At 43.8% G+C, this 141,597-nt stretch overlaps 8 protein-coding genes across 11 annotated transcripts; 5 read left to right on the top strand and 3 right to left on the bottom strand.

Moving 5' to 3' along the window:
- Positions 1–10,248: 10,248 nt before the first annotated feature.
- crebl2 (cAMP responsive element binding protein-like 2) lies at positions 10,249–14,613 on the top strand. 2 transcript variants are annotated; one of them, XM_086268728.1, is made up of 4 exons: positions 10,249–10,467; positions 11,098–11,146; positions 12,840–13,034; positions 13,772–14,613. In XM_086268728.1, exons 3-4 carry the CDS (start codon positions 12,840–12,842, stop codon positions 13,925–13,927), a joined length of 351 nt encoding a protein of 116 aa, XP_086124854.1. In that variant the 5' UTR covers positions 10,249–10,467; positions 11,098–11,146; the 3' UTR covers positions 13,928–14,613. The 2 variants fall into 2 exon arrangements, with proteins under 2 accessions (XP_086124854.1, XP_086124853.1); XM_086268727.1 differs by lacking the exon at positions 11,098–11,146 and having other exon boundaries at positions 10,252–10,467.
- A 426-nt stretch (positions 14,614–15,039) lies between these two features.
- gpr19 (G protein-coupled receptor 19) lies at positions 15,040–23,888 on the bottom strand. The gene is made up of 2 exons (XM_086268726.1): positions 23,383–23,888; positions 15,040–17,829 (listed from the first exon to the last, which is right to left on the bottom strand). Exon 2 carries the CDS (start codon positions 17,801–17,803, stop codon positions 16,529–16,531), a length of 1,275 nt encoding a protein of 424 aa, XP_086124852.1. The 5' UTR covers positions 17,804–17,829; positions 23,383–23,888; the 3' UTR covers positions 15,040–16,528.
- A 10,952-nt stretch (positions 23,889–34,840) lies between these two features.
- Positions 34,841–44,907, bottom strand: tspan12 (tetraspanin 12). 2 transcript variants are annotated; one of them, XM_086269513.1, is made up of 7 exons: positions 44,035–44,907; positions 43,562–43,644; positions 43,233–43,368; positions 41,933–41,998; positions 39,201–39,308; positions 38,942–39,085; positions 34,841–38,829 (listed from the first exon to the last, which is right to left on the bottom strand). In XM_086269513.1, exons 1-7 carry the CDS (start codon positions 44,182–44,184, stop codon positions 38,497–38,499), a joined length of 1,020 nt encoding a protein of 339 aa, XP_086125639.1. In that variant the 5' UTR covers positions 44,185–44,907; the 3' UTR covers positions 34,841–38,496. The 2 variants fall into 2 exon arrangements, with proteins under 2 accessions (XP_086125639.1, XP_086125640.1); XM_086269514.1 differs by having other exon boundaries at positions 44,070–44,903.
- Positions 44,908–45,619: 712 nt separating this feature from the next.
- On the top strand, positions 45,620–52,172 carry ing3 (inhibitor of growth family, member 3). Its single transcript, XM_086269427.1, has 12 exons — positions 45,620–45,777; positions 45,919–45,990; positions 47,950–48,050; positions 48,165–48,230; positions 48,893–48,989; positions 49,077–49,148; positions 49,834–49,950; positions 50,028–50,194; positions 50,719–50,912; positions 50,987–51,179; positions 51,276–51,314; positions 51,397–52,172. Exons 1-12 carry the CDS (start codon positions 45,750–45,752, stop codon positions 51,511–51,513), a joined length of 1,263 nt encoding a protein of 420 aa, XP_086125553.1. The 5' UTR covers positions 45,620–45,749; the 3' UTR covers positions 51,514–52,172.
- A 6,338-nt stretch (positions 52,173–58,510) lies between these two features.
- Positions 58,511–88,180, top strand: cped1 (cadherin-like and PC-esterase domain containing 1). Its single transcript, XM_086268752.1, has 21 exons — positions 58,511–59,209; positions 62,048–62,222; positions 63,977–64,071; positions 64,149–64,233; positions 64,421–64,490; positions 64,560–64,707; positions 64,849–64,982; positions 65,287–65,359; positions 65,898–66,056; positions 66,438–66,542; positions 66,623–66,726; positions 66,809–66,861; positions 67,517–67,703; positions 68,274–68,442; positions 85,656–85,755; positions 85,863–85,999; positions 86,106–86,326; positions 86,415–86,516; positions 86,775–86,862; positions 86,937–87,083; positions 87,155–88,180. The coding sequence occupies exons 1-21, from the start codon at positions 59,015–59,017 to the stop codon at positions 87,374–87,376; spliced, it is 2,769 nt and encodes a 922-aa protein (XP_086124878.1). The 5' UTR covers positions 58,511–59,014; the 3' UTR covers positions 87,377–88,180.
- Positions 88,181–89,038: 858 nt separating this feature from the next.
- Positions 89,039–95,966, top strand: wnt16 (wingless-type MMTV integration site family, member 16). The gene is made up of 4 exons (XM_086268563.1): positions 89,039–89,211; positions 89,882–90,108; positions 93,800–94,089; positions 94,168–95,966. Exons 1-4 carry the CDS (start codon positions 89,120–89,122, stop codon positions 94,624–94,626), a joined length of 1,068 nt encoding a protein of 355 aa, XP_086124689.1. The 5' UTR covers positions 89,039–89,119; the 3' UTR covers positions 94,627–95,966.
- Positions 95,967–97,864: 1,898 nt separating this feature from the next.
- stab2 (stabilin 2) lies at positions 97,865–133,636 on the top strand. 2 transcript variants are annotated; one of them, XM_086268170.1, is made up of 69 exons: positions 97,865–97,997; positions 99,310–99,434; positions 99,837–99,952; positions 101,714–101,799; positions 102,587–102,653; positions 102,737–102,832; positions 103,023–103,145; positions 103,297–103,493; positions 103,621–103,748; positions 103,858–103,991; positions 104,563–104,642; positions 104,849–104,998; positions 105,523–105,666; positions 105,776–105,838; positions 106,367–106,483; positions 106,562–106,615; positions 106,697–106,777; positions 107,389–107,541; positions 107,851–107,910; positions 108,007–108,108; positions 108,225–108,311; positions 108,504–108,615; positions 108,690–108,870; positions 108,974–109,067; positions 109,153–109,311; positions 110,202–110,297; positions 110,693–110,785; positions 110,860–110,907; positions 111,334–111,467; positions 111,566–111,668; positions 112,259–112,336; positions 112,439–112,528; positions 112,613–112,720; positions 113,006–113,137; positions 113,232–113,360; positions 113,476–113,538; positions 115,295–115,396; positions 115,469–115,664; positions 115,742–115,837; positions 115,960–116,017; positions 116,106–116,179; positions 116,292–116,417; positions 117,076–117,149; positions 117,237–117,308; positions 118,304–118,423; positions 118,490–118,534; positions 118,600–118,686; positions 118,811–118,951; positions 119,101–119,229; positions 119,599–119,670; positions 125,136–125,312; positions 125,526–125,615; positions 125,700–125,846; positions 126,279–126,338; positions 126,419–126,542; positions 128,961–129,110; positions 129,186–129,290; positions 129,464–129,571; positions 129,936–130,129; positions 130,251–130,392; positions 130,979–131,112; positions 131,203–131,368; positions 131,654–131,760; positions 131,835–131,954; positions 132,032–132,178; positions 132,507–132,617; positions 132,694–132,825; positions 132,972–133,082; positions 133,268–133,636. In XM_086268170.1, the coding sequence occupies exons 1-69, from the start codon at positions 97,908–97,910 to the stop codon at positions 133,325–133,327; spliced, it is 7,650 nt and encodes a 2,549-aa protein (XP_086124296.1). In that variant the 5' UTR covers positions 97,865–97,907; the 3' UTR covers positions 133,328–133,636. The 2 variants fall into 2 exon arrangements, with proteins under 2 accessions (XP_086124296.1, XP_086124297.1); XM_086268171.1 differs by lacking the exons at positions 97,865–97,997; positions 99,310–99,434; positions 99,837–99,952; ... (3 more) ...; positions 103,023–103,145; positions 103,297–103,493 and having other exon boundaries at positions 103,641–103,743.
- LOC147309917 (zinc finger BED domain-containing protein 4-like) lies at positions 127,171–128,092 on the bottom strand. Its single transcript, XM_086268172.1, has 2 exons — positions 128,001–128,092; positions 127,171–127,747 (listed from the first exon to the last, which is right to left on the bottom strand). The coding sequence occupies exons 1-2, from the start codon at positions 128,090–128,092 to the stop codon at positions 127,234–127,236; spliced, it is 606 nt and encodes a 201-aa protein (XP_086124298.1). The 3' UTR covers positions 127,171–127,233.
- Positions 133,637–141,597: the final 7,961 nt, after the last annotated feature.

Genomic DNA, 141,597 nt, shown 5'->3' with positions numbered 1-141,597 from the left:
GATTGTGTTTTCTGGAGCCTTTAAACAGCAGCTGGAGCTTCTGGCTGTGTCTCCAACATCAGGTTCCACTTCAATCCAATAATTCGGATCCCGCTGATGTTTTTCCAAGCCAGGACATTCCTGCTCTGACACCCGATCTGTCAAATTACCGGCTACGAGCCACAGGAACAGATGGCATCACGGGCACCGGTCTGCAGAAATGCCTCGACTCAAATCACCTGCCAGCCTCCTGCAACATCACACACTGAGCTCAGGCGGCATGCCGGAGTCACGTGACCCACCGTCGCCATGACCATTAATCTTAATTGGAACCCACCTATAAAACTTTCATGTTAAACATGAACCCCTGCGGCAGGAGATCTGTGACAGGAAGTGAGGTGACCAGGCGCCTTGTATAACATCACTACTGCATTTAGATTCAGAGAGACAAACAGGCTGCTTGGTCGTCCTTCTGACTCAAAAACCTAAAAATAGCCCTGGAGTGTTATTAAGCCGATGTCACTGTCACTAAAGCAGAAAAACAAAAATAATCTGAGTGGTGGGCGCTCACTGAGTACTGACCTCCTGTCAGAGTTTGGTTTTCTCTGGAGGCTCGAGCTCTGAGTCATGATGATTTTAGTCTGAGGGCGAGCGCCGGCCTCGTCCTCAGCTCTACACCACAGGTAAGAGTCCAGGTAGAGGCTGTTATCAGGTGTAACAGAGCGGTGAAGTCGGGCCTCTGAGACACAGAGAGCCCTCATCTTCAAACACCATCAGATAAAGAGCGCTGCCACTTCCTGCTCCTCTGCGCCTCTACATGTGACAGGTGCGCTCAGAGCTTGAGCTGACAGTGGAGACCGGTCAAAGGTGAATGACCTGAGGTTAAAAGCAGCCAATCACAGGACTTTAGCCCTGTGCTGACATCACACACAGACAGGTTAGACTCCCGCTGTGCTCACCTGAGCCAACACTCTGAAAATGACGCTGGAGTGTCGACCAATCACCCGGAGGCAAGCATTCAAAATAAGAAGCTGGTAAAAAGGTGGGTGGGGCATGCTGCAGCAGATTGTTTTAACTATTAATTATAATAAAAAAATTTAAAATGAGGCTTCCAAAGCCACTACAGAGAGGAACTTGTGGTTCAGCCCCAACACATGATCAGCTCATTGTGCTGAAGAGGAAGTAAACCAGTGCTGTGATGGCTATAAACAACGCCATGATTGAGCGTTTAATTGTAATTGGTGGAAACGCTGTCAGCAGCTGGCCGTCACCCTGACATCACTTCCGGTTCCCTCAAGGACACTGATCAGGCTTCACCACCATCCTACTGACCTGCATGACACTTAAATTTCCTCACTGAGCACACTCACTAAACGTAAACGCATAAATAAAAATTATTCACTGCTCTGGTCATGTGACTCACCGGCTCTAAACTGACACCTCTCAGCATCAGTGCAAACGTTTAAAAACAAACCACTGAAAACGGCGAGGTTTTCCTCTCCTGAAGGAAACACACAGATAATAAGTGAGTTAGCTGGGTTTCATTTACCTGACAGTGCTTATGAAATAATCTAACACAGGTTAGGCTGATAAAGGTCCACCCTCACAGGTGAGTATTGATTACTGACAGATTGATTATTGGCAGCTTAAACCATCAGTTTTCAGTTCGTTTAGACTGTTATTACCACTGAGATGAACCACAATTGTTTTATTTCATTAACTCTGTTCCATCACAGTCTGGATATCTGTAAGAACACAGACTCTCAGGGGACTGTCTGGACCGGTATAGCTGTACAGTACACACCTACAGCAGCCGGCTAGGTTGATCTAACCCTGCAGTATTTCAATCGAAAGTTTTATTATTGTACAGGCTGTGTGGACCCTCTGATGCTCATATTATCCTTCAGTATGTTGATCATGCTTATTTGCTGCCTGCGTTTGTACTGACAGTGTGCAGAGATGATGCAACAGAGACGGTTCTCAAATTTAAATGTCAAACCTTCTTCTGAAGTCTGAAACGTGACTCTGAGGTCAGATCACTCAGAGAAGTGTGAGCTTCATTTACTCAGCTTACCTGATTCACACACCTAATGGTCACCTGTTAACTTTGTAATAACTTATTTACATTTGGATGTTTATTTCACTTAAAAAAAAATAATGGAACATTTCCATTAAATATATTATTTATATTTAAAATAAATGTACCTTTAACTTTAAGGACATTTAGTAAGGGAAGTCTAGTGTGTGCTGTTAAAAGCATGCTCAGCAGTTTAAAGGTTATCTGAGAGTCTGAAGAGTGCTTCATTTATCAGACATTAATATAAACAAATAGGCTTTATCTTTTATTTTAGGAGGTTTGGGCAGATTTAAGGAGAGCTTAATGTTTACAGCTCTGTCATCGGTGGTGTTCAGGGTTATCTGAGTGAATCACGAGGAGATTAATGCTCATACTTTACCTTTGAGGAAGTTTCACCATGTTTAAGGAAGACTGGTCAAAATGAAATTGAGATGAGCAGATAAAGAGTTTCTGCGGTAATAAATGGATATCTGCCTGCATAGACTGAGTTAGTTATTATTTATAAGGATGTTAATACACATACATAACGCTAGTTTTCATTTTAAGGAAGTCCTGGCATATTTAAGGGAACTTACAGGCACTGGAACTGTAATATGAGCTAATATGAGTGGTGTCAGCAGAGTTTAAGGGTAATTTAAACAAATAAGTAAATTTACTATTATTTAAAAGGACATTACTACCCACAAATATTGTTCTGTCTTTATTTTAAGGCAGTTTCGGTATATTTTAGCGCAGTCACAGACGGTCTAATACGAGCTAACCTGTGCTGTTGTAGTGTGAGTTTGATTTAAGGGAGGCCTGGCTGCTGTTGGAGGCTCCTCGCTGGTTCTGGGAGCTTCGGGCGGTGTGGGCGACATTTCGGATGTTACGTTGGCCGTTTTATAACTCTCTCAGCCCGCTACTCTCTCACATTTTATCGGTGTGTCTCCGCGTTCTGACCGCCACTCCGGCTCACCTAAAAAGAAACCGACGAACAGCGACGTTTTCCCGCTAAGTTCCCCTCAGACGCGGGGTTAGCCCGGGCTGACACACGGAGCGAACTTTAACTTTAGGCCCGGTAACGGAACTTCAGCCGCCGCTCGGTCACTCTTGAACCAGAAATTTTGGTGAACTCACCGTCTGAAAACTCGACGTCAGAGTCCGGACAGCAGCTCCTCCGACCCGGCTGGACAAACCGGGGGAGTCCGCCTGGTGTACCGGAGAGGACGGGTCGCAGAGGAGAGCAGAAGCGGCGGAGGGACTCGGTGAAGTCCTGGTGCTGCCATAGAACGATGAGGTCACCGCGATAAAAATAACAGCATGGCGTCATCGTCAGAGCTGCTCGGCTCGGCGCAACGGGCTCTTAAAGGCGCAGGCAGCGATGCAGTGCGCACGCGCAAAGTACTGCCTCTGGAAAAGCCCGAGAGTGCTGTGTCCTGCAAAATATAGTGTATATACTGCAAATTATATTGCGAAATATACTGCAAGTTATACTGTAAACTATACTGCCAAATATATTGCAAGATATACTGTACAATATATTGCGAAATATACTGTATATACTGCGAAATATACTGTATATACTGCAAATTATACTGTGAAATAGACAGACAAGTTCACTGTACAATATACTGCAAAGTGTAAGTCACAGCAGAAGATGATCCTGGTTTCAGATGAAAGAAGACCTTCCATCTGTTCTCACCTGTTCCCCGCAGACACCTATAGCCTACTGAGTAGGCTATAGGTGTCTACTCACTCATATGAGTGAGTAGACTCACTCATATGAGTCCCTACTCACTCATATGAGCCTGAAAGTTTACCCAGAATGCACTTTGTGAGGAACACAGATCAAACACGGACGCAGTTTTGCTCCTCTCCGTCACAGAAACAGTTTATTCAGACTTTGATCAATCACACAGGTGCTACTCACAGAATAAAAGTCCTGCTCTCGTGACGAATGCAGTGTAAACCTGATCTAACGGAGCCTGATAGTGTTTTTCAGGCTTGAGACTTTCATGTGCTCTGCTGCACTCAAAGTGTTGGAAAAACAGTGAAAGCATTAATCTGGAACCTGTGTACTTGGAGCACTGAAAATACTACCAGCATGCTGGTAAAATGTCAGATTGTGGTGGATGGGATATTTTTGTGTGTTTGTGTAACCTTGCTGATTGTGTAATGTTTCTGAATCAGCTAGTTGTCTTGGGATGCCGAGCACAGAGATGACAATGTAAGCGACACAAGCAGAAGAAAACTGAAAGCTCTCTCATACTGGAGCAATTAGGACGCATGGCTAACTCTCACTGATGAAGGCATCAGACAGACGGTTGTCATCTCATGCCTGCTTTCAGATGCTCTGAGCACGCTTGTTTCTTCTCACAGTAAAGACTTTCATCTTTGGTTCATCTCACGCCAACAGGTTTAAAATATAAATAATTAAAAGAATTTCTGGCTGCTGAAAAAGTAGCTGGAAATGCACAGGAAGAATCAACGGTGTTCAACAGACCAATCACAGCAGCTGCATCAACCTGACGTACAGGTACTTTTTTAGAGGTGCAGGTTAGGTTAGAGTGTGGAATTAGGGGAGTTTGTGGCTACATTGTAGTTATGATGCAGACCATAAATCTAAAGTAACGAACGCTAAAACACGCGTGAACAAGCTGTGAGAAGATTGGCAGCTCAGTTCGATTCAGAGAGAAGCTGATTGCTGAAGCAGACCAGAGATTAGGATCTGATCAACGAGCACAGAGAGTAGTGATGGGCTCACATGTTCTGCCTCGCAGCTGCTCTAAACGGTAAGCCTGAAAAATAATATCAGTGTTATGTCTTTTATTCTGACACAGTGTTTCACTACATCACTTTCTCTAATGGTACCGCAGGAGGTACAGAGGTCAGAGGTATAACCATAGCAACCAGTTAGAATCACACTGCATGAAGAGGTTTGATCGTAGCTCTAATGTAGTACAGGTACAGTCAAGATAACAGCCACACCTGAGGAGGAACGGCAAGTGAATGTGACAGTCATGGTGGTATCTGTGATGCAGAGACAAATCGAATCAAATCACTTTTATTGTCACGTCACAAGTGCAGGTACACTGGTACAGTACATGCGAATGAAATTCTTGTGTGCGAGTTTCACAAGCAACAGAGTTGTGCAACAATACAATAACATAAAACAAGCAAAATATAAGAATGGCTAAATCTGAGAGTAATAAATATATGTACAATATAAGAATGTATGCATTACTGGATGTGTATACTAAATATGTTTTTCTACGTGTGTGTGTGTGTGTATACATATTTTACAAATTAAATAGAGTAAACAATAAAATAAAATATACAGAGGTTGGTAGTTGGACATGTGAAAAACAGTGGCATTTATATACAGTGTGGAGTGCATAATGTTGAAGTTCCAGTAGTGAAGCTGAGGTGTCTATGAAGTGTTCAGCAGTCTGATGGCCTGATGGAAGAAGCTGTCTCTCAGTCTGCTGGTACGGGACCGGATGCTGCAGAACCTCCTTCCTGATGGAAGCAGTCTGAACAGTTTATGGCTGGGGTGACTGGAGTCCTTGATGATCCTCCCCGCTTTCCTCAGGCACCGCTTCCTGTAGATGTCCTGGAGGGAGGGAAGCTCACCTCCAATTATCCGTTCAGAACATTGCACTACTCTCTGGAGCGCTTTGCGGTTGTAAGCGGTGCTGTTGCTATACCAGGTGGTGATGCATCCAGTGAGGATACTCTCAATGGCACAGCGGTAGAAGGTCCTGAGGATGCATGCCAAATCTTTCCAGTCTCCTGAGAAAGAAGAGGCGCTGCTGCACCTTCTTCACTGTTTTGTTTATGTGTCCTGACCACGTAAGATCCTCAGCTAGATGTACACCAAGGAACCGGAAGCTGCTCACTCTCTCCACAGCAGCGCCGTTGATGGTGCTGGGGGTGTGTACTTCTCTGCACCTCTGGAAGTCCACTATCAGCTCCTTTGTCTTTGCGACGTTGAGGGTGAGATGGTTGTCTTAACACCAGTAGGTCAGGGCGCTGACCTCCTCCCTGTAGGCCGTCTCATCACCGTTGGTGATAAGACCCACCACTGTAGTGTCGTCCACAAACTTCACAATGACGTTGGAGTTGTTAGTGGCCGTGCAGTCGTAGATGTAGAGTGAGTACAGGAGAGGGCTCAGTACACACCCCTGTGGAGCACCAGTGTTCATTAGGATGAGGTGATGCTGCCCAGTCTGACCACTTGGCGTCTGTCAGACAGGAAGCTAAGGATCCAGCTGCAGAGGGAGCTGCTCAGTCCTAGATCCTGCAGTTTCCTGTCCAGCTTCGAGGGAACGATGGTGTTGAATGCTGAGCTGTAATCTACAAACAGCATTCTCACATACGTGTCTCTCTTCTCCAGGTGTGACAGGGCAGTGTGTAGTGTCAGGGCTATGGCATCATCAGTGGACCTGTTGTGGCAGTATGCAAATTGTAGAGGGTCCAGTGAGTCGGGTAGTGAAGAGCAAACGAAGTCCCTGACCAGCTTCTCGAAGCAAATCCCACTAGTTGAACTGATCACAGCCACAGAAAGAGAAATTTGAAACAACAACATTGCAGACATAGAAGCAGAGCAGCTGCGGACGAAAGTTTCTGCATGTCTCAGCAATGCAAAGCCCCCAGCATCCAACATCAGCATGAAGGAGGAAGGCACTTACATCAGTTAGTAATGACAACATTATCATCCTTCTGCCAGACAAGGGTAGGTGCACAGTTTTGCTAAACCATATAGACTATCATGAGAAAATTTGTTCAGTGACAAAAATACTCATGAGCCCAGAAACAAGACCCAGGAAGTGACTACAGGAACAGGGTGATAGATTTTCTGGAGCAGGTAGAACAAGATAACGCTACTGACCGGACCGCATACCACAGGCTATTTCTAGGGGTGTACCTTTAAGATCACTTGTCTGTATGATCAACTCGGTCACCTATAACATCTCAAAGTTTCTGGCTTTGATGCTCAACCTGTTGGTAGGCAGCTCTGAACACCACATCCAGAACACCTTAGATTTTGTTGAGAAGGTGAGAGACGTCATTATGGAGGCAGATGAAACCATGGTCTCGTACGATGTTACATCTCTCTTCACTTGCATCCCAGTCACGGAAGCATTGAAGGTAGTTCGTAAGAGATTACAGGATGACCCCAACCTCAGCAACAGGACCACTCTTCAGCATAGACCAAGTGTGTTTGCTTTTGGAACTGTCTTCATTCCACCTATTTCACATACAAGGGTCAGTACTACCTAGGGTTCCAGTGCTAACTGAGGTTCCTCAGTTTCACCCATTGTGGCCAACTTGTGCATGGAAGAAGTGGAAAAGATGGCTCTGTTATGCTACCCTGGAACACCCCCAAGTCATTAGTTCAGGTATGTGGCTGAAACCTGGGTGAAAATTAAATCTCAGGACATACCACGATTCAGTGGTCACATTAACTCAATGGACCAAGACATCAAATTCACTGGGGAGAATATGAAAAGTAGCAGGTTAGCCTTCTTAGACTGTGAGATTTCCATCAATAATGGGGGACATTTAAAAGTCGATGTATACTGTAAATCAGATCAGTATTTAAGGTTTGACTCTCATTATCCACTGGAGCACAAACTGGGTGTCATTAGGACACTACAACACAGAGTGAACAGCATCCCTACAGACACAGGGCCCAGGGAAGCAGAAGAACATATCAAGAAGGCTCTGAGTAAATGTGGTTATCCCAGCTGGACATTTGAATCTTGGAATCATTTTTGACCAGGATATGTCCTTTAATGCACTAATTAAACAAATATGTAAGCCTGTGTCTTCTTGTGTCTTGTTTTGTGTCTTCCATTTCTGAAATATCTCTAAAATTAGAAATATCCTGTGTCAGAGTGACGCTGAAAAAACTAGTTCATGCATTTATTACTTCTAGGATGAACTACTGTAATTCGTTATTATCAGGATGTCCTAAAAGTTTGATGAAAAGCCTTCAGTTAATACAAAATGCAGCAAGAGTACTGACAGGGACTAGAAAGGGAGAGCAGAATTCTCCAATATTGGCTTATCATCAGTCAGTCCTTTTCTACATTAAGTGCTTCGTAGAGACTGTGACAGTGACTAAAACCATCTGGGTTGTTCCTAATGGAAAACCTTGGTTGACAAGTGGAGTACAGGCTCTAATCAGAACAGGGATAGTTCCCTGTACAGCACTGCATGAGCCAACGTAGCAGGGGCATCAAACATGGCAAGGAGGCCTACAGGAGGAGCATAGAGAGCTGCCTCACCGACAGCAACCCCAGGCATTACTGACAGTTTGCACTTTCTGAAGTGTTATCTGGTACATCAGCATTACAGGTTAGTAGGGCAAGCCACTAAATTAAAGAACCCACGGCCCTACTCAGTGCTACAACACCCCTTTGATCTAATTTGAATACTAGCTACATGGGTTGGGTGCTACACTATGATTCACTGAGTGTTTCTTCTTCACACACTATGTGCTTATACACCTCTCTGCATTTAATCATTAGTTATTGTTAAGTTATTAATCTCTGGCTCTCTTCACACGTGTTCACACGTATCATGACAGAACTGGGCATGATCTTTAAAATAACATCTACTGTCAGTGACATCAGAGGAATGAACAAAGTGTGTGTAACAGTAGCCTGATGACTTCATACTTCACCTGAACAGTCTCAGCAGGATCCACCATGATTGCTCTCCATGTCTCTTTGTGCTAATCCCACTAAAGCTTCCTGAGGAAGTAAACTCAGAACAGAAGCTCTGATATTTGTATAACCTTCTTCCACAACATAATCTTCATTTCCTCTAAATTTCCAGCAGCTGATGTAACAGGATTAGTCAGCAGGTCATGGGTAGATTAACATACATTTGACCCTTTGGCCTGTGAGGAGATGTCATCATAGAATCCACTCTCAGGGACAGCAGGATGTGTTTTCTTAATATAAATAATTGAATGATTGAATGAATGAATGAATGAATGAATGAATGAATTCTAACCCTCTGAATGTGATGATGAGATGATTGTGGAAGAGGAGAGGTGGTTATGGTTATAAGTTATGGCTCTTTAAAGACTTTAAGTAAAATAATAAAATATATGTGCATTTATATCCAACAGTGAATTGGTGTATACTGAAGACTGAGCAGTAAAGATGAGCTCAGACTCTTCATCAGTTTCTGTCCTGCACACACTGACCGTCTGTTCTCTGTGACAACAGCGACCCTTACAAACCTTCTTCATATTATTCTGTTTTCTTTACACCAGATGACGGCAGAATGCAGGTGAAAAACTTTATTTAAAACATCAAAGGTTGAAAAATATATCTGTAGTATCAACTTCTTAAAGCATTTGGGTAAATAGTGTGAACTTTCACCTCTTAACTGTGAACTTTCAGCCTCAGATTCTAAAGTTTGATATTTAATTTACTGAGGAGACTTTTTAAATTTTAGAGGCAAAACTCATCAGAGAGACATTAAAGCGTTTTACTTTTAAGATCCAAATTATGAGATTCTAAAAAACAACTTCACCCATTCACATGGCGTGATCTCAGACTGAAACTTTAACTGAGCGTCCAAATTCAGACCGTCATTGTGAAAAGTGAGAATTTCTGGTCAGAGGAGGGTTGGGAAAGGAAAAGGGAACAGGTTTTATTGTAAGTTTTATTGTTCCCTCATTTTGGGAAACCCAGAGTTTTATCGTGTAGTTAGAGAACGCACTTTTCAAGACCTGCTCTGTGCTCTACTGCAAATCATGAAGACGATATCACAACAATTCATTTCTTCACCAGAGTAAAATGAACAAGCTTTTTAAAGGCGATATCACAAGGCGTGGTAACTTATTTGATTACACTAGGGTTTAAGTAGATATACTGTTTATGCACATTAAACATATAAAATGGTATAAATACATTCAATATATTAAACTAAAGCTGGAGCTTATTTATTACATATAAATATAATTTGTTACTGCTAACTTACAGATTTTCGAATTGTTAATATTTGGCTTCTGAACATTAAACGTTTGAGTGTGTCAGATATATTTTAATATACTTGTTAAGAATAGAATTCGTTTTTATCTGACTATTTACTCGGGTTTGACGTTATTTATTTATTTTACCATCTCACTATTTCCGGTTTAGTGGTAGCTGTCTTTGTTCCATTATTTTATTTAATAAAGTTTTGGTTGTAAAAAAAAAAAAGTGACGTAAACGCGTAGACGTCAGCAGATGTAAACAAAGCAGGGAGCTGTCAGACTGATCGGTGATCAGACTGATTGATGAGCTGCTTCTGGAGCCCTCGCTGATGATACCGAGCCGGTTCGTTCCGTCCAGACTTCCGGGAACACAGTGTGATCTCTGAGCGGACCTAACGGCAGCCTGCGCGTTAGCAACATGGAAGACAACAAGGTGAGCTAGCTAAGGACTGCTAACGGCTAAAGGAAACTGCGGGGTACTAATTAGTAGCTTTAACTAGTCAACGTCTGGTCACTTCACCTTTGTCAGTGTCGATAGTGTCGTTAACCTCCTATGACCTGCCGTCCACATATGTGGACATCACATTTTGGGTTATTTAGACCAAAATACTGAATTTTGCTCTACAAGGGCCTGATATCCACTTACAAGGACATTATACTGCTACTGGTCTATCAAAATTTTAAACGACTATGCTCATATATGGCTCTCATTTTTCTTAAAAACAAAAATTGTTTTTACATTCATCGGGCCCCAATATACCCAAATATCAAAGAGAAATTAAAAATGCATGCAGTGGAAGAGTTCGGGTCTTAGGAGGTTAAAGAAGGAATCACTTTAATGGGCTAGATTACAGCTGTGTATCCTGTGTGCTAACCGAGGTTACGTTAGCTCCCCGTGCCGTAAACATGTTTATTTCAGGAAGGATAAGAAATTATTATTTATAGAACAACAAACCTGCTGTAAACTGTCTGCAGCTCACAAGAAGTTTATTTATTTAATGCTGATATTCATCAGCTGTCAGATATTATTAAAAAAAAACCTTCCTGCTGTCCTCACACCGAGGTCTGAGGGACTTCAGGACTGCTGACGCTGTTTTCCAGTGTTCTGATTGGTGAGTAGAAGTCAGTCGTACTTGTTGGATGATACAGTAACGAAATACTTTGTTACTGTATCTGTAGTTTACTTAAGTAGGTTTTTTTTCTGACTAGTTTTTAACTTTTACTCCCTGCATGTTTAAACAAATATCTTAACTTTCTACTCGTCACTGTTTCAGACAGGCTCGTTACTTTTCCTTTAACTGATTTGAGGGGAGTCATTATTTCAGTCACTGCGAGCCTCCAAACTTAAAACCAATCTGAGCCTAAACAGAAACACATAAAAGGAAATCCCATTCGTTTATTAATCACCAGGCGATGTGGCATAAAAAGAGATGTAGTCAGGGGTTAGAGTGGGCCGGAGTTTTGATTTATTTATTCATTTATTACGTTTTTAAATTTTTATTTTTTTTAACACAACACTAGAACGACTGCAGGTGTCCATAGGTTGTGTTCACAGTACTTCAGCATCTAGCTAGCTACTGAAGAGGAGCGAGGATAAAGGGAGTAACATTTTGTGTTAGGTAATTTGAAATGCAGCACTTTAACAAACATCAGCAAACACACGAACTGTTTGTGTGCAGTTTGTCACACAGTTGCTAGCTAAAGGTCCAGCTTCTGTATTTCACAGGGAGAGAAAAGAAAGAGGGGTAACTACACTCAGAGATGGAGAAAGATAAGAAAGGACAGGAAACGAAGAAGAGAGCTTAGATTTAAAAGGACGGCTCATTTAAAGCTTGGTGCACAGTGGCTGTGGTTCCATGGTCAGATTTACTTTACATGAAGTGTAGCAGAGAGTCATTTGAATTTTAGCTTATGATGCTGAGACTCATTCACTGAATTCCACCTTCATACCAACTTTATAGTGTCTAATATAAAGACAGCATAAACAGTGTACTGTGAGTGTATGGAAATCAGCCAGGACAACTCATGAAACATCTGCTCACATCTGGTTGAATTCAGGTGTGTAAATCCACAAAGAGCAGCAGGTCAGCTGATCACAACCTGTACACTAAGAAAATTTACTGGAGCTCTCAGTAGAAATTATAGTGAGTTATGATATTTTTTCCCCAACACTGAGCAATTAAAACTGATTTTAGTGTTCACCCACCTGCTGAATCCACTCTAGCCCCTGACTGCATTCATTTTGTTGTTTAAAAGTAAAGTCACCCTCTACAATGCAGGCACCAGAAAAGAGTTTTTATTTTCCTTCCTGTTCATGTTCTACTTAACCGATTCAAGCTGAGTACAATTATTGGAAATAAAATTTAGACTGAAATAAAGTTTGTATTCATATCGACTAATATTGTTATGTCAATGCTGCATAAAAATAGGTGGAGGAAATGTTCTTTGAGGAGCTACTTTTTCTTTCTCTGAGTACATTTCAGAGCTGGTACTTTTTTTTTACTTTTACTTGAATAAAAATTCAACTTTTACTGGCGTATTTTTTTAACAGTAGTATTGTAGAGAATGTGTGTACTTTTGCCAACTCTGCTCATTCAGGTCTAGTCTGGAAGCTAATTTGAGAGCTTTCACTGTAAATGAACTTTAGCACATCCAGGCGTTCTGTGTGTGAGCTGGCTCAACCAATCCAGTCAGAAATAACAGGTATCACCTCTCTGCTCAAAGCACATTAACAGACCTGGTGGTGTCTGCTGGTGGTGTCTCTGTCCTGTGTCTAATTTATCGCTCGTGTCTGCTTGTCATCAGATGGCGGGCAAAGTGAAGAAGCCGGGAAAACGCGGCCGTAAACCTGCCAAAATCGACCTGAAGGCCAAACTGGAGCGAAGCCGGCAGAGCGCCCGCGAGTGCCGAGCCCGGAAGAAGCTAAGGTACCAGTACCTGGAGGAGTTGGTTTCCAGTAAGGAGAGAGCCATCTGCGCCTTGCGGGAGGAGCTTGAGATGGTGAGACAACACCAGTTAGACATGAACTCAGATTTCAAACACATGATTGAGCTCTGTGCCAAAGAGAAGCTTCATAACACCGACCACAGAGGTCAGACACTCCCAGTTTAAACACACAAGTCTCTCTACGCTCCGTTTCCTGGTATTTAAATAAAGTTTGAAAATGGGGCGCACACAAATGTAAATGGCCTGCATTTGTATAGTGCTTTTCTAGTCCATAGGACCCCAAAGCGCTTTACACTACATTCACACACACATTCACACACTGGCGATAGCAAGCTACATTGTAGCCACAGCTGCCCTGGGGCGCACTGACAGAGGCGAGGCTGCCGGATACAGGCGCCACCGGGCCCTCTGACCACCACCAGTAGGCAAACATGGGGTTAGTATCTTGCCCAAGGATATTTGGCATGCAGCCAGAATGCAGCCTGGGATCGAACCACCGACCTTCTGATTAGTGACTGACCTGCTCTGCCACCTGAGCTACAGCCACCCCATGTCACAATTAACATTACTTCACCCAGTTTCTGTTGAGAGTAAAAACACGACCGCAGTCACCTGGACAGGTACAACTGCAGCTCTCTGAGCGATGAGTCAGGAGTTTAACTTCAGCTGTGCTTTTAGTTTCCAGTGGTTATGAGAACACGATGAAGGTCAGGTCAAATGCTCGTCATATATATTCATCGTATATAGACTGTTAACTTGCTGTTCACTTGTCTCCTGTCGTCCTCCTGCAGTACAAGCAGTGGTGTTCGGCCATGGATCAGGGCAAGATTCCGTCAGAGATTAAAGCTCTGCTCACCGGAGACGAGCAGAAAATGCCTCCAAGCGGTGGCAACAAGACGTCCAAGAACAGCAAGAACAACATCAGTAGCAGCAATGGGCAGAGTTAGACGCTTTTCCACCTCCTTCTCCTGCTCCTCTCCTGCATTTCATCACTCACACAGGACTCATGAGACCTTTAAACCTCCAGAGAATAAACCTCCCTCTGTTCTCAGCACGGAGGTTCACCTCCTCGTACAGTGCATGTAGTAACCCTCACAGCCAGCAGGGGGGGTACAAAAGCTCCTGGCTGCAGGTCAGATCCGACATCTTCACACAGAAGCAGCAGAAAGTTGTTTGTGGAGCTGAAGCTTAATCACCATTCCAGTGAATAAAGATGTTAAACTTGAGAACACAAATACATGCTCTGAACTGAGGATCAATGTCTTTCTGTGGTGGTTTGCAGGTCACATGACTTACTCCTGTTTCTAAACTCTTATAGTGACGTGTGTGTGCAGCTGTTGGACAGCTGCTGTGTTATTGTTGTCTGGTCATCGGGTCAAGCCGGGCTTTCCTCTGGTTTGATCCTGATAACATTTGTGAGCTGAAGGACTGACTAAACCAGCAGCGAGCAGGTCGGCGCCCGCGGCTTCTTTTCACGCACTAAAATCTGAAATCTTGTTTCTGAACAGCTTGTAAGCTCTTTTCTTTTTGTGCACCTTTGTAAACATAGCTGAAGCACTTTGTTTTAAGATTGTAGAAAATGTGTGTTTAAAATGTCTAAGAGCAAATAAATAAATAAACTGTTTGATCCTCAGTGAAGCTCAGAGTATCTTCTGTTCATGCATGAATCTGAGGACGGGATAGTTAAGATTCATGCATGGATCCCAAACATTTGTACTTACAGCAGGTAATGAGTGTCCCGTAAACAATGTACAGATTAATGCAGACTCACAGGAAGTGCTGTGACTGTCTGCAGGAAGGAAGAGAGGGACTTTGGATGAAACACAGTCTCAAGACTATGGGATCTGATTGCACTGATGTTAGTGCAGCAACTGCACGGACGGAGCCACCGTGTTCATTCTGCAGACTGTGGAACATTTAAAGTGCAAGTTGGTACACACATTTACCTTCTATGAAAAACAAGGTCTACAATAAAAACTCAGGTGAGGCTCAGCAAGTCACAGAATCAGGTAAACATAACCTGAGACTAAGAGAAGCATGTGATGTTTCCCATTGTGTCATCATTTATTACACACTGAGCAGTCTGCAGAGGCACTGTGTGAAAACCTCAGTGCGTTGTTACTGCATCCATATCAGTTAATCAATGGACTTGATTATCTGACCATAAGCAAACAAGAGCACCTCTATCAAGCTGCTGCTGTAACACAGGTGAGCGACACCTGTAGATCAATGCAGGTCACTGCTGCTGAAAGAGATCCAACCAAATCCTAGAGTTTCTCAGTGTTTTTGAGCTTTAGTCAAATACACGATGACGCAGTGGATTATGTGGTGCACTGACCTAATGTTAGGACCAACTAATGCTCGTAACCTTGCAGCAATGTTGCAGCTCACCCCTGATCTGTAATGTATATGCAGACTTCAGATATCCACACTTTAGCGTGCACAAGTCTCAGATGTACTAATGCCTTAAAAACAGAAAGAGGTGAATGTGCAGCAATGACTTTACTGACTTCATTAAATTTCACTCTCTAAAAGCTTGCTTCTGTTTCTCTGTCTTTTGTCTTCTGGAACATTTTCCTGGATATTCCCACAAAAACTCATAAATTTCCTTCATATAACAAATCATCTTTAATCACACTGATCAAACTTCATGAGAACTGATCACAGCTACAAACATCCATTTGATCTCAAGTCTGGATATTTCAGCACACTGGAAGGAGGACAAATATTCAGGTTCTATCCCTGTCGAGCGTTTCCACACAGCAGTGCTGAGGATGATGTTGAGGAACCCATCTCAATCAGAAATTACAGGACTTAAGTCCCTCTGCAATCGCACTTTAAGATTTAAGCTACCGATCCACACCAAACGAGTTCTGCCTTGATGCTTTTTAAGAACTAAGCACCATTCTGAAAGTGAACCGAATCAAACAGTGTCTGCATGTTGTCATGTTTAGCTATGACCACTCAGCTAAGTTTGAACCTGAATGGGTCTTGCTGACATGGTTGTTAAAGTCATAATTGATCCTGATTGTATTCCAATGATTCAGCCCAGTTTATTTGAACAAGCTTGGATCCCGGGCTTTGGTATATAACCAGCTCACCGTTACTCAGTCATTGTGACAAAGCAGATAATGTCAGTGTTAACATTTTAGCCTTTACTAACATTAGCATCTACCACGTACATTACTGTAGCAAACCAGATGCAGTTACAAGACTTTTATGATCGATGACCACACAGAAAGTTAGCTAGCTAACAAGTTGACATCAAAACACAAAATGGAATTTATCCATGGAGAATGATCCATCAAAACACAGCACGAAAACAAATTCTGATTGAAATCTGAAGTATAAAAATCACCAATATGGCTGCTATAGGGTTTCTCACATCACAAAAAGCCCTTTATACAATCTGAACACATTCGGTAAACGTTTTACTTAAATACAGTGCTAGCATGTTAGCCTCCAGCTAATTCACCTGCCACCACTGGCACTGCTATGTTAGACAAGTTTATGTTTGTGAGTTCAGTTTTAAAGCTGTCCAAGCTCATTCACACAAAGGTATTTGGAGGGTTCGCATTAGTGGGCCAAGCTACCTTCTTTTCTTTAGCTTCTCGGTCAAATGTATCGTAGACCGAGTCTTTAGTCACCATCTTTGCTTGCACTGGGATGTCCACCACCCCAACATAATTCTTTTTGGCCATGCGGGAGCTTGCGGTGATGGTGTAGGCATTACTGCGGTAGCATTTCATGGATGACATGCAGAATGTCTCCCGCATGCCACGTCTGAAGTTTGCATTGTAGACAGAATACAGGGTGGGTTTGGATGCTGTGGAGCTGAAGGAGATCCAGGAGATGGCTGTGAAGAAAAGCAGTCCCTGCCTGCTGGGCCCATCAGACTCCCTCGGATGCCACAGTTGGGCAAGATAGAAGGGTGTCCAGGTGAGGAAGAAAACAGAATTAAGCATAAGGAACATTTTGATGGTCTTGACTTTAGTCCGCGGGACAATGTTCATTGTCCGCCGCACAGTGTGGCCATCAGCACTGATCCTCCAGATGTACCTGACCACCCTCTGGTAGAATGATATGATCAATCCAGCAGGGACCAGAAAACCAATGAGAAGGTGAACTGCTGCGTAGACTATGCTGCCCCAGCTCTCAGGAAGGAAAAAGTCACAATGACTGTCTGTAGATGTAGATCCATAGAAGAAGAGGCAGGGGGAGACGAAGGCTGCATCAAATAACCACGAAGCCAGAATCATCTTCTTTGCCTTTTCTCTGGACACTTTGAAGCTGAGGGGATAGACGATTGTGTAGAAGCGGTCTATTGAGATCGAAAGCAGGACGTAGACCTGCACACCTGGACAAAGGTGCTGTAGATAGCGCACAGCCTTGCAAGCTGCTGTGCTCATTGGCCAACGTCCAGAGGCAACCTGCAAGAGGACGAATGGGGCACAACCGAGGCTCATGAGCAGGTCCGCGCAGGCCATAGACACCACAAAATAGTTGGTTGTGGACTGAGTCCGTCGGCTTCGGTGGATGACCAGGCATACGAGGGCATTTCCCAAGATGGAGACCAGCCATAGAACCCCAAATACCAAGCCTAGGACGGCAACCTCACCTGAAGTCAGCTCATCAGGGACAGAGGTAGTATTCAACTGGCCGGTGGACGTGCCCTCGAGGCTGCAGAGGGGAGTTGTGGGTAAGGTTGCCAGGACAGTTGAGTTTTCTCTCTTGGAGTAGTTAAATGACATCTGATACATGAACGATGGCAAGTAGATGGAGGGATTGACACCGACTGTGTTTGATGTCTGGGCATACACCATTGCTGTACTGCTGGGTCAGAGAGCAGCTGTGGAGACACAGACATTTGGCATTAGAAAAACCACAACCAAATTAATGTTTGGGAAATATTTTTCAACATAAACTGTTTATTTATCCCAACAATACTCCTGATTACCAGATACAATCGACAGCTCCTCACAATCCCTACACCAAGTTATTACTCAACAATAAATAGTTCAGACATGCAAAATAAGCTATCGATGTGTCCTGAATAGATAAGGTCAGCCGTACTACCCAAATGCCACAGTTGGGTTGCTAACTTAGCATCATCAACTAATGTGACAAAATAACCTTGTAATATTATTGCTAGTAAAATACAATCTCAGTACCAAATTACTTCACCAATGAAATGTTTATTACTGTTTTCTGGAGCACTACCAGGATGCAGGGGTGGATAGCCAGCTAGCTTTAATTTAGCTACACTAGCAGTTTCATTGCATTCAAACTCTGAATGTAGTTCAGTTAAAGGCCAAAGAAGTCATTAATAAGAGTTTGTTGATGTTGCACGGGGAGCTTAAATAGATTGCAGGGTTAGTCAGAATTAGCGTCATTGATACACAGCTCCAGAAGCTTGTTTGTAGATTGGCATTGAGATAAAGAGTGAAGGATATGGTCGGTTGGTAAGTTGGTAGGAAGTTTGAAAGTTTGGTTTGTTGTTTGGATATCAGATAGTTAGCAGTAAGTAAGTTAGCTGAGAGTCATACTGGTGAGTTTAAATAAGATAAGATAAGATAAGATAAGATAAGATAAGATAAGATAAGATAAGATAAGATAAGATAAGACTATTGATCCCACAACGAGGAAATTTTTGCGTTACCTCAACTTAGGTCAGAAGGAAAATACAAAAAATACAAATAAAATACAAACAAATAAAAAGATACGTAAGATAATACACTATATACAACGGTAGCATACACAGTAAGTGATTATGGTTTGTTCATGTCACAGCCATGCTCATCTCTGAGTTCTAATTAAAACATTTACAGAGGGTGATCTTTGCTCAGTAGGAATTCTACTTGGGACTTGAAATCATGGACAGGAGCGTTAATGAAGCCGTAGTTCTACTTCAGAAGTCACGTCTGGGGAAATGTAGAATCTCCAGATATTAAAAAAGTGAGGAAGCTGTTTATGTTTTCTTAAAATCCAGGAAATGTCAGAGGCAGCAGTGCTCAGGACTGTTTTATGGAAACACAGCTGCATGTTTTCCTCTCAGGTACAAGACAAACTCCACCACATGGAACTATTCATCATCACCGTCCTCATCTCCACCTCAGAACTTAATTCCCAGTCAGTGCTGCAGCTGATTTGATTAATCCTCCATAGAGAGCCGGCTCTCCTATGAGGTCGCTCTTTAAGGATGTGAAGAAGCTCTCAGAGGAGATTCTGTTTATGGCTGCCGTTGTGTTTACTCTTCTGGATTTAACCTTAGCAACCACATCCATCTTGACTGATGGTGGGTAGGTAAACGAGGGAAGCAGGACAACGCAGTTTAAACTAAAGCGTCACCAAAAGAGAGTAAACATAAATCACTCTGAATTATTTAGGTTTTTGGTGTGTTTAGCTTTCTGACATTTCACGCCCCAAATGATTTAGTATAAGGTGTAACTGATAATTAATGCAGACCTGTGCTTTTCCTTATTAACCATCACACACTAAATATTCCTAAAGATATTATTTTTAACTCTCAATCTGTGAGAAAATACACACAGTCACAGCAAGACTTCAGACACAAAACCCCGAGGCTTTCATTATTATATCTGGAGACTTTAACCATGCCACACTGGACTCTACTCTGGCTGCTTTTCACCAGTTTGTGAATTGTTCCACAAGGAGCAACAGGACAATTGACCTACTGTATGCTAATGTGAGAGATGCATACAGAGCCACCCCCCTCCCCCCACTAGGGAAGTCAGACCACAACCTGGTTTACCTACAGCCACAATACACACCCCTCGTCCAAAGGCAGCCTGTCACAACACGCTCCATCCGGAGATGGACCCCAGAAAAGGAGGATGCTCTGAGAGACTGCTATGACACCACAGACTGGGATGTGCTCCTGAGCCCACATGGTGAGGACATAGAGGGGGCGACACACTGTCTTACAGACTACCTCAACTTTTGTGTGGACACAGTCGCCCCTGCTAAGACGGTACGGTGTTATCCTAATAACAAACCGTGGGTAACACAGGAAGTCAAAACTGTCCTCAACATGAAGAAGAAGGCTTTCAGGAGCAAAGTGAAGGAGGAGATGAAAGCAGCACAGCGGGAGGTGAAACGCTGCCTGAGGGAAGCAAAGGACACCTACAGGAGGAAGGTGGAGCAGAAGTTGGAGAGGAACAATATGAGGGAGGTCTGGAATGGTGTGAAAACCATCACAGGCCACAACACCAAGAAAAGCACAGTGGGGGGGGACTGTGGAGAAGGCAAACGAACTCAACAACTTCTTCAACAGGTTTGACCAGCCCACAACCCCCCCACCCTCACCCTCACCTTCACTACAGAGTCCTCTCCCCACTCTCCTGCCTCCCTCGCTTCCCCCCCTTCCTGACACCATGACACCCCCCTCCTCCAATCCCTCTCTCAGCAGCAAGACATCTCCCCCCCTCCCCTCCTCCCAAACATCTCCCAGTGTCACAGTGGACCAGGTCAGGAGACAACTGAGGAAGCTTCGCCCCAGAAAGGCAGCAGGCCCAGACAAGGTGTGTCCTAGGATGCTAAAGGCGTGTGCTGCTGAACTTGGGGAGCCGCTACAACGAGTCTTCAACCTCAGTCTGCGACTGGGGAGAGTGCCCGCCCTATGGAAGACATCCTGCATCGTCCCGGTCCCCAAAAAGAACCGGCCCAATGAGCTGAATGACTTCCGACCGGTGGCACTGACGTCACATCTTATGAAGACTCTAGAGCGGCTCTTCCTCAACCTCCTCCGACCACAGGTACAACATGCCCAGGACCCACTACAGTTTGCATACAAGGCGGGTGTCGGAGTGGAGGATGCCATCCTGTACCTCCTACACAGAGCCCACTCACACCTGGATGGGGGAAAAGGCACGGTCAGGATCCTGTTTCTTGACTTTTCCAGTGCCTTTAATACCATCCGGCCCTGTATGCTTCAGGAAAAACTGAACAGGATGGAGGTGGACCCCTGCCTGGTGGCTTGGATCTCCGACTACCTCACCGACAGACCACAGTACGTCAGGCTGAAGGACATCACGTCTGACACTGTGGTCAGCAGCACAGGAGTACCACAGGGAACTGTGCTGTCCCCTCTTCTCTTCACCCTGTACACCTCTGACTTCTGCTACAACTCTGAATTATGCCATATTCAGAAGTTTGCAGATGACACGGCCATCATGGGGTGTATCTGGGATGATCAGGAAGAGGAGTACAGAAGTCTGGTGAGGAACTTTGTCGCATGGAGTCACACAAACCACCTGCAACTCAACACCTCAAAGACTAAGGAACTGGTTGTGGACTTCGGGAGGTTCAGAGAAGGTCCACTGCCGGTTCAGATAGAGGGGGAGGAGGTGGTCAACAAGTACAAGTACCTCGGGCTGTGGGTGGACAATAAACTGGACTGGTCATGCAACACAGAGCACCTGTATAAAAAAGCCCAAAGCCGACTGTACTTCCTCAGGAGGCTGAGGTCTTTTAACATCTGCAGGAAGCTCCTGAGGATGTTTTACCAGTCGGTGGTTGCTGGAGTACTTTTCTATGCTGTGGTGTGCTGGGGGAGCAGCACAGCAAAGAAGGACTCATCCAGGCTGGAGAAACTGATCAGGAGGGCTAGCTCTGTGGTCGGCATGAAGCTGGACACTCTGGTGACAGTGGCAGAGAAAAGGACATTAAAGAAACTGATGGACATTATGGACAATGCCAGGCATCCTCTGCACACGGCCATAAACAACCAGAAGAGTCTGTTCAGTGACAGGTTGCTTCTCCCCAAGACAAGAACTAACAGACTTAAAAACTCCTTTGTCCCACACACCATCAAACTGTTTAACTCCTCTCTGGAGGGGAGAGGGAGGGGAGACAGGAGGACAAAGGAGGGGGGAACAACTAAGCTGTAGTGCCTCTTCACCTCACTGTACAATACCTTGTGCAATACTTTTGTAAATAGTCAACAGTGCAATAGACTCAATACTTGAAATGTGCAATTCACTTGTATTTTTATTTTTTATTCCTATTTATTCTATTTATCCCCTTTGTATATTTTATTTATATTTGTTTCTGTATTTATATATGTGTGTGTGTGTGTGTGTGTGTGTGTGTGTGTGTGTGTGTGTGTGTGTGTGTGTGTGTGTGTGTGTGTGTGTATATATTTATATATATATAACAATTCTGTAACTGTAACTTCGGTCGTTGCTGTGCTTTTTTTGGAAATCGAATTTCCCAGAGGAACCCACCCGAGGGATTAATAAAGTTTTATCTTATCTTATCTTATCTCTTATCAATCATGCAAAGCTACTCTAGAAGAGTCCAGGAATAAGAGTATGAAGCTGGAAATGAACAGAATAAGGTTACCTTTAATAATTACTTAAATAAGTCTCCAGCTGTAATTTAACCCTGCTGTAAATCTTTCATATTATAAACAACACATGCAGACATTTGAAAACAAAAAGTGTAAATGTAAATGTACATTTAAATTATTGATCTGGATTAATTCCACTCTGATATAAACACAAAGGACTCAAAGCGAACAGTTTACTTCATCCATAACCAGGATACTAATAATTAATAATGAACACAAAGCACTTTTTACTGAATGACTAATTAATTATTGTTATAATGTCATAAAATTACAAATGTTCATCATCATGCTCTCACACTGCCAGAAACTTTCTCAGTTTTTGTTCAAAATGTTCAGCAACTAAAATCTGATATGTTGATTTACATGAGTTTATTAGAGAATTACAAAACTCCAGATTTAATTTACTTTATTTGCTTTTCATACATAATGTAATTTAAAAAAAAAATCAGTAACGTTTTTATCCAATAACTGATAATCAGCCGGTTAGGTGTCTGTTTGCCCTGAACATTAGAGTCAAAAAAGAAGTGATCGATTAATCGATGCATGGAAATAAATGAGCAGCTATGTTTTGTTTGTTTTTGTTTTGTTTGGGGGTTTTTTTTTTGTTTTTTTTTTACATCAAAGTCCTGATTAAAACAGATCTGTGCAGATGCCGATCTGCTGTACATGGCCAAATGTTTGTTGGACAGTTCGATGAAGGCTCTCTAACTGAAATGATTACCTCCTCCATTAAAATACGAATGTGTCTCAGAGGAGGCTGATGATGGTGCTGTAAACCCCGCTGTGACTGATTCCGGCCTGAAGCCCATCATGTCTACCTGCTCACCGCTCACACCAGCACAGTTTGATGAGCTGAGCAGCTGAGAGTCCAGCCTGACCGCTCATGGAAAAACACCGAGCAGGCACACCTGCTGCAGCTGTCCGCCGCGTGCAGCACGTCATGTCCTCTGAATAACGAGCTCAGGCTCAGGCCATGTTCTGAATAAATACGGATTAAAAACCAAGATAAGGAAACAAAAGCCTCCATCTTACGTCATTCTAGCCGCTCCTCCGGCTCCTTCCATCCATCAGCAGTCAGCGCGGCGTCACGGATCCTGCCTAAACAACATGTCTGCTGATGAAGAGGAGGATGATGAAGGATGGACGAGGCCGACAAAACCTGCAGGTGATCAAGTGTCCCGGAGTCCGCAGGTGAGGCAGATACGCGCTCAGAGGATGGAGAGACGCTTCATGATGGTGTCTGATTCACAGGAGGAGGAGGTCCGAGCAGCCAGCAGACATCACGGCAGCTGGAGGATGAAGCTGCAGCTGAGGAAGAGGAGGGTGGATGTTTTCTTCTCTGTCAGCAGGGGCGGACCGAGGCTACATGAGGGAATGATGAGCCTCAGCTGAAGACTGCTGTACAGAAGACTGTTTATGCCAATTATATAAAAAACTGAATTGATAATAAATTTAAAAAATACATGAATTTAACAGAAGTGCAGACTGGTTCCAAGTAGAGCTTCAACATGCAACAAGAAGAAACGGGAGTGAGACAAAACATTTTTTTGAACATGCAATTTATTAAAAACAACATTTGAACTGAAACAGGCTTTTTTTTTTTTATTTTTTATTTTTTTTTTTACAGCTGATCAAACGTTTAAGACTAAAACAAAAAAATAAAAGCAAAAACCCTAACCCTAATGGGGCTGCAGTCTATACCAGTAACGGCCTTAATTTGGATCGAGGATTGTCCAGTGTCTTGTCACCAATTGGCTCCTCCGGCTCAGTGCTTGAAAAATTTTGGGGGGTTTTCCACTTGATGTTTTTGTTCCATAACCCACAGCATCATTTAGGAAATTCCAAATGATTGTCTTACTGCGTCCGACCTCAGCAGTGATGGTGTGCAGCAAGAAACCCTGCTTATGCAGTTCAACAACCCAACAACGTTCAAAAAGGGAAGTTTTTTTGCCTTTGCCATCAGAAGGTGATGACAGTGTGAGCACCTGACAGAAAATGACAATGAATCCATATTTTTGCACAGATTTGGCCTTTTAAAGGCACGTGGTCCTAAACTTTTGATCAGCTGTAAAACAGCCTATTTCAGTTTAAGTGTTGTTTTCAATAAATTGCATGCTCAAATAAATATGTCTTGTCTTCCTCTCATTTGTTGCATGTTGAAGCTCTACTTGGAACCTTGTTAAGATCCAAACATGCAAAATATGATTTTTTTTGCGCCATTTTTCAAATGGTCCACAACTTTTGATATGGACTGTATAATCTCAGATCCCATAAACAACACTGGAGATCTCTGTCCAGAAGAGTGCAGTCCTAGGAACGGCTGTTAGAGGACCCAGGCTTCAAGGAAGAGAGACAAAAATATAGACATTAACAAAAACAATTTTATGATTAAAATGATATAAATAAAATAATCCAAAGTATGACGTCCCTCGGCTACCTTGGGTGTGAGTCTTTCACTCTTGTCCTAATAAAGCCAAAAGTTTTGTTTTGTAGGGGTTTAAAGCAGTGTGGATGAGCGAGGGCGCTGGCTAACAATCTGTCCATCACAGCTCCAGAGTTTGCAACTGGGTTGCACTACAAAAACATCATATAAGTATCATTTATTAGTTCATGTTCATGGATACAAGCTGATGTATTTCAGTATTTTTCATGTCTGTCCCAAGAAGTTGCAACACTTTTATTTGAATCCAAACCCCCATCGTTATCCATGTCTCACAGATTCATCTTTAGTGCCTGAAAGTGAGACGTTTTTAAAGATCACTAAAACATTTTAAATGAGCAACTAGAGCTTGACCTATTTTTTAAGACAGATATTTAAAAAGTAAGCACTCATTTTTTAAATTTGTTCACGTTCTGCCTGTTTGTTCCAAAAATGTTGCCAACAGGTAAGTTGCAGAGTTCCCTCTGGTGGACAAACAATGCAACATTAACTGTCATAACATGACTGGAAGGTGTTGCTCTGACCTCTTCTTTACTTTTGTCATTTTCATATATTGGCTGTTACAGTTGCTGGTAGAGATAGATAGGCCTATTCACTGATCCTTATGTTGAGAGATGATCAGGCATCATGAAGACGAACTTTCCCTTTCCCATTCATTCATTGACACCCTAACCCCCTTCTTCTGGTCCCTTTTAATCAGTCAGTGACTCAAATTGGCCAATGAATCGCCCCTTCTGGTGGGATGGGGGCCTGAGCTCACACAGGGCAGGGCTGGTTCAGTGTTTGCTGTTTGTTGTTGTTTACAGCGTCCTGCAGCCTCGGTGTTTCCCATCGACCGTCCTCACTGTCAGCCCGCTATCTCTGTCTCCCAGGCCTTCAACATGTTGGCTCTATAAAAGGAAATGATGTCGTCCATCTGTGGTTATTGGTCCAATGCTGATGGGGGTTGCTTGCGCAGCATATCACCATGACAACCACTGTGCTGAGAAGACCAACAGGCCAGTTGCTATGGGAAACCAACGATGGTGCTAATATGAGAGAGGAGAAGGAATAATCATAACAGACAGTAAAAATGGTAGTAAGAAAATATTTCAGACACTCGTTCATGTAACCAGGTGAAGACGCTTCAAACTGGTGTTTCATGAATTAAAATGGTATCCAATTACTGCCAACAATAGAATTTAAATATTTATTATTTATTTATTTATGTGAGATACAAATAAAAAATTAATAAAAGTCATTATTTGTTATTATTGGCCAATGAAAAAGCTTTAACTATTACTTTAATTTAAAATATTTGGAATTAAAGTAACAGATTTGACCTGGTAAGTAACATTTACATTTAATAATCAAACATGTTGATGTGCTCTTGTATTTGGCAATATTAATCATTATTAATATTAATCAGCTGATGAAGTTTTTAAAATATTTAGTTTGAGTTTGGGTCTTATTTGTACTGAAATATGTAAAAGGTTTCTGAAAGTACGGAAGGTAAATAATACCAAGAAAATCTATCAGGGGAAATTTCTCAGAATCTAACGTTATGTGTAACTTAGCCAAAAATCACACTTTTAATTATTATTTAATAGTTGAATTATTTTTAAAGCATTTTTATTTGATGTCCTAAAATGAAAAATGTTCCATGATTTATCCTTCTACAGATTAACGTTTTATTTCTATATTTTTTGTTTTTGGTGTTTCCCTTTTTTCTTACCTTTTATGACCTTTGAGAATTTTACCCAACTTCCTACATATTGTGATAGAAATAAGACTAAAAATCATGTTGCACATAGATAAAAACAAACAAACAAAACATTAGTAACATTAATATGACAGTTTTAATACAGTGAATGTATTTTTGATTAGGATAACTGATGTTGGCCTAGTAGCAATTGGATTATACGAATCAGAGTAGTGTTGACACAATAATGGCAATAACAAACACTGTCTCTATCTTGGCTGCTAACATTGAAAGAAAATATTTGTTATGTATCTTACTGATGAATAAAATCAATCTTCTTTTATATTATACACAAGCAATGTTCCCTCTAATTTTTCATGTGTCTGAGCGAACACACAAACTCCCTGAGCGGTCCCTTGAAGCACTGTGAGCAACATCAGACGTGTGCACTGTGGTCACGCCAGCATCGAATCCATCCAAGTTACATGGTTTATTAAAATAATCAAATTACAGCATTTACATTTATGTTACACTACTTTTAATTAACTGCTTTAGCCCACTTACAATGAAAATGTAAAAGAAATCTTGTTCATGACCTGTGTAGTATGTTAACACTATTGGAAGTAAAAATAACTTGAACTCCAATTTTGAAAACACAACTTTCTTTTTTTTTTTTTTTTTTTATAAAGCTCTGACTTGTATTATGAGTCTGTGGTCTGGGAGAGAGTCCTGTAACTCTCTGTCTGCAAAATACAGTAAATAATGACCAATGTTGGGCAATAATTATATAGTTACTTCTTCAAAAAAGTAACTGAGTTATGCAAACAAAGTTTTTTGCAGCTGTTTACCTAAAAATGCAGCCAAGGCATTTTTTAAAATAAACGTTTCAAACTATTTACAGAACAATCAGCTGTTCTGCATCAAATTTGAAATTATTTGTGCCACTCCAAAAAATAATTTCTGTCCACTATGAGATAAAGGAGAACAACAGCCTGATACCTGCAGGCCTGACAACAGGAGGTGTATCACTCCTGTAACACCTGTAACATTCAGTAGTCGCCTCATTGTTCTGACACACACAACAAAACTATTGACTACACTACACACTAACACAAGATTTGCGCTAAACGTTGCAAATCTCTCACATCTCAAAACACTGCCGTCACTCCTAAAACTTCCCCCCTCCCTAAACAACTAAATGCCATGTTGCCATATCAATTTTTGATTGGTCGACATGGTACATTTTTCCACCAATAGGAAAGGGTGGGTTCTTTTGGTTTCATCTTTCCTCACAGGCGGAGAGGGCTTTCGAGCGTTTTCCTTATAAAACGCCGTTTTTACCATTTCTTCGCAGTAAATATAAACAACAATAGTGCTCAGGAAGAAAACCAAACATTGCAAATATTTTTATCATAACTCTGGTTTTCGTGGCCTATCAACACAATTTAAAAACTGGTATAAAGTCCACACTTTTCCCGCCAATTGTTCCATCTGTCCTGCTCACATCTCCAAAGGTTGTCCACATTGTCATTAACGTGGCTTCTCTCCACATCAGCCACGCCCCTTTGCTAGCTAAAACACCGGTGTCGGCACATAAGGATGCTGTCATAGCCTGTCAGCAACGTTGATTAGCTGCTTATATACGAATGTGAATGGCATTATTGGCTGGACTATGGATAAGGTGGCATCGTTCTAATCCCATACGGGAGCAGCCAGTCACTTACTGACCAACACTGCAAAACAGAATTGTTAAAGTATTCTGAAACCAGAATATTAGTAGGGCAACAGAAAGGGGTTGTCATTGTAGGGTAAGAATGTAACAAAAAAATCTAAATCTGTAACAAACAAACACACAGAGCGATCGATCTATTTTATCGATCTATTTTACTCGATCTATTTACAAGGGAGGCCCCGGTCACTGTCTCAGAAAGCACTCTGAATCCTACCGCAAAATGACCCCGACTCAGACCTCCGCTTGCCGCCTTTTTATTGAAAACAGTTACAGTACACACAAGCACCTCCCATTTTAAACCCCCCCTATGGTTACAAAAGACAAGGCACTATGTGTGTATGTGTGTGCACGTGTAAGCACGTGTGTGTGTTTGGGGGTGCGTTTGTGTGACCTCCTGCCCACAAACGGATCATAAAAGCAGGAAGCTGTCACGGCCAGGCGGATCAGCTGCACGCTGATCAGCCCTCTCTGTTTCTCTCCCTCTCTCCCTCTTCTCTCTCGCCGGGGCGGAACTCACTGTGGGTTCACGCCCTCGGCCCACGCCCTCGGGAGATGAGACACCTGGGTCTCATTAAGGGGAGCAGCATTTAAGCGAGGAGGTGACTGCTGTTCGTCGCTGGATCGTTGTCTACCACGCGTTAGTGAAGTCAAGCTACAGCAAGTTTAGTTAAGAGTGTTTTCCTCTGTGCGTCTTTCTTAACCCTGTCTCCCTGTCTACAGAGCTTCCTGGATTTTTCCCCGTGTGATTCCCGTGTGGCAGTGTCGGAGTGTGAGCCTGTGATCGTGTGAGTGGATATTCTGAAGAACGCGTGCTTTCCCTTGGACTTCCCTGGAGACCCCTTCTCCCCACACTCAGCTGTATATACCCCCCCCCCCCCCGCACGCTCTTGTATATACACCTGGTGACTTGTAAATAAACCCTTCTTGTGAACATCAGAACCGGAGTCCTGCGCTTGAGTCCTGCTCCAAACCGTAACAGAAGCTCACTACACAAGAAAACAGAACTTTCAGATAGGATGTCCCTAATAAAACGCTTCAGCCTCCCCCACCAACAAACTGGCTGGAGACAAAGGAATGTCTTTGATCATGCTGCTTGAACTAAGACTTATAAATTTAAGTAACACAATGACAACATTTAACAATTTGACTCCAACAGTGGCACTTCTAGCTTTTATTTTATTTTATTTTTATTAAGCTCAAATCACTTATTCTGTCCTCCAGGTGTCCTGCAGGTTTTAGAGGTGTCCTTGAACTAACACAACTCATTTAAGTGGCTAAATTACCTCAACTTCTCTTGAAGTTCTCCAGAGACCTGGCAATTAACTAATCATTTGATTCAGGTGTGTTGACCCTGGGTGATATCTAAAACCTGCCGGACAACGGCCCCTGAGGACTGGAGTTGGACACCACTGGATTACGTGTTGCTAATTATCAGTTGAAAATGTAGAGGATGTTGCCTGTCTAATTTGGCTTCATACATGCATGTTGGTTGTGCAGCTCTCTGTTATGAGCTTATTCAAATTCCTTAATGAACATAGGTGTAAAATGGGTCTGTGATGACCTGACAGGTGTTTTAGTGCCTAAGTCAAACCAGAAACAGTTAAATCAAATACTTAAACAAAGTGAAACTGAACTTTTCTTTTTTTATGTTTATTTGTGTTTTTCAAACCAACACCTCAATAAAAATAAAAAGTCAATGGAAACTTTGCTACAGGTATGAATATTTGCAGTGTGGTTATGCTGCTTAAAGACAACCATGTAGTTTTCAGTAGCTGAACCTGTTAAGTGTTAATTTTATATCATGAGGCTCAAATACAGTGATTAGAGTTTTCTAATGTGTGAATTTAGTTGTCATGACACTGACTGACACTATTTCCTCCACTAAGACCACAGAGTGGCTTTCACTGCATAAATCACATTGTTAAACATCGTCTCCGTCCTTTAGGAGACTGTTCAGGTCTCCGTCTGGCCTTTTGTAGTTGGTCTTCCAATAGTCTTCGTTGGCTCTCTGCAGCTTCTCTTTGACGCTGTTCCTCTAATCTTCTCATCATGTTTGATCTCTCTATCTCATTCTGGAATTGTTCAGTGATTTTCTTCATCTCCTTCTCATACTTTTCCTGGATTTTCTTCTCCAGTTCGTCTCTTTCTCTGCGTATTTGCTCCTCTTTCTCTTTCAGGACTCGTTGTTTCTCCTCCTCGATTTCTCTCTCAGCCTCTTGGAACATCTCATTGGTATAATGGCTTCCTCCGTTCTTCTGAATTATACTTCCGATCTTCATGAGCAGCTCGGTGACCTCAGCTTGGTCCTTCTTCTTGTTATTGAAGACGTGGTACTGGCCATTACATCTGGCCACGAGTTCCTGCAGGTCTAAGTTTTCCCCCAAGAAATCCTCTATAGACGTGTCCTCAAGTTGATCCCCACCAGTAAAGAGAACCATGCTGTATTTGTCTGCTGCCTGGCCAAAGGCTTCTTGAATTTTACCTTTACCTGATGGGGTACAATATTGTGTCAAGTCGCAAATTCTTAAGCCAGTATGATAACCTTATCCCACCAATGCTGTGGAGGTTCCGCTTTTCAGATGCAATTAAAATCAAATCACTCAAAAACATAATCTTGAAAAGTTCATTTAACAGTGTCATATGAACAGCAAAAACAGTACAAATACAGCAAGACACACATAGCAAGCAAAGTGAAGTGAACTCTGTGGTGTAGAGCCAGCGGAAACACACAAAATGGACAGAGAGGAAAAAAAGCTAGTTGGGGCATATCAACCCCTCCTCCAGCTGCTGGGTAACTTTACATTCCTTGCTTTTTACTTTTAATTTTCTACTAATAAGTATTTTCTCAACTCTACAAATGTCAATATTATCTCAGTTATCAATATAATATGTTTGTCAATACTTTTCTCCAATCTGTTGCCAATCCTACTTGCACTTTGTTCCTTTTTTAATCTCCAACATTTGTGTTACAAAACTCTCTGGCACTATGCCATAACTTTCCAAGCTCTATTCGAACACCTTGTCATCCATCATTTTCAGTTGGGTCCCTTTGACAGTTGTATTGCCAAAGTGGGTCCAAAAGTCTGCAAAACTGCAGTTAAAGGTTAACCTTCATGACAGTTTTGTTGGCTTTTGTTGCCAGAAGTAGGCTACTATATTTAATAAGAAAAGGTTTTTCTAGACTTTGGGTAACTGAAGCGAGAAAACAGAATCCCAGGTGAATCCTCAGCAGGGCCAGATTTGTTCACCATATCGGCTATAGGAGACGTGCAGAGAGAGAGTCCCAGGTGCATACTTAGCAGTGCCAAGTTGAATTAACCCAAAGTTCACCGTTGGCCATAACACGATCAAAGGTTACTTATTAATCCTGATTACTAGATTTTCAAACAGGATTGGTCCGCATGTGCTCATACAACAAGTGGCACAAACTTTATTAATATAATTGTAGATAATATTTGACCTAAATATATGGGTCTTGTGATTTGAACATCTATGTTAAATGCTTAACATGTTATTCCAATGTATAAAACACTCCAGTACAAATGTGCATATATGAGTATATATGATTACATAGTATATATGAGTATATGTCCAGTGTAGGTATATATGTCATAAAAAATCCACAAAATTGCTGTTGAGGGGTTCCTGCTGCTTCTGCTCCTGCAGACATTAGAAAGTCCATAGGAGAAATGTCAGCTGATTAAACAATTGTTATGAGATAATAATAAAATGCAGTGACAGCTCTTGGAACCATAAGGCAACAGATTTAAAATAAACTGTGGGAAATAAACTGAAACCAGAATATTAGTAGGGCAAAAGAAAGGGCTTGTCATTGTAGGGTAAGAATGTAACAAAATGTAAAAAAATCTATACACATAAAACAAACAAACACAGAGGAGTGTGAGAGAGAGCACCATGGCAATGATCTGAGCCACGCCGATGCACACACCCAGGAAGCGCAACACTTGCAGCTGCTTCGTCCCACGGATGAAGCTGTAGATCTTTGGCCCTTAGCCCTAAAACACGCCCGCGCACGTACAGTGACATGTTAATACCTTCTCCAGATACTGTATAAACTACGGTCGCACGTTTGCATCATGGTGCTGATCCAGTGTCCTTCCCTTATTATTTATTCCGAGTGTTATAAATATAAAGTAATAAGAATAAAAAAAAATTAAGTAATAAATATAAAATAATGTATTTATGTATTTATGATGATTCAATTTATTTGACTATCCACAGCTTATTAAATGTTTAAACCGCAGAAATACAATAATTTTGCTGCTGTAAAATCAGCATTTTTGTCATATTTGAAATATAAATCTGATATAATCTGTTTCTTAATGTATTTTTTTTAACACAGTTTATCTGGGCTTAGCAGTGTCTAGGAGTATACTTGCTTGTGGCCTCCCCGTGGCTATTACCAATAACAAGACTGCTGTAGATAACAGTTTATCACACATTACACACATGTTCACTTTCACTGGCCATTTGATTACATTTCTTTAGCCAATAAAACCATTTTCTATAATTTTCCTATAATTATTAGAATTACATTTAGTTTCCTCAACATGAGTGACTCCTTTCATTGTTTGATTTTAGTATCAATCTCTAGCAAGCACATGAGATTTACACAGATGATTCATATGACTCAGTGGTGTCACTTGGCAGACCAGCATGTTACTCGGGGTGGTGAATACAGGAAAAGGGAAAGAAAAAGGCCCTATACAAGAGGTGGTTACAGCTAGGCACTAGTGGTAAGATAGGAAATATCTTTCAGCCTCCAATACAATCATCCTGTATATTCTTATCACTCATGTAAATGAGTTTTGTGTGTGTGAATTAACCTGGCCTTGTCTTTCACATGCAGGACGTATCCTTGGCTCCCTCCCTTCAGTTTCACACACCTGGAGGTGATGAGCTCACCTGTTGTTTGTTTTTAGTCTTTGCTTGGTTGTTTAACTAATCATAGTTCCTCTGTACAGGAATGCTCTCTCTTTCTAGTACCTGTCAGTACTCTTGCTGCAGTATTTTGGATTAACTTGGACATCCTGATAATAACAAATTTCAGTAGTCCAGCCTAGAAATGATAAATGCTTGCTGGAGAGAACCAACAGAGACTTGAGACAAAAACCAACCAACCGTTGGATTCAAACCAGGACCTTCTTACTGTGAAGGGACAGTGCTTACCGCTGCACCACCACGCCACCCAGAGTCAGAACCAAAGGATTCGAACTTGTTTATAAAGTGGGTCCACATGAGAAATGCTCCAACATTAGTGTGTGTGGTATAAAGTAACATGTTTGATAGTGAAACACACTCGAACTAAACTTTGTAGCTCTGTGTGGACGATTCACTAAAGAACACGAATCGCAGACTGTTCTGTCTGCTCTTTTTTCTCCATGTTATATCAGCACATATATCACAGCCAGGCTGACCTCTGGCTCTCTGCTCTCTCAGATATGGCGACATGGTACCAAAGACCATTATGGGGAAGATCTTCAGCTCCATCTGCTCTCTAAGTGGCACGCCGGTCCCTGTCAAATTTAGCCGAATCTACCACCAGAACCAGCGAGCCGAGAAGAAACGACCACAAAGGGTGAGCACTTTATCCATCCATCCACAGACAAACCGTCTTCAGAGTGTAGCTGGAGGACAGCAGTGACCTGGGTTTTAAATGCAGGACTTCAGTGTTTTCATGAAGAACTTTTACTTTCTAAAGAGTTTAAAACTTTGTAAAATTAACAGAATGTAAAGAAATGGTTGACTTTATGTATGTTAATAGGCGTGGGCAGCACTCATGTAATCCCACACTTAACCACATGACTGTGCTGTGACTCTGGAAGCCTCCAGCCTGCCCTGAGGCACGCTAACATTATTGTTATATTAGTGTTAGATGAACATCTGTACAGACATGATGTTCCTGGAATACATACCTGATTAATTTTAGCAGTTGAAAGCGCTCAGACTGCAGCTTTAAAAACTAACACAGAAACTTTAGAAGTCTGCAGTCATTTCAGATCTACAGACCAGAATGTAATGCTGGTCATCACACTGAACCTTTCTGGTAAGACGCTGCCACCGTGTGGTGAACGTATTCGTTGCATATTTGCAGAGGTGTTTACAGAGAGCAACTGTGGATGTGGGTGTGTTTACAGCTGTGAGTGTTCAGAGAGAAATCCAGAGTATCTCTGAGAGGAAGCAGGGCACTTCTGAAGTAAGAGGGCCGGCTGCTGCAGAAGGTCACTCACACATCAGTGTGGTGACAGTAGTTTTCTCCTAATTTAGAAATCTGAGTTTGTGCACAACCCACAGGAGAAAAGAGAGGAAGACACAGAGAGCAGGAAGCTGTCCAGGCTTTACTTCCTCCCAGCATCAACAAATGAGTTTTCTGGTTGTGCTGGAGACCTTTGTTTACCCCACTGGGAGTCAGAGAGAAACACCATGTTGGAAAGTTACAGAGAAGCAGCTGAATCATGTTTCTGTCTGCAGCCTGAAGCCTGCAGAAGATCTCTGAAGAATAAATATGATCAGATTCATACAACACATCTTCTACTGAGCAAAGCTTTTATGTTCTCTCATGCACATCATCAGTCACTCAGCTTCTGTCTGCAGAAACCATCAGCATCACATACATGAACTTATTATCTGTGCAAATTAGAGTTGATGCTTCAAACTGAACCTAAAGAAACCGTAAAATTATTTGCAAATCTCAAACTCAATTTGTATTCACTCCAGAACATAGAAAACATATTTAAACATTAAATAAACGTTTAAACTGAAAAAGGTGGATACTGAAAAATGCTGGAGGAACATTGCGTAACTAATCAGGTTAGTTGGCAGCAGGTCTGTAACACGACTCGGTCTAAAGGGCGTTTTGGAGAAGCAGAGGTTCACACATGTACGAAAAAAATCTATGGAACATTTTCAGAATAATGTTTCTCACTGTGAACATCCTCAACAACACTACATGACAACATCACAAGATTCAGATCATCTGGAGAAATCTCCTTGTGCAACTCAGTTCACCGTGCCTTCCACACATGCAGGTTCATGTGTGCACCATCATGGCTCCATCATCAGTGCCTATGAGGCTGGCAGCTGGCACATCTGGAAAGGCTCCATCAGACCAGAAGAGGTGCTCTCCTCAGCTGACAAACCATCACAGACTGATGTTAGAGAGGAAACATAGTCCCGTCCTACTTCACTGCCATGTCGCTGCCATGAGATTCTACACAAGCTAATATTTTAATTAAAATGGTTCCTTTTCTCAGTTTAAACGTGTGATGTTTCTGTGTTGTGAATAAAATGAGCTCATGAGGTTTGAAAACCATCACATTCTGTTTGTATTTATGATTTAGACAGAAATACAAACAGACAGCATCCCAGCTGTTTGGAACTGGGGTTGAATAAATACATAAATGAAGCACGAACACTAACAGTGTGAGCGCTGCATACAGACTGTATGTAAACACATGGCTCCAGAGATCATGTGACACTATACTCCCATGCAGAGTCAGAGAGCAGGAATCCAGAATATGTCCAGCTGTGGGAGGTCTGGGAACGACTCCCAAACATGGACAGCTGGGAAAGGTCATTTCTGTGACATCCTGTTTCTGCCATATCAGTAACATCAGTGCTGGAAGTGCAACTATCCGATCCTACCACGCACACTGTGTTAGACTTCAGGGCCTGGCCTCTGAGTCCCAGTGTTTCCACTGCTGCTGTTCTACATCTGAAGCTGAGCTGAGTTACTGCGTCACACCTGAATTATGTTTGAATAATAAACATAATTCAGGTGTGAATTATGTGCTGCCAGAGTTCCATTCTTAATATGGAACATCTTAAAAAAAATGAAATATAATTTAGTGTTATTCAAAGTAACCATGACTATACAAGGCAGATGAGTGCAGGTTAAACAGGTGGGTGTGCGATGGACAGGTACAGAGCAGGTGATGGTTGGATTCAGCACCACATCACTTTTATACCAGCTTCAGACTGTCTGCAGCTGCAAACCAGCCACCACTGGAACAACTGCTCCTCTATGAGCATCAGCTGCTCCACCGCAGCAGATCCTGTTCCCCTGGAACTCACAGTCAGTCGTTACTGTGATGGCCAGCAGCAGCTGGAGGCTTCCTGAGGTTCAGACCAACCAGTTGTTTATTCAGTAATATTGAAAATCACAAAACTCTCTTACGCACAGGTGGCACATGGCCCAATATTAAACTAAACATAGAATCTAAAATAAGAGCAGATATTGCTATGCATCCCGTGGTGCCCCTGGAACCTTTAAAAATGTACTCGGGATGCTGGGAGACTCTTTTGGCCTGAACACCTTGAGGAGCTCTTCACTGAGGACTAAACACAGAAAATGATAAAAGATGACAGACGTCTCTGTGAGCGTGTTCTTTTATACAAACACTGAGTGATGCGTGTGTGCACGTGTACGGTTTAAAACAGGAACTGACGCATTTCTGAGTCTTCACACTGCACTGCTGATAGTACTGCCTGCCCCTCAGAGCAACCCCTGTGTGGGGTCGGGATGCTTCTGCTGTCATATATCCATAAATGTGCTGACTCAAGCTCCAGATATGAAGAGCTCCATGGTCATGGCCATCATGTCAGTGTTGTCACATGACTAAGTGTGAAAGGAACAGCTCTCCAGATGTGCCTTTCACACTTGGTCATGTGACCACACTGACACAAATGCTAGCCTATCCACAGCCTCACAGCAGGTTGTGAAACACACTGAATATAACCCACAGGGCCACAGGACAGACAGAATGATTTATGAGCCGGTCTTGTCTCTGTTTGAAGGGACAGGCTTGGGTTCAGGTGCGTAGGTTTGTGAGTAAAAAGCTCAGACAAAGATGAAGTTCAGTTTGTCGCACGCTGAATCACACGACTCATCAAACACAAGGAAACACGAGTTTGACGTGGTTTTGATCTGAGAGCGGTGTTCGATCAGAGAGAGTCTCAGAGGACTGTGTAATACGTGAAATGCTGTGAAACTACACAATGATCAGATGAGTGTACGATAAGCCGTGTGATATAAAAATAGACGTGGCGAGTAAAGTGAGCCGGTCTGAGAGCTTTTCACTGCAAGCAGCTGACGCCCTGTATCCGTGTTACCGTCTCCGCTTTCTCCCAGCAGCTGCAGGAATGTCACAGGTTTCACTCCAAATCCAGAAGCTCCTCCCACATCGCCCCATCTCAATAATCTGAAATATCATCACAGCAAACAGTTTGTGAGAGTTGGGTCGTCCACAGATGCTCTCACATGAGTATCAGAACAAAGCAGGGAGGTCACTTTAGTCCCAGCTGTTACAGTAAGGAGCCATTAAAGTGCAGAGGAGAAGCCGTCCGTCTCAAACAGCTTTAATATTTCGTTTTATTCCAGTGAAAACGCTGTAATAACAAACAATAAATATCCAACAGCATGCACAGACTCTCACACTTCCTGTGGGTGTACAGTCTCTCAGAGAGCTCCATAAATAATCCAATTCAAAAGTCATCTAATGTTCCAGTGGCTCCTGACACAGCTGTCAGGAAAATATCTGGAGTCCGTCTCCAGCCGGCTGTGTCCATATGTTTGGTCTCATTAGAGGCGGGGAGTCCAAACAGGAGGAAGTCTGTTCTCTAACATGTTCTCTGACTTCATCATCCCGAAGAACAAAATCAGCTCCTTTAGAGTTCACGATGTCTGACAGGAACAGCCTCCTCTCTTCCTCACCTGTCTCACTTGTCTCCTCCAGACCTGCAGTAAGTCACCATTCTGTCCATACTCAGTTTACAGTCTGTTCTTCAGATGACTCACAGTTCACAGAGAGAAGCACGAACAGAGCAGCAGCTACACCCATCACCATCAGATCAGCTGTCAGACTGTAAGAGTGGGAACGCCTTCACTCTGACCAACTGGAAGCTGAGAGGCTGCACACATGTACATCTGATATCAACAATAATCCAGTGGTGCGGTTTAGAGGATGTGATAGAGCAAGACTGTAAAAATAAAAGATTATTTTCCTGTTTTCCTGTAGAAAAAGCACATGACCTGCCTTATTTAAACAGGAAGTCCAGAGTTTAACTTCAGGACTTAAATTTTAACATAAAACTGATGATGAGTCCTCTCTATCAGCTACAGGCACGCGCTGACACGCATTTTGTTCTGTGATGATTGGAGCTGCAGCGATGTCAGGAGGTCATCGGGGGGTGTGGCTTTGCTCTGAAGCTGCCGGTGCTCGTGTTCTCACTGAGTAAAGGTTGTCTGGTGTTGGACAAGCCGGACGAAGCTTTTTAGGCGGCAGCGTGAAGTCGCTCCATCTCAAACTGCTGTTTCGGTGTGGTGGCAGCCATGTTGGTGCAGCCTTTATTTGAGCGGCTGCAGCCCGACTTTAAAGCGTCCGCCGAGGCTGCATGTGCTGCTGTGTCAGGGTCGGGGTCATCCGGTGGCGGCAGTGTGGGCATGTCCGGCTCTGGAGACTTCCGTCCATAATAAAGCGCCCAGAGGAGTGTGAGAGTGAGCGCCATGGCGATGATCTGAGCCACACCGATGGACACGCCCAGGAAACGCAACACCTGCAACTGCTTCGTCCCACGGATGAAGGTGTAGATCTTTGGACCGCAGCCCTAAAACAAACACACAACACACATGTAAGAGGAGGAGGATTTAAGAGCAGCTGGGTCATCAGAGGGCGTGTCCTCTGATGTTTCTGTCCAGTGAGAAGCCGCTGTGGCTCACCTCTTGGTGGAGGTCGCTAAGGTCGTGGTAGTGGGCATGGCGAGCGCAGCCTGGATACTGATTGGAACAGCAGGAGTCAGGTGGCCACTCCATCTCAGTCATCTCCAGCCAATCAGTGAAGTAGATGACACCGCAGCATTTAAACTGAGGCCAGGTGAAGAAACATCTGTGAGTACACAGGTCACCTGACCACACCGTGTGTGTGTGTGTGTGTGTGTGTGTGTGTGTGTGTGTGTGTGTGCGTGTGTGTGTGTGTTACCTCAGTCTGAAAGCTGTTCCAGGTGTGCGTGAGCCACTGGTAACGCTGCAGACCGTAGTTTGGCATTCGAGACTTCAGGCTGATCATGTCAGAGCGCTGCACTGAGGGCTACGCACACACACATGCACACACACACGCATACACACACACCATGTCAATTACAGTGAAACAAAAGTAAAAATAAGATCTTAAACGGGTGTAGCTCACTGCTGGAAACATTACAGCTTGTTCCCCATGGAGAAACATGAGTCACACACCCGTGGCTCCTGATTGGTCAAAAACAGGAAACTGAAGTTCAGGTTCAGGATGAAGGAAACAGAGCTGCGGTGTATTCTCCATCACGCTCCTTTCATAACATATGAACATACGTCAGCTGGTCATTCTGGGTTTGGACCCAGGCTTTGTGGTGGTCTTTGAAACAGTATTTAATGTTCTGTTGGTTGTCAGTTGGATCAGTGTGGTTCACCGCTGTGCTGAGCAAGCTAGAGTTTGGTTGTTGTCAGTGTTGGGGTGTATCGGAATGCCTGTACTGGTGTTACATATCAAAATACAAAATATGAGTAACTGTATTCCATTACAGTTACCGTTTATATAGGTAATGATTAGAATACAGTTACGTTGTTTCATATGTTAGGCTATCCCCTCTTTATCCACTCTCTAATTTTGGTAATTAAACGCATTGCAGGAAAGGAGGCTCTAAGAGGCTCTAATGTAAGCGTCCTGTTAATGTTGGTGGTGTCACTTACACAAACACAGCCAGCAGTGCATGGGCAAAATGCATTTCTTACTTTGAAATTCCGACACCACGTCACATTTAAAGACGAAAGGGATGGGCGAAATCTGACCGAGCAATGCAAACTCTATTTGCCACCAACCAAGCTACTCTCAGTGTGAAAAGACTCCGCCTCCAACCTAAAGAAACATCCGGAAGTAAGTTCTTTTTTAAAAACTAACCTTAGCCTACTGCAACTACCTTGTTTTAGATGCGGTAGCTACCTGGGTTATGTGCCACTTCAGTATCTTCGATGCACTATTGCTGTGTGATTTATTAATTTACTGAAGGCTGCATTATAACTTGCTAGATGCTAATAATCATGTGCAGTTCTGAAAGCAGACAGAAAGAAAACATAGTCATACAGAAATAGTTTTCTACACAAGATCCCTGCAAAAAGTGCAGCCTTATCTAATCTCCACCCTACTGTTACTCATTTTATACTAAGATTTAAAAATCTAGTTGCTATTGCTTTCAGAGCTGCACATGATTATTTGCAGCTACCAGGTTGCTAATGCTATCCATCAAGTCTAACAGTCTGAACGAACCTCAGCTAACGCCAGCTAAGAATGTTAGCTCAGTGGCAAGTATCCTTCATTCATGTAGTTTTAAAAAGCATGACAATATATCAAGTAATCTATTCAGAATACGTTACATTGAGTAACTTAACAAAATACGTTACAAGCTACATTTTGGGCCTATATTCTGTAATTTGTACTGGAATAGATTTTACATGTAACCTTCCCAACACTGGTTGTTGTGTAGTTTATTCCTATGTGTACCCCGCTGTCTGAGCTATTTCACTTTTGTGAAATGTGTGAGTCTGTCGCCTGTTTACTCATTTTATCTTTGGTAGTCTGTTGTCAGCTGTGCTTTGTATTTACTTCCCCTGCCTCGTCCTGTGATTACTGCCAGCTGTTCCTTCTGCTAGCCTCATTACCTCCGGTATTTATCATCTCAGTCTACTCGTGTCCTTTGTCCAGTTCTTCTGCACTGTTTTGGCTTTTGTTTCGTTCTGATTTTACCTTCCTCCTCCTCTGTACTGCAAAAATTCCAGCCACTTTCCACATGACAAACCCACAGGCCTCACACACTCAGGACTTCAGGTTTTTACTGCAACCCCCCAAACAGGGACCAACCTGAGGTCCATGTGTGAGTGTCTGCTCGACTGATAAAGAAAAAAGTAAAACCTTCACTACTACAATACCCACAACCCCCTGCAGGCAGCTAATGCAGAGATAAACTGAGCCTGAGGTCAGAGTTCAAAGCCAGGCTCAAACTGCTGTGCTTCAAAGACAGCATTCAAAATGAAACTTTATAAACAACAAACGAAAGAACATATTCTGTCACCCCTAAAATCTGATTGGCTCATTTGAAAATGTTTGGAGATCACCTGAAACTTTGAGAACTTTGAGAAATCAGCAGGAAAAGCTCAGGCTGTAAGAAATGAGTCAGAAAGCGCTACTCAAGGCTCTCTGAGCTCTCCCAGAGGAGCAAGCCTCCAATATTTATTTTGTTATTGTTAGCGTGAGTCTGACACTCACTGAAACTACAAACTACTGCAGGTAATGTACCCTGCAGTACTGGAGTAGATGTATTTGAGTACTTTGCAGGTGGGTGTGAGGTGACGGGCGTGTCGCGGCAGCGCTGAAAGAGGAGCCGGACAAGTCTGAGATTCCTGATTATTATTAGAGACTGGAGTCCAGCCGGTGCATGAGGCGAGAAATGATCCGTTTAGGACGGAAACACTTGCATGTGTGCGACACCGCCGTAACTCCGTACTGACAAACTCGTTACTATCACGATCAGTCAGTGAGAAAAAGCTGCAGAATTTCACATGAACAGAGGCTCAGTTATGAATCACGATTATAATTTTACCTGCTCTGATGGTTTGTTGGTTAAACACATTCACGTCTGACTACATGACATGTTCAGGGATTCAAAGCTTCAATGTTCTCACCTCCTCGTAGGTCCACACAGCACTGGCCAGCTCCACACAGAAGATCACCAACAGACTGCCGAAGTACTGAAACACAGGCGGAGACGAGTTTAGTCTGATAATCAACCTAAAACCTTTCTGTCAAAAAGGCATGAAGCTGACCTCGTCCTCTCCCTCAGTGACAGCCCCGAGGTGTCTGCAGCTCTTAACCCTGAGCAGCACAGTAATGTGTGATGTCTGAAGCTGGTTTTATCTTCTTGTCCACCTGAATAACCTACTCACTCACAAACATGAGAGACTTCTACTGTTATGTAATCTCACAGCTAACTGAGGTGTGTGTGTGTGTTGGAACTGGCTGAGCGGGTTCCCATCATGCCCTGGGGCAGTCCCTGTAGCAGACTGAAGCTCCTCTCAGCAGCTCATCTTTCGGAGACAATCTTATCACCTGTTGGGAACAATGGGGCACCCAACACCTGGTCCCGCCTAATCAGAGCACAGAAAACAGGTGGTGTAGCTCAAACACACAGTTAGGTGGACAGTGTGACCTCTGTGGGCTCTACCTGAGAGTCCAGAGTAGGCTGTGTGTGTGAGACATCATACACCTGCACACCTGCTGACAGTGGTGGACTCTGGACTGAGCTCAATCCTCCCATATGGAGGTGTGTGAGGCGGGTGGAGCGTGTGGAGGTGGAGGCTGACCTCTTCACCTTGTTTAGCAGCTGGTGAGCAGATGATGCTCTGATAGGCTGCAGCAGAACCAGTTGATAAGAGATCAGTCTACCTGAGGAGTGTGTCATTATGATGAAGCTCAGGTGAGTCTGCCTCAGTGCTCATAGGGCTTCAGGTTCAGAGACATCAGCTCCAGGTTTCTGATGTTCCCACTTCACTGTGTACGCAAAATGCCACTGAACCTTAACCCCGCCACAGGAAGGTGGGAGCCGCGGGTGCTTGTGTCATGATATCAGTCTCAGTGTAGACCTGTCATAGCTAACACACTGATCAACAGTCACGCCAACACACACTGACCAACAGTCATGCTAACATACAGGTAACACACTGACCAACAGTCATGCTAACATACAGGTAACACACTGACCAACAGTCAGAGCAGCTAAAAATGTTTCCTCTGCTGGCTGATTCAAAACAGAGACTTCATCTGTGCTTTTCCAAATGTGTCAGAGCACTCAGAAACTGTTTCTTGTTAAATGTCAGCTGAATCCAGGACATGGACTTCCTGCTTCTGATTGTAAAATCTGAGATAAATGTCGCCTTTGGTTAAAGTAAAAATCCTTTCTGAAGTGTGTGATGTGAGCATTCGTACCCAGGAGAGCAGCAGCAGGTCACACCTGAGCGTGCCGCAGTACCCCACCATTGCCACGATGATGAGAAAGCAGCACACGGCAACAATGACGGGGTGAACAGCTGGAGAGTACGTGAGGACGGCAGCTTCCTCCAACCTGCATACACACACACACACACACACACACACACGAATTAGCCTCCATGCTCCGAGCTTCACAAAGCAGCTGTTTAGTTCACATCTGGATCATCTATCAGAGACAAGGTGTGTCAGATAAAGATGATTAAAACTTTCAGGTGCTGTCACCTGGTTGGCTCTGATACCTGAGCTGCAAGCCAGGTCAGACTCACCTGGTGTGGGCCGTCAGGGTGAGGACGGTGTTGAGAGAGTCACGGATCCACACCGCCACTCCCAGCACACATGCTGACATCAGCTGGACACACAGAAATAAACACATGGATATGTTTCTGCTGCCTATAATAACATCTGAGAATGTGAAGCAGGCAGCGAGGAACACCCGGCCTGCTTCACCCCAGCGCCGCCTGTCCCTGTACACAGAACTACCACTAAACACAATATTCTGTACACAGAACTACCACTAAAAGCAGTACTCTGTACACAGAACTACCACTAAACGCAGTACTCTGTACACAGAACTACCACTAATCGCAGTACTCTGTACACAGAACTACCACTAAACACAGTACTTCATACAAACAACTACCACTAGACATAGTACCTACAGTTACTGCAGTAAAATACTGCATTGTTTGACTGCTTTAGTATAATGACTCAAACACGCTGATCATTAAAGGGCAATTACACTCTTGTAGTCGTGCGCGTGCCCGCTCCTCTCACCCAGAACAGCAGGTTGAGCGCGTACAGCAGGCAGCGCAGACACCTCACCGCGTCCTCGCGAGCCATCCCGACCGGAGCTCCTCCGCGTGCCGCTCATCTGAGCCCGGGGCACCATGGCAACATGCTCGCTGCACGCACACAGCACGGAGCGCTCAGGAACTGCGCGTGCTCCGTGCGTGAAACCCGCATTCCGTCCCCGCGCGCCCTGGCCCGCTCGGTGACCAGCAGCAGGTGGTCCTCACTGCGCACGCTCCGAACCGGTCACCGCTGTCCGCACACCTCCAGACTGTCACCGGATACACGAATACACACACGCACACACAGCTCCGTCAGTCTGCTGCGTAACAATCCGAACCGTCCGCTCCTCTGCTCCTCCTGCTGCTCCTTCTTCACTAATTAAAGCAGCAGCAGCTCCGCCTCCTCTCTCACAGTGTCCGGGGGGAGGACAGAGGAATGTGTCCGCCTCCAGCCGCACAACCGTGGGGTCAGCAGGCCGAGATTGAGAGGATGAAGCTGCAGGAAACACACACAGCGCTTGGAGTGTTTGTCCACATAGTTCTGGTCATAAACTCTTTGCAGTAGCACTTTTTGTCCCTAAATTATGTGGAAACTTACTTTAGGCTACCTTGTAATTATTTTCCACATACTTTCTGACTATTTGCACATATATTATTATGTTACACACTGCCGGAAACTGAACATAAACTCGTAGAAAGAAAAATGTATGACAAAAGAATGTGGACATAAACTTCCACGGAAATACAGTAAGACATGTCGTTTGTGTCTACATAATTTTGGCCATTTAGGCTGCTTGTTTGTTTTTCTGCTCACACTTGTAATCAAAATAATGTGAACGCATGTGACTGGCTGTCTAAATGGTAAATGGATGGTTCTTATAACACTAATCTAAAACAATATATATACCCCAAAGTATATAGGCTAACACGTGCACTCATTTTACAGTTATTAAAATCACTGATAAGAACTTATAATTAATATATGATCATTAAAATAGAATCACTGCTCGGTTCATGAATAATTATAGTCGCATGAAGTGGGATATGTTTAATTAACAGCTGAACATGTGTGAAAACACAAGCGTATGTGGACAGAAGTTACCACACAGCTTATATTGTTTGTCCACATACTTTAAATGTGTTAAATTAGTACCACAACGCACAAATCTAATATTTAATACATTAGCAAACATATCTGAACAGAAATGGTGAGATGGATTTATTCTTAATCTCTTTAGTTGTTTCTGTCCACATATTCTTGTAGAAAAGTAAATATAATTTTCAGCTGGTCATTAATGCAATTTTTCAGGTAAAAAAAATGTCCAAAAGCTTTGTGTAAATGTGCAGTCGAAATGAAATAGTTTACAAGGCTTGAGAAAAACACCCCTCTTGCTTTTTATTTTCAAATAAATAAATAAAGGATTACTATAGTAGTGCATAAAAGACGTAAAGAAGTGTAAATATAAATACAATTCCCATGATGCATCTGTCCTGTCAACGCCTGCCTGTATGTGAACCAATCAGAGCGCGGGCAGACGCTTGCGTCAGCATCTGTGACCTCCTTTTTTCTGGGTATTTTTTTCTGAGCAGACGTTGGCAGGCGGCGCCATATTGAAAGCAGAGAATTGTCGGCGAAAACGACTGACACCTTAAATTAAACACGATGTTGTACCTGGAGGACTACCTGGAGAGTGAGTATGGGACTGCACCGAAGCGGCAGCGGTGTCACAGGGCTCTGCTGCGCGTTAAATGGGTGTTATTTTCCGGCCAGGTCGGCTCCGGCAGTTAGCCTAGCCGTGCTAGCAGGTAACCGCCTTTTCTTCTCCTGGCAGTGATCGAGCAGCTACCCATGGATCTCCGCGACAGGTTTACGGAAATGAGGGAGATGGACCTGCAGGTTCAGAGTACGTACAACCCTGCCGCCAACGGCGCCACACACCGGGGACACGCGCGCTGCGGCATGCACACATAGCGGCAGCCCTGCTGGGACTGTCCAAGCAACAGAGCCGCGTCCCGGCGCTGATGACCGCCCAATGGCGCTTACTTAATTAGCACACGTTAGCAGAGGCGGCTAACGGGCTGAAACCCAGTAGATACCAGCACGATACTGCAGCGCAGCAACCACCTGCAGGGTCACATCCACCCACAGGGCCCCCTCCCCTTTATTACTGCCGATCCGAAAGTTCACATTCATGCACATTAAAAGTCAAGTTGCTAATAAAGCAACTTTAAAATGATTATCGCTGTTAGACGCTCACAGGAGGTCCTAATCACTATTTTAGCACTTTATAAATAAAAAATAATCAGTTTTCTTTGGTCTAAACTGAGATTATTTAATAGGATTTCTGTAAATATCTATTTTTTTTAAGTTTAAATTAAAAAAAGGTTTTAGTAAAATATGTTTTGATAAATTATGAAGTTGCTGAACAAACTAAATAATTTTGAACTGAAATTTAAAATGAAGGATTATTAAAATAGTAATCATTTCCTCTAAAATATTTTGTTTCAATCACTGACACAAATTTAATTGGACTTAGAGTTAGATCAATTAAACCACTTTCTAAACGCTTGTGTGTGCAGCCAGAAAAAGAACAATGTTGTAACAATGGTATAAACGCGACTCTGAAAGGTGTAATAATAAATGAGTGTTAGGGATACTCTGAATGAGCCTGTGCTGGGCGCTAGTGCTGTGTGATACTGCAGATTTAAGTATTGATCTGATACCAAATAAATACAGGGCCAGTATTGCTGGACACTTTGCTGTCATTTTTCTATCTGTTTAAACCTCAGGATATTAACCCGTTTAAGACCTACCATAGAACCAAGTCCACCAGAGCTTATCTATATATTTTTAGATGGTGTAGTGATATTTTTTGGGAGTATTTCAATTTGCTATAGTAACTACATGAATTGCAAAAAAGTGCAATAAAACTACCAAAAAAAATGTAACATTGTTTTTTGCTTGTTTGTTTTTTACACATATTTCTAGTTAGAGAAATTTCAGGGGTATATCCCTCAAAACTGTAAATGCAAAAAAGTTGCGCAAAATAGGTTCCAACCACAGGAAATCTATTTTGAGTGTATTCATAGTTTTATTTTTGACATACACAGATTTTTATATACTGTAGGAAAAATGAAAATAATTATTGTAATGCAAATTTGCAAAAAACAGCATGAGCTATTTCCAGCAGTGTAATTTGAGTTCTTAGCATCCCAGAAACTGTACAGAAAGCCATAAACTTAAAAATGAATTTTAAAAACCACCAGCGTATTCTATAGGAAAAAACCGTATTTTCTGCGAAGATGACGCCACTTCCGGTTTCGGGCAGGTAATGTTGGATGCACTGATTGGAATTAGCAAAGCATGTTTCTGGAATACTATGTTTTTGTTGCTGCAAATAGATGATGAAACTGCTTCAGCTTTAGTCACATTGGTTCAGAGGCACAGATCTGTGACATAACAGGAGCACTCACTGAGTGAGAGCTGGGGAAATAAAGTTTTAATCAAACTTTATTTATACTGCACATTTATACTGCAGAGCGTATCCAATCACGAATCAACAAAATCTAACAAATATTATCCACACATGGCACACTCACTGCTGCAGGTTTCAGCTGGCAGGGAACACTCAAAAACAAATCACCTGAGGGAGTCACACTCAGGTTAGTGTGGACCAGGTGAGTCCTCAGCTCTGATTTCATTAGAACTACAGTCCAAAGGTGATCCCCAGGCTCAGAATAAATCTGCAGTTCACCAACAGAGAGGAAACACCTGAGGGAGGGCCGCAGTCAGACTTTGCACACGTGATGGTAAAATGCTGAGTGCTGCGTTTTCTCACGTCCTTTCCTGTTTGTTCCTTCAGATGCCACGGATCAGCTGGAGCAGAAGGTCATCGAGTTCTTCGTCAACGCCAAGAAGAACAAACCAGAGTGGAGAGAGGAGCAGATGGAGGTCATTAAAAAGGTCAGAGGTGGCGGATTCTTCTCGTTTCTGTGTGTGTGTGTGTGTGGGTGGGTGGGTGGGTGGGTGGGTGGTGTGTGTCTTGGGTTTTTGGGTTAAACCTGTGTGTGTTCTTAGGATTACTACAAAGCTCTGGAAGATGCAGATGAGAAAGTCCAGCTGGCCAATCAGATCTATGACCTGGTGAGTAAAGGTTTCCTTCAGGTGTCACTCAGGTGATCACAGAATGGCAAAGGTGCACATTTAGGCTTTAACAGCTTTAACGTGTAGAAATCTCAGAGGAACCCTCAGTTATTCCACACAGCCGCCACTAGAGGGCAGAAAGAACCTTGAAGAGCCACTAAAAAAGCACAAGGAGTTACTTTTCCTGCAGTCTGAGAGCATGGTCACTATCACTGAAAGATACCAGCTAAACTCAGACCCTTCAGTTATAAATCACTGATTGGTTAGATTGATCACTCATCTGTGAGATTTGATCAGTCAATGTTGATCAAGGGTTATGAGAATTTGCATATTAATGGCCAAGGAACTGACCTTCCAGCCCATTGTTCCTTCAGTGGTGTTAGTTTCAGTCATAATGCAAATGTACTGTTTATGAGATTGGGGAAACCTGCAGTCAGCTGAGACTGAAGAAGTCACTTGAATGAGTGATGAAACATTTCTCCCATTGAAAATGCTACGTCCAGATGAAAAGAATCAACTTTTGGGGGCATCTGTGTGATTATTAACACATCCAGACATCCATCAGCCCAACACTTAAAGATTATTCATGTGTCACAGAAAAGCTGCTTGATTGGTTTAAAATTGGTTTTCGTTGTTGACCTCATTGATCCTCTGTGTCTCAGGTGGACCGACACCTGCGTAAACTGGACCAGGAACTGGCCAAGTTCAAGATGGAGCTGGAGGCTGACAACGCTGGCATCACTGAGATCCTTGAGAGACGTGAGTAGCTCTTTGGTTGTATTCGGCAGGGGAATGTTAGACTTCCTGTAACGTGTGCCTGACTTCCTGTCACACATCTGTGCTCAGGATCGTTGGAGATGGACAGCCCGTCTCAGCCTGTCAACAACCACCACGTTCACTCACACGCCGCCACAGAGAGTGAGTACACAGCAACACCAGATCTGTTTTTTGTCTGCTGTCTGGATCATCGCCTGCATCTTTCCTGATCCATACTGATTGACCACCTAATCCATGCATATGAATCCCTGAAAGCGTCTTCAGAGGCGTGTAGTCGTTCATCTGAGAATGAGAAATAAAAATATTTTTTTGAGGATGATTAATAGTTGTTAAAATGTTAGAATACAGAAACATGCAGCGGTCATGCTGATGTAAACGAGGTGGGAGGTGTTCCCAGTTGCTGATGTCACACATCACGCATCAACCTGAACTGCAGTGATAACCTGGGTTTTAGACCACACTAACCTCATTCTCTGGCTTCGTCCTCGTGCTGTTGTTAGCAACTTTTAAAGGTTTAGCGTCACGATACTTGTTCTCGTTAGACCTTACCTGCTGAGGTCATTCGGGATCATTTGAGTTGATGCGGAAGCTGTGACATAAGCACAGTGAGCCTCTCTGAGTTGTCCACACTGATTTAACCGACTGAAATCACCCACTCTTGGCCACACCATGGTTCACCATGGTAACAGCAGCAAACATAAACATGGTGTCAGATTGAAGCAGTGTGAACCTCAGATGAATTTGGGGCGGGACATGATGATGGTATTGTGTTGTTTTCAGTTTGAAACAGGAAGTGTCAGCTAACTGCATGTTTGTGTGCTCTCAGAGAGAAAATATAGCGCTCCGAGCCACCACACCACAGAACACGTCCCAGAGAAGAAGTTCAAGTCTGAAGCTCTGCTGTCCACGCTCACGTCAGACGCCTCCAAAGAGAACACGCCAGGTAAGAGCCACGACCCTCACCAGAGCACTCTGACCGCCTGCCATGTGTTGCCTGCCTCACCTGTGTGTCCTCGGCAGGCTGCCGTACCAACAGCACATCCTCGTCCACCAACAATGCGTACAGCGTCAACTCCTCCCAGCCTATGGCCTACAACCTGAGCTCGCTGTCCTCAGGGCCCGGAGCTGGAGCTGGAGCCGGTGCCATCACCATGGCTGCTGCCCAGGCGGTGCAGGCCACAGCTCAGGTGAGAGAACATCCAGTTAGAGAAGGGGTGGAGTTTCTCAGGTGTTTTCACCTGCAGGCCAAACTTGTCGTTTTGGATCAGTTAAAATCTTTTAAAGGTTCTTTGAAAAAAGCGACAGCTTCCAGAAACGTTTGTTCCACAGAGAACGCATGAGCAGCTGATCTGTCTCCATCACCTCTGAAGTCATCTGCAGACATCCTGTTCATCATCATCAGTGCCTCAGCTCTGCTGTGTTAGTTGGGTTTCCGGTATAACTCAAACCTGAAATTTCAAGTAACTGTCAGTCTGAGATGAGCAGGTCAAAGAATTTTTAAATCAGACATCTTGAATCACATTTTGTTAGTTCAAGGACTGAAAGATGGTAGAAAATCTGACATCCGGCTACGGGATGTGCTTGTCTGTGTTACTGACAAACAAACAAAACAAACAAGCTTTATTATTTGTCACATACAGTATCATACAGAGTATAACATGCATGCATGCATGACCTAAACGTTTTACTGCTGATGTATCCATGTGAGCAGATGAAGGAGGGCCGGCGGACGTCCAGCCTCAAAGCGAGCTATGAGGCCATCAAAAACAACGACTTCCAGCTGGGCAGGGACTTCGCTCTGTCCCGGGAAAGCACTGCCGGATACTCCTCCTCCGCCCTTGCCTCCACCCTCACTCAGACCCTCACCCCCAGCACCACCTCTGACTCTCGAGGACGCAAGTCCAAGTAAGACCACCATCTTGGCTTCTTGCCTCCAGCGCTCAGCATGGATAAACACTCACTCGTCTTCTGTTTTACAGGAGCAGCATTAAGTCTTCCAACCATCAGTCATCTTCGTCGTCCTCCTCCTCCTCACTGTCGTCCTGTTCTTCGTCATCGGCGCTCGCTCAGGAGCTCTCCCAGCAGGCATCGGTGCTGCCTGAAGCCGAGGCCAACAGTCAGGTGGACTGGACCTACGACCCCAACGAGCCCCGATACTGCATCTGTAACCAGGTACACACACACATACACGCATACATCAGGTTTGCTGATGGACCAATCACTGACGAGGCCTCATAGAATGATGGTGACTCCTCTTCTGTGTTTCAGGTTTCTTATGGAGAGATGGTCGGCTGTGACAACACAGACGTGAGTCTTTTACCTTCAGGTTCTGACCCGTGGAAACGGGTGTCTGTGTGTATGTGCTGACCGTGTCTGTGTATGTCCTCAGTGTCCGATCGAGTGGTTCCACTACGGCTGTGTTGGCCTGACGGAGGCCCCGAAGGGGAAGTGGTACTGCCCTCAGTGCACAGCGGCCATGAAGAGGAGGGGCAGCCGCCATAAATAGACACATCTCCTTGTAACCTTCATTAGAGGCGGCTGAGGTCAGAGGTCACCAACAGCAAACTGCTCATCATCAGACACTGAGGATTTAAAGCCGTGTGGAGGAAGTGATGTCAGCTCTGAGAGAAATAAAATCTGGGTTCAGTCTAAGCCTAAAAACAACCACAGTCTCTGCCAAAACTAGTCTTTGTTATTCAGATTCAGTGAAGTTAATCTTGACATTTTAAACTGGTCAGAATAATTAATGAGTCTTTCTGTCAGAGCACAGATACAACCCAGGTTTTATATTTGGTTAATCTGGGATTATACTTGGAATAGCCAAGTTTGTAAACCAGGTCTTTTTGTCTCCTTCCATTATATGCAGATTTTTCCCAGAGCTGAAATTATTTCCCATGAGGCCATGCTCCCCTCTCACTCATTTAAAACTACAAACAGGATGGGTTGTTGGACTACAACTATGAATGCCTGTTGGAGCCAAATTAGATGAGTCTCATTTGACCTCCATAGTAAGCCAGAATGTATTGTGTGTGTGTGTGTGTGTGTGTGTGTGTGTGTGTGTGTGTGTGTGTGTGTGTGTGTTGGTTTGTGCCGTGTTGGTTTGCGTGTGTGTGACAAATGTTAAAATGAAGAGTCCAATAAAGCGATGTTTTGGTAAATCAGCTGGTGCGTTGTTGTTATTTGACCTAATGGGATCAACAGGAAGCGTTGATGGAAACAGTTTTCCTTCATTTTTGCTGTGAGCGGCTGTCACAACTGTAAACATCTGGTGGGTGAGAACTTCAGGCTGCCACGTAGTGCCGTTTATTCATTAAATCTGTGTGTCTCTGAAGTCCGTGTACAAAGATTATCCGCAAGTTTCTAAGCCTGAAGACCAGAGGTGGGTCGAGTATCCAAAAATTGTACTCAAGTAAGAGTAGCATTACTGGACCATAAAATATTATTACTCAAGTAAAAGTGAAAAGTAGTCTTCAAAAAAGTTACTCAAGAGTAAAAAAGTACTTGGTGAAAAGACTACTCAAGTAGCGAGTAACTGTTTGAAATGTCTGATTTATTTTTTAAATAAATGCTATCAGACAAAAATAAATATACAGATTTTAGTATTTTCAACAGGAATATATGTACAAAGATCAACAAAATAAGGCACAACAATTCTAATTTCCAGATTTCAGTTTTTCACAACATAAAGCTTTTTTCACCAATGCCTACAGTAAATAATATAAATATATAAACAGTGCAAACAATTTCCAGTGACACGATATGCTGTCAACTTTATTTTCATTTTTGCTCGAAATGCCACAGCAGCCTCAGAGAAAACATTAGAACGAGGCATCTTCAACATATGTACATACAAGGGAGCTCAGTTTACCATAAATTGTATGGGTGTGCATCTATTTCTGCATATTTAGCAAAAATGTGCCATTTCTTCACTCAGTGAAGTGATGGTTAAGCTTCAGCAGCAGTTTGCTCTCAACGTTCTTTCTGTGAAGCTGTAACTGTTCAGCAGTGAACAGGAGTCCTGCATGACTGAGAAGTCCTTCACAAGCTCCAGATGCAGGAAGAGCTGTACTGATTTTGATCGACAGCTTCTTGATGTGAGGAACGCCATGTAATAGATCCACACCTCCAGTGAATGGACATGAAAGGTACCTCTCCAGCTCCATTGCTTCTGGCTTTCCTGACCCCATGGATCCATCATCTTAGCCAGTTAGGCCGCTGTTTGTGCTGGCCTCATTCAGCTGGCCTCTGAGTCTAGGTGATGTCTGATGAAGTTGAGACCTGTGGAAGATGTATGGTTTTCAAAAGAATTAGGTCTGGTCATTATAGTGCTGTATACACTGCCAAACTGCAGATGTTTGGCAAGAAGATTTGATCACACTGGAGATGTTTTTACTAACTCTTGTAGAAAAACAAAATCTTGTCATTCATATCCCGCACAAACAGTTTGCAATGAATTCCAGATTAAGTTTAAAATAAGAATGCGTGCAAGGCTAAGCAGTGCTAGCCAATGTTTGGCTGTTACTCTGGGAAAAGACGAGAAAGACAGTAGTGATGGGATTTCCGGCTCTTTTTAGAGAACCGGCTCTTTTGGCTCTGAACCGGCTCTTCAGGTTGTTTTGTTGCTTTAATTAATTTATTATTAACAATAATATAAAATTATGCACAAAAGGAATTACTAATGTTAAAAAAAAGTGGTTTTATTTATATATGTTTATATATAAATATATGCGGTGGCCCCTAGAGACAAAACACGTACAAACTCCAAAACACATTTCTAGCATTAACTGAACTTCCAAAACAGAGCTACCTAGATCACTTAAATTACACAATTGAAAGCATATGTGTTTTGTTTGTGTATTTATCAGTGTTGGGTAAGTTACTTTAAAATAGTAACTTAGTTACATTACTAGTTACTTCTCTCAAAAGTAACTCCGTTACTTCAAGTTACTTGTTACTTTCAAAGTAACTAGTTACTAGGGAAAGTACTTTGGTTTTACTCAGAATTCTCTTGTTAATGTGTTGCTTCCATTACTTTGCCAGTCTTCTAGCTTGCTTACTTGCCACAAGTGCACTGTGCCACCTACCAATAGAAAGGAAAAGATAATGTGCATATTTCCACGAGAGAAATCCCACGCCTGGACTGTCATTGACTGCTGCCATGATTCTAGCCTACGTCACAGAGTCATGTGCGCCTTTTACATCCAACACAAAAACTGCAGTCGTGGTGCTTTCGATTGTACTCAGAACTCGGAAAATCTGCCTTCTGAATAGGAAGATGTAGGTAACACCAGACTGCAGATGAGCTGCATACAGAGCTGGACTGGGACAGAAAATTGGCCCGGGCATTTTGACTAGAGACTGGCCCACCATTATAGGAAAAATCATAAAGCCTTTGAATGAAAACAAACACTGTTGTGACAGTGATGTACACTGTTTTGATGGTATATATGCATCAATCTATCAATCGTTTGTTGTAAGATTCAGATAATTATTTTTTAAAAGCTAGACATTTTAAATGAGAATAAGAAAGAAAAGTATTTCTTTGTGCCCCCCATTCCCTGTTAATGCCCTACATGCCCCCCTGGCAACACTTTGCTAGACCCGCCCCTGCACAGTTACCAGCTGTCAGCTACTTAGAAAAGGATCCTGGGGTTATTAGTCTCTCAGAAACTGTTCATAACTTCCCTTCAACTCATTCATGTCACCTAAAAGGTAAACCTGTTTCTCCATCACCTGTTCAGCTCTGATGATCCAGTAAGGACATCTCCTGGTTTCATCTTCATGTTTCCCTCTCACCACATATCCAAACCGACATCATGACCAGCAGCTTTTACAGCTGTGGCTCCAGCAAACATCAGCTGATACTAGAAATTAATATTAAATAAATTCTAACAACAGCTGATCAAGCTTAAACGCGCTGCTGTTGTTTAGCGCGACATCCGCTGGTTTCCTCTTTCGGCGCAAAGTGAGCGATAAACAAACAAGAGAGACGATCAGCTGATCACTGATCAGTTTCATGATTGAAGTAGAAACGGGAGAGGGAGGGGGGAGAATGAGAGAAGAAGAGGCAGCTGTGCAGCAAAGACACAGAATAACTCCAGCTTTGTGCCTTTTTCATTGTAGCTGAATTACGGGACAAACTGTTCCTTTTCACCTCAATAAGAAACGTGTAATATTTTCTCTGAATAGCAGACGGGAAGGTTGGCAACTCTAATAACTTATGAACAAAATAAAGTTCAACATCATTAACTTCATAGCACCCACCCAGCGGTATAGAAACTCCGTCATGCTAGCTAGCACGCAGTACCGAAAAAGTCAGAATAACGAAAATAAACTCCACCTAAACTTGGTTCATATCTGACCCAGAGAGACTGCAGGTCATAACTTCTTACCTGAAGTTCAGTTCACACTTGGACCGACGGCCGCCTCGGGTCTCTTTTCCTTCTGCGTCCCCTTTCCTTCATCCACCTGCTGGCCTCCACCACTTGCTAATGTTATTGAATCTGTGGAAGCTCCGCGATAGCCACCACACGAAGTAACGAATAACAAGCCTATCTAAATCCCAGTAACGAGTAACTCGTTCCTGATTTTGGCATAATAACTAGTTATCGTGCTCGTTACCACAATAATAACGTAGTTACTGTAACGCATTACTTAATAACGCGTTAGTCCCAACTCTGGTATTTATACACAATGTTACGTTTCGGTGTGTCAGTGTTTTGTTTTTGCGTGACTGTTATGTATTTCCTGCTTTACTTTGAAAGTCTGTGTTATTTTAGTGTGTTCAGTTTACATTTTCCCTGTCTCGTCAGTTCTAATTTGCCCCAGCTGTGTTTCCCTCCTGTGGTCCATTCCCTGATTGCTCCTTCTATGTATTTAAGCCTTGTGTTTCAGTATGTCATGGTCGCGATCTCCCCCGAGTTGTAAATAGTTTGGTGTGTTTGTTGTAAATAAATAGTCTGTTGTAAATAGTTGTGAATGGGTTTGTTAATATTTTCGTTTGAGACACCCACTTTTTGGGATTTTTGGTGGAGAGTTTTAGTTTTTTTTCTCGTGTGTTTTGCCTTATTTTTATTTTCCTGCGTTGCACCCCGGTTGCCTAGGCCGGGGTGTAACATATGGGGGCTCGTCCAATCGCTGGGGGGTCCGAGGGAGGGACTGCTTCGGCCGTCTGTCTTCGCTGGAGGGTCCGAGGGCCGCTTCGGCCGTCCGCCGTCGCTGGAGGGTCCGAGGGAGGTCCACTTCGGCCTCCGTCTGTCTTCGCTGGAGGGCCCGGGGACCGCTCCAGCCTTCATCCGCCTTCGCTGGAGGGTCCGTGGGACCACTCCAGCCTTCGTCGTCTGCTGGAGGGTCTGGGGGACCGCTCCAGCCTCCCTCGGTTTCATCTGCCTCCGCTGGAGGGTCCGTGGGACCGCTTCAGTCTTCGTTTGCCTTCGCTGGGGGGTCCGAGGGACCGCCCCAGCCTTCGTCGTCTGCTGGAGGGTCAGTGGGACCGCTCCAGCCTTCATCAGCCTTCGTCTGTCTTCGCTGGAGGGCCCGGGGACCGCTCCAGCCTTCATCCGCCTTCGCTGGAGGGTCCGTGGGACCACTCCAGCCTTCGTCGTCTGCTGGAGGGTCAGTGGGACCGCTCCAGCCTTCATCAGCCTTCGTCCGTCTTCGCTGGAGGGTCCGTTGGAGGGACCGCTTCAGCCTTCGTCCGCCTTCGCTGGAGGGTCCGAGGCACCGCTCCGGCCTTCGTCTGCCTTTGCTGGAGGGTCCGAGGCACCGCTTCAGTCTTCGTTTGTCTTCGCTGGAGGGTCCGAGGCACCGCTCCAGCCTTCGTCTGCCTTCGCTGGAGGGTCCGTGGGACCGCTCCAGACTTCATCCGTCTTCGCTGGAGGGTCCGTGGGACCGCTCCAGCCTCCACCAGCCTTCATCCGGTTTTGATCAAAACATTTCACTTGGGGTTACATGTTTGATTTTTGGGTAGGGGGAAATGTTACGTTTCGGTGTGTCAGTGTTTTGTTTTTGCGTGACTGTTATGTATTTCCTGCTTTACTTTGAAAGTCTGTGTTATTTTAGTGTGTTCAGTTTACATTTTCCCTGTCTCGTCAGTTCTAATTTGCCCCAGCTGTGTTTCCCTCCTGTGGTCCATTCCCTGATTGCTCCTTCTATGTATTTAAGCCTTGTGTTTCAGTATGTCATGGTCGCGATCTCCCCCGAGTTGTAAATAGTTTGGTGTGTTTGTTGTAAATAAATAGTCTGTTGTAAATAGTTGTGAATGGGTTTGTTAATATTTTCGTTTGAGACACCCACTTTTTGGGATTTTTGGTGGAGAGTTTTAGTTTTTTTTCTCGTGTGTTTTGCCTTATTTTTATTTTCCTGCGTTGCACCCCGGTTGCCTAGGCCGGGGTGTAACAACAAGAACTCATATATATGCAAATAATTTAAAAAAAAAGTGTGAGAGAGAGGGTGAGAGAAAAAAAAAAAACAACCCACGGCTCGCGATAAGGAGCCGGCTCGCGTCGTTCACGTCAAAGATCCGGCTCTAAGAGCCATTTCATTCGCGACCTACACATCACTAAAAGACAGTGATGGAAGCCGTGACTGGAGCTGCGATGTAGCCTATATAATATTTAAATTGTACGAACGTGATAATTATGTGTATTGTAATAACGTGATATTATATTGTTCAAACATGAAAGGTATATTGTACTAACATAATAGTATATTGTACAAACATGAAAGGTATATTGTTAGAACAATATACTTTTCTATTTTTCTTTTGCCTGGGTGGCATTATTTTTTAAAAAGTAACAAGTCGAATTTTGCAAATGTAGCGGAGTAAAAGTACAGTTTCTTCTTCACAAATGTACTCAAGTAAAAGTAAAAAGTATTGTGCAAAAAAGGTACTTTAAAAGTACATTTTTCTCAAAAACTTACTCAGGTAAATGTAACGGAGTAAATGTAACTCATTACTACCCACCTCTGCTGAAGACCACAGAGCCAGTTCACATCATTGCTTTATAGTTTGTTTTTATTAGTTGATGTAGCTGCAGTTCCTCTACCGTCCGGCAGAGGTCAGCCAGGAGACTCTCGGGTCAAAATAGCAGATAAATATGTTTACATTTCTGTGGATAATTTCCCTTTAATAGCTCTGTGGGTGGGTGTGGGGGTCCCGTTGGAATAGGAACGTTTAGCCAGCTGTAGTTCTGGGCCAGCCAGTCTTCCAGATTTTAGAGTAGAAAGATGCAGTTTGAAAGTTGTTGGTCAGCAGAAACAGTGAGAGCTTTTTAACTCACATAGTCACACATCCGCGCACGCACACACACACACACACACACACACACACATATATATATATATATACGTGCGTGAGATATATATATATATATATATATATATATATATATATATATATATATATATATATATATATATATATCTCACGCACGTGGAGTGCGCGCGCCTGAAATGTCTGGACTAGGAGGAGCTGACCTCCTGCAGACTCCTTGCAGAGAGGGGGAAAAGCAGCTTCCTCCTGTTTGTGTGCAGAAAAGTTGGAGGAGAGGACGGACCCAGGACCTGAAACCTGACGACGGAGCCTCCTCCTCCTGCTGCTGGCTTTAACTCAAACCAGATGGTGTCCCGCTACTCCACAGCAGCTCCAGCCTGATGCGTGGCTCCAGCACAGGAGGTAAAGCAGTTTAGACGGAGTAGGAGAAGATAATGAGGGGAGGACGGCGCAGATTTGACTTCGAGGAGTCATACAGTGTCCATTTAAAGGAGTGAGCTCGGAGTTTGCGGAGTTCGTGGCTCCTCCGTCTGATCTCAGGTCCGCGCACGGCTCAGCAGCACGGCAGTCACGGCCTCTCTTGCGCGCTCACCCGTGTCTTCGGGTGAGCAGGACTTTATTTTCTAATGAAGGATTCAAACTGCGCATGCTCTGTGCTGACCTAAGTGGGCTCAGATTGAGCTGACGGAGGTGATGGAGGTGACGGAGGTACGGTGAAGCTCGCCCTCCGGTGATGCGGTGCGTCCCGCTGCTCCGCCGGCGCTCCGGCCCGCCCCTGCTGCTGCTCGCGCTCCTGCTCGTACTCTGTGTGTACCTGATGGTGGGGGACGAGCCGGTGCGGTCAGATGTGTGCTACAAGGTACCCTCGCTCCAGATGTTGACCCGCAGGTTTGTGTGCACTCTGGAGGCTCTGCAGAGACACGCACAGGTGAGCATATCTGCGTCACACCATGACGTCATTCTGAGTGGCCCATAATGACCCCCACCAGCATCAGTTTAGTAAAGCTGCTCACCAAACTCAATTAAAACAAAAGCAAACATTTAAGGAGCATCTGCACTGAGCCAGTGAGATTCAGGCACCTGAGGGCTCCGCCCCACTATCCCATCACCAAATGTCAGGCTGTTTTTATTATTTCCAGAGTCTTAGATGACCGTCACCTTTCAAACACTATATTTTTCACTCCAGTTAAACTCTGTCAAACTGTACTCCACTTTATCATGTGTCAGAGTTTAGTGAAAATCATATTGTTTTAAAACTTCCTCAAATGTGTTTAGATTTCTCCTAAGGCGCTTTATTACTGTACTGTCTCATTGGTTCCACATAAACTTTATTATTGAACCCAAAATGACCCCAAAGCTCTGTTTTAACTAAAACACTTCAAATACATGTGAACGACCCTGAGACAGCAGAGTGGAGTGAACTCTTCTTAAAACGTTTTGATATCTGAATGGACTTCTGAATGCATCCACTGGAGGAGGATTCCTGCTGGGCCGAGGCTCCTTCTGTCTCATTGTTGCTATATTTTTAGACACAGACGGATGAACGACTGTGAGCACGAGGGTTTTATTTTACCACGGGGTGACTGACAGCTGCATGGACCAATCAGAGCCAGCCAATCCAGTTGGCATGTGTTCTGGGTATTTTAAGTGTGTCCTGGTGCTTGGTGTCCCGATAGAAATATTTCTGCCACGAGGATCCAGTTTCTGACAGATAACAAGAGTGTAAACATACACACACACTCGCATGCATACACACACACAGGCACACACTCACAGTGTTTGTTTTGTTTTATGAGGGCTGTAAACTCCTGTCTGCTCATCCTTCACCTTTTACTGAGTGTCGTGTTCAGAGCTCAGAGGTCAGAGTTGGAGTAACGCTGAGGCTTTAATGAGCTTTCACTCCATCTTCATCTGAAAACTTGATAATGAGTTTAGATTTACACCACTCAAGAAGAGCTGTAACATCTTCGTAATGCTGTGGCTCAGTAAAACTTTATCGATAAAACATTTTGCCGACCCACAGGACGGGAACATCTGAGAAGGAATTTATTATTGAGTCTTTATGCATGAAGACAAACAAACTTCATCAATACATCTGAACGGTCTTCATTAGCGTGTAAGACGTAAAAAAATCCTTTAAATAAAGGTTTGAATGTTGTATTTCTGCTGTGTGTGTTGTTCGACCTCCGCAGAATTAAAGCGACAGCAGAGGAGGGCTCACCGTGCAGGTCACCCTGAACACAATGGTCTCCACAGACTTCAGGGTACTTCTGAGTATTCTTGCAGGATTCCTTCTCTTTCAGAGTATTTTGGGGTCTTTCTCAGTCTCTCAGGAGGGTTCTTTCCTGAGTCTTTCAGGTTTTTCTGAATGCTACAGGTATTTTGTGGTATGTACTGGTGTCCGGGTGATGCAGGGCCTGATTATTCCACCTCTAGGAAATTCTAGGCTCTGTCTTTGTGTCTTCAGGGTTCTTTGGTGTGTCTGATGTTTGAGAGGCCGTCCCTAGTGTCTTCATGTGTTATGAAACCTTTTAAGGTCTTTCGGGAAGTTTCTGGGCTTTTCTTTGACCATTCTTCAGGGTCAAAGGTCGATGTTGTTCTTGTGTCAGCTGACTCTCAGCTGTTGGCCATCAGCTGTTCATTTCTCTGGTTCCTCCCCACAGCTTCCAGTCAGACGTGAGGATTTACTGCTGGGAGCAGATTCTCAACATCTATTTTAATCCAGTCTGACAGGAGCAGAGGACCATGACAAGCACACCATGTTACCTCATGAGCTCTCAGAGGTTTGAAAAGACTCTGACTAACCAGAAAATACTGTCCAGTCCATGGGTGATGGTCAGTGGGTCCTGAACGGGTTAACGTAATTGAAACAGTCTGATCCATCAGCTGGACTCTGATTGGCTGTTTGGACAGGTTAATTAAAAATGTGTGTTTGTCATTTGGTTTAATATTTGCTATAATGACATAATTCTAATGTATTTATGTGTAAAATCATTTCTCTCATTTCTAATCCTGTAGCAGTGAACACGCTGGGATCACAGATCACGTTAAACTGAGTGAGACATTAAAACCGGGGAGGGGGTGAGATGAGGGTGTTTTGGGTCATGTGACTCAGTCCATCAGTCTGGAATGTGGGCTTGATGGTCTGATATTGCTCCTCCTGCTGAGTTAATCTGGAATTTTCTCTGTAAAAATCCCAGTTGATAAAGAACTGTCTGTGATCGATCTGTCTGGAGTCCAGACAGCGGAGCGTTGCTGCCTCGTTGTGTCAGCTGACAGGAAGCTGAAGGTGTTAGATTAAGCATAACAGGAAGCAGTGTGAGGCTGACATCACAGCCACTGACCCGACAGGAAAACAGCATCCCAGCCTCAGAGCTGCAGGCCTGAGCTGACTGCATTTCTTCTTCTTTGGTGAGAAGAAACACCTGACAGGCTGTGTGCAGACAGCCATCATCAGAGCGGCAAGCTGACCTTAGTCTGAGGGCTAACACAGCTTCATGGTTTAAATGTTCATCTCTGAGTGCTTCATGAACTGGAGCTCTACCATGCCGGGTGTCATTCAGCTGTGTCAAACTCTCTTAAAGCTATCACAAAAATGTTCTCCACACCAATTTGTACTTTTGTAAACTCTGTAACATATTGTATTATTTAAAGAGTTTAGTCTATTACTGTCTTGGAGCAACTGTAACCCACATAATTTCCTTAGGGATTAATAAAGTATTCTGATTCGTATTCTGATTCACACGAACTCCTGCCGCCCCCTCAGTTGCAGCTCTCGTCTCAGAGGACCCCCCACCGGCGCCGGGCCGTGGTTCTGACGGGGCGACACCCGACCTCAGACACCGAGGTCCAGCTGTACCAGAGAGTCCTGCAGCAGATGGACTACGAGGTCCACCTGTCCAGATACGCCGAGACGAGCAGCTTCCTGAGGAGCACGCAGGGTAAATATACATCTGAGGGGGTGCTGTGCTGGCTTCAGGTGCTGCTGGGAATATAAACACTCTGAATCTGATCCTGAATGAACCGTTCTTTAAACATTTCAACCTGTCAGAAAGACAAACGCGCGCGCGCACACACACACACACACACACACACACACACACACACACACACACACACACACACACACACACACAGAGACACACACACACACACACACACACACACACACACACACACACACACACAGAGAGACACACACACACACACACACACACACACACACACACACACACAGTCTCTGTATATCAAGCATGTAAACAGTGTGAGCGCGCTCAGACGGCCCCGCCCTGCTGGAGCTTTAAACAGCGACATGAGCGAGCAGAGGTCAGGGTTTCCTGTGGGTGGAGGAGGGTGGAGACTTCCTGTGAAAGCAGATGGACCTCAGCAAGTGTTTGTGGAAAATCACTTCAGTAGTGCATGTCACGGCAGAGAAACATGAGCATGCACAAGACCGAAAAATGGCCTGTTACCACAGAGGGGCTTCCATGCTTCCTGTCACTCTGGGTTTAACCCCACCCACTTTGCCTCAAAAAAAACAGACCAGAGGGTCATCCAGCTGCTGATGTCAAATTCAGAGATGATTTATCAACAGCACTGAACATCATGAACAATTCAGGGAGATGTGAGGGTAACAATGATGATGCAGATTTATTCACATGTTCATTACCACATCAACTGAATCCTGTGGAGGCAAAGAGATCTGAACCTCTGATTGGATGATTCTATCAGATATTTTCTTAACACCCTTCATCAAAGATTCATCACCATGTTTCCTTTCATTAGGTCAGTGTTAAGAAACATTATATCAGTATCACCAGAGGCCTTGTTTACACCATCTCTGTAAGAACATGTTGGCTTTAGTCATGTATTATTATTTATTAATTACACAATAACCTAGCCTCTACCTGAACCTGTAGATCAGAGTAATAAAGACTTCACTGACTGGCTTATGTGATCAGAGGCAGGCACATTATTGTGTTGTCTGTGTTCCCCTATGTTTGAGGAGCAGTGAGACAGTAAAGCTTGAGGTTTAAGGAGAAGCTGAGAGAAACCTGAGAGCATGAAGTGAAGCTTTCTGCAGACCGAGGACGACAGGAAGCTGGAACGGGAAGTTCCTTTAGCTCATGTTTGGTCATAAAACAACACAGAAAGAGACTAAGCAGAAGCTCAACTCGTCTTCACTGTAGGGGGATGGATGGATGGACAGACAGATGGATGGACAAATGGATGGATAGACAGAAGGACAGATAGAGGGAGGGATGGACATCAGGTTTAAATCTGTGTATTATTGGTTCACAGCATGAGCATGGTCTCACTGTTGAAGTAAAGTTGTCTGTGTTGAACATCCTGCTTCGTTCTCTTTCTGCTGAAACCTAACAGCTCCAGCAAAAAGCCCACCGCAGAGCGTTTCCTGTCAACAATCGCTTCCACATGTTCCCGTTTTCTTTGTGTAAAACAAGCAGAAAAGGCCTCCGGTGGTTTTGGATTCTGTGGTCTTTCACAGTTAAAGGAGTTTGGGGCGAGCTGGGACTCGTGCAGGTGGCTCTTTTATTCTCTCTGAAAGTGTGACGAAAACGATGTCCCTCACAGGCTGCCGTTGATTTGAGTCTACCTGACTGACGTGATTTGTCGCTTTGTGAATAAAGCTCCACTAAACTACAGGTGAGGCTTCTGTGTGTCTCCATGGTTACAGGCATTGGTGGGTGGAGCCTCCTGCTGTGCCTCAGCACGTCAGAGCAGAGCTGTCTGAGGAGGATCTCCTTCTCTCACCTGCAGCGTCATCAGACGGTGAGCCCCTTCTGTCCTGTCTGTGTCAACTGACGGCATGTTTGATGACATAACAGCTAAACTGTGTGTGTGCTCAGGTGAACCTGCTGCCTGGGCTGATAGAGGCATTTTCAAACATAGGTGGAGGTCTGTGTCACTTCTATACACACTTCCAGCTGACAGGTAAGTCTGCAGCAGGTAAATCAAATCAGCTTATTGATCTAGATTAAATGTGATAGATCAGCTGATTGTGGCCTAAGTCGCATGATCTGTGCTCATCCAACATGAGACATTACTGCCAAATAAGAGCACTGCCTGGAACTGAGCTTTAATCTGAAGGTCTCAGCTAACCTCTTGCTGTTTCTCTCAGAGTCTAGTTTACCCATGAACCCTCATGCCTGTGGATCGACCAATCAGAAGGTGGAGATTCCTCTGGACAGGTTTGTATGTGACCAGCTGACAGGAAGTTGTCTGAGTTCTGTAAGGTAACGTTTCTTGTTTCTCTAAAGTTTCCCTGACAGCCAAGCCCCGCCTCCTGCTCTGGTTGCCATGGTGAATGTTTATGTCCTGGTAACCTCAGTGACCCCGCTGACTTCTTTCCTGCATGACATCAGCGTGGTAATGACCATTCAGCATCCGAGGGGCCGACCTGTGAAGGTAAAACATGTTCCTGTGTAGGACTTGCTAACACTTCACTGCTAGCACATCCTCTTTCACTTGCAAATCAGTTTCCCATTGGGGACGATAAATTATCATTGACCACTGCTGTTAGCCTTTAGCTCCTCCTCTTCCTGTCAGCTCAGGGACTTCCTGCTGCAGCACCTTGATCCAGCAGCCTCCCATCAGGCTTTGAGGCAGGTGAAGCAGGTGATAAGTAAAGTGCTGCAGGCGGCTGCAGCGTCGACCAATAAGAAGCAGCGAACCATAAGCAGGTGAATTCTGAGCTGAAACTCTTAACTTTACTTCCTGTTTCACAATCCAGATTCAGTACACACCTGTCTGTCTGCAGTTGCTTCAAACTGCAGCTAAAAGTAGGAAGGTAGAAAGAAATGAAGGTAGAAAAGTAGGGAGCGAGTAAGAAAGAAAGGTGGGTAGAAAGGATGGTGCAGTGTCTGGGTGTCTGTTTTGGTTTCAGCTGAAAACTTGAAAATGCCTCAGACTGGATCTGTCATGTCTACTGAGTGTGTGCAGTCTGCGCCCAGTGGTGGCTCATATTGTCACTACTGTGTGTTTCAGGTGTCTGTTGTGCTTCCAGCTGCTCACCTTTACTTTGTTCTTCAGCGGCTCTGTCACACCTGTGGTAGTCCAGGTAAGAGTCTGACCATTATCTTTTCAAGTTCAGCTCAGCCTTCCAGCTGGTCTTCAGAGACGTTCTGCCTCCTCTGGGTGAAAGGTCTCAAACTCATGAAGAAGAGAAGAAGCTTCAAGCTGCTGAGACACCTGGAGGTTGAGTTACATCAGGGTGGGCAACTCCAGGCCATGAGGGCCAGTGTCCTGCAGGTTTTAGATGTGTCCTTGATCCAACACAGCTGATTTAAATGGCTAAATTACCTCCTCAACATGTCTTGAAGTTCTCCAGAGGCTGGTAATGAACTAATCATTTGATTCAGGTGTGTTGATCAAGGGTGATATCTAAAAGCTGCAGGACACCAGCCCTCAAGGCCTGGAGTTGCCCACCCTTGAGTTACATGATGACCCAGCAGAGCTTCCGTCTCTGACTGGACCTGAGAATAACCACACTTTACTGGACCTCAAACATACAACCAGCCTGAGGTGTTCAGGTGAATAACCAGCAGAGGGCGCCTTGACCTCAGCTGCTCTATGATTGGTCTGCCTCTCCTTTTCAGGTGGACACACAGTTAAACGTGTCAGCTCTGAGCAACGATGCCTTCGACCAACAGATCACCAAAGACCTGATCCTGGAGGACACGCTGGACTTCCTGCTGCCGCCACTCTCACACCTGTCCTCACACACACACCTGTCCTCGGAGAGGGAGGGGAGCCAGGTGAGTAGCGTGTTGTCATTAAAGGAGTAGGAGTTTTCCATGTCAGGAAAAAAATGAATGAATAAGTAATAATTAATGAATACTTAATGCAAAAGATAACAATAAATAATCAATAGATTCCCAATAAAATGTGTAGAAAAAGAATAAATATTTTAATAAACTAATAAAAAGCATATTTTTTTGAATAATTAACCAAAACAAATAAAATGAAATAAATAAAAGCATTAGAAACACTGAGTTTAAAATGAATTAAAACTGATGGACATCCTACAGACATTTATTTGATTCATAAAAAAAAAAAAAAGATTCTGTTTGTTTTTATTAATAAATGAAAAAATTAAATGTCACCCACCTGACTCTGTGTGTGTGTGTGTGTGTCAGTACGGTGGCTGTACAGGGACACTTGGCGTCTGTTTGTCTGAAGACGAGTTTCTTCTTCTGCTGCACTTTCAGTTGCTGATGAAGACCTCATCAGCGTTTCAGCCGGTTAGTTAAGCCCCACCTCCTTCATCATCTTCTTCTTCAGCAGTGTTAACTGTGTGTGTCTGCCTTGTTTGTCCCCACAGCTCTATCCCAGTGTTTCCTCCTCCTCATCCTTGCCTCGTGGCCTCTCTGACCTCCTGACCCAGATCGAAGGTTTCTACAAGCTGAAAACGAACAGGAGCTGCAGGTAAGAGGCTCACAGGTGTGAGATGATCCATTGTGTGTGAACTTAGATGTTCACTGAAGGGTTATGTCTGATGTTCCCACAGGACAGACGAACCGCCCAGTCAGCAACCAGCCCTGTCTTCCTCACAGGACGAAGGTGAGATGTGGATTTTAGACCTGTCCTGACATCTGGAAACACATGTGGTCACATGATGCTGCTCAATCTATACAACCTGTTCTAGGTGTCACAAGGCGACAGGCAATTACACCTGTAGAGGTACGCGGTCTGTCACAGGGCTAACACAGACAGCCATTCACACCTACACCTGTGAGAGAAGCACAGGAAGAATGTGCTCATCGCTGGTCCTGGTACTGCTCATATCTGTCACACTAATGTAGATATGGACAGACTCACTTGTGCCTCCTGGTGGCGGTAGGACAAATGGCATTTGTTTGCAGATGGAAAAGCATCAGCTCACTGACGGTTATCTGCTTTAACGTACAAGTGGAAGTGAAGCTGTGGTTAGTGGATGCAGTTTGCAGAGGTTTTCTGATCCATGCAGCCAAAGTGTGATCACAGCATCCGCAAAGTTTTTTTCTTTAACGGAGTTCCAGCTTCAGCCTTAGAGGATGATGCTTGGTTTCTACCTGAGGAAACAGGAGATGGTTTTACCCCCAAACAGGTTCAGGGGCTTCCTAGCGGGACTTGCTCAGTACTCTACTGTGAAAGCTCTGTTCATTAGTGGTGGGTGTCATGGGTGAAGTGAAGTAGAACCTCGAGATCGAACGTCATGCTGATTCTTCTGTTTCAGGTCTCTGTGTGGACCCCCACCTTCGACAGATCTACACAGACCCCCCCCTCATTCTGAACCCCCCGTTCCATCCCCTGGTGAAGGAGTACCACGCAGAGGTGACCTTTGACACCATGACAGTTCGGATCCGGCCGGAGCCTGTCAGCTCGGCCTGCAGGATCCACCTGGATGAACACCGAGGACCCAGGTGAGACCAGGACTGTAAAAACCAACAGGTTACAGCAGAGAAGGTGCAGTCGAGATAGTCCTGAATGAAAGGAACCTCGAAATGTGACATTTGATTGGACAGCATGTTTAAGCAGACAACAGATGTACTTCCTTTATTAGATTCTTTTAACACATTTCTATTGAAGTAAAATCAGAGCATGAACTGCTTTATAGCATTCGCCATTTTGATTTGGGGCATGAAGCAAGCAGCAGCCTACTGACAGCAACCAGCTACTACTACTTCTCTTCTGGGCTTTAACTATGCTGCTAACGTCTGCTGGAGTCATGGTTTGGAAACAGGTGCCATCAAGGGAGGACTCCCTGTCATGCATTAGCATTATGCTGGGCTTTTATAAGGAAAAAGGAAGGGACACAAGAGTTGTTTTATTTCAGTTTAGATTTGTGATCCATGCTGGATATATGAAACTCAAATAAAATGTGAATCTGGCTTTGTAGCTCCATTTGCTCCTTTTCACAGAGGATAACCTTAGAGCACCTCCTTGCAGCCACTTTTACAACAGCAGGATTAACAAGAAGTTTCTTCCTTCAGGATGGCGAACTACCCGGTTGGCCTCGGCAACAGCAAGATCAGCATCCTGGTGATGGACGGCAGCCACCCGGAGCCTGTTATCATGTCCATCTACACTGTCCACGTTTACAGGGAGAGTCGGCCCAGCCTGCCCATGTTTGGATATCACGTGATGTGCAGCTTTGTGCAGGTAGGAGCTTTTCTGTTAGCTGGTGGACTGCAGGATGTGTGACATTCATTTCTTCAAACACAAAGTCTCCTTTAAGTTTGTATTTTGCTGTTTCAATGAGGTTGAAGGCATCAGTTATATCCAATGTTCCCTCTAAGCTGCGCGCGTGCGCAATTGCGCACTGCTGGCACGGTCTCTGCGCAGGAAAAATCTGCGTTGCGCACAAAAAAGAAATTCTAACCTGAATTGAAATTAATGTAAATACGTTAACAATTCTGTTTTGCAGTGTTAGTCAGTAAGTGACTGGCTGCTCCCGTATAGGATTAGAACCATTCTCTTATCCCATAGTCCAGCCAATCACGCGATTCACATTCACGTATATACGCAGCTAATCAACGTCGTTGACAGGCTATGACAGCGTCCTTATGTGCCGACACCGGTGTTTTAGCTGGCAAAGCGCCGTGGCTGATGTGGAGTGAAGCCACGTTAACAACGTGGACAACCATTGGAGATGTGAGCAGGACAGACGGAACAATTGACGGAAAAAGTGTGGACTTTATACCAGTTTTTAAATTGTGTTGATAGGCCAGGTAAAACCAGAGTTGTGATTAAAAAAATATGCAGTGTTTGTTTTTCTTCCTGAATACTATCGTTGTTTATATTTACTGTGGGAATGAACGGTAAAAACGGCATTTTATAAGGAAAACGCTCGAAAGCACTCTCCGCCTGTGAGCAAAAATGAAACCAACACCCACAAGCCTTTCCCATTGGTCGAAAAATGTACCATGTCAACCAATCAAAACATGGCAATTAGTTGTTAAGAAACGGGAGGAAGTTTTAGGAGTGACGGTGGTTTTGTATGGCGTTATTTTTGTGCCACTATTCTGAGCGCACGTTAAAAAAAAATTGAGCGGACATAAAAAAAATTGCATGTAAAAAAAAAACTGCAGTTGCAAGTGTTTGAGGAGAAATCTATTTTTCAGCGAAGAAATACGGTGGCCCTGAGAGGCCAAACGGACTGCAACTTCAGAAAACACTTGCAAAAAGAAAAATGCTGCAAAAAGAAAAATGCTACAAAAAGAAAAACACTTGCAAGAAGAAAAATGCTGCAAAAAGAAAAACACTTGCAAAAAGAAAAATGCTGCAAAAAGAAAAATTCTCCATGGAAATGTTTCATACAGCTTTGTTTGACAGAAATGAAGGAGAACATATTTTGTACATCTGTTTCTACATGAGCTTTGTGTGATTTGATAAGTATCTGAGGCTGAGACCACAGGACTGTAAAACATGATTTTTGGGCTTCATTTCTCTACTGAACAGTCATTTAAGATTAGCTAGTAAATAACAATTAGCTAATGTTGTTCATGAGACTAAAGTCATCTCACTTTGGTAATGTAAATATAATATGGCCAATATTATATTAATCATTATTAGTTATTACAGCAGTGAACATGAACTCTGTGCCAAACACTGAGCTTCAGTAAAGATTCAAGTTGCATTTATTTATATTTCCTATCACCTTAAATCTTCACTTAAAGACAAGTATCTGTGACAGTGTATCTATCTGGTTGTTCAGTCTGATGTCACTAGCCGTGTCTGGACCTAAACTTCGCTGCAGGTCCATATATCAAATGATCACTATGGCATTACTGAGAGTTGAAAAACTGTCTAAAGTCTTTCATCTTTAATAAAATGATCAGCGTTCTGCTCTACCAGGTGTAACAATTGAGTTTAACATCCAGGCATCCATGAAAACGGAATTTAGGACATTTAACGGAGTTAGAAGTTAGCAGGAAGTTAGCTTGCTAGCTTCTATCTAAATACAATATAGCATGTCCTGACTGCGGGGTTTTGGAAACAAATTAAAACGTACAGCTCTGTTATCACTTCCAGCATAAATGAAGACAGAAAACTAAAAAGCAGTGACTGAAGTTTGGCTAGGTGGTATATAATGATGTGCTACGTGACCGCTAGCGACACAGCTATGTTAGCATAATATAAACAAGCTAACTTTTTTTCCACTCGATAAAAGTTAACGTGAGTGTTCTCGGTGGTCAGGAACAAATGTAATCACATGGCAGGATGCTGTAAAAGGACCAAACTTCAGCCAGGAGAACAACTGAGATAATCCATCCACAATACGAGGTTAGTCATTCATATACTGCTGCATGGGCTGGGCTGTAGTTACATCCTAAGGTTTTAAAAACTGAGCTTAAATAAATGATTAGCGGTAATAAAAGCCGAGGGAGGTCAACAATGATCACTGACTGTTTTAGGAGCTTTTTGAGATTAAATAGAAGAAAATACAAAGCATTAAACATGTTAACAACACAAAAGCCATATTAAACGCAAACTACTTTAGACCCGGAAGTAGGATTCGTCACGTCATCACTGAACAACCGGATAGATGTATTATATATAAGAGACAAATATTGTTCTTTTAATATGTTGGCATTACTAAATTTGGCTCAATGCTTACATATATGTGTAAAAAGAAAATGTACAAGCTGTGATAACTGTTTCTGATAAAATGAAGAGTAGACTGATATATGAAATATTCCTTTATTGGGTGAGAAAATCAGATCATGTCATAACTGCTTTAAGTCATACAGAATAGATATCAGAGCCTTAAACAGGCTGACTTCTGCTAAATGGGTCAAACTGGGCAGAAAGTCTACAAACACATAACATCATTATAGAATATGGTGTAACACTATAGATCAACTTACCTCAGAATATATAAAGCATATAAACAATTACAGCAATATGATGCAACAAACACTGCAGTGCTACTAATCAGAGGTGTGGACTCGAGTCACATGACTTGGACTCGAGTCAGACTCGAGTCATTAATTTTATGACTTTAGACTTGACTTGAAAAAATGTTCTAAGACTTGTGACTTGACTTGGACTTTTACACCAATGACTTGGGACTTGAATTGGACTTGAACCGGTTTACTTGAAAAGACTTGATATTTTACCCCAAATATAAAATTTAACATGCATATTATATAGAGATTGAAAATGTGACGTCATTCACGGGTAGAACCGCAAAGGATTCTGGGAACTCGTGGCAAGCGGTACTAGTGCACGCAGGCTTTCAATTAAAATCAGTTATACAGCGATAAAAAGAAACACAAAAATGTCAAGAAGCTGTTGTATTATTAACTGCAATAGCCGGTCGCATGACAGCCACGGGAAGCCGACGGGTAAAGAGATCGGTTGTTATCGGATTACGACGTTGAAGAGAAATTGTTCAAGCCATGTTTCCGAAGTAACAAAGACGCGACGGATGGCCCGGATTGCAGCCATTCAAAGATCAAATATAACGTCCCAGAACACTCCAGCTCACAGGTTAGTCTGCTCCAAGCATTTACACGAAGGTCAGTGTTTTTTAGTAGTTAATACGTCATTTTCATAACATAATTAGTGATATAGGTTACAAGCAAGTCTGGCGCTGAACAGAAATGGTCGCGCTATGCTCCTTTATTTATTGTGCATAAATAGTGAATTGTCCTGACACAATATTGCGTTTCGCTTCTGTTATTATGGTACATTGACAAAAACATATACTTTTATTCACAGGATAAAACAGGTTTTTTGTATCACTAATTGCCCAGTATGATTACAGCATACAGTATTATTGTCACTGCTACATTTCTGTGATGCTACCAGAAATTATTTCCACTGCTAATTAATTACCGTTGAGCTCAAAGGTCCTATTAATAAACGGTTAAGGAATGTGTATTTATGACGACAGTTTGTGAGACTGGTAAACTTATGATACGTACGATGGTCTTTCGTTCTACACGGTGCATTTCAAGGTCCTGCACCCATCCGTCGGTAAACTGTACCTGGGCTTGTTGCAGTGACCTGAAGTTACTAAACTTCATGAGTGTATGCACTCACTCCAAGAACCGTATGATTATAAATATGCATATAAATATGGTAAGATGAGATAGCTGACTTCATCTAAGTAGTAAATGTTGTCCAGGCTACGTTGGTGATACAGTTATTTTTAATGTGTATGATATTTTTGTCATGCGATTTTAAAGCTGGTCCTACAACCGCATCCAAGAATAACATGCAGCTTATCTCAGAACTGTCGGTGAAAATTATTCTTGGAGCTAGGTTTAATTGAGCTGCATTTTAAAGAGGTGCAATTTCACAATTTGTGTATATTTTCTAAGTTCACTATTTTGTCATGTGTTGAGAAAAACACAGATTTTAAAATTACATGGTCTAATATTTACATTTAGCATATAACTGCAACATTATTTTTTCATTATTTTTTTTTAAAGACTCGAAAGGACTTGAAATTCAAAGTTTCAGACTTGTGACTTGACTCGGACTTTTACACCAGTGACTTGAGACTCGACTCTGACTTGCCTGACATTACTTGAGACTTGACTTGAGACTTGAGGATAAAGACTTGAGACTTACTTGAGACTTGCAAAACAATGACTTGGTCCCACCTCTGCTACTAATCCAAAATACTCAAAGCTTCATAGAACTGGAACAAACATTTATTTTTAGCTCCATTCTGCTGCTGATACATACTTTAGGTTTCTGAACATTAAAGTCGTTGCTGCCTTTCATAGTGTGTAACTTTAAGGCCCTGAGTACTTTCTCCCACACTGAAAACACTGGAATGATAATATTATTTGGACATTACCTAATAAGACTGATTCAGGACAGACAATTAGTTATTTTAAACTGTCCTAGCAGTCCTTCACAAACAGGGAACAGTCTGTCTATTCTCTCCATCTGTCAGCTGCTGCTGGCTCTTCCTTCTCCTCTTCCTCACACACTGCTGAGTTTGTCCTGGTGGATCATCAGGGGTGCAAAGCCTCACAGATGATGTGCAGCAGTGGGTCCCTCAGTCTGTCCTCACTCTGGACATTTGCAGTTGTCACACATGGAAATTAAATGTGTGATAAGCTGCAGGATTCAAACACAAGTGTAACTTATAAACACATGTTCATACTTTTATTACACAATCAGAGAGAAAGAAACAGAGAGAGAGTGCAGGACAGACAGACAGGTGACAGTCTCAGGTGTATACACTGCTACAAACAGGAGGATTTAGTGTTTGTGTTATTACAAGTGCTAAACAAGAAGAGTTCCCAGATGGTACAGTGGACACATGTGTGACTCCTGTGATTAAAGCATCTTTCTTCCAGCTTAACGAGTGAACCATCAGCTCGTTCAAACACACGTTAAAGTCCGTTTGGCTCGACACCACCGAACAGAGGCAGCAATATAACATAGCTAACATTAACAGTGCAGTGAATCCTGCTTGTGCCATGATATTCAGGACTGCAAACCGAGCAGCATCACTGACTTTCAGCCTGTTGTGTTTGTGGATATATGACTGACTTTAATTATCCATAGAATCATCACATTCTCTGTAGGATTAAGGTCAACTATTGAACGGCATATAAAGTAAAGGCTTTAAAACAAAGTTAACCCAAAGTACAAACATCGCTAATGTCACATAACTTTGCCGGCATGTGGCCAACAGCAATGTTTTAATGTTCTTCATTATTAAACATGTGCACATAAATAAGTGACATAATATTCAGAACTTACTTTTGAAAGTTTACTCTTTGGCCGCTCCGCTTCCACTTCTTTGAAGTGTCTCCCTGTCCCAGTGCACTTGTTAGCATGTTTTGGTTCGTGCAACTGGTCCGTCCGCTTATTGTGTCCCCAGAAACATTTCCGTTGTGTTGTGTGTGCTTTTGCAGCGTTTTTCTTTTTGCACCATTTTTCTTTTTGCACCATTTTTCTTTTTGGAGGTGTTTTTTTCTTTTTGCAGCATTTTTCTTTTTGCAAGTGTTTTCTGAAGTTGCAGTCCATTTGGCCTCTCACGGCCACCGTAAAGAAAAGCTAAATTTGAGTGAACAAACTTCATTGCTGCGTGCAAAAAATGTATTTCAGTGTTTGCTATTATCCATACACACACACAATAGCAGCCCCTCTCGCTCAGGTTTTGCATTTGCGCTCGCTCGCAATGTGTCAGCAATGTGTTGCTTGCGCTCTCAACATTTCTGCCCATGCACGCTCAACTCTTTCTGTCTTACTTCCAATAGTGTTAACATACTACAAAGGTCATGAACAAGATTTTTTTTAATATTTTCATTGTAAGTGGGCTAAAGCAGTTAATTAAAAGTAGTCTAACATAAATGTAAATGCTGTAATTTGATTATTTTAATAAACCATGTAACTTGGATGGATTCGATGCTGGTGTGACCACAGTGCACACGCCTGCTGTTGCTCACAGTGCTTCAAGGGACCGCTCAGGGAGTTTGTGTGTTCGCTCAGACACATGAAAAATTAGAGGGAACATTGGTTATATCATCAGTCTGATCAGGTCTGCTGAAGCTGCTCTCGTCACGTTAGTCACCAAAGATGAAGCTAACAGAGGACACAGAGGACTTCCTGTTTCAGAATCCCGGAAGAGCCCCGAAATGTTACGTTACCCTGAAAAATCCAGACGATAACAATAAGGCCTAATTCCCACCTGGCTTCCCACTCTGTGATAGTTTGATTGAATAATCCCTGAAAGCTAAATGGTGAGAAACACAGCAGCAAGCTCTTCGATGCCGTTGATGGAAATGGAAACAACCAATCAGGAAATTTCAGAGAGCTTTGTTATCAGGATGTTCATCATTTACAGCAAAATGCACAAATTCTGGTCCAATTACAGCAACGTTTTGCCACAGTCTGGCTGAAGCAGACTGTGGAGTGAGGAGGTGGACCCAAGTGCAGAGAACACAAAGCGTGGAGACAAACTTGATATTTACTGAACACGAGCCGTTTGTTAAAGGCTGGTTTTAAAAATACCAAACAAGGGGCAAAGGCAAAACTAAACACTAACCTAAACTGGGTGAACTAAGGCTAAACATTAAACAACTCTGAACATAAACAGGAAACCCTGATATGAAAAACCTTAAACGCAACAACTTGGCATGTAGACCTGGGAACATGGCATGACAGCAGACGATCAGATGAGGAATGAATGAAAACACACACACTAAATGCACACAGGAGGTTATCAGGGGAAGTGGAAACAGATGGGGAAACAGCTGACTGGAATGAACATAATGACAACTAGGGATGGGTACCAGTATGTTCTGACATAAGCGGTAGTAACCAGACCGAAAAGCAGCGCACATTTCGGTGCTTTTTTCCTGAGTTGTCATACACTTTGGATTCTAGCCAATCATTTTACCTTTCCCAGGATAGTAGGCAGGCCCAGGTACGTACGTTCTTTTAGAGCAGAGCTACGGATTAAACATGCTCAAGGCGAAGCAGTCAAAAGTCTGGCTGTACTTCACAGCAAAAGATGCAAACTCAGCAGCCTGCAACAAGTGCTTTAAGGTGATACTGTGCAAAGGAGGTAACACCTCGAATCTGATGAAACACCTGGCGTAGCATAGCGTTTTTTTTCCCAATATTTTATTTTAATTTTTTCAGCATAGAAAACCCCATCAACAAACAAATACAGCTCAGGCGCTGAGATGATAGGGCAAGAAATAGCACAATAATAATAATCTATAGAGAAAGACAAAAGAAAAAGAAAGAAAACATTAAAATTAGAAACTACCAGTATCCATAATGAATTAAATGTCATGAATATGTAATAAACAGGGAAATTGCAGTGCCATGGTACATGTTTATACAACGTGAGCTTTCTCAAGGTGAGTACAAAACGGAGTCCAGGATTTTGAGAAAACATTTGCTGCAGGTGTTTGTAGGTATCAAACTTTTTCCAGCTGAATGACTGATAACATGTCATTGAGCCAGACACTGAAGGAGGGAGGAGCAGCAGACTTCCATTCCTTTAGAAAAAGTCTTTTCGCAATCATCATTCCAAGGTCGATTGGCACCCGCACAGTCGCAGGGATAGTTCTGGAACGTACACAGCCAAAAACTGCAATTTCTGGATTGGGTGAGATGGAAATCCCATAAGCTTTAGAGTACCAATTAAATATTTTGGACCAAAAATTGATCAATGAGGGGCAATGCCAGAAAGCGTGAGCCAATGTGCTCTCTGATGTTTTACATCTGTCACATATGGGGGAAGTTGAAGGATAAATTTTGTGTATCCGAACCTTGGAATAATGTAGCCGATGGACAATTTTAAATTGTATTAATTGATGTCTGCTGTTAACAGAGCAGGAATGAATTTTTGATAGGCATTTGTCCTACATTGACTCTGATATTTCCATGCCCAATTCCTCCCTCCAAGCATCTCTTATCCTCGTAGTCTGCACTTCAATGCTGGAGCATTGAAGTGCACTTCAAACAAATGTACAATTGTAGAAATCAAATGTTTGGAGTAAGGAGGGCTCAGGTACACCTTAAAAAGGTTATGTTCGTGTGGAATATCTTGGTAATTCTTCATATTGGATTGCATAAAATGACTTGTAGGTAACAGTAAAAATGTGAATGCGGTAAATCGAACTTTTGCTTAAACTGATTAAATGATGCAAATTTTCCATCTATATAAAGATCTTTGAATTTGATTAAACCCTTCTCCTTCCAAACATAGTAGGATTTATCATCCCAAGGAGGCAAAAAGGCATGGTTATCACATATTGGTGCCTGCACAGAGGAGTTTGGCAGTTCAAAAAAACCTCTAATTTGGTTTAAAATCTGCACAGATTGTTTCAGAACAAACCCCAGTTTCTTAAGACTCTCAGCCCTCCCTACTTTTGAGAAAAGCAGGGCCTTTAGAGAGGAGTCCCTTACAATGTCAGCCTCCATTTTAACCCAAAAGGGGATGTTGAAATCACCAAGAACTGGGGATGTCTGTTGCCAGAAGGTCAAGGCTCTTAGATTTGCAGCCCAGTAATAATGTTTAAATATTGGTAAACTCAGACCTCCCTCCAATTTGGATTTTTGTAGATGTAGTTTTTAAATCCTAGGATTCTTGTTGTTTCATATGTAAGAAGTAATAATTGAGTCCAACTCCTTAAAGAAAGAGGAAGTAAGATAAATAGGAAGATTTTGGCAAAGATACAGAAATCTAGGAAGAGAGACCATTTTTATGGAATTTATACGACCGACCATAGATAGGGGAAGAATTTTCCATGACTCGATGTTATGCTTTAATGTTGATAAGAATTCAGCAAAGTTCAAGCTAAAAATTAATTTGGGATCTTTAGGAACAGTTAATCCAAGGTATGTGAGATGGTCGTTAACTATTTTGAATGGAACATTACAAAGAAAACTTGGCAAACCGGTTTTAGATAAAGGCACAAGTTCACTTTTAACCCAGTTAATTGTATATCCTGAAATTTTGCTAAATGAGGTGACCAGATTAAGAAGGGATGGTACAGATTCTTCTGCATTACGCAGGTATAATAGTACATCGTCTGCGTACAAACTAATAACAGTTTCAACCCCTCCGACCAAGAGCCCTTGTATTTTTGGATGTGCTCTTATCTTAATCGCAAGGGGCTCTAATGCCAGAGCAAATAGAGCAGGGGACAGGGGGTAGCCCTGCTGAACAGAGCGCTGCAAAGGAAATGGCGCCGACCTCTCTCCATTTGTGAGAACTGAACAGATTGAATTTGCGTATACTAATTTTACCCAAGATATAAATATTTCACCAAACCCAAACTTCCGTAATGACTCGAACATATAAAACCACTCAACCTGATCAAAGGCTTTGTATGCATCAAGAGCTAAAATTGCTGCTCCTCTTGAATTACCATGGTCAGAATAGATGGTGTTGAGAAGACATAGCGTTTTTTTTAAAAACCGAGAAATGCACCATATTTGATAGCTTGCTGCAAGACCTCACACCGAGCACGTCTACTGCGGGTGTGGTGCTTGTTATCGGACCTGGTGTTAGCAACATCCCCCAAGAACCCGAAGAGTAGAGTCCTGGCCCCTAGCCCTGCCAGTGTAGCAGAAATGATGACGGATGATGATGGCAGCAGCAGCCCGTTTAAGCACCGGCACCGTTTCAAAAGTACCGGTTTGGCACCGGTATCAGATAAAACCCATCCCTAATGACAACACAGGGGAAGTGAAACTAAACACAATGAACATGGGACACCAGACCTCTTCGAAATAAAACAGGAAACATAATGAGACACAGACACAACACAAGCTTGGACACACAGACATGAAACACAAAGGGCGAGGGAAATGTAAACACACCAGGTGAAGACACTAGGGTAATCTAATAAACAATGAACAATAACAGCCACCTAGGCATAATAAAAATGAACTTATATAACCTAATGAACTTAAACATAAACCATAAACATCAAAATATATTAAAACTCAAAATGCTGAGTCAAATGACCCAGGATAGGGGCACATGTATTTGTTGTTTATTATTTTGTGTTGATTATTACATCAGTTTCACAGGCATACAGAATTCACTGTTATTTTTATAATAATTATTTTATTTCATTCTGCCTTCCTTGATGCTTCACCCCTCCATTATAAGAATTATATGACTTGGGGGTTTGTCCGGGATTTTGTAAAACAAGGTTGGAACAGGTGTATTTTGTGTGTTACGTCTGTTTTCAAACCTTCTGCTTACTCCAGTTAGACAAAGTGAGTTGTTGCCTGGATGTTTGAGCCCTTTTTGAGTTTCCAGTGTTTGCAAAGGTAGGACAGGTGAGTGTCTGCCTGAGCTCTGTTGGGTTGTTTTTTGGCTCTTTTTGTTATCTTTTATCTGGTTTTTAGAGTAAGTCAGGGTACAGATAAGGTGAAGAGATGAGTTTGGCAGGATCTGCTGGTCATTTATTGTAACTATGATTGTCAGAGAGCAACACAGCAGAGCAGGCCTGGCACAGAAAACTCTGTCTGTCTTGACATCTGTTTCCTTCACATTTTACTGCTTCAGTAAATCTGATTGAATCTGATCAGCCTGATAAAAAAGCTCTGGGCTTTGCTCCAGGTCTCAGTAAACCATCTCGACGTGACCTCGACACTCTGAGAAGAATGAAATGTTGGCTCCGTTTGTTTCTGCCTTTAAATTCCTCTCACATCCCTTTGCGGCGCTAACAGCTCGACGCCTGCGGCGAAGCGTGAGCATGCATTCGCAAAGCTGATGCTTCTCCAACATCTGCACTCATTTCCATCAACTTCTCCTCTGTGACCTCAGATGGATGTTTCTCAGGACTGCACAAGAACATCTGCAGAATGAAGCAAAGTGTGTGAGGAGCTGCTGGTGTTCGGCTCAGGGTGTAGAGGATTCAGGTTTTCTGTCTCTAACGTTCAGATGATGTTCTTCAGGTAACCTGTAAGTCTTTTCTGTCACAGTTAAATCTCCAGTGAGCAAACAGCTCCCAGCTTTCAGTCTGTTCAGGAAGAAGACGGTAATCTGCTTTAATCTGGATCAGTTTCAGGTCCTGAACAGGTGATCTTACCTGATGCAGGTTAAAGCTGTGTGGGGCCCCACGTAGCCCCAATCCCTCTCAGATTCATGTTTTCATCTCCCTCCAGCTGCCCCCCTCTCATCCACCTTTGATCCACCTGTGAGCCTCAATTAGAGCTAAAGAGGGCGGAGTTCAGCGGGCTTGGTTGGCCCCTGAGAACACAGCGCTCATTGATGCTCAACCAGCAGGCTCATCAGGTCACCAGTAACTTATCCAGGATCAGTAGTCAGAGTCAGAGTCAGTGTAGATGTTTGCTGATATGTGCATGAATGTGAGCTTGTGTTTAGCATGTGTTTTCTATGCATCACACACTCAAAGACTAATAACTAAACTCAGACAGGAAGACATAACGGGAGAAATACTGAAGTGTGATGACTCTGTGGAGTGCTCAGGAGTGGGCGTTGGCTGCTTCTCTCTGCAGACAATCTGCAGCTCCAGCAGGTGGGAGCAGAGTCACACTGGAATCAAACCTGTACTCACATTTAAAAGTAAAACGTCGAGTCTGCTGACGAGAACTAAAGATAACACTGCATCAAAGCAAAAACATAAAAACAACAACAATAAAAATAACAAAATTAATAATAATTTTTATTTTTATTACAATAAGAGTTTTGAGGCCTCGGGAGTTTCTGCAGGTTAAACTGAGTGAAGACAAAGACTCACTATAAACACTCCTGCGTATGTGTGTGTGTGAGTGTATCATGTTACAATCATGTCTTCATTGGTTATCTGATGGAGCTGCTGAGCTTAATCTTTGTGTCTGTGCTCACCTGAAGACATGTGACCCTGGATCCTAAGCTGCTGCCAATCAGAGTCCAGAGACGTGTGCTGATTGTGAGGATTGTAGTTGTTGTTTGAAGCTCATTGTGAGTCTGAATAAATCACTTCTAGCTGGTCCCCCCACCCACCCACTCCTTCAGCTCCTCTGTGAGAGCAGTAGCTCAGTCCAGATGTGTCATCCAGATGTTTCATTGTTGCAGATGTTCATGTCCTGATTGGTCAGCTAAAGACAGACGAACACTGGCCGGCTCAGAGACATACAGTGTTTGTGATGCTGGAGCTCTGTGAGGACATCTCACCTGTGAATCTCTCTGAGAACACCTGTGCACACCAGCACGTCTCAGACCTCCGGCCTGTCTCTGCAGGCGGGTGAGCCAGAGCTGATGGATCAGTATCAGAAACATCATGCTCTGGAGGCTCTGCCTCCTCCCTCTCTGGACTGTGTGGGATGTGGAGTGGTAGCGTGAAGCAGCTTTTCATTCGTAACCTAAACAGAACAAAATGTTTTGGCTGCAACTCTCTGACCTTTGACCTCGTGTCTGCAGCATGATCCCATTAGGCCTGTTTGTTTCTGTGGAAATGCAGAGCAGCAGCTTATTTATCAACTTTCAGATGATGCTGAGCTCAGAGAACGACCACAAAGCCACTCCCAAGCCCTGAGCTGCACCCAGCTCCGCGCTTGCCCTCCGCCCTCACCTGTCATGATCCTGGGTTTTGTACCTGGATTTTTTCTCTTTTGGATTTTTGATTTTGGTTTATATAATATTCTGAGGTGAAGGTCCTTGTTTTGGTTATACTTTTGATATCTGTTTGTATCCCCAGATCTCAGCTTGTTATCGGAGGTTTTCTTTTTTCATTCCCCGTCCTCTTGTGTCTAGTTTCCTGTCCCAGTGTCCTTCTTTGAACTCAGTCTTTTCTCCATGTTAAGTTGTCTGTTTCCCTGTTATTTCACTGTGTAGCCCAACATGTCTGGTAATTTATGTTTGTCTTTCTCTCCTCCCCTCACACTGTCTCTCCATCCCTCGCTCTCTCTCTCTGTCCCTCGCTCTTACCTTGGTTTTTACTTTGATAGTCTCCTGGCCTGTGTGCAGGATGTTGTGTTTGGCTTCCCTGTCTTATTAGTTAGACTATGTTTAGCTGTGCTCTGTTCCCTCATTTGCCTTGTGTATTTAAAGTCTGCATCTTCCACTGCTCGTTGTCGTGATCTTCCTCAATGCCGTGTTCTGCTATTGCCCTCCGCCCTCCACCCGCCTCAGAGCTGATGAGGCTTTTGAAGCGCTGGTCTGAGTCCAGCTGTCTCCACCCACTCATGTCCACCTCTGCTCCAGCTCTGGGTTACAGGCCTGCATGAGCCTCCCCACTGCATGTGCACTAATGGTTCAGTCCAAGCATCTTGTGTGAATGCCTCCACACCTCCACTTCTCCAGTTATGAACCCCATCAGCAGGCAGATGTTGCTGCAGATGTTTCTTTGAATGTATTTGGACTGCTGCGTGTGTGTTTGATTCTTCTCAATTGGTTTGGTCAGACCTCCTCCTCTCCCATCTCCACCCACTGCTCCGTTTGGAGGTCTGAGTTTCCCACAGGAGGCGGCGGCGGCTCAGATGATCTAATGAGCGCTGATCCGGATTTACCAAGATTCTCAGACCTGAGATCAGTTCTGCAATCACATGGGAGGATTATCGGAGTGTTTCTGCTCCTCTATGATGGATTCCAGCTGACACCACACAAACAGCCCACCCCACCCACACCTCATTCCTGCAGGCGGAGAAAAAACTCAGAATCCTCTTTTCATGTTCAGCAGTTTGTCTTTTTCTCTTTTATTTATTCACACTCACACACACACATTCTCACATGGTTAATACGCGGCATTCCTTTGTTACAACACTACCAGCGTTAGCTGTTAAATAAAAGAAGCAAAAACAGAGAACATGGTTTTGAACTACGACTCAAACACACCGCTGTGTGTAAATTAGTGTACGGTACTAGAACAAACTTTCGTGACAGTATGAATGCTTAAGGAACAGTTACCGTGTGAAAAGCATTTAGGTCTGAAAGCTTTTTTATTATGTGTATAAAAATCAGTGCCAGTGTGTGTGTGTACATTCTTAATCCCTTTCACAGTTATGATAAATGGATGTTGGTTGTCCTGAAGTGCAAATCGGTGCCATGTTATAACAAGTTGTCTCAGCAGCGTTAGAGTTCGACACTTCTGTGGCAGGTTTTTTTTTCTTTTGCTTCTCTTTGCCTTCATTCCTCACTGACATATTCTTTCTTGCATTTTTGCTTCTCCTTCCTCGTCTGTCTTTTGAACCTGAAACAAAGAAAGAATAGCACTTAATGTACCTTGACACAAAAAGCTTTTCTGTTGCTGAGGCAGCTATGCTAGTATTCTCTGCCTTGTCATCTTGCCTGACGTGGAGTCAGTCCATGACACGGGTCTGCTGCTTGGCTGGTTCTCCTGTGCTTCACAGAAAACTTTATTGCTGCTCCTGTAACCAGTACGGGGAAGATTGTTGGGCCGCTGTTGTGTCAGCGTTTGCAATGATTTGCAGTATCAGCTCATTGTGTTCCTTCATCACTGATCTGACTGAAGAGTGAGTCAGTCAAATATCAGCAGGTACACCTCTCGGTCCATGTTTCCATGTTACAATCCACCCCACCCCTGTCAGTCATTGTTTAGTTAATTGTATTAGCATAGTGGTTTGAAACTAGCAAGTGCTTCACTAAGTACTAATGTACTCTAAGTCATATCATATTTAATCTTCAGCTGTGTGAAAAAATTATTTTCCTGTTCTTGTTTTCTCAGTAATATCCGCATATGCCTGTGACAACCCCCATTTAAAATCAGGGATAGAAGTGGGTGAACCCTGATGTCTCATCCCTAATCGGTGCAACTCCTGCTGCTGCAACTCTTCCCATGTTATAACCACACCTGGTCTCCCCTGTTTCTATTCTTGTTTTATTAGAAATTATTTAAAAGTAAATAATGTACATCATAAACATCTAGTGTATGTGAAATGAACTATAGTGTGATCATTAAAAAATCAAATATTTATTTACTAAAAATAAAAACTGCACTGATTTCCAAAATGAAGGAAAATATTGTTTACAAACTGATGAAATATCCAAAAAATTAACCTGTTCAGGAATAATAATAAGGTTTAAGCATGAAACAGCACGTCACATTCATTATCAGCAGGAAATTACGGCACTCTGACACATTAAACACATTCATTTACAAATTCATTTCGTTTTTAATGTTTGACGAGTGTTTCAGACCTGTGATCTGGCGTTTGCTCTGTGGCACTCTATCAGCTCTGTCCTATCCTGTGGACACGAGATTTGAAAATGATTTATTATATTTGCATATTTAAACTCCCAGTTGATAATAAATAAAAAAATAAAATACAGTTTTCTTTTATCATCCAGGCAAAAAGCAAAAAGCCCTGCCTCTGAAGTTATAAAAATGATTCTGACAAAGAAAATCATTTTTTACTGCACATCATATCTGACATCATCAGGCTTCAGTAGCTGCTTTTACACAAAAGCTGACGCCATGGTTAAACTGACATTTGTGCTCTCTCGTCGCGTTGTGATAGAGTTTGAAGCAGAAATTAAATTCTGATCAGAAGGAAAGGCTCACATCTCTCTCAGTTTTAAAAGCTGTAGTTCTTGTTGCTGTTCTGAGTCCGAGTGAGGAAGAGGAGCGCGTGGCCGCGGCCTCGATGAAGTCAGAGTTGGGGGCGACGTGGCGGCGGCGAGGCCTCAAACGGTCCGCTGCTGCTGGAGGCGGTGTGTTTGGAGATGATCTCGGAGCAGCGTGTACACTGAGCACAGGTACGAACAAGAAAATCCCTGTTAAGTTTTCTTGTCGCACTTTGTTGCGAGCTGTGCCGCTGACGTGAGGAATGTGACGCCGCCACGACGAAACCTGCAACAGCAGCAGAAGAAGAAGAGCCAGCGTTTGTGATGGCGGTGGCTGTGAAGTCTGCGCCAGACCTGGAGGCTCCCACGGGGACTCTGAGGTGAGCGTGGATCGCTTTGCTTGACTCCTGACCTCTGAGCAGAGGAGGACGGGGACGGATCCACAGAGGAGGATGAAAGAGAAGCTCTGAGGGAGGAAGCAGCGAGCACATGAAGAAGAAGACGTGGTGTTTGACAGCGAGAAGCTTCAGATCTCAAACAGCAGATTTACTTTCAGAGGCCAAAGCTCACTGGGATGGACGCGACCTCTGACCCTGCAGGGAATCAAACTCAGTGATTAAAACTAAAGATGGTGCAGTCATGTGTTTAAGTTTTTCATGTGTAATTTTCTATGAGTAGAAAACAGAATCTATTCGATTTACCAATGTAACCAGCTGTAAAGTGTTTATTAAACAAAATAGTAAAAACTCGTTTCAGTTTCAGGTTTTAAAGGAAACTTCAGACTGACGCTTCCTCTGAGGGTTCCTTTGTTTCCTCTTCATCTGTGTCCAGAACATCTCAATTCCTCCACTATTACTGTTCTGGGTGGTAAAGTGTGTTATTTGGGGTGGCTGTAGCTCAGGTGGTAGAGCAGATCACCTACTTATCAGTAGGTGGTTTGATCCCCATCTGCTTTAGTCTGTGTGCTCTTCGATGCATCCATCGGAGTTTGAATGCGTATGAATGTTAGATAGAAAGTACTTACACGAAAGGGCATCGAAAAAAGTGCTTGTGATTAAGGCAATTTGTGTAAAATGCTTTGAGTGCTCAGATACAGAAGAAAAATGCTATATAAGAAGTTAATAAAATGTATCTATATAGCGCTTTTCACAGATAAAATTCTGTGAAATAAAAATCATAAAGTGCTTAATTTTCACAAAATTAAAAAGAATAAAAATACAACAAATAACAATATAAAACAATAAAATAAAGTATAAAAAAGACCCAGTCCATTTGCCATTTTATATTTACAGTTTGTAGTATTTGCAGAGTACTGCAGTCAGAAATCGCACACAGGAGGTTCAGAACTTCCTGGAAGTGCTGATTGCAAATTTGTCACAGTTTGATGTCTGTTGTTCAGGACTGCGGTCTGCTGGTCCAGCCAGATCGCTCCTGCGGTCTTCAGCCCCACAGCGAATCCCAGAGTCAACGTAATGCCTGCAGCTCGGGACACGTGTCAGGTCTGAGGTCCTGCCGGTGGACTGCTTCCTTAAGATAATACATCAAATTTAAGTCAAGTGACTTTTTGTTCTCGCCACCTCACCTGTGTGTCTCACCTGCCTGACAGGACGCTGGGTTGTTCCATGCCTCAGTTGTTCTGACAACAGGACGTGCGACTGGAGGGAAGTTTCCTGGCAGGCAGATGGTTGTTATCACCCAATAGTGGACCACCCACTGCTGCAGGACTGTATGAAGGACAGAAAGGTAAGGTCACCTGATCAGCTGATTTGAACCAGTCCATCTCAGATGTCTCCGTTTGTGGCAGTCGTCCTGATGGAGGTACATCACCAGCTCTCTCATTGCTCCTCAGCTGTTGTTTATCGGGGACTCAACAAATCGTGGGATGATGTACTTCCTGATGGAGAGGGTGAACTCCACCCTGGAGGACTGGGACAAAGCTCACGACACGCTGGTCTACAGGAACCTGAACAGAGGACGGACTCTGGTCAGCTACTCGTACTATCCTCAGTTCTGGCTGGAGAAGAAGCAGCGACCCACGTTCAGGGAGGCTCTGCAGCAGCTGCTCAACAGGTGAGGTCCTAACAATCCACTTTTGAGGCATGTTACATGAAGCCGTGAGATGTTTAACAGGTGACTTTTCTTGTTCTTGTCTGTTAAGGTCTCAGCCTCTGGTGAACTCTAACCAAACAGTTCTGGTTGTGGGAGGAGTCCAGTGGCTCAACACCAATCACCTGAGGACAGTCAGTGAAGTGCTGGACAAGTGAGGAGACACAGTGTAACACCACCTACATACAGTATAAACCACAGTGTTATCTCCATATGGGCTTACACTGATCTAAAGAACAGAGGACCTAACGCTGATCCCTGAGGTTCACCTGTACTCCAGTCCTGCATTTCCTGTAACATGAGAAACCCTTTCAGTAAAGACAGTAACCCGGGGTTTAGCGTTCGGGATTAGCAATGTTATTGAGGACTCTGGTTTCTATGGTAACGTGAGGTTACTTCTGTCCCTCCTCAGTAAATCTCTCAGTAACATCCTGGTGGTGGTGAAGTCTTTAGGGATGGGCTTCCATCTGCCTGTGGACGGGATCAGGTCTCTCAGTCTGGTAGGTTCCTGTTCCTGCTGTCATTCATACCCCTCTATGGGAATTAAAGCTGCTTTCTTTGATCAATATTTCAGACAGCGATACAGGACCTGTACAGGGAGAACGACGACATCATCACCACCGCCAAGCATCATGGGTACGAAGTGATTGACACGTTCAGCATCACGATGGGTCGATACAAAGAGTTCCTGCAGGGACGCTGTGCCTGTCACTTTCACGAGGTAACACAACTTGTGCTTCCAGTGGTCAGGGCTGCAGTCCTCACAGCTGATGTTCTGCTCTGTTTTCTCAGGTGGAGAAGTTTTGGTCCACAAAACTTTCCAGTGACAGAACGTCCACCGCGAACACGACCAGAACAGAGAGAACTGTACATACACTCGGCAGCCAATCAACCCTGCCAGACACGGAGCAGGAGGCGGGGTCTCAACCCACAACCTATCGTGTTAGAGGACCAGTGAACCAAGTATACTCTGAGATCCTTCTGAGCCGCCTGTGTCCCATTACCCGAAACTGAACACCTAGGAGGGGCCAGGTGAATCCTTCGGGAGAGTCACCTGTCCCCCTCCAGGACGTGGACTTCAGAGAGGGGTGGGGGACTCAATGGTGGAGGTGGATTATTCAGAATGAACAGAAGCCTCACTGTGCAGCTCAGGAGCACCAATCCGACGAGACGCTGAGGGTCTCAGACTCAGCTGCTGGCTTCTAATAAGCAGAGGTTACTCGAGATATCGCTCAGCTGGTTCCTGCTGCTCGCAGATGTTTAAAGTTTTCAGCATTTCAGTCCCAGCAGCAGGACTGTTAATCTCTGACCTTCTGCTGGGATTTTCCATTTCAGAACCAGAAAAATCCTCTACCATAATTCTGCTGACTGCACCAGCTGCTTCTCGCTGGCCCGTGTGTTTGACAGTGATATGAGTTAGCGTGGATTCAAGCAGCTGCTTCCTGATTCAGACTTAGCCTCAGGCCTCACTGATTGATCGATTCTGTATGTCAGACCAGTTTTAACTCCAAAGACTTGATGAAAGCTCTTCATCACGTGACAGAAGCATCTTTTATGACTCTGCTTATATTTCTATATTTTTCTACAGATGTATAATGTGTCTTTTTATAAGCTGAAAACAGAAGAAATTAATATTTTTTATGACTGTGCTCATTCTGCTCTTCATACAAAAAACAAAAAGTCAAACAAAAGTTTTTAATCCTGAACTGTGAACACATTCACAACCACAACCACTCAGTCTTTTAAACACCGTCTCACTTATGGCTTTATAACATTTAATAAAACACCAGTGGACAAAACTCATCTTTTTCTCTTTATTATTATTATTATTATTATTGTTGTTATTATCATCTCTAGCTTCATCAGGACAGATTTTAGGTTGTTGAATAACTTTTGGAGGTCCACAGAGGAGGCTGAAAGCTCCAGAATTAGGAAATAAATTGTTTTTTATTTATTGCATTTTTTGGTCATATTGACAAAAGTTGCTTTAAGAAATTTTTCTTTACGTTTTTTTGACAAGCATTCTTCAAAAAAAAATCCAACAACAGAGTTATTGTTTCCTAAATATTGTTTATTTTTTATTTCATTTAGACTTTTTCGTTTTAGTTCAGTTTAGTTTCCAGGGAGAATTTACTCCTTTAGTTTTCATTATTTCAAAAATGTTTCGTTTTTAATAGTTTCGGTGTTATTAGTTAGTTTTAATCTTTATTAAGTACAGGCACTACAATATAAACTCTGAACTTTCTGAAAGCAGTGACTCTCAGCAAACACGTTTTCTCATCAGTTGTAATGAAATCTGATCTCAGATATTAAAAGCATATTTCCTCCGTATCGTTTTTGCATTTTGGTTTGCTTTCTAAGTTCACAAAATCGTTTCAGTTTTAATCTTTTAAAGTTTTATTTTTATATAACTAAAATGTTTTCACCAAACCTCATTCAAAAATCAGCCACTTTTAGATTTTTTTTTCTACTGTGTTCCGTCGTTTATTTGCTTTTCGGGGATCAGATGTCAGCACGAAGTTTTTTTTTATCATGAAGCCTCTCACCCATCCAGCCAGTTATAGCCCAGCTCTGACGTCAGCTGCTGAGTCCTGAGTTGGTCCAATGAGAACCGTCCGGGACTGGGACTGGGACTGGTCCAAGGTGCTTCTCCTCTCCTGCAGATCGAGGAAAGCACAGTAGCGAAAGGACTCCTTCAGCGGGATTCAGGAGCCTGCTCCGGGCCGGGTCGCTGTCAGCATGCGGAGCTGAGCAGGGATGGAGGCGCGGAACTGCGGAGTACGACACATGAACGCTCTGAGTCTGCTGCTGGTGTGCGTGTGCCCGCTGTGCTGCAGGGGCAGCTGGATGTAAGTATGTTACAAAATACACACACACACACACACACACACACACACACACACACACACACGCTAAATAAAAGCCCAAAAGTTTTCTTCAGCTGTCTCGTGCCAAAGCGCGCGCTGGCACGGAGCCGTCAGAGTCATGCGTGAAGACGTTTATGGAGATGAAGCGCGGATTTTCCACGGTAATGTCCAAGAATCCGAATTTTGCGCGTGCACAGACCGTTTCTAATCCGCAGCAGCAGCGCACGCGCGCAAGAGACCTGCTCTACGCCAAGAGCCTGATAAAAGGCGCAGATGAGCGCCGAGCCGGGGGGGTTGGGCTCGGAAATCAGATGGGGGGCACACATACACAGCGACCACTTTCTCTAATATGTGTTTTATTTTAGTATAAATACAGCAAGTATTTACACGTTTCATATAAGCACACTCTCGAAGTTTCTTATCGATTTCGGCCCGAATAACGGAACATCTCAGGTACATACAAGCGTTCATTTAGATGTTACGCTGTATGATAAGCAACCCCGCAGCCAGGAACGCTGCACAACGTGACGTCAGAGTTAGTGCTTCACTTCACACCTGTGCAGGATGGACAGGTAATAAATGAATAAATCAGAGGTGTGCTGTCTGAACTTTTCCTTATTTTAAATAAAGTTTTGCTGATTTCTGTCGACAGGTGGCTCGGTGTGACGTCACCGGGGTTGGTGGAGAAGCTGGGGTGTTCCAACCTGTCTCTGAGCCCCCGGCAGCGCGAGCTGTGCAGCAGGAAGTCCATCCTGCTGCCGGGAGTCCGGGAGGGCGCGCGCCTCGGGGTGGCCGAGTGTCAGAGACAGTTCAGGCAGGAGCGCTGGAACTGTTCCACCAATCAGAAGGTGCCCGTGTTCGGGCACGAGCTCACGAGCGGTGAGTAAGATCACTTAACTGGGGTGGGGACTCCTCCCTCTGATTCACCTGGACGCGTGACTGCTCAGGTGAAGCAGGACCGTCATGGAGCAAATACAGGCTTCACTCATCGACAGAGATGGGCAGTTACGCGCGTTCCGATTACTTTTTTCAAGTAATGATTATAGTAAAGGATTACTATTGTAAAAATGCAATTAGATTAGTGTTACTTTCCCGTAAGAACGCTGTATTCAGTAGCGGTTTTTAATACGGGCGACACGGGCGACATCGTGGTGGGGGGCGGCATCAGGGGCATCGGCAAAAAAATAAAAATAAAAAATTGCTCGTACTCATGCTGCCCCCACATCAGCCAGCGCATATTGGGAATGGCATAGGCACCGATCGGTTTTCTATCGCCCATTTGCTGGGAGTAAGGGCGCCCTCCGTTTGCGAGGTGCGCCTGCTGCTTGCGGCACAGGGAGGAGAGGGCGGGGCGGCGGGGGATTCACTGACTGGCTGGAGCAGCATCTAATAACCAACTCGCAGAATAAAACAAAACAAAAACAAACCAACAAACACGAAAACACCAGACATTATGATACAGACTTATAATTTGCACCGATGTTTTTCCTCGGTGCGCCTGCTCGCTGCTGAAGTCAAAGTAAACTTTATTGTCATCTCCGCTACATACAGGCCAGTATATAGAGAGACGAGACGACGAGGCTCCAGTTACAGCAGTGCAAGTAAACAAACAATAAATATAAGAAGAGTAAGAAAATAAATATACACTTTAGGACCAGGGGTAAAGGGATCAATAACAATTTAAAATTTATAATTTATAGTTTGATGATTTAAAGTCTCACACACAACCCGTCGAAAAGGGAGGGGCCGGCTGCTTCCAAATAGTGCACATTTCATTCATAATGATGTAAATCCAAGCCCATTATGTATTCATGATTTGAATCCTGGGTTGTGTGAAATCCCAGAAATAAACCCTAGACAAAGTGAATCTGTGAACTAAGGTGTAGGTGTGTTAGATCATGTTGTGGTGATCCTCGAGTTGGGGGATTTGTGTTCATACTGGAGTGCAAAATTAAAGCCAACGTAAGATGGACAAGAAAAGTTCAAAGTCATCAGGTGCTCAGTTTAGAAAAAGAGAAAAGAAGAGGAGGAGAAACGAGCAAAAGATGCAGGTAAGCAGACGTGTCATTGGATATGGCAGGTCATCCTGAAACAATCAGAATCAGAATACTTTATTACTCCCTAAGGAAATTATGTGCGTTACAGTTGCTCCAAGAAGAAATGGTAAAAATAGTAACAGTAACAGACTAAACTCCAAACAATACATTATGTTACAGATTTTAATATTAATTAGTCATTGTCAGTTGTTGATTCATCCTGTTCTCATTGTATGACGAATTATGATGGCTGCTTGGTAGCTGTTTGCATACTATGCATACTCTCTCTCTCTTCATGTGTGTGTTTCTATGGCGAAATTCAGTGTGGTTCCGACAACAGTTTTATGTTAATGTACAATCCTTAATATGTTTTGTGTGTGTGTGTGTGTGTGTGTGTGGGGGGGGGGGGTGTTCGCCCGGGGCGCCAAACAGGCTAGGACCTCCACTGGCTGTATTACTGGGTTACTAAACCCTGATTTTGTTTGTCAGTGTCTTATGACAGTGACGTAATAGCATGCGACGTCCGTGGCAGCAACAGACGTGTGCAGATCAACAGTGCGGGAGAGAGTGCGACCGTGCGGTGTTTAAAGCTTGGAAGTACTTACCTTACTTTGAGTTTGATTCTGTAAGAAGTGTCTGCTGTACACTCTGCGTGTGAAAAAAACTTCTTTCTACAGCAAAAAATTAAACTACAAATCATAGCAAGCACCCAGCACGCTGCCACAGGAATGTGAAATTCACAGAGAAATCCCCAGATCCTCCCCATTGACATGACTGCTGCAGCACTGGGAAAACCTGCGACGGCCCCACTCCTGCGAAACTGGTGAAAATAAGATTTAAGAGCGACAGGGCTAAGTGATGCTGAATCTTCGATTTTATTCATTTTTTGCTGTGTTTAACTTGCATTTATTTGAAAGAGTGATTGTAAACACAAAAAATAATTTATTTTATATGCTGGAATATGCAGATTGGTTTAAATCTGGTTTTCAAATCTGGTTTAAATGTAAAAAGAAATTCTTCTAGTCAGAGACAGTTGAATATAATTTAGTTTTTGCTTGATGAAATGTGCATAAAGTTAAAAGATTAAAACTAATAAAACAAGTTTTAAAAAGAGAATTTTCAATATTATATGATGGATTATGCAGAAAAAAATAGAATTAGGCTGAAAGGTCTATTGCTTTATTACATATTCAGGTTGTTTATCATGTTTTTAAAAAGTAACTAAGTAATAAAGTAACTAATTACTTTTGAAAATAAGTAATCACTAAAGTAAAGGGATTCGGAGAAATAAAGTGATTTGGAGAAGTAACTAATTACTGTTTTTAAGTAACTTGACCACCACTGCTCACTGAAACTTTATTTGTTCCAAAGCTCTCCAAAAGCAGCCACAGAATCCTACTGAACAGTGGCCGTTTTAGCTTGCTTCTGATTGGCTGAAATGAATCTGACTGAAACCATGTATTTTTTTCCACTCAGGCGTGTGTTAGCTCAGCTTCTCTGAGAATAGATTCGATTTTTGTATAATGTGCGCCAGGTGAGTTTAATTAGGGGACAAACTCCAGAGCCAACCAGTCGAGAGACAGTAAAAGAGGAAACAAAATAAGTCTGGTTAGGTGAGGCAGAGTGAGGAAAAGGGTAAATAGAGTAGGAATTTTTACAACAACAAGGCATTCAGTAACACCATCAAGGGTCACAGTGTGAGAGGTCAGAGGTCGCTGAGAGTAAAATCAGCTTTTACAGTCTGAGGAAAAACACTGGTTAACAAACTTATGTATATCTGTGATGGTCAGAGTGCACATAAACCCATAATGTAGTCACATGACCTCATTTCATTCAATGACTTGTAAATTAAATTCATCAAAGAGAGAAATTTTCTCCTTTCAGACTTCAAAGCAGAAAATTCAGGTTTCAGAAATCGTTTAAATCTTTTTCTGCAGTTCCTGTCTCTGCCTGTAGAGGGCAGCGCTCCCTTTAGCACCAATACCAGTCTTAGCAATAAATGATTTCTTCACTTCCTCAATGTGACCAGAATACTTCAGACAGCGCGTCTGAATATGAGACTTTACAGAGACTACAGACTGTGAAACTCACAGAGACTGCACCTCAGTCTGAAAAACCCTCCATCCATATATCCATCCATTTTCTTCTTCTGATGAAAATGTATGTGAAGTGATGATATGAAATTAAAATAAGCATAAATATTAAAACATTTACACAGACTTTAAATATTTTATTTTAATACACTTTTAAATATAAAATCTATTAATTATATATTAAATTATTAGATAGCCAGTGAATTTTAACTGACAGGACTTTGCCTGTGTGCTAACACTGACTGCTTTTAGTTTTGGACTGAAAGATAAAAGCAGCTGGAGTGTGACCAGTACAGAGTGGTTCTGCCTTCATTTCTGAGGGGTACTCTGAATCAGGTGAAGATTGTTAACCAATGAGCAAAGAAGCATCTGAGACGATGAAAGTATACCTCATGAAACCTCCTGAAATAAGTGTCATGTCTGCCCATTCTGTCACTGCAGGAACCAAAGAGACAGCGTTCATCTATGCGGTGATGGCAGCAGGGCTCGTCCATGCCATCACGCGCTCCTGCAGCCAGGGCAACATGACGGAGTGCGGCTGCGATGCTCGGCTGCGGGGCGGCGGCTCAGCAGCAGAGGGCTGGCACTGGGGCGGCTGCTCAGATCACATCCAGTACGGGACGTGGTTCAGCCGCAAGTTCATGGACCACACCTTGAAGAACATGTCGACGAGCCGCAGCAGCTACACGCTGAGCACCATGAACCAGCACAACAGCGAGGCCGGGCGACAGGTGAACGTCGACGACTCAAACTAAAGCTGAAAGTCTAAAGGTCCAAGGTGTGATTAACTTCCTGTTTGCATCCTGCAGGCGATCAACAGGACGATGTCCACAGACTGTCGTTGTCACGGTGTTTCTGGCTCCTGCGCGGTGAAGACATGCTGGAGGACGATGGCGCCGTTTCAGCGGGTCGGGACGTATCTGAAGGACAGATACGAGCACAGCGTGCAGGTGACGGAGCGATCCAAGAGGAAGATGAAGTGGAAGGACCAGCGGCGTCTCCATGTGGACAAACACCAGCTCATCTTCCTCAACAAGTCTCCAAACTACTGTCTGGAGGACAGGCGGCGGGGCATCGCGGGCACCAGAGGGCGCCGGTGCAACCGGACATCCACGGGGCCGGACAGCTGTAACCTGCTGTGCTGCGGCAGAGGATACAACACACACGTGGTCAGACACGTCCAGCGCTGCGAGTGCAAGTTTGTGTGGTGCTGCTACGTCCATTGCAGGCGCTGCGAGAGCATGAACGACATGCACACCTGTAAGTAACACACCTGGAAACAGAAACACGTGGAACACGTAGCTTACCTTCATTCACCTCAGCATGATACCTGGTAATAGAAGAACACCTGGAATAAAAGAAGGATTTGTGGGAAGAGACAAATTGGACATCTGGATCTGAAAGAGTGTAAACATAAGAAGGACTGAACCTCTCAGGTGAAGACAGATCCTCCTTGGACCAATCTGAGGTCAGCAGTACTTGGTACATTTACAGCAGCACATGGCACAGCTTCACCTTCTCTTTTGATAACATCACCATTAGAGTAAACCTGCAGAAGAGTCACAGAAGAAATGGGTGAGCAGCTGCCTGAGGGCCGAGCAGTGAAGGTGAAGCCTTAAGTTTACCTGTCGATGTGGCGAGGAGCTCAGAGCGGAGCTGCTGCTCCATGTGGAAAGATCCAGGTGAGCCACGTGACAGCCTCCTGCATGCCTCCTGTGTGAGCTGTTTCATGTTCACCTGTGAGCAGCAGACCCAGGACAGGACTTTACTGCCTGAACGTTTAAATGTTTCAGACTGGACAGACTTCTCCAACGTGATGTTTCTGAAGCATTCAGAGTGCCACCAGGAGGAGGATCAGCGCTGCTGCACACTCAATCTGAAGATCTAAATGACTGAAGCACACCAGATGGACTCCTGATCAGTCTCACCAGTTCTGCAGCCCACAGACTGATTTCATATTTTAAAATAAAGATATTTATGTGTAAATAATTTTTAAAAGTTGATTATTTGGTATGGAATCATATTTTTATAATTTCTGTCCAAAAAGAATCAAACTGACATCAGAAGGTGAAATGATCCCGTAAATGTGGACGTGAAGAGTTCCTTGTTCAATTTCTGTTGGCAAACTTTATTAACAAAAACATGAAAACAACAGAACAAAAAGCTGTGAGTCTGTTTAAAGGTTCCACACAAATACGGTTTATTATACTTTGACTAATAAAAAATAAAATGCCTGGTAGAGAAAATGTTAGAGGAGATTTGGTTCAGTTTGTCTTTAACAAACCATAAAACTCCTCACAAGATATTCCAGAAACATTCCCAAAAAGGCATCCTGAAAGAAGGAAACCTTGTGAATAATCCAGAAACAGGAAATACTACATTCCAGCTGGAAGTACAGCAGTATAGCTGTACAGGCAGCTGATGATGTAGAGTAAAAGTACTTCATTACATCTGATCACAGAAGGCCCTGCCTATTCTGCCTCCACCTCACCCAAGAAGAGTCTTCTTTTTGATTTTTGAATAAAAGAATGATTAAAGACATCAGAAAGATGTAAATATAACAAGCATATAAAACATATTAAGCCTGCACATCTTTGTTCACATGGATGTGTTTAAATAAAGTTAGGAGAAAGTATCCTGTCTGTCAGTTGGTGATGAACGCATCCATCACTTCTTTCATTTGACAGTTTAAACAGCAGGAACAAAAGAACAGCTGATGAAACATCAGACCGTAGAAACAATTTGAGAAACATTCAAACTGATCTGAACTGTGCACAGCTCTCTGAGCTCTGCAGCAGCTCGATTCTTTTCTGTTTCAGCCGTTCAGTTGCAAATTTGCTGCTGTGCTTGGATCTTTGTCCTGCTGATGACCCAGGTTGGTCCCAACTTTATCTGTGGGACAGATGGCCTCACACTGAAGAACCACAAAAGAAGTTCAAGGTGCACTTAGATCATCATCCCTTCTCCACCGTGCTGACACTTGATCCAAGCTGTTTGCTGTGCGTGATGGACAAACATCTACATTTGGTCTCATCTGTCAAAGGATGTTGTTCCTGAAGTCTTTGTTCAGATGCAGCTTTACAAACCCGATCCCTGCTGTTATGTCCTCTTACTGAGAAGAGGCTTTCTCCTCCAGCCCCTCTGAACAGCCATTCCTGTTCTGCCTTTTTCTAACCATGCTGTCATGAACTCTAACCTTTAACCTGCTAACTGAAGCCTGTAGAGTCTGAGATGTAGCTCTTGGAATGTAGTTTTTTATTTTTTTGATCAGTCTAACCCTGTAAATAATTTACTGTAACATAAACGCCTGAATGGACCACACCTTCAAACTGCTAAAATGTGTCCTTTGGTAGAGGAGCTCAGACCGACGATGACGATCAGTTAATCAGTGCATTGATCATCAGCACATGGATGCAGTAAGGCTGGACTCTGCAACAGACAGACACCACAGTGCCCTGAGTTTTAGGATCTGTGCATTCCCAGAGTGTAAATTAGGGGTGTAAATGAGGGGTGTAACGTCTGTAACATCAAAAAAATGATCGTCCTGCTCAGCTGATCTCTGAGCTCAGTGAACTTTCTCCTGACCAATTTCAGTTCTGACTGAATCCAACATGGAGTTCATTTTGTTCAAGTAGCACAGCAAGGACTGATCGTGTGTACCTCAGATAAACTATTTAAACTTTGTACTTATTCATTATTCTTATATTCAGGCCTTCAAACCTTCAGGCATAGTTGCAGGGTGCAGGTTTGGGTTGAGGCCGCGGTCTCGTTGCATGTTGCTGAGTCAGAGAGGGTCCTCACAAAAACAGGAGTGTGTGTTATCAGCAGTGTGTGATGATGAGGCAGAAAGATTTGGGGAAAAAGTGAAAACATGTTCTTATTTACACTCCAGGATTTCCTGCCATTCTTACTGCACATTACTGAACAGGGTATGCCAGGCACAGATCCAGGGGCCCACAGGGTCAGGGGTCACACCCAGGCTCCTGTGTGTGATCATCTGCTGCCCTCAGCTTCTCCTCAGAAATCAAACATCTGCATTCCTGCGTGTTCACATTCACACATTCATACACACAGAAACTTTATAGCGAGCATGTCGACCGCGGCACTGCCGTCGGTGTGAGGTCAACGCAGGAGTGACGATTATGGCAACCTGAGACCAACTGAACTGTGTATGTGTGTGTGTGTGTGTGCGTGCGCCGGTGTGTTTGTGTGTGAGTGTGTTTCTGTATATGTGTTTGTGTATGTGGGAGTGTATCTGTGTGTCTCTGTGTATGCGTGTGTGTGTGTGTCTCTGTTTTTAAGGTCTGAAACACAGACACACAGAGTGTTGATTTTGTGTGTGTGTGTGTGTGTGTGTGTGTGTGTGTGTGTGTGTGTGTGTGTGTGTGTGTGTGCGTGCATGTATGGGTCAGTGTGTACCTCGGACTCGGCAGTTTCCTTTGAGTTTGGTTTTTCAGGAAACACATGAGGGATGATAAAGGAGGAGGAGGCGGCTCAGAGGCGCAGGAGCTGAAAAGAGTTGGCGGGGATAAGTTGGAGGGCAGAAGAGATGGAGGTCCTGCAGAGCGTCCGGCTGCTGTGTGTCTCTCTGATGATGATGATGATGATGAGTGAGCTGAAGATGTCAGCTGCTGCACAGGTAAGCTCGTCCGCCTGTTTTTATTCATGGAGTTCGTTCAGCTTCAAACTCAAAAACTGAACTCGGCGGTTCAGATGTAAAAATCTACATGAGCTTCAGGATGTAAAAGTTTGGACACTGGTTGTCGTGCGTCAGCGTCTCTGTGAAACTTTGAGTAGATGAATCTGAGAGCCCTTCCTCACATCAGCTCAGAAAGAGCTCCATTTATTTTAGTTGTGCTGTCCTGTTTGAAGCTTCATCTGTGATAACTTCTGGTTTTCTGATATCTTACATAGCGATGTGTTCTCTGACTGAAATATTATGAGCTGCAGACTGAAGCACTGCTCACATCATTTGCTCTGACGTTCACTTTCTGGGGAGGGGGAGTCACCTGAGAGTGTGGACGCAGTGGGAATAGCCCCAACCCTCATTCAAGAAGCTTTACATTCACATAAACAATGTGAGAAATAACTAGTGTGGGGTACTCAAGCAGAATGTTGCCATGGTTACAGGCAGTACTGTGTAGTATTATGTGCTCTGTATAAACAGATCTTCAGTCTGATATGTGCTGGTGCAGCCAACAGCTGGAGTATGAGGTACCTGCAGCAGCCTGCTCAGGTCTGCAGAGCTGCAAACAAAGAAACACAGCAGAGACTGCAGGAAGAAGCCGCACATGCCAAAGACTAAAGCTCCGCCCACACAGGAATAGCTGTGCAGCAATGCGATGACTGTTGAACTTCAGTGAAGTTGGCGACTTATAGAGATGACACAGAGCGGATCGATTAGTGGAAGCCGCGTGTTTAGATAAGCTGATACTGGAAACTGAGCGGGAATCACATCAGAGGTTATCTCAACAGCCAGAGCCCGCTGACAAGCAACTGTCACCGAGCAAAGGCAAAAAGGAACCAGTTTATCTGTCAGCAGCTGATTCCCATCTGAACCTGCAGGCTGTAACAGGAAGTCATCATCGGCCCAGGAACTCCGTGTCCTGTTTGCCTCCTTTGACCGTTTCCTGGGTGGAGCTGATGGAGCAGATAACCACAGCTGCTATTACAGTTATTACACTTACTTCCTGTTCCAGTCGAGCCACCAGCAGCAGTCTTTGGTTTTCAGGTCCAGAGGAGGAGGTTTAATAGTTTTACAAAGTGATGAGTTGAACTTTTCCACACTGCTACCTTCTAGTTTACCTGCACGCTGACAGTGTGTGGAGCACTGAGCTCCTGATTGGTTGGAAATCGTCCTGCTAAGAGCTGCAGCCACACACTGCCAGCACAGTTTCACTCACACAGCGTAGACATTGATGAAAGACACTTTTCTTTTCTTTTTTTTTCAGAACTTTTGCTCCAACTCGACAGTGCTCCGCACTCGCACGATGTGCCACTCCTGCACCATCAGCCAGCTGATCCTATGCCCATCAGGATTCAAACCCACGCCCAGATCCAACGCCCAGGACTGCAAGTGAGCACCACATAGCACAGGTCCACTCAAAGTCCTCATTGTGGTTCAACTGATGGTTGAAACAATAAACTGTGATTAGCTTCTTTGCACAAATTCAAATACCTCCACAATTTCACATCAAACATCACAACTCACACAAGAAACTTTAAAAGATCTCCACATCACCTCTTTAATAATTTTCTATTGAATTTACAGTTAACAGTTCTGCTGTCGAGTCAGGGTTCAAAACAGTCCTTCTGCGTATCACACTGAGCCACAGAGCAGCCTCTCCGTCTGAATCAGGCTATATAAGGACCCCTCCCCTCCCTCACCCACCTCCACCTCTAAGAGGAGAGAGCCTTGCTGTCCTGGATCCCAACATCAGCAGCCACTTTACCTCCAGTCTGTCTGTCTGTTCTGCAGGTACTACATCAACACTCCCAGCATGAAGCTGCCCCTCAGTGGCTGCTCCTTCGAGTGCTACAAGGAGGTGGAAATAAAGAGCTGCTGTCCAGGTTACTGGGGCCCCGACTGCATCGGTCAGTACCGACACACCAGCTCGTCCTCAAAGAGCCAAAAAGCTTTTATTTAATCATTATGTTATATTCAAAAGAGGCTGTATGAATGTGTGAGAAGCATGTTGTATAAAGTGATTTGAGTGCTCATAGTAGAAAGGTGCTGTACAAGAATCAGTCCGTTTACCACATATAATGTTAAAAGGCTGCAAAATAACAGGCCTAACATTTGTAGTGGGGAGTCTATTGTATTAAAGAATGGAAAAATGATCCTGTTACCACAGGTGTGTAAAGTCCAGCACCGCAACGCAGTCTGCCTTTACAAATGTGTGAGAGAGAGCAGGTGTGGATGTTGCTGTGAGGCAGGCTGTGAACTTTCTTCAGCTTTCAGGCGCCTCAGCGGCTCAGACAAGAAGTAAAGGAGCATGCGAAGTTACAGAGCGGTGCCATCGAGTGCGTAAAAGTTGTGAGTGTAAAAGTCCTGCTGACTCAGGAGCTGCTGAGCTTCAAACCTCCTCCAGCGTTAACATCAGCACAGAGACTTCACAGCCGAGCAGCTTCTGTAAGGGTGATGTGAGGGTGGACGGGCGCTTTGGTCCATGTGCTACATTTAATTCAATACGTTTAAATTTAAAGAAGTTTAAAATGTAAATTTGTGACTGTGATAATTTTTGTATTCACTCATTGGTCATAGCATGCTAGCAGCAGCACACTCGGTCTGTCCAGAAATTCACTACAAGACTTCTCGGTGGTCTAAAGAAACTGAGCTCTGGCTTCCAGGTGACTTGTGTCACATTTTCAGTTCTGTAGGAACCAGATCGTCCTGCAGGAACCAGAAACTTCCACCCCATTTCCTCTGGTCAGACGCTGTCAGCAGGACTGGAATCTGCTTACTCAGTGGACCCCCCCCCCCCCCCCCCCCCCCCCCATGCGTCTCATGCCTGCTTTATCTGTTCAAAGCAGAAAAGTAATGCTCAGTTTTTTCTGCTCCTGAGAGCTGACACACCTGAACCTGGGGTCTTCTAGGACTTTGCTTGTCCTCCATCCACCCCCAGCTCCACCTTCACTGAAGACTCTGCCACTAGAAACACAAAAAAGAAAAAAAAAATCACTGAAACTCTTACAAAGTTTTCACAGAAAACCCCAAAGCAATCCTCCAACAAGTGGAGGAAGTCGTTGTTACGTAAAAGTACCTTTAAAAGTAAAAGTCCTGATACTCATGTGAAAGTATGAGTAATATCATAAAAAATACTTAATTATAACAAGTAAAATGTCTCCTGAGTATGAGAACCAGTATATATTTGATGGTCATCGCTGTGCAGTCATGTGAAAACAGATTTTTTTTTTAAACTATGTTCACTTTCAAATGTTTGGTATCAAACAGAAGTTATTTTCATTATGAACTGTTGATCATTTCTCTGGTCCGGCTCCGACCTTCCGGTCCTAAGTGACGCTGCCTTAAACTGACTTAGCATCAAAGTAATGATAAAATAATACAGGCACATGTTCAAATACTTAAAAATATAAGAAGGATTTCTTCATAACTTTCAAAGAGGAAAAAAAACACCCAGGAATGAACGATCCTGGTATCCGTGCTTCCTGCGATGCTATCCTGTGATGCTGTGGTGGTTATTTGTTCTGTGAGCGGAAGAGGGGAAGGGAAACAGATGATGGTGATGTGATGACATGAAGGAGGATGGCAGGAAGTGTGTGTGTGTGTGTGTGTGGGGGGGGGGTCATGAAGCGTCAGCTTCCTGTTCACACCATGTGCCCGTTCTCTTTCAGAGTGTCCTGACCAGGCCGCCAGACCCTGCAGCGGCAGAGGCATCTGCTCCGCTGGACTGGGAGGGAATGGGACCTGCAGCTGCCAGGTGACCTCACACACCTGTTCTCACCTTACACACCTGCTCTAACTGTACATCACACTCCTGCTCTCACACACCTGCTCTCATAGAATAGATGTTTATTTTCGCTGTTACAAGAACAATGAAAGACAGTGTCACCTCACACACCTGCTCTCACATCACGTCACACACCTGGTGACAAAAATCAGCTGATTTGCAGGTAAATTGGAGTGAGAAAGCAAAGCTGATTGGAACACAGACAAACCAAAAAATAAAACAAACTACAATAACGTGAAAGCAGACTGACACAATCACTGTAATCTGCAGTCTTCACGTGAGTTTGTGTCCATATAAATGTATATTTAGGACGTAATCATATATCTGGGTTTATTGTCATAAAGAAGGCATAATATTAGAACCTTGAACAACACTCACTGTCCACAGAACCAACAGTAAATGACCTCAGAGCTTCTAGATTCTAGAGCCCTTTAGAACCTTAGATCTCAGACTGTTACAGGAACCCAAGAACCCTGTGAATAATCAAACCCCATAAATGTGTGTGTTGCATCGGTGGTTGGCTGAAAGGTTTAAATAATTAATGACCGTAAAAGCAGAACCCCTCCACCTTTGAAAAATACATCGGTATACAGGTTCCTGTAACAGGACCCAGCAGCAAACTGTTTGCATTACAAATCTGTCTCTCTACAGGCCAGAACCACGGCTCTCTTAAAGTTTACCCATGATGTCACATCCTGTTTATCATTGTTTTTAATTGTGTGTGTGTGTGTGTGTGTGTGTGTGTGTGTGTGTCCAGGAGGGCTTTGCAGGAACTGCCTGTGAGGACTGTGCACCTGGACGGTACAGCCCCACCTGTAGCTCAGGTAACGTCATCTCCAGCTGTGACAGATGCACTGAGTTCTCAGGAACCTCTGACCCACCGTAATTCTGTTTACACTGTTTGCAGTCTGCTCCTGTGTCCACGGCCTCTGTGCTTCTGGAATAGTGGGCGACGGCCGATGCACCTGTTTCTCTGGATACACGGGTCCCAACTGTGACCAAGGTCAGTCCTCCTGCTGGTACCTTTACATTCACAGGTAACTCCACCTGCAGCAGGTGTCCCGCTGTGTTGTCTGGTCCTTCTCCTGATTTGGTAACATGTCAGCTTATCTTTTCCTGTTTCCTGTTACCTATACAGTTTCTGCATTTGCCTGCACCCTGTCACCTGTGCTAACACCTGTATTGTGTTTCAGAGTTACCAGAGTGTGCAGCTCTCAGCTGTCAGCAGAACTCTCGCTGTATTGAAGAAGCTCTGACGGGGCAGTTAGTGTGCCAGTGTCTACCCGGCTACCAGAGAGCAGGAGCCAAGTGTTTATGTGAGCTTATATGTACCCCCTTGGTGCTCTCTCTCTCTCTCTCACACCTCTAGTTCTCTCTCCCGTCTGTGGTCAGTGTAAATGTCACAGTCTTTGAGTCTCTGTGTGCTCCAGCTTTGTCTTTCTCACTTTGTCACTTTGTCTTTCTCAGCCATAAATCCGTGTCTGCAGCGGGTGTGTCACGCTCAGGCCTCCTGTGTCCACACTGGACCAAACCAGCACCTGTGTACCTGCAATGAGGGCTACAGCGGGGACGGGCGGGTCTGCATGGCCATTGACCCGTGTCAGACCGATCGTGGCGGCTGCGCCGCTGAGTCTGCCCGCTGTGTGTACGATGGACCGGGCAGGGTAAAACATTTTGGCTGACCTTTCACATCATGTGTGTAACGAGCTGTGGCCCACAGGGGGCAGCGGCTTGCTGTCAGATGACCTTGTCAGTGACCTCTGAATCTGCTGTGCTCTGTGCTCTGTTCAGTCCCACTGTGAGTGCCTCTCTGGGTTTGACACTCTGTCGGGCGGTGGCTGCAGCCTAAAGAACTCCTGCACACCTGATTCCTGCCACCGGAACGCCAACTGCAGCACCGTGGGACCTGGACAAGTTGAGTCAGTCACTTTACTTTACTGAATGTCTGCATGGACCAATACCTGAATCTGCAGGCAGCAAGTAGCAGAGCTGCAGAACTGAGCCGTCACTTGCTGCTCTGTCCCTCAGGTGCGCCTGTCTCCAGGGCTACATTGGTAATGGTAAAGTCTGCATTGGGAACATCATGGAGCGTCTGAATGACCTGAACACAGAACCAGGAGGCCAGTGGACGGGTCAGCTGAGCAATGCCATCACTCTGTTTGGTATGTGGATTCAGTTTGAGGTGATTTGGTCCATAAAAAGCAGAAAACTTTCACTTCCTCAGCTTTAGCTCTCTGTGCAGGGACACATGTAAGCTTTTCCCTCTGGCCTACGGTGTTCTGGTGTGACCTGCCCAGTGACAGATATATTAAATAAAACTCAGTAAATAAACTAGCATTCATAAAAATTAAACTGATACAGAAAAATTATTTCAAGTTTCTCCTTTAAGCACTTTTATTTACCACATCCAGGACTTTTTTTTATAAGTGAGTTTTAAAATGTTTAATCTGGGTTCTGCACGGTCGCCCCTAAAGTAGCCTTCCTGTTCGATCCTGCTCTGTTTATTCTCCAGAACACATGACATAACCGACGTATCCCATGGTAAAACATAGGAGCGATGCTCAATTACTGCTCCGCTTTATTGGCAATGACAAGTCGTCAGCTGATGCACAACTTGTTTTTTGGAGGTATTCAGATGCGATCTGTGTAGTGAGACATTTTACAGATGGTCAATGAAGTCGTCTCACATGAAAAGAACTAATGTTGATGATTGTGTTTGTGTGTGTTTTGCAGGATCTTTGTCGTGGCCGCTGCAGAATTTGGGTCCGTTCACCGTTTTCATCCCGATAAATAAAGGCTTCAAGGGAACGCCGGTACGAATCCCTTCAAATAAACTGATCCACTTTTATCAGCAGCTAGTTTTAGCTTCCTTTTAACTTTAGAGCCACTTTTATGTTTCTTTCACACCCTGGCTTTGTTTTGGGAGCTCATCGTTCTTTGAGCTCCAGAGGAAAAAACACAATTCAATCAAAACGGGTTCAGTCAGGATTCAAACATCTGCCTTTACTCCTCTTACTAGGTGAGGACTCTGATAGCGGACAGGTCCAAAGCTACATACCTGTGTAAGATGCATCTGGTCGCTGGGATGATGCAGTTTGACACACTGAAGAAAACTGATGTCTTCTACACACTGACGGGAAAATCAGCAGAGACGGACACATCAGAGGGGGTGAGAGGCTTCATCACCAGCAGATTGATACAACATGAAGTGTAAACATGTCAGGGCACGAAGCAAAAAAATTAGGAAATATAAAAAAGATTTGAAACAATTTGAGGAAAGTGAGTGATGACTTGTTTTTTCACATAAGAAACAAACCAACCCAAAGCAAAATGCTAACCCAGAACCCGAACTAGAACCTGACCGAGACCCAAACTCAGACCCTTTCCCTAAGCAATTAAACAAATAACTTGACTGAATCCTGTTTTTAAACCCTTGGAAACACAATAAAGATGACAATAAATAGAGCATTCACAGACTTGGCTTACATCTGTTTATTGTAAGAATGAATTAAGATTTATAATCAAATAAGTGATGCACACAGTGGACACCAAGTCCAGTCTTAAGTACTTCAGAGACTTTTGATAACATGTGAAACTGTTACGGTCTTCACACTTCCAAATGTTAAAGTGGTAAGCCTCCAATGGCTTTGATAGAATTTTGTATTGTCAGATCTTCCTCTGGTTTCATTCCAGGACGCTCAAACCAAAATCCGTATCCATGGCGGCAGGAAGAAAGGTGTAATCATCCAGTCTAATGTTGTTGCATCTAATGGGATCATCCATATCATCAATAGGCTGATGGAAAGCGTGCCTCCCATCGTAGAAAGCAACACTGAGGTGGCAAGACTGAAAGATTTTAGTTTGGGTGTAAATGTGCTCAGCAAAGATAAACCTGTTCATTATGTCTCCATTCATCTCATTACATGAACACTTTGTTGTTCCACAGGAGAACCTGATGAAGATCGTTTCTGACTACGGCAAGTTTCAGACTTTCACCAGTTTATTACAGGTATAGACTTCTTTTCTTCAATACCAGGAACATCAGGCCATGAATACATGCAGACGCCAACTTTTTTATTCTCAGTTTAGAAGTTAATCACATCCTGTAACTTCCTGTATTGAGTCAATAACAAGTTGAACACTGGAAGACATTTTATTGCATGTCCCAATGTCCCAGTCACATTCCTGCCCACCAGAGGATGGGATCATTACATTATTACACTGGATCAGGGCTTTGTGTCAACACTGACACAGAAGATGTTTGGAGTGTGATATTTCTATGATCAGTTTTAGGTTCTGAACACAGATTAAATAGGAAATATTGCACTGATTTGTGGTCCTGCAGGATTAGACGTCTCTGATGTTCATGCTGCAGGAAGAAATGTGTAAATATTAGCAGAGTCAGGACCGAGAGTCGCCTGAATCCCACCTCAAACACGGTGCATGAGCATTTATCTTAGTAACACATTCGGGTGCATGAGGACCTGGTTCTTAAGTTTCTAAATTGATCAAACTGGACAATTTGTGCTCACTGCAGAAAACTCCTCTGGCATCTTTGCTGGACCAGCCGGGACCAATCACTGTGCTTGCACCCACCACTGCAGCATTTGATGCAATGATAGAAGAACACCTGAAGTATCTCATGAGCCCTGACGTAAGGATGAACACAAAAACTGACAAATTTGTAGTCTGTCATGAATAATTCACCAGACGATTGGTTCTGAATCCTCAGGGTCACAGCAAACTGCTGGAGTTTCTCAGGAACCACATTATTCCGGCCACTGCGGTGAGAGCGACAGTCCGCTGACTCGTTAATAATTCACGTTTGTTCCCTCTGACAGTTTTTTTTTATCTCCCTGTTATGCAGCTGGAGATCTACAATGCTGTGTCAACCCCAAGATACGTGACAATGGCCAATCAGGTTCTGACAATCACCGTGATGGAAAATGTAAGTGTGGATTTCCACCATCTGTAACCCCCAACATCACCCCAAATCTCTGTCACAGTCACTGTTGAATACTTAAATAATATCATGAATCTTATAAAATAACAAAGGAGGGTGGAAAGTGTTTGGTTCTAAGTATGCTATAATACTGACATTATTGTTCCAATATCCTTTCTGTGTGTGTGTGTTAGTGCTGTTCATGCAGATTTAGTCTCTTTAATAAGCTTGCAGATCTTTTTAAATATTGCTGAAATTTATTTCACTTTCAACTTGAACATTTGAAATCTTGACATTAATAGAGTTTATTAATATTATTAATAGAGTTTAAAATACAATCCAGATAACAAAAATCCCTAAAAGTGCAGCGTTTTTATTTCTGTAATCATTTTCTGGAGAAATGAGTGTAATCAGTAAATATTCACCATGGATCCTGTAAGGAATACAGCCGTGTGACTTAAAGCTGACTGAACATCAGCTCCTGGTTTCTGTGTCAAACCTTCATCATCTAAAGAAAAGTTGAATTCACTCCTATTATCCGCATTTTAGTAAGACTGTTTTCCACACTTTCAACATGAGCTCAGGATTTCTGTCCGGTCGTCGTTTCACTGTTTCAGGGCCAGATCTTGGTTAATGGTGCAGCCGTGTTGGAGGCAGCTGTGGAGGCAAAAAATGGACGTCTTTATGTGATGGATGGAGTTTTGACTCCGCCCTCCATCGAACCTGTGTTGCCCAGTAGATGTGACATCACAGAGACTAAAATCATCATGGTGAGTTTAACGTCTAATGACATGATCGATTGACCCTAAATGTATATGTGCAGCGTATGAGGCTCAGTGTGAAAACAAAAGGCACTGAGCTCATGGAGCTCACATAGTTGGATCATCACACCATGCTACACTGTTGGACTCTGCCTCCATTGGATGAGTAAATGTATTTGATCAGTGAGGTGACTTTATCCCAGGAACAGAAACACGAGGACACTGCGAGATTCTGCCCCTTCACCTTTGAGCCCGCCCTAAAACACTGAAGCCCTTTGAGTGTGTTTGAGATATTTGATCAACTCATGTGTTTTTCAGGGTGAATGTGTCGCGTGTTCAAAGCTAATAATGACCCAATGCTCTTCTGGAGTTTTTACAGTAAGACTGAACTCACTGTGAAGCATCTGGATATTTATTCACTTCCCTTTCTTACTTTGAGCTGATTTAAAATATGATTATGCTGTCTTTATCCAGGGCTCTTCCACATTTGGATGTTCTTATATTTTCACCAAGGGCAACCCATCTGTTAAAGTCCCAGTGAAAGGCTGCTCTGCACACTGCAACTCAACGGTCACGGTACACACTTTAGTAAAACCGGGCAGTTTACTTCATGTTGGAACAGAAAGACACTGAAGCCTAGAAGATGTAACTTTGTAGAGGCCGTCAGAATAACCTCGTGTATATCCGTTCAGATTCCAGCGTGCTGTAAAGGTTTCTACGGTCCAGACTGCAGACCATGTCCAGGTGGATACCAGACGCCCTGCTCTGGACACGGGCAGGTCAGACATTCCCATAATTCCTTAATTACTTTATTTGGAAAAAGCTTTAGTGCTTTCTGTTCTTTGAACAGACTTTTTCCTGTTTGCAGTCCAGCGGTGACGGAAGGAAACTGAAATGTTTCAGTGTTTGCAGGGAAAGTGAGGTGTTTGGTTTATGGAGGAGGAACCTAAAGTGTGTTTTGTGCTTTTCAGTGTTCGGAGGGGGTTTCAAGAAATGGAACATGCAGCTGTGAACCGAACTTCAGCGGCTCACGCTGTCAGTACTGCTCCTCCTCCAACAAATATGGACCAAACTGTGACAGAAGTAAGTCTGACTCATACTTTGTGACGTCACACAGGCAGACATGATGTAAAGATGATGTACTTGTCTATCCTCAGCCTGCCCCTGTATCCACGGGCAGTGTGATAACCGTCCGGATTCAGACGGTCGGTGTAAAGTGGACTCGTGTCAGCAGGGTTACACCGGTCCTTTGTGTGATCGACAGACGGCCGCCTGCGGCGCTCAGGCTCAGTTTTGCCACGCACATGCTGACTGTGACTTCAGCCAGGGAACAGTCAAGTGAGTTTACCTGGATGGAGTCTGAGCTTTAACCCTGAGTCAGACGTCTGTAGTGAACAGTTATCTCGTACCACACATTATTCTGTACTGTGTCTTATTTTAGGTGTATTTGTAAAACTGGTTTCCAAGGTGATGGGATCACCTGTGTGGCATCTGACCCGTGTGCTCCACCCCACCGAGGTGGCTGCAGCCTGAACGTAAGTCTCCAGTTTTTATAGTGTAACTGTAAAAAACGCAGTCTGTTTCCTCACTGCTGCCCGTGCTGCATTCTGCCCCTTGCAGGCTAAATGTATAAAGACAGGCCCTGGGACTCACGTCTGTCAGTGTCTGACTGGATGGAGGGAGGATGGGGATGAGTGTCAACCAATCAACAACTGCAACAGTCCTGACAGAGGCGGCTGCCACCCCAACGCCACCTGTGTCTATGTGGGACCCGGACAGGTAAGGACACTGATATCAGCTGAGACGTGAATGTGGAGATGTCACTGACGGATGGTTTATCTCATTAATGTGCTCTTACCCTGGGAATGCACCACTTCAGTCCGTCCTTAGGGTGGCAGTAAGGAGTGCAGTATTATTAAAACATGAGAGGGCCAGAAAATGTGAATCCTGAAATGTGGTTGATTATTCAAACTTACACTGGCCTATTTAAACTGGGGCCGTGCGGACCTCGGGGGGAATATTTCTTTTATCTCAGTTTTTTAACACGTTGTCGGTCAGTTTGTTCTTAATGATGTCACATCATTGTTTTTGGGAACCCCCCAGTCAAAAGCACCCAATTTTGCAGTTTCAATAAATGGAACTATTTATTCAGTTAATGTTTGCCACGTGGCAGTTTGTTAGTCTCAGGATCTTGCTGCTTCCTTTTGTAGATGATGTGGTTCTGTCAGCTTTATTTGCCTTCTGTAAAGATCTGGCACCTCTAATTCTGAGCCCATGGTTCATGGTTCCTCAGAAAAAAGTGGGGTGCCCACTTCAGACTGGAATTTTGTCCTGCTAGACCTCAGTGGAGTGTTCAATACTGTTGATCATAATATTCTATTAGAGCGACTAGAGCATGCTGTAGGTGTTACAGGTACGGTGCTGCAGTGGTTCGTATCATACCTCTCTGATAGACTCCAGTTTGTTCATGTAAATGGAGAGTCCTCTTGACACACTAAGATTAATTATGAAGTTCCACAGGGCTCTGTGCTAAGATCAATTCTGTTTACATTATACATGCCGCCTTTAGGCAGTATCATCAGAAGTGATTTGTGATCTGGTCCACCAGCACCAAAGAGTGAAGCTGTCTCCGCAGCAGTAATGTCCTGTTGTTATCTGCTCCTGTTCAGAGTGACTGCACCTGTAAGGCCGGTTACCAGGGCAGCGGGCAGGACTGTGAACCTGTGAACCAGTGTGTGACTGCAGACGGAGGCTGTCACTACTTTGTGAGTAGCAGAAACCAAGCAAATCCACTGAAAGCATCTTTTCTGCTAAAATCATTATGGGTCATACCAACAGCAACATAAAACAGGTCTTTTGCTTTGATGTCATTTGCCTGCAGCGCTGTGATCAGGGTGTCAAAGCCAGATTTGACTCCTTTAACTATATCTTCAATTTGACCATACCTGGTCAAACTGGTCTGTAGATTCACTCCTAGTAACTAAACCAGCCAATCATCGTTCCTCAGAGCCAATCAGAGGCTCTGCAGAGCTTCACTGAATTCCTTTAATTTTTTCAAAGTAAAAGACGTCTTGTGCATGATGTCTGTCTTGTACTGATAAAAATGACCGAAGCTAGGCCCTCGGTGACCGTGTCCCTGTTTAACTGTTTGTGTGTGCAGGCCAGCTGTCTCCTGCTGTCCTCTCAGTGGACGTGTGTCTGCGATGAAGGATATGTTGGAAATGGACACGTGTGTTACGGTACAGTTGAACAGGTGAGTGATGGCCAGGTTCAGTCGGCAGGATCGTGTCTTTGCTTCCAGCTGACTTTGTTTCCTGGTGATTTCAGGAGCTCAGCATCCTGCCTGAGGCCTCAGACTTCTTCACATGGATGACTGTGAGTACGTCACGTTTTACAGATGCATTATGTGCAGATTGTCATCACTTTGATTATTATACAATAAATGAAACGTGCAGTATATCACAAACTAACTCACACGTTTAGCACATGCTTCACATGCAGACTAGGCACCGTAATTATGCCACTGTAAACAGTGTATCATATTCACTGATATTCATTCATACCACATGAAAACCCAATTAGAGCACATAAATATGGGTACAGAAAAATTATACATTTATGAATACTCTTAGCAATGTTAAGCTCACACTGTGGGGGTTATCGGTTCGTGCCACCATGCTTCATTTTTTAATAACCATGCAGTTTACAAGACTGACTTCCCCTGTGGTCTTTCATGTACCAGCAGCTATTTTTAATACCAACCTGAGCAAAGATTGTGTTTGTGTTCATACGCTCTGTTAGGATTCGGATCTGTCTCCGTCTCTGTTGGATCAGAACCTCACCCTCCTGGTTCCATCCTCAGCAGCCATCAGCAAAATGTCCTCAGAAGACAAAAACTTCTGGACGTTGAGGGGAAACCTGCCGAGTCTCATCAGGTTACAGCTCCGCAGGATTTAAAGTGACATCATTTTATTTTGGGGCTTTTATATGAATATATGTAACAGCTGTGCTGCGATCTGTCCCCTTCTGACAGAAATCACATGATCGCTGGTGACTACCCCTTATCTAGCCTCTGGAACATGTCGTCTGTGACGTCCCTTCTGGGAACAACACTTCGTGTTTCTACAAACGATGAGGTAACGCTTTCTGTGTGAGGATTTCTGCACACAGAGAGAATTTTGATCTTTCATTGAGCCCGTGCAGCTCAGGTGTTTCACATAAACTCCACACGGCCATCGCTGCTCGTCCTCGGGCTGATCTAACTGCCTTTTGGCTGGCTCTCATCTTTCTGAGGTTCTGTCAAATGCTTATAAAGTTACAGGTTGTTAAAATAACCTTATCTGGTATCAGGCACATAAATGTATAATCTGTGAGCCAAAATATTGCTCTTAAAAAAAGCAAAAAAAAAAAAAAAAAAAAAAAAAAAAAAGCACTGCTGCCCTTCAGTATGCCTCCTGAAGCTGGCCAATCAGAATGAAATAGGCTATCTTAAAGGAACATAAGCTATAGCTTGTTGTTTCAAGCAAAGGATGAACTGAGGAGCTGAGCAGACGGCCAGTACCAAAAAAAAAAAAAAAAAAAAATGTTTGGACTGAATCATGTGAGCATACTTGAGTGGAGTCCCAGAATAAAAATGTGGACTTTCGTCCACTTTCAGTATATGGCTGTAAACTTGGTGCTTTTCTCTAATTTTACTTAAAAAAATAAAATGGTTGTGTTTGTGCAGATCACTTCTGTTGGTGGAGCTCTCATCGGCACGTCAAACGTTGCTGCTACAAACGGACTGATCCATTTAATCGATAAGGTAAAAAGAAATACTACAAAAACAACACCCAGCAAGTTTTTTTGTACCCATTACCGATTTCAGCCTTTTTTTTTTTTTTTTTTTTTTTTTTTTTAAATAAAGGTTTTGGTTCCCGACAGAACACTGAGTGAAGGTCTGCTGGCCACGCTCGCTCTCAGGCCGGAGTTCTCACTCTTCAGATCGTATCTCATCGTACGACCTCTCAAACACGCTCACACCATGCTTAAATGTTCAATGTTTCCTTACATGTTGTGCTTTCTCTGGCTTTTTGTTTAGGATTATAACCTGACCAATGATATCGAACAGGCTGACGAATTCACCATCTTTGCTCCGACAGACGCCGCCGTCACTGAGTACCTGAAGAAAATGGCAGCCACTGCCCTGGTATACAATTTAGGCTTCAGTTTGTCTGCGTTTTCATTTGAAGCTGAATCAAAAAGTTTGTATTTGACCCGATTAGTCTTTTTACTCACTGCTGACATTGTTGAAATTTTTACATATTTTAAAATGGATTAAGTGGGCAACACTCAGTTCTGTTATTTCATTCGACATTTAAAGCAGATGGTAAATATAGAACTAAACTCTGTAATTAAAGACTTTGACCTCGTCCTCGGGTTTATTTATTTACTTCCTTCAAATTAGTTGTGCTTTTATTTTGTCACTGAACAGGATGTGAAGACCACTCGTTACCACGTGGTGGCATCGCAGCGTCTGTTAAAAACAGACCTTCAGCTCGGAGGTTACAAAGAGACAATGCTTGGGTTTTCCTTCCAGCTCGGCATTTTCCCACGAGACGGAAAGGTCTCATCATGAAATATTGATTCTGTTGCATCTGATCGCATGACAGTCTAAACAACACGATACAAACCACCTGACCTGTGTTTTCCTCATGCAGCTGTTTGTGAATGATGCTCAGATGAACTCCTCTGACATCCTGAGCGGTAAAGGAGTGATCCACGGTCTGTCAGCTGTTCTTCAGATCAACAGAAATCGCTGCGATGATCTCACGTACACAAAAGTCATGGTAAGGTCCTCAGCCACCAGTTAAGTCCTGCAGATACTTCAGCGCCTCCAATCCAGTTCAATGAATGGAGAAACAATCGCATGATAAATATCAACGTTTTCTTTCTGCTCCAAAGGGGAACTGTGTCGACTGCTTATTCCACCAAAACAAGATCTGCCCCAATGACACCATCCCAGATGTAAGTTTTCGGACTTTTTCTGATCATCGTTAATCTTTCAAAGCTTAGACCTTTTTAACCACCAGGCTCTCTAAACAAACTTTTATACCAAACTAGAATCGGATAAATGCAGCTACTACAGAAAATCTGTTTGCAGATGATTCGATTTTAAGTTATGAAAGATGGAAAATTCTCCCCAAAGTCAAAAGAATTACGTTCAGTTTGTCCGACTTTACAAGACTAACAAGAAGTAGGAGAAGATCTAGAGAGGACTTCATGGTATTCCACTAAAGTAATTTCATGACCTCCCAGTGATCACTGACCACTTTACTGTTTGTGCTCTTGTGCCAGTTACAGATTGAATTTCTTTCAGTTTACTGTGACAGTACTAAAGTAACATTAAAAAAAACAAACGTATTTTAAGTATAATTGTGCTGAAAAGTAAATTGCTCTTTAACAGCTGTGGGAAAACTGGTATCATTTAGTTGCATTTCATATCGAATTTGACATCTTCAAAAATAAACCAGCGTTTTATTCAATGGAGCGTAAAAATGTTTTTCTTTTTGTGGTGTCGCGATAGAGGAATAACCGGGGACGGTAACTAAGATATTGACAACGCCACCTGGGGGAGGGCGTTACACCCCAGGAAAGATTTCTCTAGCCAATGTACGTGTTGCACTGGCTACCAAAGCCCACAGACTCGTTATTAACGGCAGAGGTGAGACAAAGGAAGTTTACAAATCAAAATTTATTAAGAGGAACTACTAAAAACATAACTATAAAATCAGGAAGGCACCTAGGGTAGCAGGGTTGAGACGGCAAAATAGTTCATTGAAACACTTTAACAAACGATGATTAAAATGACCAGACTCCCTACCACGATGCTACCCTAAAACAATCACAGCATGATAAAAGAATAACTAAACAAAATAGTGGCGACCGGCCACTTGAGGCAACCTACGGGGAGGAGTGCCCAAGGGTGCCACCAATTACTCACCCGTGTAACTTCACTCCAGACCTCACTGTCACTCACACTAAACGGTGCAATCTACCTATGCCCGGTGTACACTCGCATGCGTCGGGAAGGGGATTCCACCTCACGTGCCTAGCCCCTCAGCAAGCGGCCGCACCTCCACTAAAGCAATAAAACAAAGCATAAAACGTTACACACATTAATAAAAGATCTACATAAAACAAATACACCCCAAAGTACTGTTCATTATAAAAGCATCACATAACAAACAAGACAGCAGCAGTATAGTGCAAACCTGCAACAAAAGAGGGAAACAGTTGTCAAAGTCCACCCTACTATATGCCACGTTATGATGAACACAAGAGTCCCACTTACCACAGGGCAATACTAAACTGAGTGGCTTTCCTTGAGAGATCTGCAGTGCTCAACTGCCTAATGCTCTCAGCCACCTTGGATGGACAAGACTGCCAAATGCCTCCTTCTGGTAGTGAAGCGCAGCTGTTTCTTATAAGCCTGCTAATTGTCAACTGGGAAGGTGTGGATGTTAGTGGTGCGTTTGTGGACATCGTGTAAAATCCTACCCCAGAATCTACTTCACTACATTTTGTAAGTTAGGTGAACTGAAATGAAGAGTTTTATTTTCACTGCTCTATCGCTTCACGCGGATAACTGGTTATACTGTGTAAATATTTTCTTGAAACATGCGTTGTAGAAAATGCTGAAATTAATACTCAGCTCAGATGCACAGCCTGGTCCATGAGAAGCTAAAGTCAAAGTAAGAAGTTGGTGTTTTGCTCTGTGCAGAAATCGGTGAGGAGGACGAGAAAGTGCATGTTCACCCGCACGTTTGAGGGCGAGTGGCTCCCGAGAGTCGGCTGCAGAGCCACCTGCCTCCAGAAGAAGATCGTACGTTTCCTGCTCATTTCAGGGTAAGCATCCTCGGCAGTGTGGCACACTAGAACTCTTCTGTGCTTTCAGGAGCGGAGGTGCTGTGCAGGGTTTTTCGGGGAGCACTGCGAGGCATGCCCCGGTCCAAAGGGTCGGCCCTGCTTCGATAATGGAGTGTGTGTGGACGGGACAAACGGGACCGGAGTGTGTCGGTGTAACGAAGGCTTCAACGGGACCGCCTGTGAAACCTGCCAGAGCGGCAAATACGGAGTCCACTGTGACCAAGGTTCAGTACGTTTCATTAGTCAGCACATGATCTGTCATCTTCATCCTCACCTTCATCGTCACGTGTTGTCTGCTCAGAGTGCGAATGCAAGAACGGACAGTGTAACGAGGGACTGAAGGGCGATGGGACCTGCGAATGTGACGTGGACTGGAGGGGAGTCCACTGTGACCAAAGTAAGGCTGAATGTAGAGAAAAGTGAACGCTGTGATTTAGAACAACAAAATCTCATTTATGAGATCATTTTTAGAAATACTGTTTTTGTCATTTGTGCTGAGCTGCATCCGTGTCGTTGCAGAGATCGAAGCCAAAGCTGACGAGCAGTGCGGCTCGGTGAGATGCCACGGCAGTGCAAAGTAAGTCTGCACAAGTTTAACCGTTACTCTGCGTGCAGGACGCTGGAGGATTTATGCTTCCTGTTAAAACTTTAATCTGGTTTTATAGCTGTGTGACCGGCTCGTCCGGCCCTCAGTGTATCTGTGCTGCCGGCTTCAAAGGAAACGGGACTTTCTGTCAAGGTAACACATGTTATGAGCTCTGCAGGTCACTTACCTGCGGCTTTGGTCTGAGCTTTTTAAAGAGGATTCCTGTGAACCGCAAAGTTTACTGAACACTTTGTGACTCATGCAGCCATAGATCCGTGCGTGGTGGATAACGGCGGCTGCAGTCTGTACGCTCTCTGTAAGAGGACTCGACCCGGCCGAAGAGACTGTGTCTGTAATGCCGGCTACGCGGGCGACGGACTTGTGTGTGTCGGTAAACTCACTTGCCACAACTGCTCACAACTGCTCACAGCTGCTCTGGCTTAGTTATAGTTGGTACAAGGAGTCAAAACGATTTTTAAAAAGGAAAATTTAATTATTCCGAGTCAACATTAACTTGTTCAGATCAGTTTATATAAATTTTTTTTTTTTTTAAAGCAAAAATTAGCTAAGAGGCAATCACACTGAGGATTACAGGGGACATGAAAGAGTGCAAAATACAATCGTGAAAGTTAAAGCAAAAGCATTGACAATAAATCCAGTAATACTAGAAGGGTGTGCTTTGTAGTGTAATGGTCTGACTATGGTGGACAAAGTCTGCAGTAATGCAAAACTTAAAAAGCATTTTGTGAAAGTTCTGCGAAGTTAAAGCAAAAATACCAATGCAAAATATTCCAGATATTAGTTCTTCCAGCATCACAGCAAAAAAGGATTCCAGACAATCAGAAAAGCCTTCAGAGCCAGCAAAATGACTGAAATTAAGTAGCTCTGCTGATTTGCGTGGTTTGTGGTATTGTTGTGCTGTGAGGAATTTAAAAGCTCTGGCTCAGCATCGATCCTTGGCAGCAGCTCAAGTTATCAGACACACGATAAAAAGCTTGAACGCATCGTGAATCCGAGATAACCAGGTGGAGTTTTGTGTTTCTCCACAGAGATAAATCCCTGCCTGAAAGGAAACGGGGGTTGCCATGCCAATGCAGACTGCATTCACGTTGGACCGAACAAAGTAAAACTAGCTAACCTCTACAGTCTGACTTTAAGCACAGCTCTCTGCTGACAGTGGCGCTAAATGTGACTTTGTTTTCCTCGGCAGACTTCCTGTGTCTGCAGGGAATTTTACACCGGTGACGGGAAGAACTGCAACATCATCGACTTGTGCCAAAAGGTGAGTTTGTCTTCACTCTGGCTGGTTTCAAGCTGTGGGAAAGATGAGTGATTCAGAATCAGATGATTACATCATTCAGCTAATAATCACACATACAGCCCATAGTAGCACCAAATCACAGCAGCACTCATCTTGGTGCACTTTCCCTGTAAGAAAACACCAACTGCGAGGCAAGAGTTAAGATAAGATAAGATAACCTTTATTAGTCCCACACGTGGGAAATTTGTTTTGTCACAGCAGGAAGTGGACAGTGCAAAAGTTATGAGGCAAAAATTAGAATACAATAAGAATAAATACAGTACACAACTGTACAGAATAGAATAAAATAAAATACTATATACAGTAGAATAAAATAAAATAAATATACAATAAGATAAAAATAGAATACAAATACAAATACTATATACAACTGAGTAAAAATACAACGATGACAGAAAGGATTATTGCACTTAATATTATTGCATATGTATGGATGTGTGTGCTTGATCAGTTAAAGTCTTTATTATGGAGTCTGACAGCAGTGGGGAGGAAAGACCTGCGAAATCTCTCCGTCCCACACCGTGGGTGCCGCAGAGTTACACCCATAAGTCCTATTGTGAAGGAGGAAGCTTGTTAGGCTGCTCTATTCAGTGTTCCCAGGACAATAATAATGTCCTCGCCTCCTTTAGCACAGGAACTGTGGTAGTCGTGTTTTCAGTCAGTGCTCTGGCTCTGGTAAGGCTCACCTGGCTGAGCTGGTGACCCAGGTATGCTGCAGAAGAGCAGCATACAGCCACCTGTCTGCTGTCCTGTCAAGACAGCAAAAACAACCCTGAAAGCTGTCTGAGGCTGATGTGCTTCCTTTTCTGGTCACTGAAGCTGAGGTTGAGCGTTGCACATACAGTTCTAGGTTTTCATGCTGCTCCTGTCTCTGTCAAAGGTTTCTTACTTTTATGCTGTAAAGACCACATCAATTCAAGCTGTTACCCTCTCACGTGTTGATGCTGATGTTCCAGAACAATGGCGGCTGTCATCGGAATGCCCGGTGCAACATGACAGGTCCAGGCACTCAAAGCTGCACCTGCAGGCAAAATTTCATTGGCGACGGTGTGACCTGCAAAGGCACTGTGGCGAGGGTGAGCAGCTGAAATACAATGAAAGCGGCGCCGCAGGGCTTTGCACTAACTGTTGTCTCGTTACAGGAAATAGAGACACGTCGTCACACGGACTTTTACTTTGGTCTGATGGTGAGTAGTGCTCCCCTCTGTCGCCCCCTGCTGGTGGAATTGCATTAACAGAACTCTGTTTGCAGATAATGGAGATTTCCCTGCAAGGGCGAGGGCCATTCACTGTCTTCATTCCAGACCCCGAGGCCTTCAGGACAAACACTTCACGCGAGGTCAGACCTTTGGTTACTGCTGGACAAACATCAGCGTGTCTTTGAAGACACACTATAATTACATCAGTGTCTGGTCAGCTCAGGATGAATCAGAAATTAACAAGTTTGTAATTTTATCTTTTAGATGAGACGGAAGAGAGAGCGGTACGCTAATGTCCTGCGCAGCCACATCGTCATGTGTCACACTCTCCTGGCTGCTGACCTGAGCCAACCACGAAACCTGACATCGCTGTCTGGACTCGTGCTGACCACCAGCATCACCCAGGTCAGCCCTCAGCTGGTTTAATAGATTTATATCTATATTTATGAATCCTGCCAATAAACAAAGGCCGAATCGATGCTTTATTATAAACAAGCATTCTTCAGTTTTATTTCTGTTATTGGGACACTTTGTGTTTGGCTTTTTTTTTTCAGGGCAGTGTCTTCATCAACCAGGCAAATGTGACAAAGAGCGATGACCTCAGTGTGAATGGAATCATCCATGAAATTGACAGGATTCTGTATCCTCCAGATGTGGACAAAGACAGTTTTATGCTCGCCCCTGTAAGTATCCATCAGGTCATTTTGGAATAAGGAATCAGGGAAGCTGATGCTGAATGGATCGACTGGTTAGAGCTTTATTATCATATAAAACAATGACCATTGTTACTGAATTATAAAATGATCACTGAATGCTTTACTGTTACAGTGACATGTTAGTTAATAAGCTGTCTATTATTTCATGACCTGTTTAATTACTGTTTATTAAATAACATGTAAAATGCTAAATATATTCTAAAATCTATTTATTGGTATAATAGCATTTTTTTCTAGTTCATTGAAACTGTGAGCAGCTGTCTGACTGTAGACTTTCTGGATGTTATGTTTTCTGTAATGTTTCATGCACACCTTCATTCTGATGGTTTCCTGCAGGATGACTCTCAGCTGAACCTGACCGATGTGGCTGCACGTCACGGTTATCGAACCTTCTACAAACTGCTACAGGTAACACGCTACAACTTCCCCTTCTTCCTTCTCACTGACAACAAGAGCTGCTTATAGAGAATTAGCTGGTTGTGTGTGTTTTTACTCTAATATTGTATTTTAATATTGCACTTTAAGGTGACTGTTGTTCTGAAGTGGTGCACCAATAACATATATTACAGCCAAAGTGCTTAAACCAATATATCAATGTTAACAGAGCAAAAGAAGTGTGTCACTGTTGTTCACTTTGTCCGATCATTGCTCAAACATGTGGAGCACAACAATACTATAACTAATATCAGCAAAGCTCATGTTAAAATGAGATACTACACAACAACAAGCAGCATTAACACAACATTTAGACAAGCTGCACAATGACATCACTTCCTCTGGGTTTTGTAACAAACGAACACCTAGACTACAACATCAGGACACACATGCAAACTCCCTCACACACTCACACACATATAATAATAATAATAATAATAATAATAATAATAATTTATTTTATTTGAGGGCGCCTTTCAGAAACCCAATGTCACCTTACAAAGAACACAATTAATAAAAGGAACAACAGTCATAAAATACATAAAATAAGTTAAAATTACAAAACAGAGCTTGACAACAGATAAAATCAGCATTAAAGCAAATAAGCCAGTTTAAACAGATGTGTTTTGAGCTGTGTCTTAAATACGGAGAGGGAGTCAATATTTCTTAGTGCAGGAGGAAGAGAGTTCCAGAGCCGGGGAGCAGAGCGACTGAAAGCTCTGTTCCCCATAGTGATAAGGTGTGAGGACGAAACAGTAAGATGAATAGCAGATGATGATCGGAGAGGGCGGGAAACAGTGGTGATATGGAGCAGGTCACACAAATATGAAGGCACAGATTTATGGATACACTTGTATGTAAGGAGTAAGATTTCTATGGGCAACCAGTGAAGCTGCTGAAGAACTGGGGTAATACGAGCTCTTAACGGAGTGCAAGTTATGACCCGAGCTGCAGAATTTTGAAGGAGCTGGAGTTTATGAAGGGACCTTTTAGGGAGACCAAATAGGAGGGAATTACAGTAATCAATACGGGATGTAATAAGACTATGGACAAGGATGGCAGCAGCATGAGGAGTAAGGAAGGGACAGAGTCGGTTAATATTACGTAAATGGAAGTAAGCAGACCGGGTTATGTAATTAATGTGAGACTGGAATGAAAGAGTATTATCAAGTATGACACCCAAACTCTTAACCTGAGGGGAGGGAAGGGTAGGAGAATCTTCAATGTTAATGGAAAAACTGTGGAATTTGGTTAAGATAGATGGTGTACCAACAAGTAAAACTTCAGTTTTATTACTGTTTAGTTTGAGGAAATTGGAGGAGAACCAGGATCTAATCTCAATAAGACAGTCTGAGAGATAGGTAGGTGGGAGAGATGAATTGGGTTTAGAAGAAAGGTAGAGCTGGGTGTCATCAGCATAACAGTGAAAATTTATATTATATTTTCGGAATATATAACCAAGAGGAAGCATATAAATAATGAATAAAAGAGGCCCCAATACTGAACCCTGGGGCACACCAGCAGAAACAGGATAGAGAGTTGAAGAATGGGATTTAAATTGGATAAACTGAGTGTGGTCTGAGAGATAGGAGGTGAACCAGGCAAGGGGGGTGTGACTAATACCAATGGAAGCTAACCGGTTCAGGAGAATATTGTGAGAAATGGTATCAAACGCCGCACTAAGATCAAGAAGGATGAGGATGGATAGGAGACCAGAATCAGCTGCCATCAAAAGGTCATTGGTAATTCTTAACAGAGCAGTTTCTGTGCTATGATTGAGGCAGAAATCCGATTGAAATTGTTCATGGAGATTATGGTCACTGAGATGTAAATGAAGCTGGGCGGCGACAACTTTTTCAAGAATTTTTGAAATAAAGAGGAGATTTGATATAGGGCGAAGATTATCAAAGTTATTGGGGTCTGCACCAGGCTTTTTGAGAATTGGGATAACAGAAGCCTTTTTCAGTGCTTCAGGAACAATTCCAGTGTTCAGGGAGGAATGAATAATATTGGTTATGAGAGGTGCGAACGAGGGAAGACAGACTTTAACTACAGGGAGTGCAGAATTATTAGGCAAATGAGTATTTTGTCCACATCATCCTCTTCATGCATGTTGTCTTACTCCAAGCTGTATAGGCTCGAAAGCCTACTACCAATCAAGCATATTAGGTGATGTGCATCTCTGTAATGAGAAGGGGTGTGGTCTAATGACATCAACACCCTATATCAGGTGTGCATAATTATTAGGCAACGTCCTTTCCTTTGGCAAAATGTGTCAAAAGAAGGACTTGACAGGCTCAGAAAAGTCAAAAATAGTGAGATATCTTGCAGAGGGATGCAGCAGTCTCAAAATTGCAAAGCTTCTGAAGCATGATCATCGAACAATCAAGCGTTTCATTCAAAATAGTCAACAGGGTCGCAAGAAGCGTGTGGAAAAACCAAGGCGCAAAATAACTGCCCATGAACTGAGAAAAGTCAAGCGTGCAGCTGCCAAGATGCCACTTGCCACCAGTTTGGCCATATTTCAGAGCTGCAACATCACTGGAGTGCCCAAAAGCACAAGGTGTGCAATACTCAGAGACATGGCCAAGGTAAGAAAGGCTGAAAGACGACCACCACTGAACAAGACACACAAGCTGAAACGTCAAGACTGGGCCAAGAAATATCTCAAGACTGGTTTTTCTAAGGTTTTATGGACTGCTGAAATGAGAGTGAGTCTTGATGGGCCAGATGGATGGGCCCGTGGCTGGATTGGTAAAGGGCAGAGAGCTCCAGTCCGACTCAGATGCCAGCAAGGTGGAGGTGGAGTACTGGTTTGGGCTGGTATCATCAAAGATGAGCTTGTGGGGCCTTTTCGGGTTGAGGATGGAGTCAAGCTCAACTCCCAGTCCTACTGCCAGTTTCTGGAAGACACCTTCTTCAAGCAGTGGTACAGGAAGAAGTCTGCATCCTTCAAGAAAAACATGATTTTCATGCAGGACAATGCTCCATCACACGCGTCCAAGTACTCCACAGCGTGGCTGGCAAGAAAGGGTATAAAAGAAGAAAAACTAATGACATGGCCTCCTTGTTCACCTGATCTGAACCCCATTGAGAACCTGTGGTCCATCATCAAATGTGAGATTTACAAGGAGGGAAAACAGTACACCTCTCTGAACAGTGTCTGGGAGGCTGTGGTTGCTGCTGCACGCAATGTTGATGGTGAACAGATCAAAACACTGACAGAATCCATGGATGGCAGGCTTTTGAGTGTCCTTGCAAAGAAAGGTGGCTATATTGGTCGCTGATTGGTTTTTGTTTTGTTTTTGAATGTCAGAAATGTATATTTGTGAATGTGGAGATGTTATATTGGTTTCACTGGTAAAAATAAATGATTGAAATGGGAATATATTTATTTTTTGTTAAATTGCCTAATAATTATGCACAGTAATAGTCACCTGCACACACAGATATCCCCCTAAAATAGCTAAAACTAAAAACAAACTAAAGACTACTTCCAAAAACATTCAGCTTTGATATTAATGAGTTTTTTGGGTTCATTGAGAACATGGTTGTTGTTCAATAATAAAATTATTCCTCAAAAATACAACTTGCCTAATAATTCTGCACTCCCTGTAACACAGTAGGGAGAGGGTCAAGTTGACAGGCGGATGACTTAGATTTTTTAATGAGATTAGATACGTCAGTTATGGAGGGAAGAGTAAAGCTTGAAAATAACAGACAGGAAGACAGTGGGGGAACCAGGAAGTCTACTTCAGAGTCAGGAGCTCCTAAAGACTTAACTTGATGGTGAATGTCTGAGATTTTACAAGTGAAAAAAGAGATAAGAGAGTTGCTAAAATCAACAGAATACATCTGAGAGGGGAATGTGTCTGGAGGTTTTGTAATTTTACTGAACAATGAATAGAGGGACCTGGAGTTACCTTCATTAGAACTAATTAAACCAGAGTAGTAAGCAGATTTGGCTGAGGCAATGCAGTCCTTATAGAACAAAATATGATCATTGTGCATTTCTTTATGTACAGCAAGTCTGGTTTTCTTGAATAGACGTTCGAGTTGGCATCCTTTAGCTTTAAGGTGACACAGATCGGAGGTAAACCATGGAGCTGAACGGGAAAATGAGACTGTTCGATGTTTAAGGGGAGCAAATATGTTAAGAAGGTTATAAAGGTTGACATTATAATGACAAACGAGTTCATGAGGGGTTGAGGAGCAGTGGATAGATGGAAGGTCATGAGCGGCAGATGAAAAAACAGCTGGGTTAATATTACTAATTTTCCTAAAAGTGATATTACGAGAGATACAGTTTTTGGAAGCGGTTATGTTTGCATCAAAAGAAATAAACATATGATCAGACTGGGGAAACAATGTGGCTTTACAATGGGTGGGGGTAATGCCAGAACAACAGACCAAATCCAGGATATGACCTTTAGAGTGGGTAGGAAATTTTATGTACTGTAGAAGCCCAAAACTTTCCAGGCAGGAGGTAAAATCTCTGGAAAGAGGGATTTTATCATTGTCCATATGAATATTGAAGTCACCAGCAATGATCAGATTTGGAAAAAGTACAGAGAAATGAGTGAGAAGAGCAGAAAATTCATTTAAAAACTCCTTGTTTGGCTTAGGTGGCCGATAAACAGTACATATGATGGTGGGGGTAGATCCAGGGAGCTGTAGTGCAATGTATTCAAATGAATGGGAGTTAAGGGCAGAGACAGGGAGTACTTTTCCAGTGCTTCCGGTGAATTATTGCGAGATCTCCGCCCCTCCCCGAGATGCGAGGTTGACAGGTGTAAACAAACTCAGATGGAGTGGAGTCATTGAGAGAAACAAAGTCATTGGGCTGTTGCCATGTTTCAGTCAAACAAAGAAAGTCCAACTTACGATCACAGAGGAGATCATGTACGAGATGTCCCTTACCAGTGACAGAGCGGATGTTTAATAGACCAAACTTGATGCTGGAGTTGCCATGCCTGACAGTAGGCTTAGTTGATTTAGCCAGGTGGGCCAGCACACTGTGGTCAACAGCCCGGTCAGTCTTGCAGGGAGGACGACGAGTTTTTGACCAGATGGAAAATATTGAGTTAGTGTCACTGATGTTGAACTTCCACGGAAGCCCTCGGTGGATATACCTGCGGCGGGCTGGAAGGCGATGTCCGGGTAGAAGTATAGAGCCACAGGTGGAGAGACAGCCAGGCAAAAACGAAGCCGCAAAAGATCTGTAGCAGAGTACTGGAGAAGAGCTGTCGCCGGGTGATGAATGATGGATAAAAAAAAATCCCAGGTGAGCACGAGCCACACCAACACCCTGTGGATCCGCATCTTAAGCCACCAATATACTCACACATAGATGGATGGAGTGGACTGTGGAGTGAACTAGCAGAAGGGCTGGTGTCCTGTTAGCCAGTTTTATTCGCATGAAATCTCATGTTTTTCAGGACACAGGTGTAATGGACCTGGTGAATGATATCATGTACCAGCCGGTGACAATCTTCCTGCCGTCAGACGGTGTCATGGCATCTCTGCCGCAGGAACAGAAGGACTTCCTGTTCCACCAACACAATCGACCCCAGCTGATGGAGTACCTGAAATACCACATCCTGCACAGCCAGAAGGTAAAACTTCTTTAGAGGGTACTTTTAGAGAAGCGTTAGACACTTTACAGCATGGCAGCTGGAAGAACAGCTCTGAAAGATTTGATAACTGGGATAAAATGTGAGGGTGCCTCAGGGAGGTTATCGCAGAACAAACATGGTGCTGTGGAGGTAAAAACGCTGAAGCAGGTCAGGTGGTTTCTCAGGTTTAGTTTAAAATGCCTTTAATCTCAGGTTTACGCTGAAGGACTGATCTTCCTGGACTCGGCTCGGAGTTTGCAGGGTTCGCCGCTCTCCTTCTCCTGTGGTGGGACAGACAACATTGTGAGTACTACAGTAAGAGAAATCTACAGAGAAGACAAACAAGACAAACATGGACTCCAAATAACCAACTGTCTTTTTGAACAGGGAGAAATCTTCATCAACAACAGGAAGTGTCGGATTGTTCAGAGACACCTCATCTTTAAAGCGGGCATTGCCTACGGGATCGACTGCTTGCTAACTCCTCCCAGCCTCGGAGGACGCTGTGATGAACAAAGAACCTTTGACCTTCCGGTGAATCCTCACTTTACTGTCTGAGATGCATCTGAATGCTACCTGGAACAACCAGACATACTGATTCTGACTGTGTAAACTGTTAATGCTGATGGTGTTGGAGCACGGGTTGTGTGTAACTCGTAGGCTTGAAGTGTACTCACACAGTGAAAGTAACGGTGAGAGCCTGGCCTAATCTACAGTCTTAGAGGCCTGCTGTGTTCATGTTTTAGTTTCTGGTTATTTTTCCTGTAGCGGTGAACAGTCTGAAAAATGATTTAGAGCACCGAGAGCCTGGCAGTGGAGTGTGACACAACTCCACACTAGTGTGGGTTTAAAAAAGCTAGATGGTCCTAAAATCAGTCAAACATTTCCCACAGCAGCAGAAATAAAAAGATTTTTGCAGGTGAGCTGATGGTTCATTTGATCTTTTCTTTTCTTCTTCTGTGGTAGACAAGCTGTGGAGTATGCAGCTTTTCTTCCACTCGCTGTCCTGCGGGAGGCATTCGTAAGGTCTGAGTCCCATCTTTAACAAACTCACTGCCTCTGTCAGGCTGAGCCTCGAAGGAAACGTCTCTGTTTTTTGTGTTCAGGAGGTTCAGAAGTGTGATCTGCCCACCTTTTCCTTTGCTAAGAACACCGGCTGTCGCCCCATCTGCACCTTTAACATGTGGGAGCCAAAGTGTTGTCGTGGTTACTACGGACGAGACTGTCTGGGTGAGATAACAACGTCATCCTCATATTAAAACCATTTCTTCAGTCTTTCTTAAATTTTTTGAAACTTTTTTAGGTGAAATTGAACAGTTTTTGTTGTGTGACAGAATATTCAGCTTTTTATATCGTTAATTAAAACCAAAGAATAAATATCCTGATTGGCTGCGGTTAGAGTTAGGGTTGGTGCTGAGGTTATCACTGATAATGATTTGAGGGTCTGTCCCAGTGAGAGGTAGGGTACACCTGGATAGGTCACCAGTAGGGATGCACCGAAACCACTTTTTTGGAAACGAGTACGAGTACTTGCATTTCAGTACTCGCCGATACCGATACCGAGTACTTAATAAAAACATGATTTAAATTTACAGGTAACAGCTTTAGTCCTATAATTTAACAAAAAACAAACAAGGCATGGTTTGGAATTAAGAACATTTATTTAAAATGAAAAGCATGTTGTATGCAACATATTACAGAATAAATAATTATGAAAAAAAAAATTTAAACAGTGACAGTGCAACTCAAGTATTTTTTTCAGTTTATTGTAAACTCTGCCACTTTGGACAACACAAGGGGCATTAATAAACATCTTTGCTATTTAGTGCACAATATTTGAATAAACTAACAACATCCACCAACATAGAACTGTGGCAGTCAGTGCAACTGAGGTAGGTATTAACATCAAGTCTAAGATGACTCACTTAGTGGAGAGAAAAAGTGAGTGGCAGGGTTTTTTTTTAAAGAAAAGTAGCTTTTCTGCATTATCAGCAGTCAGACTGTTTCTGTTTTCATCTATAATGTGTGACACTGAGCTAAAAAGCCTTTCACTTTCCACACTGCTACATGGGGCTGAGAGGTATTTACGGGCTATTTTAGCCAAAGTGGGGAACCTGATTTTGTTGACACCCCAGTACTTCAGAGGACTGTCTTCACGAGGGCTTGGGGCCTCTCCGAGGTATGTGTCGAGCTCAATGGCAGCACCTGCTGCCAGCGGCTGTGCTGCCTGGGGCTGCTCCTTAGCGATTTCGTCAAATACAGTGTCCAGACTGCTGCTAGTGCTGGCCTGGGCCTTGAGGAACAGTTTAGCAGGAGGTTCTGCAGCTTCTGCCCGACTCCCCTCTGCCTCAGCTCTGGACATCATCTGCAGCTCCTGCTTCAGGTGCAGCTTGGCCTCTGGAGCAGTGTTGTTGGCGAAGAAGCGATCTTTATACCTGCACAAAATTCATAAATGTATTAATATGTGGAAAAATAGGAGTGATTTTAGTTTCCCCTAAACCACTGTGACAAATGCCAGCCATTTGACTTTCTGGTAATAATAAGGGAAATGTATTTCATATTATATATATTGCATACATTTGTATTTGTGTATTTTAGTTACAAATATATAATATTTCAGATGTAAAATAATCTTACATTTAGTACTGTAGCTATACTCATTGAATACCTATAGCACACAGACTTTACCTTGGGTCAAGTATGGTGGAGATGAAGTACAGTGGGTTGGTCTCGACGTCACTGAAGCGCTTCTTGACAGCTGCCAGTAAGGTTGCTTTCATTGCCTTGACTCTGTGGTCCTAGTCTGTTTCTCTGTTTAGAAGTCTCACTAGCACAGTCACAGCTGGGATGACATCAGAGGCTAGTGCGTCGTAGCTGCTCACTTTTTTAGTTAGTTCCTCAAAGGGGGCGAGGATGGCAACAGTCTTCTCCATAAGAGCCCATTGGTGAGCGGTGAGATAGTCAGGGAGTTCGTGCTCGGACACATACACCCCCAGCACTCGCTTTTGCTCAATGAGGGACTGGAGCATGTAATACGTGCTGTTCCAGCGCGTCTGTACGTCCTGCTGCAGTCTCTTTATTGGCTGGTTGAGCTGTCCCTGAATGTCATCGAGGCGGGAGTAGGTTAAGGCGGAATGTTTAAAATGCCCAACTATTTTCCGTCCCACTGCTATAGCATCAGCTTTGCTCCTCTGTGCTAATAAGCGTGGGTAAATAAGCGTGGGTAAACTCTTTCGCTGAGCACAATTTGCCTTTGTTTTCGCGTCTTTGTTCACTTTGAAATAGTTCCACACGGCTGACTTGTCTCGCCTCGCCTTCTCCCAGCTCTGAGCTGCAGCCGGGGCCTGGGGGCGGGCACTCGGCGCCTGTGATTAACCCCTTACATGCCGCTCAAACATAGACAGGTCTCAGACCGTGGTATCGGTCCCCGGTATCGGGGGACTTTTAACGAGTACTGGTACTTTAGAAAATGTGGTATCGAGGCCGATACCAGATATCGGTATCGGTGCATCCCTTCTCACCAGTACTTCAGTGAGCATTTCAAAATGCAAATGATCTCAGTGACATCATATAAATGAGCAGGTTACGTCACTGATTGATTTGATTGATTCAGCTACTGATGGACTGCCTTCTCTGCTCTCTGTGCAGGGTGTCCTGGGGGGTTCAGATCTCCCTGCAATAACCGTGGGAAATGTGATGACGGTCAGCTTGGTAACGGTACCTGTACCTGCGACACAGGTTTCAGAGGCACGTCCTGTGAGCTGTGCAGTGATGGATTCTATGGACCCACCTGTAAAGGTGAGTAATAGACGGGGTTTTCTCTGCGGCGTCAGATTGTAACACTCTTACTATCCTGACTTGCTTGTTTTTCAGCCTGTAACTGCTCAGAGCATGGGTCATGTGACGATGGGTGGAAAGGTACGGGTTTGTGTTTCTGTGAGGCCGGATGGACCGGAGACCGCTGTGACGTTCAGCAGAGTGAGTTCATTTCCTTCGTTGGCTTAGACTGAATTAGATAAAACCGATCAGTCCTAAAGACACTCGCCAGCTCTCAGCGCAGTTCAGACCAAACCCAAGAATAAAAATACTCAGGTATGAAAAGTAGATGTTTGTGCACTTTAATCACACTCATGTTTCTGTGTCTCCTCCAGCTGAGATCTTTCAATGTTCTCCAGCCTGCTCTCCAAAAGCCGTCTGTAAGGCAAACAACACCTGTGAGTGCCGGCCTTTTCATGAGGGTGACGGATTCACTTGCACAGGTAACAGTGGACCAGCATGAGGTGCCATCTCTCTTTTAACCTCTTTCAATCTCATTTAACCCGAACTCTTTCATGGCATGCATTTTTAATTTCTCTGTGCTATATTTGCTATACACAGTTGAGTAATGATGTGCAAAACTCTTTATTTGATGTCTGAATATAGCAGAATTTTTCCGAGTACAAAAAGAAAATGAGAAACAACAATTGTGCTCCTTTGAGCAATATGGGTCATTTAAAAGCCATTTGAAAGAGCAAAATTTAGTTTTGTGATCTAGACAATCCAAAATGTGATGTCCCCATATGTGGATGCCAGGTCCTTGGAGGTTAAATGACGGTAGCTGAGTGTGTACATCTTTCCCTGCAGTGGTGGACATCTGTCAGATCTGGAATGGAGGCTGTGCTAAGGGGGCCAAGTGCTCACAGAATGGAGGTAAGGTGAGCTGCACCTGTCCCAAAGATCACACTGGAGACGGGTTCACCTGTCAGCCCATCGACCCCTGTGCATTAGGAGACAATGGAGGCTGCCATGAACACGCTGTATGCACCATGACGGCTCCGGTAAGGACGACATGGGACTTGTTTTCTAAGGTTACACCATCAGGTCCTACTTACCTGTAAACTGTGTGTGTGTGTGTGTGTGTGTGTGTGTGTGTGTGTGTGTGTGTGTGCGTGTGCACAGGGGAGGAGGAAGTGCATGTGTAAGAACAACTACATCGGAGACGGAGTGACCTGTGAGGTCAGACAGCTGCCTATCAGCCGCTGTCTGCAAAACAACGGCCAGTGTCATCGCGACGCCAAATGCACCGACCTCCACTTTGAAGGTACACGTGAACGTCATTCAAGTGGAAGCTCATTGGATGATGAAGTATTGAGCAGGAGTGTTTCTCGCAGGGTGAATGCATATTGTTATTGTGAGCGAGGTCATGACGTTTGCTTACAGCAGCCGATTTAACCCTCGGAGCTCGAACCCTGACTTTTTTTGAAGTGGAGCAGAAAGTTTGTGTCTGTTGTTATGTGTTTACAAAGATTAATATTTTCCTGCTGATCGTCAAATCTTTCAATTCAAATTTCTCTGAGCCTCATTTGTGTCAGCAGCAGCTACACACCAGGGGTGTTGCTGCACAGAGTAGCAGGTATTTACTAAAACATACATGGAGTGTTTAAGAAATTGACTGTTGTTTCAAATGAATCATCAATGAATGAATAACTCTCAGAATATCTCTAATTATACTTGAATCATAACTTTTTGTACCTTCATGGAAAAAGAAGACATGGATGAATTCATTAATCTGTGTTCCTTTTTCTTCCCTGTAGGTGGAGCTGAGTGTTCCCTTCACTGATAACCTTGACATGCTGAACTTCTCCCTCACTATTTGTCGTACATTCTGATATTTATGTGTTGTGCAGATTCGATGCTCGGTGTGTTCCACTATCGTTCCAAGAAAGGTCAGTACAAACTGAACTACACGGCAGCTGAGCAGGCCTGCGCTGCAGAGGGAGGCCGCCTGGCCACGTACACTCAACTGGCCTACGCTCAGCAGGTCAGTGAACACATCACAGTAGCTCCCAGACAATTGACGTCAGCCCCTGGCACTCCTGCTGAAACATGTCGGCTGTGTGTGGCTCTGCAGGGCGGGCTGAACATGTGTGCTGCTGGCTGGTTGGACCAGGCCCGGGTGGCGTACCCCACCACCTACTCCAACCCAAAGTGTGGCTTCGGACACGTGGGCATCGTGGACTACGGCACCCGCAAAAACCTGAGCGAGACCTGGGACACCTTCTGTTACAGGATGCAAGGTGAGGGAGGAAGATGATGACACGTCTGGCTTCATGTGAACACGAGTGAAAGTAAATCTGTTTGTCAGATTTCTATAATGCAGACAGTGTGTTTATTAAGATATGAGCAGGTGAGGTGCACTTTATTTAAACTTTGTAAATACTTAGTAAAATTTGGCTGTGAGGGAAAAAGCACATTTGTTCCTTCACAGTAGCTGGAAGTCTGCACAGACTAGGTTTGTTAGTTGAAGCGTGCTCAGTGCCATGGTTACGTGCAGATGATCGGCCCGTATATCTTTGTTTCAGAGGTGAAGTGCGAGTGCAAACGAGGTTACACTGGGGACGGTTTCAGCTGTACTGGAAATCTGCTGCAGGTCCTGAGATCCACGCCGAGCTTCTCAAACTTCCTCACCGTAAGTGACGTCAGATCGCTCAGATGCCACTGATCATTGCCTGCACGTGTACAATCCTATCCCTCCTTCTGCAGCAAATCCTGAACTGCTCCCAGGCTTCCGAGTCGGGGAAGCAGCTCGTGCAGCGTCTCAGTAACCTGACTGTCCAGTCCACTCTGTTCGTACCTGACAACCGCGGCCTGCCCAGCAACCAGGTGAGCCATTCACCAGGGCCCTTTAATTTTGTCACACATACAGTTACATCGGTGTGCTCACCTGTGCGTTCCTCCAGACTCTGTCTCTGCGTGACATCGAGTTCCACCTGTCGGAGGGTCAGGCTTTCCCTCTGAGCCAGCTGAAGAACGGCAGCCGGATCAGAACTCGAGTCGGCAGTCTGACCGTCCTCGGAGTCGCCGACCAGCTTGACCCGTCGGCTCTGGTCAGAAACAAGCTCATGCAATTGTCATGCACCGCTACACTAACACGCCTCTCTCCTCCTGCTCACTGCGTCAATCTGAATCAGAGGAGACCAAAAGTCTTCTGCAGCACAGTGATCTGACCTAAACGTGCTCAGAGTGTCCCCCTCATGTTTATGGGCTACCTTTGCTAAAGCGCCGCCTTTCCAACTCATTTAGGTGTCTGAGAGAGCAAACAGAACTGTCCTGTCTCTGTGTGTATGTGTCTGAGTGTGTGTGTGTCTCTGAGTGTGTGTTTGTGTGTTGTTTCTGTTGTTTGTATGAAGTTCTAATCTGGTTTCGTTCTCTCAGTCGTTTCGTTACATCAACGACCACTTCGTCAGCGACTCTGACATTATGGCTGCCAACGGGATCATCCACGTCATTCAGGGACCCCTAAAGGCCCCGGCCCCTCACCCACAGGTGAGTCCGACCTGCCTCCATAATCAGAATGCACACTCCTTATCTGACCCCCTGAATTCTCTGATTGGCTCTGCAGATGCATGTGGCGCACAAAGCTGGGATGGGCATCGGCGTGGTGCTGCTGATCGCGTTGGTGGGCGGAGCCATCTTTGTGGGATACCGCTTCTACCGTAACAACACCAAACCCTTCCAGTTCCACTACTTCAAGGTCAGACTGGAACTTTGCACTGAGGCTAAGGTTCCAGGGGAGTGCTGTCAGTGTGACGCACCTCATCATGACATTTTTATTTGACGCAGCTTCACTATCGATCTTCACTCGTGTAACTCGAGTTACTCCTGTGGTTGCTCTGACAGGAGGATGACGGGGAGGAAGAAGCTCCGCCCACAAACAGCAGCCGCAACATCTGTAACCCGGTGTATGAAGCGGCGCCAGCGGCTGGCGAGTCCAGTGCGTCGGCGGTCACGGTGAGTCATCGGCGGACGTTTGTGCAGCTCAGAATGAAAGCTGTGACCAACGACCAGACTGCAGTCTGCTCTCGGTTTACAGCACACTCTGTTTCATTCAAACCTTTCAGGCTCTCACTCTGACGACTGAGAGGAGGATTTTATTCGCTTTAATGAGCAGTCAGGTGATTACACTGTGTTTGCAGGTGGACGACAAACACGAGGTGGAGAACGCAGGAAGTTACGACCTGCTGCAAATCAGCTGAGAGGGAAGTGGAACCTTGGCTGATGTCTTTACCCCTCGGTGGACTGGGACCTCTGTGGCCAGCTGGGTCTCCGACACTGCCGGTGCAGACGAGTCCCGTTTCAGGCTTCTCTCTGTGAACTGAAGGACTGCTTCGCCCAAAACTTAAAGTTCGCCTAGCAGAGTTGGAAACAACACAACAATGCTTTTCATTTTCTCTGCAGTCTCTCATTTTTGAAATGATTCCTGTATAAAAAATATTTTACAGCAGATATGTTTAAATTAACAGATATAAATGAAAAACTGCAAATAAAGCCGAGCTGAATGGGAATGCTGTCGTTTCATGGCCTCCATCTGCCTGTCAGAGAGTCGTCCTCATGACTAAATACACTGAATGTGGATACTTTGATGTAGTGATGTCACTAAACGCACAAACACACACAAGTGCAATAGGCAGAAATGTAAAATATGAGAATCTGTGATGAATGGATTAATTTCCTTGAGTTTTTCTGTGATTGTCCCAGAAACACTAGGCTGGGTTTGCTGTTCAGGTAAAACAACCAGGTGTGAACCGGCTTCACTGACACAGCCGGGAAGGAACTCATAGTGGGACTGAACAGAACACTGCAGGATTCAGAGGTCACTGACGGACCATTGCCCCCTGCAGGCCACAGCTCGTTACACACTTAATGTGAAATGTAATGTTTTACCCGGTCGGTCGTACGCACAGCGGGCAGACTAGGAGCAGCTGGTTATAATCCAGTTTCCCTGCATGTGCACGTGAAAGGGGCGGTGTTGGCACCATCTGACTAATCTACAAGGGGCATTTCATAAGTCACATGACTATGGCACCTACACCAGAAACATACCAGTTTAAGTGAGCTGGACACTGTGGGGCCCATGTGGGTGTGACCACAGTGTCTGCTTGGTGGTTTCTGTTAATTATTCTGCACCAAACTTCTTTTACCACAAAGAAATGTACTTTTTACTTCACTCCTACATTTGCTTGACAGGTGTATCTGCTGCCACCTCCTCTTCAGCACAAACTGATATTTTCACTCACCCACTCAGATGGGTACGTGTCAGATAATAACACATACCCATCACAGTCTGCTTCTCAGTCACAAATCTGAGAACCACACGATACAATATTAAACACATTCAGAAGGCTGTGCTTTCAAAACATACAAACGTGAGTGCTACAAAACTAATCTGTGTGAATAAAAAAATGACCTCAATAAACAGAGAGCTGATCATAGTGTACTTATGTAGTGAAAAACAATTACATTTATATAAAAGTGATCTATGGTCAGTTTCATGCGACATACTGTGAGATTTACATGAAAAGTAAATACAGGAACTTCAGTTGTATTTATTACTGATATAATACAGAGGAACCCCAACAATCACATAACCCCCATGAGCATGCACTTTGGTGACAACTCCCATTTAACAGGAAGAAATGTCCAGCAGATCCAGGCTCAGCTAGGGGCGGCCATCTGAGACACCGGTAAGAGAAAGAAGACAGGACAAAGACATGCTGTGGAAGAGAGCCAGAGATGAACAATAACTAATGATTAAATGCAGAGAAGTGAGTGAAGAAGAAACACTGCATCATGGGAATCCCCTGGCAGCTTACACCTATTGCACCATAACTAAGGGAGGATTGAGGGTCACCTGATCCAGCCCTAACTGTATGCTTTAGCAAAAACGAAAGTTTGAAGCCTAATCTTAAAAGTAGAGATAGTGTCTGTCTCCCAAATCCAAACTGGAAGCTATTTCCACAGAAGAGGGGCCTGAAAGTTGAAGGCTCTGTCTCCAATTCTACTTTTAAATACTCTAAGAACTACAATTAAACCTGCAGACTGAGAGCAAAGTGCTCTAATTGGGTGCTACGGTACTATCAGGTCATTAAGATAAGATGGGGCCTGATTATTCAAGACCTTGTGAGGAGAAGGATTTGAAATTGTGGATTTAACAGGGAGCCAATAAAGAGAAGCCAGTATAGGAGAATCTATCTCTACTCCTGTGTAATCCATAACTGTAAATTTAAATATTATAGGTGGTTTTCAGGAAACACTTAAATGTTCCGTTTTATGCCACATGTCACAACTGGAGTGTGATTAAAGTGGTGGGTGGGCTCTTTCACATTTTGCCTTGTTTTAGTTTAATATTATATTAAGCGTAATGCTGAGGCTGTCATTTTTAGAATCTACATGGATGTTAAAATAACCCACAATAATTATTTTATCTGAGCTGAGCACTAAATCAGATAAAATCTGAGAATCTGTCACAGTAACTGGTTGAGGGTGAAGTTCAATAAGTCCATGACAGCATAAATCTGTACATGATGGCAAACACAGGTAAAAAACAAGAGGACGATGCAACGAAGTCTGAGGCTATAAATCATTGAGGATCATTAGAGAGACAAAGGAAATAAAACTAAATGCAAGACACAAGGAGCCTACCAAAATAAAACAGTAAGTAATATAATGGAGACTGAAGATGAAGACACAGAAATACAAGGGAGGCACAATAAACAGAAACTAAAGGAATTGAATATGAACAAAACTATAACCACAAAAAGAAAAAAACAAGATGGCGCCGGTGAGGTCGGCTGCCGTCACGACTGCTCCGACCACTTTTTCTTTGTCTTTGTTTTTTAAGTTAGTTTTCAGCATTTCTAAATCGGCAAAATCATCACCATTGGGTACATTAGGTATGACAGTGACACTCTTGTTTCTATTGGTTTACAATGTACTCACAATTCGAAGTTTTTAACTCCGGATCCGAGCTGGCCGAGTGAGATCTTGAGGGAGAACAAAGGGAAGCGGCGGCGGCCTAGAGGGAAGCGAGCCGGCGTCAGGAACAGGCTGAGAGCTCGTGCACACCGCACACCTCTGCCTAGCATCCTGCTCGCCAACGTCCAGTCACTGGAGAACAAGCTTGACGACCTCAGGGCCAGGATAAAGTTCCAGAGAGACATTCGGGACTGCAATCTCCTCTGCTTCACCGAGACATGGCTGAACCCAGCGGTGCCGGACCACGCCATCCAGCCGGCCGAGTTCTTCTCGGTTCACCGCATGGACAGGACACGGGACTCGGGGAAGTCAAGGGGAGGCGGCGTGTGTTTAATGGTGAACAACAACTGGTGCAACAGTGCGAACGTTGTTCCTCTCACACGCTCCTGCACACCAAATCTGGAACTACTGTCCATCATGTGTCGTCCTTTTTATCTACCTCGGGAATTTACATCGGTCATTATAAGTGCCGTTTATATTCCACCACAAGCGGACACGGTCACCGCCTTATGCGAGCTGCATGAGGCACTCACACAGCACCAGACACAACACCGGGACGCTGCGCTTATTGTGACGGGGGACTTTAATAGCGCCAACCTCAAACGCGCAGCGCCGAACTTTTATCAACACATCACCTGCCCCACCAGAGGTGAAAGGACACTGGACCACTGCTACACTACGGTCAAGGACGGTTACAAGGCACAACCCCGCCCCCCGTTTGGCAAATCTGATCACGCCGCCATCTTCCTCATGCCAAAATACAAACAAAGGCTGAAACAGGAAGTTCCGGTTCAGAGGAAGGTCGCGCGCTGGACTGATCAATCGGTGGCCGCGTTCCAGGACGCACTCTATGACGCAGACTGGGGCATGTTCAGAAACAGCTCCGATGATGATGTCAACGTGTTTACGGAAGCGGTTGTGGGATTCATCGGGAAACTAGCGGATGATACCGTGGAGACAAAGACTATCACAACGTTTCCCAACCAGAAGCCGTGGGTGGATAAAACCATCCGCAACGCTCTGAGATCCCGCACCGCTGCCTACAACACGGGACTCACGACGGGGGACATGGACCCGTACAAAGCCGCGTCATATAACGTGCGGAGGGCGGTGAAAGAGGCGAAGCAGCGCTACGGGAGGAAACTAGAGTCACAACTCCAACAGAGTGACTCTAGGAGCCTGTGGCGGGGACTAAGGACAATAACGGACTATAAAGCACCAACAACCGGTATGACGAACGCGGCCGTGACTCTGGCAGACGAGCTGAACACTTTCTATGCTCGCTTCGAGGCTGCAGCTAAGGTCTCCAACAATGCTAGTGTTAGCGGCGCTAACGGCTGCAGACAGGAAGATACTGCCAGCACCGGAAACGTGCTCGTCATCTCCGAGCATGAAGTAAGGAGAGCCTTCAAAAGAGTGAACACCAGGAAAGCAGCAGGACCAGATGGCATCCCAGGTCGTATCCTAAGAGACTGCGCATACAAGCTAGCTCCTGTGTTCACTGAGATATTCAACATCTCTTTATCTCAGTCGGTGATCCCCACATGCTTCAAAGAGTCCATCATTGTTCCTGTCCCGAAGAAACCCCACCCTGCTTCTCTCAATGACTATCGCCCTGTAGCCCTCACCTCAGTAGTGATGAAGTGCTTTGAACGCCTGGTCAGAGACTTCATCATTTCTTCACTACCAGACACACTGGACCCACTACAGTTCGCTTACCGTCCAAATCGTTCCACAGACGATGCCATCTCTCATCTCCTCCACACATCACTCACTCACTTGGACACTAGAAGGGGGAATTATGTTAAAATGCTCTTCATAGACTACAGCTCTGCATTTAACACCATAATTCCCTCCACACTCACCACCAAGCTGGAGCATCTGGGACTCAGCTCATCTATGTGTCAGTGGATCTCCAACTTCCTAACTGGCAGACCACAGGCAGTAAGGATGGGCGGACATGTCTCAGCCTCCACCACTCTCAGCACTGGAGCCCCCCAGGGGTGTGTTCTGAGCCCCCTGCTGTACTCTTTGTACACATATGACTGTGTGGCCACTACCAGCTCCACCACCATCATCAAGTTTGCTGACGACACCGTCGTGGTGGGCCTGATCTCTGATAACAACGAGACGGCCTACCTGAAGGAGATTAGGAATCTGGAGAACTGGTGCCAGAGGAACAACCTCCTTCTAAACGTCAGTAAGACAAAAGAGCTGATAGTGGACTTCAGCACTAAGCAGGAGAGGAACTACCAGACCCCCGTCATCAACGAGTGCCCAGTGGAGAGAGTGGACAGCTTCAAATACCTCGGAGTTCACATCACGCAGGACCTGTCATGGTCCTGTCACATCAACACCGTGGTGAAAAAGGCCCGTCAGCGTCTCTACCACCTCAGACGCTTGAGAGACTTCCAACTGCCCTCCAAGGTGCTCAGGAACTTTTACTCCTGCACCATAGAGAGCATCCTGGCGGGAAACATCTTAACCTGGTTCGGAAACAGCACCATGCAGGACAGACGAGCTCTACAGAGGGTTGTGCGATCAGCTGAGCGCACCATCCGCTCCGAGCTCCCTGACCTGCACTCAATCTACAGCAGGCGGTGCTGGACCAAGGCCAGGAAGATCGTGAAGGACCTCAGCCATCCCAACAACAGACTGTTCTCTCTGTTGAGGTCAGGAAAGCGATTCCGCTCCCTGAAGACCAACACAGAGAGACTGAGGAGGAGCTTCTTCCCGCAGGCGATACGGTCTCTCAATCACACCACCACACAGTACTGACCCACACATATGGTTCTTACACACACACTGGACATTCTGGACATTGTTTTCACTTCATCACTTAAATCACTTTAAGCATATTTGCACTGCAGAAGACATAATGTGGATTGCACAACACTGGACATTATATTCTTCATTTCCAGTTAATACTTGTACAGCTGCTGTTATTGTGTATATATTTATTTATATTTCTTCATACGTTCTTATATAGTTCTATATTGTGTATTTTGTTGTACAGTTATTTTATTTTCAACTTTAATTTATATATTTTATCTTATTCTTTCCCAGTTAAATTTACCCTTCATTCTAATTTGTGTTGTACAGTTATTTCATTTTTAACCTTAATTTATATTTTATTCCTTCCTAGTAAAATTTACCCTTTTTAATTTTTCATATTTATTTCCCTTTTTAATTTTTCATATTTATTTCCCTTTTTAATTTTTCATATTTATTTCCCTTTTTAATTTTTCATATTTATTTCCTATCTTATTCATAGCCTTTTCCTTTTTTTTTGTTTTCTTTAGGTCACGAGCAGTTGTCCAAGCATTTCACTGCATATCGTACTGTGTATGACTGTGTACGTGACAAATAAAATTTGAATTTGAATTTGAATTTGAAGAACTAGATGTGCAATAAAAACATGAGAATATAAACATAAAAAAAGGAAATACAGTTGTGATAGCCAAGCAGCAGCACAGGAGGCGTATCGAGGCCAGGTTTGAGAACAACACAAACCCAAGGCAGGTCTGGGAGGGCATCAGGGCTATCACGGACTACAAAAGAAGAACACCATCACCCTCAGCCGACAGTTCTACTCTGGCTGAGGATCTAAATCTCTTTTATGCCCGTTTTGACAGGGAGAACACCGACCCTGTCCTGTCCCCTCTCCCCTCAACCGACCCTGCTCCGGTCCTGAGCACTCATGAGCTGAGGCGTGTGTTCCGGAGCATTAACACCAGGAAGGCGGCCGGGCCGGATGGAGTGCTGGGCCGGGTGCTAAAAGACTGTGCTGCGGACCTGGCGGACGTCTTCACCTCTATATATAACACCTCGTTGTCCTGTTCACTGGTACCATCCTGTTTCAAAGCAGCAACCATCGTTCCCATCCCAAAACAGTCAAATGTCACATGTCTGAACGATTTCAGACCTGTGGCACTCACCCCCATTCCCGCCAAATGCCTGGAGAGACTGGTCATTAAACACATCAGAGCTGCTTTTCCACCATCCCTGGACTCGCACCAGTTTGCATACAGGGAGAACCGGTCAACCGAGGATGCGATCGCCACAGTGCTGCACACATTACTGAAGCACTTGGAACACAGGAACACCTATGCACGGCTCCTCTTTGTAGACTACAGCTCGGCTTTTAATACCATCCGGCCATACAAACTCCGTCCCAAACTCCACCAACTGGGACTTAACTCTTCTCTGTGCAACTGGATTGTGGACTTCCTCACTAACCGTAGACAGAGTGTCAGAGTGGGTAAGAACACCTCTTCCACCCTTGTGGTCAACACCGGTGCCCCTCAGGGGTGTGTTCTGAGCCCTCTGCTATACACTCTCTTCACCCATGACTGTATTTCCTCCTGCGCGTCCAATCTCATTGTTAAGTTTGCAGATGACACTACAGTGCTCGGACTTATATCCAACAATGATGAGACAAACTATAGGACAGAGGTGCAACAACTAGAGTCATGGTGCCACGACAATAACTTGGTCTTAAACACCAAAAAGACCAAGGAGATCATTGTAGATTTCCGGAAGAGGGGTCATAACAACCATCTGCCTCTCTTCATTGGCAGTGAGGCGGTGGAGAGGGTGAGCAGTTTTAAATTCTTGGGGGTAACTGTGACCGAGGACCTGTCCTGGGGCAACCATATCACCTCAGTTGTACGGAAGGCCCAACAGCGCCTCTACTACCTGAGGAGACTGCGGAGCGCACACATTCCCAGATCTCTGATGTTGAACTTCTACAACTGTGCCATCAGCAGCGTTCTGACGTATGGATTTCTAGTGTGGTTCCCCAGCTGCACCAAGGCCGATCAGCAAGCACTCCAGCGGGTGGTGAAAGAAGCTGGCAGAATTATTGGAACAAGTCTGCCAGAGATCAGTAATATCTTCCCCACTCGCTGTCTGAGGAGGGTGCACAGTATCCTGCGGGACCAACATCACCCTGCGCGCCACCTTTTCCATCTGCTGCCCTCAGGGAGAAGGTACAGGTCTATACAGGCCAGAACATCCAGACTGGCCAACAGCCTGCATCCACAGGCTGTGAGGCTCCTGAACTCTCTGCCCCCCTCTCACGGACAATAACCATATCCAACTTCTTAATAGCAATGAACTGGTCTGCATTGGTGCATCATATCTTTATTCTCTTCCCCCTCCTGCCCCCCCCCCCCTCTTTCTTAAATAGATAACTATCATATCTGATATCATATCTCACAGTACAATAATATTGAATGGGTTGCATTGTTGTATTTTGTCATGTTTCTCAGGTCTTTGTCTGAATTTCTACGAACATTATTGCTAAGGATTGTCTTATTGCATTGGAGTCACACTGGGTTAAATATGTACACTTGGGTTTTAAGGGGTATTTATTATTTTCTTCTTCTTTTTTGGGTTGTATGGAAGCCCCAAATGCAATTTCATTGTTCTTGACAATGACAATAAATAAATAAATACTAAATACTAAATATTTTTGCTGGTTTCTAGC

This window comes from Aulonocara sp. 'chitande type north' Nkhata Bay, linkage group LG17, assembly GCF_057382095.1.
Source record: "Aulonocara sp. 'chitande type north' Nkhata Bay isolate Kocher_YH1m ecotype deep benthic linkage group LG17, A_spYH_male_GT1.1, whole genome shotgun sequence".
NCBI lineage: Eukaryota > Metazoa > Chordata > Actinopteri > Cichliformes > Cichlidae > Aulonocara > Aulonocara sp. 'chitande type north' Nkhata Bay.
Note: the sequence above shows the minus strand (reverse complement) of the source record. Positions and strands in the feature narration are given on the sequence as shown.

Bases quoted from the DNA above. Each gene is read 5' to 3' on its own strand.
- cped1 (XM_086268752.1), top strand. From the start codon at position 59,015: ATGCGGTGCGTCCCGCTGCTCCGCCGGCGCTCCGGCCCGCCCCTGCTG. The intron at 67,704-68,273 runs GTGAGACCAGGA...TTCTTCCTTCAG, and splicing joins GATGAACACCGAGGACCCAG to GATGGCGAACTACCCGGTTG. The intron at 86,327-86,414 runs GTGAGGTCCTAA...TTGTCTGTTAAG, and splicing joins CTGCAGCAGCTGCTCAACAG to GTCTCAGCCTCTGGTGAACT.
- LOC147309917 (XM_086268172.1), bottom strand. From the start codon at position 128,092: ATGAAAGCAACCTTACTGGCAGCTGTCAAGAAGCGCTTCAGTGACGTC. The intron at 127,748-128,000 runs GTAAAGTCTGTG...AATTTTGTGCAG, and splicing joins TCCACCATACTTGACCCAAG to GTATAAAGATCGCTTCTTCG.
- wnt16 (XM_086268563.1), top strand. From the start codon at position 89,120: ATGGAGGCGCGGAACTGCGGAGTACGACACATGAACGCTCTGAGTCTG. The intron at 90,109-93,799 runs GTGAGTAAGATC...CTGTCACTGCAG, and splicing joins CGGGCACGAGCTCACGAGCG to GAACCAAAGAGACAGCGTTC. The intron at 94,090-94,167 runs GTGAACGTCGAC...TGCATCCTGCAG, and splicing joins ACAGCGAGGCCGGGCGACAG to GCGATCAACAGGACGATGTC.
- crebl2 (XM_086268727.1), top strand. The intron at 13,035-13,771 runs GTGAGACAACAC...GTCCTCCTGCAG, and splicing joins TGCGGGAGGAGCTTGAGATG to TACAAGCAGTGGTGTTCGGC.
- gpr19 (XM_086268726.1), bottom strand. From the start codon at position 17,803: ATGGTGTATGCCCAGACATCAAACACAGTCGGTGTCAATCCCTCCATC.
- ing3 (XM_086269427.1), top strand. From the start codon at position 45,750: ATGTTGTACCTGGAGGACTACCTGGAGA. The intron at 45,991-47,949 runs GTACGTACAACC...TTGTTCCTTCAG, and splicing joins GATGGACCTGCAGGTTCAGA to ATGCCACGGATCAGCTGGAG. The intron at 48,051-48,164 runs GTCAGAGGTGGC...GTGTGTTCTTAG, and splicing joins AGATGGAGGTCATTAAAAAG to GATTACTACAAAGCTCTGGA.
- tspan12 (XM_086269513.1), bottom strand. From the start codon at position 44,184: ATGGTGCCCCGGGCTCAGATGAGCGGCACGCGGAGGAGCTCCGGTCGG. The intron at 43,645-44,034 runs GTAATTGCCCTT...CTGTGTGTCCAG, and splicing joins ACGCGCACGACTACAAGAGT to CTGATGTCAGCATGTGTGCT. The intron at 39,309-41,932 runs GTGAGAACATTG...GTGTGTGCGTAG, and splicing joins CTGTGTGGACCTACGAGGAG to CCCTCAGTGCAGCGCTCTGA.
- stab2 (XM_086268170.1), top strand. From the start codon at position 97,908: ATGGAGGTCCTGCAGAGCGTCCGGCTGCTGTGTGTCTCTCTGATGATG. The intron at 110,786-110,859 runs GTGAGTGATGGC...TGGTGATTTCAG, and splicing joins GTTACGGTACAGTTGAACAG to GAGCTCAGCATCCTGCCTGA. The intron at 125,847-126,278 runs GTGAATCCTCAC...CTTCTGTGGTAG, and splicing joins AAAGAACCTTTGACCTTCCG to ACAAGCTGTGGAGTATGCAG.